Below are 144179 nucleotides of genomic sequence, written 5' to 3'. Positions count from 1 at the left end.
AATTGCGAAAATCTTCCTTTTTATTTAAATGATCCTGACTGAAAAATGGATTACCAGCTACCTCCTTCCAACTTTCCAAACATGAATAATGAGCCGGCTGGTATCCCACTTCTCAATCAGAGTAATTTAAATGAAAAGAAACACATTGCTTTTTTTGTGCTCCGACAGGAACATTTTTGTGCTGCTGTTGAATGTGTATATGAAGAAAAAGAGTGAAGTAACAAGACGAAGAACGAAGCGCTCGGATTAGAAAGGGTACGCGGCATCGACATACTCTATAGGTCGTAATGTTTAGTCGATATGTCGAGAAAGCAACGAAGGGAATACGGACTTGGGAACTTTATTACATTTTAAGGAGAAAGGATATCAATGATGAGATTATTATTCTTATTGAATTTGAGGAAGAACTGGAGGAAATATTAAACAGAATACGTAATCTAAAGAACACTTAATACAGAATACGACTGAACGAAAGAAAGACGTAAGTAATGCGGAGCAGCAAGAAAGGATAATAACATCGAAGTTGAGGACCACGAAGCAGACGAAGTCTGCTACCTTGAAAGCAATATAAGATATGACGGACGAAGCAAGGAGAACATAAAAACAAAGCATCACAGGCAGATACGACATTCTTCTCGAAAAGAAATATACTAATGTCACACTTGACCTTAATTCGAAGAAGAAGTTTTTAGGAATGTACATCTAGAGTACAGCATTGCGTGGAGGTGAATCACGGAATATGGAAAAGAGGGAAAAGGAGATGACCGAAGCGCTCTTGACGAACATCTCTAAGATGTTTGATACATATCAGGCTGGTATCCTATAGTCTGAAACTTCCCATTTCTGTCACTGTAATTATCCGCCGGTGCGCATCACATACGTGATGGGCTAACGTCAGTAGATTACCTGATACGTAATGCCAGTGACAGCAGACAGTATGCTTCACAATGCAGTTAAGTGAGGGGCGCGCAGAAGCGCGTCTGTTCCCTGCAGGCGGCAGAAGTGCAGAACACGGGGCAGGCAGCTGAGCGCTCGCCAGGAGGTGCCGCCTCGGTCTGCACGGCGCGTTCCGGCCCAAGAGCCGTCTGCGCCGGGCGACCCGACCAGGCAGCGCTTCCGCGACGAGATTTAGCGCGCGCTCTAATGTGTGGTAATGGCGACCGGCTACAATACCCTGCCGCCTTCCATTATGCGGCCTCCGCCATTTAAACGGGCATTACTTCCAGTTAACTTCAAATGAATGGAAGCAGCGAGACGCGCTCTGATACAGACGAGAGGGCCGAAAAAAGAAAGGCTCCCACTGTCCACTCGAAAAGAACGAGAAGGGGGTTCTGACACTTGTAAAAAAACTGTATCTCCCAGAGAAGAAATCTAATGGTGATTGCAAGAAGCGTAGGGAATAAGCAAGTGCTGATGCTGCACAGAATGTGAGACGTGCCAGCCAAATGTCTTACGCATTAAGTACCGTACCTAGTCACGAAGCCGTTATCTCGTTGCGGGCATATTTTCCCTAGCGTTCAACTTTCTCCGGAACAGCGACTACAAGCGCTGCTGTGCAAGTTTCTGTTATCAAACTATGTGTAAGAAATGTACCTGTTCAGACACTGAATCGGAAATCTGTTTAACAAACATGTTCGTATTTATATTGTTATGGTATGAAGCTTATATATCAGAAACTTAAAACACTGTTGTTGTGTTTTATGCGTATGGATTCCCTAACCTGCAGAAACCAGAGGAACGAAATCTACCGACATCTTGATCTCTGTGCCATTTGGCACAACGGATACACTAAACGCTCCGCATAGAAGATGTGTAACAGTATCAGCAGGAACTAATAAAGACGCCAACGTCAACGCTGAGTTCCCAAGCCTGAACAAAGGAAACTGAGTCATGGTAACACAGTCTTAGTCAGCTTGAGGTTTCAATAGCACCCGTAGGCTTTGAGCCGTGACGTTGAACTGTCTTAGTGGGTGACTATTTACCTTCCTTATCAGTCAACATTACCTTTAGTTTTCCTAGTAACAAATGATAACAGTGACTAAAATTAAAGTGAAATCTCGAATAACAAATCATATCCTAGCATGCTTCATACCCTCCAGGGTTGCTGAGCGCTAACGTGCTTCTTCCTGGACCCGGGTAGGCGCGCCGGCCCCGGATCGAATCCGCCCAACGTATTAACTACGAGGGCCAGTGTGCCGGCCAGCCTGGATATGGCTTTTAGGCGGTTTTCCACATCCCACTAGGTGAATACCGGGCTAGTCCCCATGTTCCGTCTCAGTTACACACGTCGCAGACGTTTGACCACACGTTAGCACTATTTCACGATTTACACTAGACACAGACAGTTGGAGTACACTAACTCCGTCCTAGGGGGTACAGGGTGGCGGCAGGAAGGGCATCCGGCCATCCCTTACCATTAACATGCCAAATCCGTTTAACCATGGTCGACCGTGCGTAACCGCGGGACAAGGCGCAAGTGATAGATAGATAGAATCCTAGCATTCTTCGTGCTTTGTAACTCCGTTTTTTTGTGTTACAACGATGTTTACCTATTAATTGAACATTTTATTTAGATACCGTATGTCGTTATTGCCGCAAATTTTGACTACGTGTATTGGTATCTCTTTATGACTTTTTCTGCTTTTACCTTTTTTTCTTTTCCTTTTGTGCTAACAGATGCATTTAGAGCTGAGCTATGAAAGTCAGGGGATTTTTTTGTACACAGTTTTTATGGTTTTGTACCTCAATCGGTAAGAATGGAATACTTGTAGGATCACTTTGTCTGTCTATCCACACATTACGTTTACATCTACATCAATACTCGGCAATTGGCCTTACGGTGTGTGGCCGAGGGTACCTCATACAACTGCTGGTCATTTCCTTTCCTGTTTTACTCGTAAAGAGAACGAGGGCAAGACGACTGTCTAGGTGTCTCCGAATGAGCCCTAATTTCTCGTATTTTATCTTTGCCGCCCTTCAAATGATCGAAGTTAAACGCTGTCGCCACGCGGGATTAGCCGAGCGGTCTCGGGCGCTACAGTCATGGACTCTGCTGCTGGTTCCGGCGGAGGTTCGAGTCCTCCCACGGGCATATGTATGTTTGTGTTTGTCCTTAGGATAATTTAGGTTAAGTAGTATGTAAAATTAGGGACTGATGACCTTAACAGTTAAGTCCCATAAGATAAAAAAATAAAAAATAAATAAAAAGAAGCGCTATAGACCTTGGCCAACACTTGGTTGGGTGACCGTCCGGTCTGCCGAGCGCTGTAGGCAAGCGGGGTGCACTCAGCCCTTGTGATGTCAATTGAGGAGCTACGTGATGGGAAGTAGCCCCTCTGGTCACAAAAACTGACAGCGGCCAGGAGAGCGGCGTGCTGACCACATGCCCCTCCATAGCAGCATCCAGTGACTCTTGTGCCTGAGGATGACACGGCATTCGGTCTTTACCTTTGGGCCTCCAGGGCCGTTTTGGACGTAGTTTATCTTCATAGTCCTTATGCGCAATGTATGTTGGAAGGTACCGAAGCTTCAAATGCCGATTCTCTAAAATTTATCAATAGCGTTTCTCGAAAGGAATGTCGTTTTCCCACCAGAAATTCTCATTTGAGTTCCCGAAGCATCTCCGTTACAGTTGTGTGTTGTTCGAACCAACCAGTAACAAATCTAGCGGCCCGCCCCTGAACTGCTTCGATTGCCGGTCTCTAATCTGACCTAGTACGGATTTCAAACACCCGTGCAGTACTGAAGCGTAGGTCGCACTAGCGTGCTATACGTTTTCTCTATTACTGATGAAATTTAAGCTCATTGTCAATGCTGTCAAAAGATACGCCCATTTAAGTCACATTTTTATGTGTCTTCCCTTTATTGATACCAATAATAGACAAACACTGATGAAATCCTCGATTCCTGGGATGGATGAGTTTGAACGGCACCCTCGGTTCGCGAGTACTACTTGCTCTTACACGGATTTTTCTTTTACTGTGGGGTTGTTGATTGTTTATATCTAGGCTCTTTGTAGTGCAACCAGTTTTGATGTCAGCATTATAGGTTGAGCTACATAATCCAAGTCATGTTTTCATTAGCACATTTCGTAATTTCTCTCAATTTTTGGATGTTTGTGTTGCCTTCTGGCGTTATTTTACTGCTATCAATTTTTGGCTTTTATGTTGGTATTGGCGTATCAAGTTGATTTATGAGGTCAGGTGTTTTCGGTACCAAGTATTAATAGGTATGATTTTTGGCTATCTGCATTAATATCGCCTTATAGATTTTGTACTATCGGTTTTGGGGTTTTTGAACTGGATTGGTGATTGAATCCAGCAATAAAGGTCGAGTGATGCTTTTCATACTACGTTTCATTAGTTGACGTGATTTATCCACATATATATTGTTATTGCTCCTCCGATATACTATAGAGGGCAAGTGCTTATTTCGTTAGCAACTTGATTGTTAGGGGCTGGGGTCTCAGTTTGACCGTCGATGGCTAGACCCACTGGTAGATGGACCTGTCACGATGATGGTGAACCGGTAGCGCCTTCACTGCGGAAGATGACACTTGGAAAAAACGACATTTTGTCAGTGGTGTGAGTGGTTGACTATTATGTAAGAATGTGATTACGTCTATAAATAAAGCAAAAATTTTTACGAAGACGACACTGCTGCGCTGGCTGATTCCAAGACTCCCCAGTTCGACTTCATGAACAGTGCCGAAGTGTTCCTGGTATTGGTAACACACCGACGCGTAGACACACTGGCGCACACCGCGCCAGCATAATGCAGTAAGTGGCTTCCAACAGCGACGAACTCTACTGCATTGTGCTCTCACCATAACGCTCTTTCCCTCTTGAAAAGTTTTGGCCCTTTAAAATGTCTCTCCTGAAGTACCATGAACCAGCTAACATTCATAGACCATCTTGGTGAAACTCTGCTGAAACTTTAGCTCACATTACTTTTAGTACATTTTGCAACTCCCCGATGGCTATAACAAATATGCAGATTCATGAAAAATCCACGGTGTGTTTTTTTAACGTCCCATCGAGAAGGAGGTCATTAGAGACGGAGCACAAGCTCGGGTTAGGGAAGGATGGGGAAGGAAATCGGCAGTGCCCTTTCGAGGGAACCATCCCGGCATTTTTCTGAAACGATTTAGGGAAATCACGGAAAACCTAAATCAGGATGGCTGTCCACTGTGTGTGGTTCCAGTCATTGAATGGTCCTGAAACTTAGCACAAGTTCTGCGAGCAAAGATCATGATAGCTGAGATGTATGCCACACTCTTCTTTTCACACCATACTCGCTGAACTCGACTCTTATGTAATTCACTCTCTGCTTCCTTTAGTCCTCTCCGTGCTCTCTCATTGAGGACTCAATAAAACCCTGACAGTCGGTGAGTCGGACTTGTTCAGTCGATAGCAGTAACAAACCACCTAGTAGGGGTAGAGTTTTAGGGATTCTAGGAGACAAGATTACTCCTGCTTCATTTGTCTAAGATTACAGTACTATCCACGTTATGTCCGTGCATAGCTTCAACACCGCATCACTCAGCTTCATCAGCTTAGTCGTCTTATACCCCACGTTACCGTTACACTAATATGTTTGATGACTACCTCGTGAACCGATCAAAAAGGTTTGTGAGAAAAAACTTACATAAATTATTTTAACAAAAGAAAAAAAGAGGGATAAAAACACTGTAGTCGCACTTCCGATCACAAGGTCTGTAGAACTAGCGCTTAAACATTAAAACTTATCATCTAATGCGCGAGAGACCCATCCACTAAGATCTACGCTATCGTGCCGACTTTATGGCTCTGGGAGCGTAGAAAGACACCGTCACGGCGAGTTACCCAAATCTCGTCCTTGTAGTGTCTCTGCGCCCTACTACGCTTTTCCGAGTCAGCGTTGCGTGATGAGAAGATAAGGGACACGAACTCTAAAACATTGTCGCGACACGGAGCAATTTTTATCCCTTTAACGTTGACCTCGGCCTAAAACAAGAATAGAATCACAAAGAAAAGCAGCACTGCAGCATAGGAAAGGAAACGAAGAGAAAACTCCTCACTCTATTGACATAAAATCACATATTTACTGGCGTAGATGACTAGAGGACTTCTAAACTCATAATTCTCATGCTATTGATACTGAATTGCTCCTTCATTCACCTACTGCCTACATTTGCCTAAACTTCCAAACTACGCATGGTCTGCCACATCTCAGCCACGTGGTCTCCGTGCGCTACCTAAGCATGTGCAACACTGTCATACAATTGCGAAGGCTTCCGCGGCCGCTATCAGTTGACATGAAGGTCTTCTGAGTAGCGTACCGCACCGTAACACCAATTATTTTTTTTAAGAAACCAAAGTTTTGCCTACGGTTAACGTGGCCTTCGTCTTGGTCAACTGATAATCAAGAATGAGGATACTTCGACAGTGGCTGAAACGTTGGTTTCACCAGTATAGTTTTTCTTACATTACGACGCGGTACGGTACCTAGAAAACTCTTATGTCTTACCACGTCATACGACTCAGTACATGGAACCATACGATCTGGTATTATTCCCCCCCCCCCCCGCCCCATTTATTGCCTGAATCATTAGAGAATCCGAAATCAGATACTTGATTGTAAGGCACATCCAGGAGTAGATCTAGACTCAGATCACAGTTTAGTAATGATGAAAATGCCTAAATCATGATTGTGGACTTTGAAATTTAGTATATCCCAATGTTAGTAGTTTCACATTCAAATTAATACAAACCACTTGCGCTAGTAAGGTCAAGTGTGTTTTTACAACCGTTTACTATTCGCGTGAGCTCATGAACTAACTGCTAGAAATAATTTTCAAAGAATGCGTTTAGGACAATTTGGAATGATATTTTATGCGTACTGCCGGAATTAAACATGTATTTTCGACAATATATCGAGTGTAAATTAACGTCACCAAGACCTATTATCGTATGAGTCGGGTACGTGTCTGATATCAGACTCAAGTTTTTTTTAACCTTTCAACAACTCTATCATTTGAATTGGGAGGTCGGTAAAAGGATCGTATTACTATTTTATTCCGCTTGCCAACAGTGACCTCTGCCCATACTAACTCACATGAAGTATCTACTTCAATTTCACGACAACTTAAAGTACTTCTAACAGCAACAAACACGCCACCGCCAAGAGTGTTTAGCCTATCCTTTCGGAACACTGTTAGGTTCTTCGCAAAAATTTCGCCGGAGCGTATATACGGCGCTACCCATCTTTCAGTGGCTATAATGATTTGAGCATCAGTGCTTTCCATTAGCGCTTGGAGTTCTGATACTTTCAATTTACAATTGATTTACCAATGGTTCCTGTATCTGCTTTCTTCCTGTGTTCGGCCTTGACCCTTTGTGACAGAAGCCGTTCTTTCGTTTTCACGAGACCCTCTAATCTAAAAAACCGCCCATACCTCGCCACACAGCCCCTGCTACCCGTGCAGTAGCCTACTGGGTATAGTGGGCACCTGATCTATTCAGCAGAACCCGAAACCCAAACATCCTTTGGCGCAAGTAGAGGAATCTTCAGGCTACACAGTCGCCGAACAGTCTGAGACTCTGATTCAGACCCTCCACACGGCTTTGTACCAGACGTCCGCAATCGGTTCTGTCGAATATGTTGCAATTGCTCAGCTCTCCTTTCATCTTGCCAGCAACACTAGCATCCTTTACCACTTCTGTTAGCCGTTCGAAACCAGAGAGAATGTCTTCTGATCCAAAGTGACACGCATCATTGGTAGTGACGTGAGCAATCAACTGCTGCAATTGCCTGCTTCGCGCTTTTTGGAGCATTAAGACTAAAGTCTGGTATAATTTAGTAGTTGATTACGAAAATTCAGTCTGCAAACATTTAGAGACCCTTCGCAACATGGGTCTGATCTGTAAGTTTTGTACCTTCTTCTAAAGTTTTTTTTTTCCTTTAACCTCGAATATGTCTACACCAAATGTATCAAAATGTAATATTGTCTCCCCTGATGTACATTTCATTCCTGAAAACAGCATGTTTACAGATTACATGTAATGCGTGTGTTGATACATTCTCTCCCCCTCCCCCCCCCCCCCCCCCCCCCGCCCCCGAAAGAAACTTTTTTAGTTTTGTTTTTGTTCGTATTCTCCTTTAAGCCCAGGATCACATTAACTGCATATTCCAATAGCTGACAGTAATTCAGACAGGGTATTTGTTTGTGCTGGTCGGCTAAGTCCGATAACTTAGGTAACGTTAGTTTTGTACATCTTTAAGTAGTATATTCAGGTTAGTTTTGGTGCGCAGTCATGTTTTAGACATCCTTTTTGACGAACATATGAGTGAGCGGGTGTTAAGTAAAACTCTACACTTGACATAAACATTAAATATTTGTTTTGCTGAAGTGGTTTTGCATATGTTTTAGGTGTTGAATTGGCGCAGTGACAACAGGAATCTTAGAAAATGTAGATATGAAAAATGTTTAATTTCGAGGTCCATTGTGGCTTACACTATGTATTGTACAGAAATCGAACTATGGTCAATCGTAAGGGCTGCTTAACTTAAACAATAGATCACGAGTACCGTGTTGCACTGGTTACGTCAGTACCTTTACGTATCTTAGAGACATAAACATATACTTCCAAATATGGCACCAATTTACGCAAAATTAATATGAAGCATATGTATTTATGAGATGGAAATACTACATTATTTTCAGCATCTATACATGCCATAAATTTCACATCGGGTAGTTACGTGTGAACGTGGCGCCGTAATGACTGGTACGAGGCTACGCAGTACTTGGCTCAGGTTTACCTAGCTCTTCTCTGTTGCAGTCGTCACTCCCAACCTAGAGCATTTTTCCATTGAAGATCAGGAAGCGCTGTTTATATCCTTTTTGATCATTATTTAAACTAAGGCAGCTACGCCACATATTGTTCCTGTATCGGTGACACCAATGTCTGTGGAACATGCTAACTGATACACAACATTGCTCCAGTTTAGTGCAATATTATGGTGAAACCTCTTTGCTGATATACCTTGAATACGATAGAACACACACAGTAGATATCTCGGGTCGTGGTTTGTCGGCTCAGTTTTCAGCGGTCTCTGGTAATTTTTTAGGTGTGCAAGGCAGACTCCCATCACACAGCGATCAACGGTAGCGCCTGGCGCCGGTCCATCGCTGGCCCCCTACACTGGCCACATGCAAAGTGTTATTCCGACTCTCCATATCATTTCTGTCTGTTCCTGTCTTTCGATTACTTTCGACCTCTGCACCGGTACTCACATCTTTTTCAGGGGAAACCACAGCTCCTAACATTAAAATTGATATCTCCTTATGTATGAATTTCGTTTATAACAATAGTAGTAACGGTACATTTTTGCATGTAAGAACATTTGAAGGAGCCTTCGGAGTGCACAACTACAAGCTGATGTGGAGCTAAAATTACGTTCTGCAGTGTTCTACTTTGCAAACTCTGAACCACTCCTCGATTGAAAGCTACGCAATTAACGAAGTGCAGTTGTGTGACATGCAGATAATTCGATTTGAGTTTCTTATATCAACAAATAAGAAGCTGAGTCACTGCACGTCAGAAGCTATAAAATACTAAACCCTCGTTGATATTATGAACTACAGAAACATCTACTAGATGTAGGACACACACACTGTAAATGCATCTGAAGCAAAGGAAACTAAGGGAAAGTGCTGCTATGCATACAGGTAACTAAAAATACTGCAAACGCATTGCATTATTAGTGTTGGACTGCTCCGATCTGCTGCAACATTCACCGTGATGTGTTTCGTAAGGCCTGTGGTCTTAAAATAGGGTATAGCAATGTCTGTAGTCTAACGATCGGCTTTTTTATGAGGAATGTGGCACAAGGTTTGAGGAAAACCACTCCAATGCAGGACGAACGTCTCTTAAATCACGTCCATTTATCCACATCTAAGTTTACCAGAATGATCTCTTCAACAAAGCCGCCATAAAATTATTTCCCAATCATCTTCAAAGCAAATCTTATGTTCCGATTACAATAAAATCGGCCGAAAAAGGCAACTAATTTTCATATACTCATTCCTTCCACATTATTTTCTTTCTTTCTATTCTCCTTCTTACATGTTCAGTGTAATTGTTCATGTATGTACATGTTTGCTTTGTTGGTTGGTTTTGGGGAAGGAGACAGAGTAGTCATCGGTCTCATCGGATTAGGGAAGGACGGGGAAGGAAGTCGCCCGTGCCCTTTGAAAGGTACCATCCCGGCATTTACCTGGAGCGATTTATGGAAATCACGGAAAACCTAAATCAGGATGGCAGGACGCGGGATTGAACCGTCTTCCTCCAGAATGCGAGTCCAGTGTCTAACCACTGCGCCACCTCACTCGGTTGTATGAACATGATATGAGGAGAACCTCACCAGGTGATTACAACTAAAGTGCAACTCCTGACAATAGTCCAGGGTGGGCTGTAATTATTGTATGGCATAGAAATGTGATAAATGTTCTAATGCGTTAATGCCAATTGGCTTACGTTGGAAAAAAAAATTGTTTCAATTTTGATCACCAGGTGCAAATCTGGGGCTGTAAGTGCGAGAAAGACCTATAAAAATGTTTCCATACTTAATGGAATAGGAATGGAATGTAGGCAGAAAAGGTCAGAGAAGTGGGAAAGGCATAATGTACATTTTATTAACCACTGCTTATACAATTTGTTCACCAAGAGCACCAGGGACTTCGACGTATGCTGTACAGCGCCGCATTTGCACCTGGTGGGCAAAATTGGAACTACATTTTTCCAGTGTTAATCAGTTTCGTCGCGGCGAGATCTATTTACGAAATTTCAGTCACCAACATTCTCTTACGAATGCGAAAATATTTTGTTAAGCCCAACCTACATAGGTAGGAATGATCATCAGAACAACATAAGAGAAATCAGAGCTCGAACAGAAAGGTTTAGGTGTTCGTTTTTCCCGCTCGCTGTCCGGGAGTGGAATGGCAGAGAGATAGTATGATTGTGGTTCGATGAACCGTCTGCCAAGCAATTAAATGTGAACTGCAGAGTAATCATGTGGTTGTAGATGTAGAACAGAATATATCACGTTTCGCTGCCGTACGGTAATTATACGCCACAGTGGACCTCAGTGAGTAGATCCACTTTAATTATATATATCCGATACTTAGTTACAGTAGCGAAATGCCTCGGCTAGCATTTATTATGCTTCATACAAGGGCATCGTGAATATACCATACACTATGAACGGAGCATGGGTCCGTAAAAGTGAATACATTGATATAAGCTTTATTATCATCAGGGTCAACCACCTACCGAGCAGGACCAGGCTTACGGGAATATCTGAGATCGTAAGAAATAAACAACAAGGAGAAATTATTTGTTCCTCATGTTTAAGAGAGGTCATGGTTCTCACGTTACATTGTCTTAGTGTACATTTATACGTAGTTTAAAGAGCAGAGCAGAGTGACTGCTAAAGTGAAAGGAGAGGGTTTCCATGTAGTTAGACACGCCACAAGGGACACATCAAGATTGCACGCGTCTAGTAATGAAAAGAAAGTCAGTAATTCATGATTATTCTGCAGCCGCTGCAACATACATTGTGACAATAAACAACATGAAAAAATGAATGTAGTTATGGGTAAAAAATTATTGAACAGATAAGATGAAAGGGGTGCTTGCAATTTCTTTGACAATAACTTCTTTCTGAGGACGAATATTAATTTCGGTATTGAATCAGGGTGAACAAGGATAATGATTGATTCTTATTGGATCATAAAACCCAAATAAACGAGACAGAACGCAGTGATGCGAAAAGAAATCAATGTTTTTCAGAAGTACAATGAAACCAGTGGCTTTTCTCTTCGCGATATCAGTCAGATTCACTTCTTGTGAATATTACAACTGCAGCTTTTTTCTTTTCTTTTCCATTTCCTCCACTGCTGTCTGCGGCCAACGCTCTTTTATCGAACAGCATGTTCTGCTTAATCCTGTTTCGCGTTTATTCCTGTTGCGACAATCTTTACTTCTGATATCAGAAAGTACAGATTCACATGTTCCTATTTACTATCCCTCTCTTCTCGAAATCACTTTGCTAGCGCACTGCAGGAACTCTGCGCTAATGTCTTTACCGGTTGGGACTGAGCAGAAGTATGGATACACCTCGATAAAATCATTCTTAAAAATAAATGAAGATTTTAGCGCTGTGGTATTTTATGACGAACGGCACCTGTGACGTGTTCTCACTGCGTTGCAAGAGCCAATCGTCGTCAGGACAGTGTACTGTGTAGTTGTGAGTGATCGTGTTCGAGCTAAGTGAATTGGAATATCGTCAAATAACTGGTGCTCGTATGATGGGTGTTTCCAAAGTGTTTGGAGTTTCAAGAGGCATCAAAAAAATGGTTCAAACGGCTCTGAACACTATGGGACTTAACAGCTGTGGTCATCATTCCCCTAGAACTTAGAACTACTTAAACCTAACTAACCTAAGGACATCACACACATAAATGCCCGAGGCAGGATTCGAACCTGCGACCGTAACAGTCGCACGGTTCTGGACTGCGCGCCTAGAACCGCGAGACCACCGCGGCCGGCTTCAATAGGCATCAGGCATCACATTGACGGTTTATACCGCATACAGGAAAAGCGGATGATCCGCTAAATCATAATGCTAACGAAATTAAGTGTTAAGTCATCGTGACGGACGGTCAGTGAAGAAGATTGGGACGAAAAATCCAAGGACGACAGCTGCAAAGTCACTGAAGTCACTATAGAATTGAATGTAGCATTCGAGAACCCCGTCAGCGGAAAAAAAACGAAAGAGCTTCAGAATCTCGGAACTGTAGGGCGAGCTGGAATTTCAAAACGACTCATAAGCGGTGGTGATGCTATTAACAGGAAAACATGGTGCGAACCGTAAAACGTGGACTGCGGAGCAATGGAAAGATATGGTTTCATCGGATCAGTCTTTTTTCCAGCTTCTTGTCTAGTTTACGTCGCAAGAGTGAAACATGGAGGGGGATCAGTGATCTTTTGGTTGGGTATACCTTGGTACTACAATGGACCTCATATTTACTACGCAAGGTCTAGTTACTGTCAAGGATTATGTGTCCATTTTGCGTTATCAGCTCCATTCTGTGTTTCTAATGTTGAAGCTGTGTTTCAAGACGTGAGGCCCCTGGATATTGGGCTCGCGTCGTCCAGGGTTGCTTTCGTGAGCGTGAGGATGAATTGTTACACTTGCCCTAGTGACCACGGTCACCTGATCTCAGTGTTATGTCTCTGTGTTGCACTGGTTACGTCAGTACCTTTACGTATCTTAGAGACATAAACATATACTTCCAAATATGGCACCAATTTACGCAAAATTAATATGAAGCATATGTATTTATGAGATGGAAATACTACATTATTTTCAGCATCTATACATGCCATAAATTTCACATCGGGTAGTTACGTGTGAACGTGGCGCCGTAATGACTGGTACGAGGCTACGCAGTACTTGGCTCAGGTTTACCTAGCTCTTCTCTGTTGCAGTCGTCACTCCCAACCTAGAGCATTTTTCCATTGAAGATCAGGAAGCGCTGTTTATATCCTTTTTGATCATTATTTAAACTAAGGCAGCTACGCCACATATTGTTCCTGTATCGGTGACACCAATGTCTGTGGAACATGCTAACTGATACACAACATTGCTCCAGTTTAGTGCAATATTATGGTGAAACCTCTTTGCTGATATACCTTGAATACGATAGAACACACACAGTAGATATCTCGGGTCGTGGTTTGTCGGCTCAGTTTTCAGCGGTCTCTGGTAATTTTTTAGGTGTGCAAGGCAGACTCCCATCACACAGCGATCAACGGTAGCGCCTGGCGCCGGTCCATCGCTGGCCCCCTACACTGGCCACATGCAAAGTGTTATTCCGACTCTCCATATCATTTCTGTCTGTTCCTGTCTTTCGATTACTTTCGACCTCTGCACCGGTACTCACATCTTTTTCAGGGGAAACCACAGCTCCTAACATTAAAATTGATATCTCCTTATGTATGAATTTCGTTTATAACAATAGTAGTAACGGTACATTTTTGCATGTAAGAACATTTGAAGGAGCCTTCGGAGTGCACAACTACAAGCTGATGTGGAGCTAAAATTACGTTCTGCAGTGTTCTACTTTGCAAACTCTGAACCACTCCTCGATTGAAAGCTACGCAATTAACGAAGTGCAGTTGTGTGACATGCAGATAATTCGATTTGAGTTTCTTATATCAACAAATAAGAAGCTGAGTCACTGCACGTCAGAAGCTATAAAATACTAAACCCTCGTTGATATTATGAACTACAGAAACATCTACTAGATGTAGGACACACACACTGTAAATGCATCTGAAGCAAAGGAAACTAAGGGAAAGTGCTGCTATGCATACAGGTAACTAAAAATACTGCAAACGCATTGCATTATTAGTGTTGGACTGCTCCGATCTGCTGCAACATTCACCGTGATGTGTTTCGTAAGGCCTGTGGTCTTAAAATAGGGTATAGCAATGTCTGTAGTCTAACGATCGGCTTTTTTATGAGGAATGTGGCACAAGGTTTGAGGAAAACCACTCCAATGCAGGACGAACGTCTCTTAAATCACGTCCATTTATCCACATCTAAGTTTACCAGAATGATCTCTTCAACAAAGCCGCCATAAAATTATTTCCCAATCATCTTCAAAGCAAATCTTATGTTCCGATTACAATAAAATCGGCCGAAAAAGGCAACTAATTTTCATATACTCATTCCTTCCACATTATTTTCTTTCTTTCTATTCTCCTTCTTACATGTTCAGTGTAATTGTTCATGTATGTACATGTTTGCTTTGTTGGTTGGTTTTGGGGAAGGAGACAGAGTAGTCATCGGTCTCATCGGATTAGGGAAGGACGGGGAAGGAAGTCGCCCGTGCCCTTTGAAAGGTACCATCCCGGCATTTACCTGGAGCGATTTATGGAAATCACGGAAAACCTAAATCAGGATGGCAGGACGCGGGATTGAACCGTCTTCCTCCAGAATGCGAGTCCAGTGTCTAACCACTGCGCCACCTCACTCGGTTGTATGAACATGATATGAGGAGAACCTCACCAGGTGATTACAACTAAAGTGCAACTCCTGACAATAGTCCAGGGTGGGCTGTAATTATTGTATGGCATAGAAATGTGATAAATGTTCTAATGCGTTAATGCCAATTGGCTTACGTTGGAAAAAAAAATTGTTTCAATTTTGATCACCAGGTGCAAATCTGGGGCTGTAAGTGCGAGAAAGACCTATAAAAATGTTTCCATACTTAATGGAATAGGAATGGAATGTAGGCAGAAAAGGTCAGAGAAGTGGGAAAGGCATAATGTACATTTTATTAACCACTGCTTATACAATTTGTTCACCAAGAGCACCAGGGACTTCGACGTATGCTGTACAGCGCCGCATTTGCACCTGGTGGGCAAAATTGGAACTACATTTTTCCAGTGTTAATCAGTTTCGTCGCGGCGAGATCTATTTACGAAATTTCAGTCACCAACATTCTCTTACGAATGCGAAAATATTTTGTTAAGCCCAACCTACATAGGTAGGAATGATCATCAGAACAACATAAGAGAAATCAGAGCTCGAACAGAAAGGTTTAGGTGTTCGTTTTTCCCGCTCGCTGTCCGGGAGTGGAATGGCAGAGAGATAGTATGATTGTGGTTCGATGAACCGTCTGCCAAGCAATTAAATGTGAACTGCAGAGTAATCATGTGGTTGTAGATGTAGAACAGAATATATCACGTTTCGCTGCCGTACGGTAATTATACGCCACAGTGGACCTCAGTGAGTAGATCCACTTTAATTATATATATCCGATACTTAGTTACAGTAGCGAAATGCCTCGGCTAGCATTTATTATGCTTCATACAAGGGCATCGTGAATATACCATACACTATGAACGGAGCATGGGTCCGTAAAAGTGAATACATTGATATAAGCTTTATTATCATCAGGGTCAACCACCTACCGAGCAGGACCAGGCTTACGGGAATATCTGAGATCGTAAGAAATAAACAACAAGGAGAAATTATTTGTTCCTCATGTTTAAGAGAGGTCATGGTTCTCACGTTACATTGTCTTAGTGTACATTTATACGTAGTTTAAAGAGCAGAGCAGAGTGACTGCTAAAGTGAAAGGAGAGGGTTTCCATGTAGTTAGACACGCCACAAGGGACACATCAAGATTGCACGCGTCTAGTAATGAAAAGAAAGTCAGTAATTCATGATTATTCTGCAGCCGCTGCAACATACATTGTGACAATAAACAACATGAAAAAATGAATGTAGTTATGGGTAAAAAATTATTGAACAGATAAGATGAAAGGGGTGCTTGCAATTTCTTTGACAATAACTTCTTTCTGAGGACGAATATTAATTTCGGTATTGAATCAGGGTGAACAAGGATAATGATTGATTCTTATTGGATCATAAAACCCAAATAAACGAGACAGAACGCAGTGATGCGAAAAGAAATCAATGTTTTTCAGAAGTACAATGAAACCAGTGGCTTTTCTCTTCGCGATATCAGTCAGATTCACTTCTTGTGAATATTACAACTGCAGCTTTTTTCTTTTCTTTTCCATTTCCTCCACTGCTGTCTGCGGCCAACGCTCTTTTATCGAACAGCATGTTCTGCTTAATCCTGTTTCGCGTTTATTCCTGTTGCGACAATCTTTACTTCTGATATCAGAAAGTACAGATTCACATGTTCCTATTTACTATCCCTCTCTTCTCGAAATCACTTTGCTAGCGCACTGCAGGAACTCTGCGCTAATGTCTTTACCGGTTGGGACTGAGCAGAAGTATGGATACACCTCGATAAAATCATTCTTAAAAATAAATGAAGATTTTAGCGCTGTGGTATTTTATGACGAACGGCACCTGTGACGTGTTCTCACTGCGTTGCAAGAGCCAATCGTCGTCAGGACAGTGTACTGTGTAGTTGTGAGTGATCGTGTTCGAGCTAAGTGAATTGGAATATCGTCAAATAACTGGTGCTCGTATGATGGGTGTTTCCAAAGTGTTTGGAGTTTCAAGAGGCATCAAAAAAATGGTTCAAACGGCTCTGAACACTATGGGACTTAACAGCTGTGGTCATCATTCCCCTAGAACTTAGAACTACTTAAACCTAACTAACCTAAGGACATCACACACATAAATGCCCGAGGCAGGATTCGAACCTGCGACCGTAACAGTCGCACGGTTCTGGACTGCGCGCCTAGAACCGCGAGACCACCGCGGCCGGCTTCAATAGGCATCAGGCATCACATTGACGGTTTATACCGCATACAGGAAAAGCGGATGATCCGCTAAATCATAATGCTAACGAAATTAAGTGTTAAGTCATCGTGACGGACGGTCAGTGAAGAAGATTGGGACGAAAAATCCAAGGACGACAGCTGCAAAGTCACTGAAGTCACTATAGAATTGAATGTAGCATTCGAGAACCCCGTCAGCGGAAAAAAAACGAAAGAGCTTCAGAATCTCGGAACTGTAGGGCGAGCTGGAATTTCAAAACGACTCATAAGCGGTGGTGATGCTATTAACAGGAAAACATGGTGCGAACCGTAAAACGTGGACTGCGGAGCAATGGAAAGATATGGTTTCATCGGATCAGTCTTTTTTCCAGCTTCTTGTCTAGTTTACGTCGCAAGAGTGAAACATGGAGGGGGATCAGTGATCTTTTGGTTGGGTATACCTTGGTACTACAATGGACCTCATATTTACTACGCAAGGTCTAGTTACTGTCAAGGATTATGTGTCCATTTTGCGTTATCAGCTCCATTCTGTGTTTCTAATGTTGAAGCTGTGTTTCAAGACGTGAGGCCCCTGGATATTGGGCTCGCGTCGTCCAGGGTTGCTTTCGTGAGCGTGAGGATGAATTGTTACACTTGCCCTAGTGACCACGGTCACCTGATCTCAGTGTTATGTCTCTGTGGACTACTATGGAGGGATGGATCTGTGATCGCTATCTCATTATCGTTACCTCAACTTGCTACTGTTTCGCATAATTAATTGTGTAAGATTCTCTTGAAAGTCATACAGAACCTGTATTTATAAATTCCGAGAGGACTTGAAGTTGTTTTGAATGCCAATAGTATTCCCACACTCTATTAGGCATGGTGATGCGTTGTTTTTGTGGTTTCCAACACAAGGTGTAGAAGTATGAAAAAGGACTTTCGCTGTAGTTGGTGCTAGCCGTCAGTGCAGCCCCCTGTTATAATTTGAAGAAATCTGCTGCAGAATCGCATCAAATGATTGTCGAAGCTTCGGCGAACGTGCTCTTGGGAAAAAAATAGTGTTTCGAGTGGTTCAAAAATTTCAGAAGTGGTGATTTTGACGCGAGAAACGACGAGCGCAGGAAACCAACGAAAAAAATAAGAAGACAAGGAATCGCAGGCGTAATTGGATGAAGATGATACTCAACAGGAACTCGCGAAACAATTGAATGTGACACAGAAAGCGTTTCTCTTCCGTTTAAAGCTATGAGAAAGGTGCAGAAAGTAGGAAAATGGGTTCAGCGTGAACTGCATGAGAAACAGCAATCAAACTAATTGTGAAATGCTGCTCGCCAGATACAAAAGAAAGTCGGTCGCTCCATCGAATAGTGATAGGTGACAGGTGATATTTTGAGAATCCCAAGCGTCGTAAATCATGGGTGAATCGAGGCAAATCATCGACATCCGCTGCAAGACCAAATCGCTTTGGGAAGGAGACAATGCGCTGTGTTTGGTGGAATCAGAAGGCTGTTATCTGTTATGAGCTGCTAAAATCTGGTAAAACCGTTAACACTGATCGCAACCAATGCCCCATTACACATAGCAAAACTGGTCAGGGAAGGAATCGAGAAGTTCAGCTGGGGAATACTGCGGCATGCAGTTTATTCTGCAGACTTGGCTCCGACCGGTTATCATCTGTTTACATCAGTGAGACACGCTCTCGCTGAACAACGCTTCAGTTCGTACAAAAATGTACGAAAATGGCTCGCTGACTGGTCCGCTTCAAAAGAAGAACTGCTTTTTGGCGTGACCTACATAGCCTGCCGGAGAGGTGGGAGAAATGTATAAATAGCAACAAAGTGTAAATATGGCTACCACATTTCGGTTTCATACTTCTACACCTGTTACTTTCTTCCGCCTTGTGTATATGTGAATATTTAGGTTTCAATAGGCAGCACTGGCGTAAGATCGCATAGGCTTTCAGACATGGATATAGACTTGCCTTCGATATCGTATAACATGGTGCATTAATGTGTGCAGTCCGGGGACTCCTGTTGTGCACTGGAAAGAGCTTCAAAATAGGCTCTTACACACACAGCGGCACAGTTGCCTGTCACCAACACGAATAATTTGTCAGTTTTCTTACGATCTCGCTGCGAGTACTCTTTCTGAATGAAACTGCATCCGGAAATTACTCTAGCGATAGCTGAGTAGGTCCAGGTTCCTCAGTGTACGTTTCTCGTCCCGATGAGCTGCCCTGCACGCTTGGCCGCCCGTTCCGGTCACAGTCCTTTCGTGCCGGACACGGGCCGTATCGTTTGGTATAACTCGGCGTACTTCCTGCAAGTGTTCCAAACTCATCGCAGATACGCCGCTTCTCAAAAAGCTACTAGACTGATTTCGTTCCTGGATTACGAGCGATGTAAGGGCATAAACTACAGTGGCAACTTGAACTAAGAACTGTAAGCGACAGATGTGCAATCGACCAGCAGTGTGAACAGGTGGTGTTAAATAACGTACGTGCTGCCGTAGATGCCATCAGTGTGATATCACAAATCGCAGTGCACCAATATTCTCCAGAATATTTTGCAGAAGAGAAAGTTGTGTACAAAGTGTGTAATGCACATCCTGACTCTCGAACAAAACGAGCGACGCACAGAGGCCTGCTGCAGCATGACTGAAATGCAAAATACGGGCAATACTTTTCTGAGAAGTATGAGTGGTGTTGGGACCCGATGTTTTCAATACGAACCTACTACTAAACGGAAAAGTCAGAATTTAACAGGAAATTTAACTTAAATGGTTCAAATGGCTCTGATCACTATGGGACTTAACATCTGAGGTCATCAGTCCCCTACAACTCAGAACCACTTAAACCTAACTAACCTAAGGACATCACACACATCCATACCAGAGATCGGATTCGAACCTGCGACCGTAGCGGTTGCGCGATTCCAGATTGAAGGGCCTAGAGCCGCTAGGCCACCCCCGCCGACGAGTTTAGCCCTTTGACGATATGAGCGACATTCAAGCCAATGTGCCGAGTAAGTTGAACAACACCCAAAGAAGATTTTTTTTCTGACAGTTTTACATAGCTGTATAATCGTACTGTTCGTTGTACTGAGGTGGCAGGAATGGGGGCGGGAGTGAAACCATGTTGATCAACCGAAGCATTAAAGTAACCAACTTAAATTTTCTCTACATTTATTTAGCTAGCCTCTAAACATTTATGACTGACGGGGAAAAAGAGGAGATCGACAGTGCTGATTACCGTTACACTTCCACATAAAAATAGGTGTAACTTATTTTCAGTCCAACAAAACATAATCTTACATTGTATCCACTTGGCGAACTGGTGTGTGGTTTCTATGCGCAGGGTATATACTGGATGCCTATCCTATGAGTCGTCTGGCGCATTTTCTCGATATTTAGAAATATATCTGCAATTTTGTTTTGTGTTGTGTAGTTACAGTTAGCCGAAACAATTCCTGCTCTTCATATCATTGAAGCGACGCTCAGTGTCAATAGAAAGCGTCGGGTAGTTTCCCATTAGAAACAAAGTATCCTTCAAATCGATATTTCATGTGCCCATTTGGCATGTAGGAAAAGGGACTCAAGAAAGCGAAAAATAAACAGCAATTCAGCATCGATTTACTGGCGCTGCGTGGTCGGCGGTAGCAGCCACCGCAAGCCAGGGTGGTGCTGTCGCTGCAGGAATACTGGTTATTCTATTAATACATATCGATAAAACTAATACAGCACTGGAATAATGCAAGGGCACTCTATGGACTGAGCACGTAAATTTCGTCTTTAAAAACCATTTTGTTCGTAATGGGGAAAAAAACATGACTCTTTCATGGATAACGGGCGCCGCATGAAGGAATTGATAAGCTCTAATTGTTTAGGCTGCCTCTAATTACACAATGCAAAAAAGAAGCTACAGATATCTGCTGAAACACCAAATACAATGAGCCTGACGACTCTTATGAGAGACACCCTTACTTTAATAACGAATGAAAATAATCTAATGGCATATACTTTTCGAAATCATGAATGTAGAAAGGATAAAATACTGGGAGTGAAAAGTTGATTACACATTGTATGAAAACCTGACTGCAGCTATAGGTGTCGAGGAACATGGAAGGGTAGATGACTTCAAGAACAACGTAATGATCCAGCTCCAAGGAAGGCAGTTGCTGAATGGTGTGAATATTAGAAAACTGTCAGTTTCATTAGTCATGGTCGTAAAATACTGACAGAAATTATTTACAGAAATATGTACACGTGTGAAAATCACTATGCGTTCTACAGGATACGATGATGAAATAGAGAGAGTGAAAGCTTATCTGCTAGATATTGAGAACGAGATAGCAGTTTAACGGGTCAAAGTACATGAAGGGAAGATGTCGTTGAGATGGGAGATAAGATTGTAGTATATCCCGTGTAATATTCACGCCAGGTGTAAGGTGGCAGATTGAATGAGAGACATTTTATGTGTTATACCGAGTAGACGAGTGTGTCATATGACATTCTTTGGCGATAATGAGCCGATGTACCTGTTATAATGTACAGTATGTAATGCAAAGTGATGACACTCGATTCGAAGGTGTTAACACACTGAACCCAAGTCCTGCATGTCAGTGAACAAAATGTGAAAAAAGCTGCTGGAGGAAACAATTTAGTATGGGGCAGAAACGAGTTGTGCCATCATGGCACACGCTTTTTAAAAGGTGTTTGTGATCCGCGGTGGGAGGGACAATGAACGCGCTGGACGATAGATTGAGGAGAGCAGGTAGCAGGCCAGCGCTGCTTGCTGTGGAGAAATTATTTAGAAAACTGCGTTGGGGAATTTCCAGTTGGATACAAACAGACCAGCGATGCGGTTGGTCACGTGAATTGCCTGTGCTTCGGTTGTGATGTATGTATGTAGCTTTTAGGCAACAGGAGTGGGCACAAAATGCCAGATTGGCTGGAATAAATTTGGAAGGAATAGAAAGGGGTGAAATTTTGATGCAGTTTAATGTTAGGCCCTTTGAGATTGGCAGAGATAGTTGCAACAAGATGAAAGGAACGCTCCCCTTGGTCTGGAAATCCATGGCGTGAAACAGGAAGGGACACAGGTGGGGGACACTTTGCTACGAAATACACAAGCCTGAAAACTTTGTTGACTCTCCTCTGAGCCATGCGGGATTAGCCGAGCGGTCTGAGGCGCTGTAGTCATGGACTGCGCGATTGGTCCAGGCGGAGGTTCGAGTTCTCCCTCGCGCATGGGTGTGTGTCTTTGTCCTTAAGATAATTTAGGTTAAGTAGTGTGTAGGATGGTTGGTTGGTTTGTTTGTGGAAGGAGGCCAGACAGCGTGGTCATCGGTCTCATCGGATTAGGGAAGGACGGGGAAGGAAGTCAGCCGTGCCCTTTGAAAGGAACCATCCCGGCATTTGCCTGCAACGATTTACGGAAATCACGGAAAACCTAAATCAAGATGGCCGGACGCGGGATTGAACCGTCGTCCTCCCGAATGCGAGTAGTGTGTAGGATAAGGGGCTGATGACCTTAGCAGTGAAGTCCCATAAGATTTCACACACGTCACTTGACTCTCCTCTGAACCAGCGTCAAGTGTAGAACAGGGCGCATTACGCCCTGTACGACGCCAAAAGAGGAATTTTGGGTGAACACTGAGTTCACGTCAACTTACGTTCAGCTAGAAATTAGCTGAAGAGTCGTTGATCTCCAACAGTGGAGAAATGAAACAGCCAGGTAGTTAATTGTTCTTGCGAGAACTGAGAGGTCATTGTAGTACGAGGTGCATTCAAGTTCTAAGGCCTACAATTTTTTTTTTTTATAATTAACTACTCACCCGAAATCGATTAAACTGGCGTTACTTCTCGACGTAATTGCCCTGCAGACGTGCACATATTTCACAACGCTGACGCCATGATTCCATGGCAGCGGCGAAGGCTTCTTTAGGATTTTGTTTTGACCACTGGAAAATCGCTGAGGCAATAACAATACGGCTGGTTAATGTGCGGCCACGGAGAGTGTCTTTCATTGTTGCAAAAAGCCAAAAGTTACTAGGAGCCAGGTCAGGTGCGTAGGGAGCATGAGGAATCACTTCAAAGTTGTTATCACGAAGAAACTGTTGCGTAACGTTAGCTCGATGTGCGGGTGCGTTGTCTTGATGAAACAGCACACGCGCAGCTCTTCCTGGACTTTTTTGTTGCAGTGCAGGAAGGAATTTGTTCTTCAAAACATTTTCGTAGGATGCACCTGTTACCGTAGGGCCCTTTGGAACGCAATGGGTAAGGATTACGCCCTCGCTGTCCCAGAACATGGACACCATCATTTTTTCAGCACTTGCGGTTACCCGAAATTTTTTTGGTGGCGGTGAATCTGTGTGCTTCCATTGAGCTGACTGGCGCTTGGTTTCTGGATTGAAAAATGGCATCCACGTCTCATCCATTGTCATAACCGACGAAAAGAAAGTCCCATTCATGCTGTCGTTGGGTGTCAACATTGCTTGGCAACATGCCATACGGGCAGCTGGGTGGTCGTCCGTCAGCATTCGTGGCACCCACCTGGATGACACTTTTCGCATTTTTAGGTTGTCATGTAGGATTGTGTGCACAGAACCCACAGAAATGCCAACTCTGGAGGCGATCTGTGCAACAGTCATTCGGCGATCCCCAAAAATAATTCTCTTCACTTTCTCAGTCATGTCGTCAGACCGGCTTGTGTGAGCCCGAGGTTGTTTCGGTTTGTTGTCACACGATGTTCTGCCTTCATTGAACTGTCGCACCCACGAACGCACTTTCGACACATCCATAACTCCATCACCACATGTCTCCTTCAACTGGCGATGAATTTCAATTGGTTTCACACAACGCAAATTCAGAAAACGAATAATTGCACGCTGTTCGAGTAAGGAAAACGTCGCCATTTTACGTATTTACAACAGTTCTCATTCTCGCCGCTGGCGGTAAAATTCCATCTGCCGTACGGTGCTGTCATCTATGGGACGTATTGACAATGAACGCGGCCTCATTTTAAAACAATGCGCATGTTTCTATCTCTTTCCAGACCAGAGAAAAAAAATTGGATGCCTTAGAACTTGAATGCACCTCGTATACACACTGCTCCATCTGTGTACGTGTACATCGCCGTATTTCCAGACTAGGGATGTGTGCAATTTTTCTCGCCTAACGAGAAACATAGGACAGTTACTGCTGATAAAATCAGTAAAGATTAGATTTTTACAGGATTTTCAGAGGGTGAGATCAGCCATGCAGCTGACAGCTCATTGCACCTAAGGTAATTGCCACTGGCAGAGGCGTAAATTTGTTGATTCACCGGCTTGTGAGCACTGTGAATTCTAGCAAACTTGAGTAATCTTTTGCTCATCTGGTCACAAAAACTAATCATCGTCCATAGACTTGATTGTCATCGTAAATAGTACCGAACTTATGACCGGTTTCGGATGATTAGTCGTGATACTGCCCAACCTCAACTTGCAGAGAACCTTCTATTTAAATCTCGGCTAACCATGTCGTAATGCGTTATCTTGACAACTGTCCTAACGTTGTCATGTCACAACCTATGTAAAGTCCTGTACTTCTTTGATCTAACAAATTGTGTACAGCTAAACACCAATGTTCTCTGTGTACTCCTAACCGAAGTCACTGATAATAGAGACGCCAATGCACTCACAGGGTGTCACTGCTGATGTGTCACAAACATGAAAAGAAGTGGAGTGTCAGACAGGTACACTGAGAAAGCAGTACAGGAAATCAAAAAGAAATTTCAAAAACGAATTAAAGCTGAGGGAGAAGAAGTAACAACTCTTGATTTTGCTGATGACATTATGATTCTGACAGCCACAGCGAAGGACGAAAAAAGGAGTAGTTGAACGGAATGGGTGATGAGTTTAAATGATGGTGTAAGACAAACATCAACAACTGTAGAACAAGAGTAATGGAATGTAGCTGAATTAAATCGGGCAATGCTGCTGGAACTGAAATTGGGAAATGGGACACAAAGACATTTAGATGATCTATGCTACATAGGTAGAAAAAAAAGTTAATACTGGTTCTATTCCATCACTGGATGTCTGGTAAAGAAACCAGTTATGATATTTTTGAATAAAGGTAGTCTCAGTTACAAAATAATTGTTTGTTAATATCAATTACCCGTTTTGCCCTTGTTAGATATCATCAGATTATGTAAAAATGTACCAGAAGAAACATCATTCCTCAATTGGTACAACATGGCATAAACAAAGAATATATATTACCTAGATATGCATCTCTTAGTCAAAAGTCTTATCTGAATGGAAAAAAATATTTGCTAAGAACTACTTAATAACTTTAATTACGTTAACAACATCGTTACTAAATTAATAAAAGACGAATATGGCTCTAAAAAATCTTATGCACCTTAATAGCTCTATTAAACTACAATAAAAGTCTATTATAAGTCATCAGAGGGAAATAAATGAAGGGAGCATTGCATGGCTATCTATCATGTTTGACACTTGATATTAAAACCGAATTAAATAGCTTCTGAAGAATCAGGACACTATCTGACTTTCAAGTGGAAGGTTTCGAAGGGCAAGAGTGTAGTTTATCTGGCATTTGCAGAACATACTGCTAAAGCTCTTTAGTGTTCATCTATAATGTATATGAAATGAGCTCACGTAAGAGGTGTATAGTAATACATATTCGGAATTATATGAATGACCACTGAGAAAATGGCTGAAACATATTAACTTTTCTGAATTATATGACAAAGTATATGACAAAGAATTATACGGCAAACTCTGGTTATATAGCTGCTATTAATCTATAAACACTTCTAGCTTTGTCATAAAGCAATTAACAAATATTAAATGGGGAATTTTCGAGAGTCATGGAAATATTGTAGATGGTCAAAGCGCGCTCATCTACAGAGTCTTCGCAACTTAGTAACCCATGACACAGTGATATGGAGCAAGGTACACCAGAAAACTGATCGTGGATGTCGTCAGCATGTGCGTTGTCTCTTGGCCTGCACCACACACAAAGTGAATGTGGGGCATGAAGTACTTAACAGTTAATAGTATTGGACATCATTTCGTTATACTTTGGATCTGACGTTTACTAGCGCTCCTACCCTTCCTAACGTCATTCTTGCCACATAGTCCTCCGTCAAGTGTGTTGCCACCAATGGTGAGTGGTGACCATGGAAATGGAGGGTGGGTATCTGGGCAATAGTAACAAGAGGCCCATCAGACATGATATGCACTTTCGCATGACACATCATAATCAACAACATCACATTCCTTGTTCATCAGACCAAGGGTGGCTAAGAATACGACTCCCGAGCCATGCACTCGTCCACGTGCTATAGCGCTCAGCCTCACTGCACATTTCCCATCGTCAAGCCAAGCAGAGTGGGAAGAGGGGTTAACGATGAACGTCCCGTATTTAAATGGCTGTGCAGTCGTATTGCATATGACTTGGTTTCATATTTCGTATTTCTCAACAACACAAACGAAACAAATTATCTGTGTTACTTAATAACTTTTGGTGTAATATAACTTTTATTAGGCACAAATTGTCGACCTATATATGGATGGAGACAATTTAACAAATATTAGTCCTCAAGTTATTACATAATCGTGGCGTACTTAGTTTCATAATCGGAAAGGAACCTTTCACATCGTTATGAAGATGTGAAAAACAATGTAGAAGTTCTGGACTGTTTTAATGTAAAAGCTTTTGCCTTTAAAATAGAAATTACGCTGCAGATGATTAGTTCCATATCCACTTGCGCAGGGCGCTTTCAACGGAAACGCCAGACGGTCTCGAAAACAGATGGAAAACAGATGATCAGCAATGACCTTAAAAAGTTTTAGGAGACTTTACTTGTTCGTCTTTGAAATCCACACTCAGTTCTTCATATTTTGCGGCTTCTTTATCGTTTGTGAGCCTAAGGAACTGGGCTGGGCTTTTGTATGAATATGTCGTTTCTACAGTGCTTTTTTATTTTTACATTTATCCACATCAAATCAGGAATAAGTTGTTTCTCACCTTGCGTTGTTTTACTATGTTCAGTGTACAGTCGCCTCCACTTAAAATGCAAGCTGTGAGATCCAATCCGGATGCTATAACCTACGTTCGTGCACTCCTTTTTCCTTCGCAAATTCAACAATACCGGGACTTAAATTGAATACTCATTTGAGACATGCCCCTTGACTTAGCCAACGTACTTTGCAATAATATGTGAAGTCCCGATGCTTTTCGTTCAGTTCCATCGGAAACTGTTGCAGAAGATAGTGGAATAATGCATACGCACCATGGCGGGCCATACGACTACAGATAATCGGTTCAGTTCCTTTGCGTGCTCCATGCCTGCAGATTTAACTTGAAGTGCTTCTTGGCCCACAGAAAATGAACGCCATCCGTTGAACGTAATTTTTTACTTTATCATTGTGAAATAAGTCTTTTAACTCTTTCTGCGTGGCGATGTAGGTAGTTTCACAGCAAATTTGCAGCACCTGTAAATTATGCAACTGCAAATAGATACTGAGAACTCTCATTCCTTCCTTCAGCCGTTCACACTCATTTTTAAAAGCTGCTGACGATAGATCGCTACACTGCTTCATTCTGTGCAAACCGCCACGGGACCTGTGAACGCCCGTCATACCACGAACAAATAGCGAAGGGTTAACAGCGCCGACACCACGATTCTGCCGAACTGAAGACAGTGTTACTGACGGAAAAATGCCACGCCGCAGTACTAAATGAACTGTGGCGCTGTACTGACTGTCGGTACTTTCAGGAAGGAGTGAGCAACGCGTAGACAGCGTGAACATGTGCCCGCCCGCACACGGCGCTCGCCTGCCATTTGGCCTGCGTTGGATACCAAGGAGGAGGTTTCAAATTTACTTTCGATTATGTGTGCGATAGTCTTTTTTTACGTGCCTTTCATATTCGTATTAGAATACCCCGAATGATTGGGTTATGACAGCCGAAATCGGTCATTGTGAACTGCTTAGTAATGTGCGACTATGATAGACGTCCATGAACAACGTCCCAAACATCAACGTGGACTCGTCTGTAGCCTATACGTATCCAGAGCATTGAAGAAGTACATTTGAGGTTCTGTTATAATGTTAGAGTTGCAGATAACTATTTACGCGATGACGATGATGATGTTTGGTTTGTGGGGCGCTCAATTGCGCGGTCATTAGCGATCGTACAAAGTCCCAATTTTTACAGTTCAATTTTTTACACCGTCCAATAAAGCCACTGTCACGAATGATGGTGATGAAATGATGAGGACAACACAAACACCCAGTCCCCGGGCAGAGAAAATACCCAACCCGACTATTTACGTGATAGCGGACTCAGGTTTTTGAACATGTTTATATTGGGCACAGTCATCACATAAAACAAAGATGCAAAGGTAAACACAGATATTTGAAATACCACGCGTTGTTTCTGAAAAATCGGTTAAAATATACTAATGCCTGAGTTATTCTCAAGACACGTCTCATTGCTTCATTCTTCCAAGTAAACAATCTGCTAACACCGGTACAGTATCATTTATTTTAATTAGAAGTATAATACAGTTTACCAGCTACATAGAGGAACCAATGATATAAACGGATGGTTCAAGCGTGGAATTAAAATTGAAGATGAAAAAATAGTAATGAGAAATATTAGAAAAGAGAACAGCGAAAAACTTAACATCAGAATTGGTGATCACGAAGTTGACAGTAAAATAACCTATGTGATACGCCCACTAAACCCGCTGGGCAGAACAGGTAATTAGGATTGTGGAAAGGGCCAAATAGGTTTTACAACCAAAGCGGCCCAGAGCTGGACCTTTACCGAATGGAACTCTTTCACGGCTGAAAGCCTCCAAACAAGAAATTTCAACAAATCAATAAGATAAAATCCAATTTAAACAATTAAAAAATATCACCCCGAAGTAGATAGAACAAACATATGCTAGATGTAATACAAATAGCTGAAGGCCACAATCAAGTTCAAAATTTTAGAATATATTACCATGGACGTTTAATGTTTAGAAACAAGACATCTTAAATATCAACAAGATAAAAATGCAATTTAAGAGGCACATAAAATAAATAAAAAGACATCTCACGGCTAAGTGGCAAGCCTCAAGGCAAGGCAGATAGAACATACATATGCAAGTTGCAATACCAATGTCTGAGGGCCACAATTCAGTTTCAAAATTTTAAAATTGTTACCATAATCTTTTAAAGGCATCAGGCTGCAATGTTTAAGCTTAAAAGATACATTTTAATAACAAATTTTGCAAAGTTTTTGAAAAAGATAAAATAAGCATAAGGCTTAAATTGTAAGCAGCTGAAATTAGATAATTAAACAGCGGTGGCACTCAGAAGCCTCCAGTGAAGTCGGTCTCCCCTCGTTCACTTAGGCGAGACAGGTGGTGAACCCATCTACACTTGATCCTTCGGAACCGAACCAAGAGACAACCACGGACCTACCGACACAAAGACTTGCTTTCCACCAATCAGTACATGAGAAATGAAACACAAAATGTTATGGACGTAATTGTCCACAACCAAATATATACAACCACTAGGTGTTGCTCACAGGAAAACCTCCCCAACACCGAACCACCGAAACGAACAACACAACATGAATGGACGTGGTTTGGGTACTTGCAACCACTGTTCAACTTTGACGTCCTGCGTCAGTGAACCAGGAGCTCGTAGCGATCGGACAGCTCCACACACGCCCCGACACTGCCTAGGGACCGGCAGCGGACCCAGTCGACTGCACCGGCGGATATAACTTCCCTGGTCGGCAGGAACCGACCGACTGCCTGCTGGTCCGTCCGCGACGGCTGCTCCGTCGCGACTGCACTGCTGGTGTGTCTCCCACTCTCTTCGAAGCACACGACGAAGGAAATACTGACTCGGACCCAACCATACAGAGGAAACAGCCCCACTGGATACCCGACATCCTTGTCCCGGGAAGAGTCCGAGCTAAGCTGCACAAGATGGTAATTGAAGGGGCCCAGTTACACGTCGCCCTAAGAGATGACCGATATCTCAGAGCCGATACGGTGACGACATTAAAAATAACTTTCGAATCAAAATCACACATAACACACACACACACACACACACACAGCCTGACAAACACTTGCACGAAGACAAATCAGGAGTGGATGCACACACATACACAGCCGACTCATGAACGATCGGCGAGCCAAAACACGTCGTCCAGTAGGACGACCGACCGACGATCCACGAAGACCGTGGCTCGGCTCAAGTGACGCTAGGGGGCAACGGTCGGGCGAGCCATATCGACGCAGACCTCACTGCTGCTCCAACCCGACTGCACTAGTTCCGCACTGTAACTCCCCGACTGGAGGGACCGGACTGCGCTCCAGACGCGGTCCAACTCACTGGCCGACCCGAACTCGCAACCCGAACTCCACGACAGACAACGATCGGGAAGTAATAGCAGTCTTGCAAAGATACTACAAGGGAGGATATATCCATACGCGCTGCTAACGCCACTCACGGTCAGGCAAAGCAGCAACTCTGTGACAGTAGTAAGTTTAATTAACGTAATGAGGTGGAAGTACGTTAAAAACAGGGTAAAAATACACTAGCCACGTTCGCTTCACAATGCTGGAAGGAACAAGAAGGACATAAAAAGCAGACTAGCAATGACAAAAACGGCATTCTCGGCTAAGAGAAGTCTACTAGTATCATACATAGGTCTTAATTTCAGAAAGGTATTTATGAGAATGTTAGTTTAAAGAACAGCAACGTCAGGGAGAAGAAGTTCTACAGATCGACCACGGCAATTTAGCCCGGAAGTGTTTACTGATGAAGACACCGGCCGTGAAAAGCCTACATGGGATGAACAGCATTTAACGTTTGAGAAACGTGGACTGTGGGAGAACCGGAAGAGAAGAGATTCGAAGTACTTCAGATATGTTCCAGCAGAAGGGTGTTGAAAATTTAATGGACTGTTGAAGTAAGGAATGAGGAGGTTCGCCGCAGAATCGGCGAGGAAAGGGGTGTATGACAAACACTGACAATGAGAAAGGACGCGATGAAGGGACACCTATTACGACATGAGGGAATAACTTCTACGCCACTAGAGGGAGCAGTAGAGGGTAAAAACGTAGCAGAACTCGGAGATTGGAATACATCCAACGAATAACAGGTTGCAATCGTTATTCAGAGACGAAAAGGTTGGCACAGGAGCGAAATTCTTGGTGGATCGCATTGAACCACTTGGACAGGGAAGAAGCGCCTGGTCAAAATGTAATCAACGGGTTATTGCTAAAAATCACTAAACTTATTTTAGTCTTCTCTATTGTTCGGCTTTTATATCATCATGCTGACAAGATGTGGGTATATGAGGAAAACTGCGTGTTACGAAATAGTTGCATGCCCTGTGTAAATTTTTCGAACGATATTTTGCACAGGCAATCAACGGGTGAACACTGAATTATGTTACCCTTGTGGGAGTCCGGAATTACCGATAACTATAGTAAGAAATGTTTCGAAGCACAAATTTTGATCTATCCGGCTTGACCGTACGTTGTCTGATAAATTGTTACATTACTGTCTGGCAATAATATTCTAGAATAGAGGAAGAAAACATAATTAGGTAGCCAAGATCGGGTACCAACCATTTATCCACAAGGAACAAATATATTGAGAAGTTGTTTCCGCTGTGTTAAAACGAAAAATGTGACGAATGTTCAGACGTATGCAATTGATTACTAACGATTTTAAGTGACATGTTCTTACAGTTACATTATCATTGTAACTATACCTTTTCTCTGTGGCACTACAAAGTGCATCAGAAGAACTCTTCAGCGCCGGAAGGTATGCGAATCTCGAAAAAGTAGCAAATAGATAACAGCGCCGCAGCACACTGGCTCGCCGTCAGCAGACGAGTTCTGTTTTATCCCATTTTCATAGTTTTATGATTTCACGACGTTCTTAAGGAACAATTTTGACGGTCTCGTTGTCATATCTTTAATACATGTCGATGCTTGCGGAAAGAATACGAGGGAATGGTTTGCTTTATTTCCTCTTGAGATCGCCAGCTTTTTCCTTTTTCATTACCAGGTCTGATTTCTTTGCCTGCATGACATGGAAGCACGCGTGTATATTTTCGAATATTCAGAGTAGATCAGAGAAGTCTCTTCCCCTCAGAAGCAATCATACCAAACCATCCAATTTTCCTTTCCTCCCAGTTTCAGCTCCCGAGATTTACAGTAAAATAACATATAGCGATTGCTGAGCGGCGAGGTCTTCCTTTTTGTCCAATAAAACATGTCACGAATTATGAGCTATCCCCATTTTTCTGTTTCGCCCGATAGGTTAAGCGAGCGACGCCTTTCCGTCCCGTTATAAAAAAGCGACAAGAAGTGAAGGGTGGTTTCTTGTAGACATCCTTCTTGCAGACTCAGTCGTTCGAGTGTGGCTGTTCCCTATAAACAAGATCTTATTACAAGTCGGGTTGCATTGTGTGAATTAAGGTGTTTTTAGATTTGAAAGTATCAGATCTCTAATGTTGAGTTTCTCATCAGTTATACTATTCCAATACCATTCGAGTCCGTAGCACGTGGTCTAGTGACGAGCGTTGCTGCCACCGGATCACAGGGTCATGGGTTCGATTCCCGGTCGGCCAGGGGATTTTTCTCTGCCCGGGGACTAGGTGTTTGTATCGACCTCATCATTTCACAATCATTATCATTCGTGAGAGTACTACATATAACTGTGAAAAAATAGGACTGTGTAAAAATAAGGACTTTGTACGGGCGCTGGTGACTATGCTGTTCAGCGTCCTACAAACATAACATCATCATCATCATCATCATCAATAATATTCGAGCATGAACAATACAACTTAATATCTTGTGTTCACGCTTTGTTTCTCCACAGTATCTATCGGTGTGATTGTTTCGCTCTATCTGTTGAGAAGTTCCATATTCCGTGTTCTGCCTTAATTATCTAACGCTTTTAGTTTAGCGAACTGTTAAGTGATCGAAATTCCTTATCGCAACGAAATTCTGGTAGTAGAGAGGACTTAGCCTCTTTCGTAAAGGATGGACCAAGTGTGTTTCTTAGTAATCTCAGTTTATGATTTGTTCTACCCATTGCCTTCAGCAAACTTTACTACTGTAATTAAAGTGGGGGCTGTTAATTTTCTTTTTCAAAGCAAAACATGTGCTAGAACCACGTTCATCCTTTTTCGTGGTAAGAGACACCACCTGGCGGCAAATTTGTTTTATGATCCATAATCTCTTTTACAAGAGAGAACACGATTTTAATAGTATAATGAATCTCTAGCCCTTGTAATAAATTTCACTCGATTCAACGGCTTTTGCTACCGTGAGTTGGTATCATTTTCTTTATCCATTAGTAGTCTCCCACCTAACAACATGACACTAGTTATTCTTAACAGAACGAGCCTTTATATGCATGATGATACTTTTCTCCAACAGCTGTTATCATAGTGTTAAATTCCTAATGGGCGTGCTAATTACGGACCCTTCTACCCAGCACCCGCCCCCCCCCCCCCCCCTATAACGCCAAGATATCTTATCCCACGTCCTATAAAGAGGTGTTCCTCCTGAACCATTTCATTGTTTTATACAATGTCTTGTTGTGTTTGTGAGGAACCATAGTAATCTAAGATTTCCCCGGATGTTAAGGTGGTTCGCTTATTTTCGGATAAAATCTTATGTAATTAATAACTGATTTCCATGGGAATTAATCTGAAGATTGAATTACCCCCGGAAAGACATCCTCACTGTAGAACCATCCGATAGATGCACTAAATTCGGATAGTCATAATGAACCCCCAAGAGAATAGTTCGTATGTGATTAAACGAGTTTCCGTTGCTCACTTTTGCATTACGGTAAAATATACTAGATGTTAATCTTTTATTCCACCATGATTACGTGCGACAACTGCAACTCTATCACTTCAATGAGAACAGAGACACGTCAGATACCTTATTACAAATGCTAGGGGCCTCTCAGAAGTCAAACCAGAATGTATGAAACAGTATGCAACAGGAATCTCGCTGGAAGGTACAGTCTAAGGTATAGCCTAGCGTTGAATGATTCCGCAGTTGGTAGCAAGGGCTTATAATTTTCAAGAAGAGCGTGCTTCTCTTATCAGAAGCCAACGGTCTCGCAGCAGTGGTAACAAAATGGCTCTGAGCACTATGGGACTTAATATCAGACGTCATCAGTCCCCTAGAACTTAGAACTACTTAAACCTAACTTACCTAAGGACATCACACACATCCATGCCCGAGGCAGGATTCGAACCTGGCAGTGGTAACACCGATTCCCGTCAGATCACCGACGTTCAGCGCTGTCAGGCTGGGCTAATACTTGGATGTGTGACCATCCGGTCTGTCGAGCGCCCTTGACAAGCAGGGTGCACTCAGCCCTTGCGAGGCAACTTGAGGAGCTACCTGACTGAGAAGTAGCGGCTCCGGTCTCGTAAACTGACAAACGTCCAGGAGAGCGATGTGTCGTCCACATGCTCTTCCGTATCGGCATCCAGTGACGCCTGTGGGCTGAAGATGACAATGCGGCCTATCGGTACCGTTAGGCTTCCATAGCCTGTTCCGGCTGAGTTATAGTTTTTATCATGTCAGAAACGTCACCCCCTCCTTATACCAAATGTAAGCAAACACGTAACTAAGGCAAAATATTTATTTTTAAAACTGTAATTTCAGGTGCTCAAAATGTTAGCCTTAAGAGCGTAGATACACGCTATATTGACAATATCTCACATTACGTTTTATCGCAGCACAGACAGGTATTACATGGCGTTTCATGTTTCGGGAATTGTCGTTGTTCCTTTGTGGACCTCATGCTTTAATTTTTCGGCTCAGACAAAAGAGCGGCAATAAATATTGTAAGTTTCCCGAATGCCGGATCCAACTATGTAAAATGTACTGTTAAGAAGGTCTGTATTTTTTTTAGCGGAACGAGTGCGACTTCTCTCAGTTTCTTATCACACGTGTAACTTTATTCCAAAAACTGTGGCAGCACATCGGTTAGAATATGTAAATACTTCCGGCTTCTCGGATTCCCATTTATAAAGTAGCAACCAATGATTCGACTCCGCAAAAGCCAGTACGGAACTTAAGAACAGCAAGATCTTTGTTTGTACACTACCCCAACGATTAGCTTAGTAGGTAGTTCACCTGAAGGGGAATGTGCATCTCTAAAAAAGAGCAGCAGCAGAAGCTGGAAAGAGAAACATGGGTACAAGGAAGTAACTGCGAAGCAACCGTGTGTAACAGAAGAAGGAAGCATAAAAATACTTCGGGAAACTCTTGAATGGAGAAATACAAGTCGCATGGGAATGAAAGAAATAGGTAGTGCAGTGAAGCTAAGTCGACATGGCTCAGTGAAAAATGTGAAGAAATCGAGAAGAGAATGACTGTCGAAGAACTGACTCAGCCTGCAGGAAATTCAAAACAACTTTGGTAGTAACATGAAGTGTATAATGAATTCCATTGATAAATGTAGAAGCGAGAGCGGATAGGTGGAAAGAGTACATTGTAAGCCTCTATGAACCAGATACAAGAAGAAGTGGTAGCCGACAGGGAAGAGACAGGAATCTAGTAATAGAATCGAAAAGCTTAGGAAGACTTAAGATCAAGTAAGGCAGAAGGGATAGACAAGATTCCATTGGGATTTCTGAAATCATTGGGACTGTTCATGTTGGCGTGTAGAATGCGTGAGACTGGATATATACCATTAGACTTTCAAAAATACATCATCTAACAATTCTGAACAGAGCAAGAGCAGAAAAAAGTGAAAATTATCGCACTTTCAGCTAACGCCTCATGCATCCAAGTTGATGACAATAATTATCTACAGAAGAATTGGAAAGAAGGTTGAGGATCTGTTTGATGAACGTCTGGTACCACAGCACTAGTACTGTGAAGCGTGGAAGACAAAAAGCCAAATGGCAATCATAAGAAGACGAACAGCCCCAAAAATGGAACAAAATCACAACGTGTAGTAAATCATCCACGGAACCTGCCACAGAAGATGCCTTGCAGAGAATAAAGGTGAAACGCGTATGGAACGGAAAGTGTGTTTCATTCAGTTGTGAGTTAGACGATGCAAAAGTAATAATTATTAATTTACCTTAATATAACAAGAAACTGAGGACCACAGAACTTCAAAATTTGAGGTCCGTTCTGAAGTTGCTATTTATAATGGAAGCATGGCTGAAGAAATATCAAGAAACGTTCAAGGGATTTGTCGACCTGGATAAAACTGAAAGAAACAGGGGTAAGGTATACATAAAGACGGTCAATATATCATTAGAGAAACAAGAGGGGACAATGAGGCAGGAGGACGAAGAACGAAGTGCTCGGATTAAGAAGGGTGTAAGATAGGGGTGTAGCCTTTCGCCACTGCTGTTCAATCTGTACATCGTAGAAGCCAAGATGGTGAAACGTTCCCTTAGAAAAATTATACAATTCTGTGCTTAAACTGACACACAATATTATTAGTGCAACGCTATCTGACTTTCAATAATGCCTACAAAAGAATGGCCCTGACTAACATTTACCTATACCTTTCACAAATCACTTACCTCACCAAAAATCTTCGTTACTCCAACTACTGCAATACAGCGAGCGCCACTACTGCCAGCTAAATAAAAGATTCAAACTACGGAAGTCACTAACTACTGATAGGCACAGTTAGCAAATGAAAGATTTTAATAGAGAACAAACAATGTATTTACCTTAATAGTCAAAATATATATATCAGTTCATGACATCAGTTCTTACAAATTTCAAAACTCCGCCATCTCTCTCCCCACGTCCACCACTGCTGGCGGCTCACCTCCAACTGCGCAACCCTACGCGCTGGTAACATCCAGCTACCCAACACTACAATGGCAGACAACAATGCAAACCAGCCACAGACTGCACACAGCACAGCCAGTGATTTTCATACAGAGCGCTACGTGGTGGCGGCGTTACCAATATAAGAACCTAAACAGCCTACTTACATAGCCCCATGCTGCCCACAAAAAATTTTACAAATTGTTTTGGGCAGTGGCCAATAATGATTTGATAAAATTTTTCATAATTACAATAACAAAGAAATGAAATGCACACACTTATCGACACAATGTTGGTCAAAAGCTAAAATTTTCTCACAGTCCATAAAGACAGTCCTGATCGTTCATCACAGTAAAATAGCAGTGTTTTTGGTCAATTTCTGAGCAGTAAAAGAAAATGCACACGAAAGTAGTGGATTCCCATGCAGTCTTGAAGAAGTAGTGTTGTCCTTCCAACGGAAAGACAGTGCTGACTCTTGACATGCAGACAGGTAATGGGCCACAACAGAGCAAACCCACAGCAGAGTCTGTCGAAGTTTTGAAGAGTATTGGTAGATAGGTCAACACAGATTAGACCCATTGTAGTCCTGGTAGAGATTACAGTATTGGTGGGCCACCAGAGGTGCAGACCCACTGCAGTCCTTGCAGAAATAATGGTATTGGTGAGACATCAAAGGTGTAGACCCACTGTAGTCCTTGTGGAGATGGCCAGCAGCCATCTGTTTGACTGTGCAGGCGCACAATCACCATTGAAGAGTCTTGTGGATAATATAGCAAGTCCATAACCGACCACTTGTCCATTCACAAAGTTTTTGGAATTGTCCTTACAACTAGCAGTGCTGTTATCCAGTCCCTTGCTGAATTATTAACACACGTGCAAACACTATCAGTTCTTCTTCTCACATATTGTCCATATACTATGACCAACAGAAACGTGTGCAGTGAAATGTAATTTACATGTTACTTAATTTGATGAACTGCTGTCAATTACAATTTTATAACATGAGAATACAATAACAAAGGTACAAAATATATCATTAAAGAACATAATAGTACAGATGAAATTTGCAGTAACACAGGCTTTACAAAAGAATCGAAATAACAAATACATCAGTGTCACAAAAATTATGACATAAATACATACATAAAAGATCAGAATAACTTTTGAAACCTCAACTTCACACATGAGCATTAGAACAAAACAGAATAAATAATGTGTAAACATCTTTACGAAGTAAATAACATGTTATTAATGCAAATTATATTTGAGGATAGCCGTATTCCTCATCATAGTGAATGTAGCTTAGTATTAGAAGAGAAAAAATTCTATGAAACAGAAAGGTTCAAGAGTGAGGTTAAAATTCATAGTGAAAGTATATCGACAATAAGATTTGCTGACGACATTGATGTCTGGGTGAAAGTAAAGAAGAATTACAAGATGTGTTGATTGGAATGGACAGTCTGATGAGCACTGAATACGGATCGAAAGTGAATCAGAGACAGACGAAAGTAACGAGAAGTAGCAATAATTTAACATCAGAATTTGGGATCAGGTAATAAACAATGTTAAGGAATTCTGCGAACTATGCATGAAAATAGCCCAAGACGGACGGTGCAAGGAGGAATGCCAAAAAGGGCATTCAAGGCTAAGAAAATTCTACTGGTATCAGACATAGGTCTTAGTCTGAGGAAGAAATTTCTGAGAACATACGTTTGGAGCACAGCATTGCGTAGTAGTGAAACATGAAGTGTGAGAAAATCGGAACAGAAGTAATTCGAAGCATTTGGGATGTGGTGTTAAGGACGATCATTGAAAATTGGATGGACTGGTATGGTATATGGGGAAGTCTCCGCAGAATATGTGACGAAATGAATACTTGGAAAACACTGGCAAGAGAGAGGGACAGGATGACAGACAGTCTGTTAAGACAACATGGAGTAGTTTTCATGGAACAGGAGGGATTGTAGAGAGTAACAACTGTAAAGGAAGATGGAGACTGGCATTTATCCAGCAAATAATAGGACGTAAGTTAAAATTGCTACTCTGAGGTGAAAAGGCAAAGAATTTGTGGCGGGCCGCTTCAAGCCAGTCAAGAGACTGATGTCTTGAAGAAGAAGGTCGATATCACAGTTCGGTAACAGAAACATTAAAAGTTTTTGAGTATGTCAAGGAGATATTCACTTTCTTTGCTATAGCTTAGCGGAACACAAACCTCGATAAAGTCACTCGTTCCGAATATATCCCACTATGGGCACTTTTGTTCTGAAGGAACATCCAAATCAGGGGTAGTCCAACTCTTTCTGTGACATTTATGCACGCAAGAAACATTTGATCTCTGTGATCGAATGATATTTTTGCTAGTCATAAATTTCTGAGGTGGTGTGTTGGCATATCTGTCTGTACAAGTGGTACCACTTGTCTGAGAAGATATATTTGTGTGTCTTCCGATCCACATTAATTATTGCGTATATTTAGTAGTCGAAGTTTTAAGGTCATAATACTAGATCTTCCGAGGTCGTATGGAGCACATAAAATTTTACTCGAAAATGATGTTGCTCGTAGGTGGTATTGCCAATCTATAAACAAATTTTATTGCATTGGTCACAAAAAGCAATTTAGGCATCATTGTGATTCTATGGTCACTTAGTAAAGGAGGAAATAGGAGCACAATCCTTTCATGACACAAGAAAACAGATATTCTGTAATGTTTCCTGGAACTTCTTATCCATCTGATGGCGAAAGAGACATTGACCCTGAGAATTCAGTAGGCCACAGAGACGATGATCCTGAGTGCAGAGAGCCTATTTCCTTGGAAATCTGGTATGATGACAAAAAAACAAATAGAACATCGGAAAGTGACAGTGCAGATTTTGAAGAATCTAATTATGCGGTGTCGGATGCTTTTCTTACCATGTCAAATAATGACAAAAATAAGAGCTAGGGAATAAATGTAGAGTGAAGCAGCAATATTGGTCAATTACAGTGCGAGAGAAGACTGGAATGCTATTTTCTATTCCTGTGGCGTTGTTGGTAGAATATGCTATGTGATCAAAAGCATCCGGACATCTTCAAAAATATACGTTTTTGATGTCTCCATTGTGCTGCCACCAACTGCCTGGCACTCTGTATCATTAGACATCACAAGAGAGCAAAATGCGACATTCCGCGGAAATCACGGACTTCGAACGTGGTCAGGTGATTGGGTATCACTTGTGCCATACGTCTGAACGCGAGATTTACACACTCCTGAACATCTTTAGGTCCACTGTTTCCGGTTTGATAGTGAAGTGGAAACGTGAAGGGACACGTACTGCAAAAAAAGCGTACAGGCCAACCTCGTATGTTGACTGACACAGACTGCCAACAACGTAAGAGGGTTGTGATGTGTAGTAGGTAGATATCTATTCTAACCATCACACAGGAACTCCAAACAGCATCAGGATCAACTGCAACTACTATGACAGTTAGGCGGGAGGTGAAAGAACTTCGATTTTATGGTCGAGAGGCTGCTCAGAAGCCAAGCATCACGCCATTAAATGCAAACGACGTCTCGCTTGGTGTAAGGAGTGTAAACATTGGACGATAGAACAGTGGAAAAATGTTGTTTGGATTGATTGACGAATCACGGTACACAATGTGGCGATCCGATTTCACGGTGTGGGTACGGCGAATGCCCGGTAAACGTCCTCTTCCAGCTTGTGTAGTGCCAACAGTAAAATTCGGAGGTGGTGGTGTTATGGTGTGGTCATGTTTTTCATGGAGGGGCTTGCACCCCTCGTTTATAGTGACACTGTCACAGCACAGGCCTACAATGATGTTTTAAGCACCTTATTGCTTCTCACTCTTGAAGAACAATTCCGCGATGGCAACTGCATCTTTCAACACGATCGAGCACCTCGTTCATAATGCACGGCTCTTGGCTGAGTGGTTACACAACAATAACATGCCTGTAATGCACTGGCCTGCACAGAGTCCTGACCTGAGGCCTACAGAACACCTTTGAGATGTTTTGGAACTCTGACTTCGTGCCAGGCCTCACTGACATGCATACACAGTGCAGCACTCCATGAGGAAGGGGCTGCCATTCCCCAAGAAACCTTTCATATCCTATTTGAACGTATGCCTACGAGAGTGGAAGCTGTCATCAAGGCGTAATTCTGACATTTACTTTCGATAAGCCACCTCCGTTAGGTACATCACGGTCAACACAACAAAATTCCTTTTAGAGGGTAGCACTGCTCTGCTTCTTTATACTGTAATTGCCTTAATAAAAGTAATTTCATATACGAACTGCCGCCAGCTTTGAGGTTATAGTTCAACAGTAGCGGACGCTAATGTTATAAACTGGACTGTGAAAAAAGGGCAAAGCAGTCAATGGTCCAAGCACAAGAAGTTCAACATGGATTAGTCAGGAAGAGCCATAGCATCTTGGTTAAGTGTTCACGGTGCGGGACAACGAAGTGTGTGAGCTGTGTTCATAACTCACTTGTATCAATTTTTTCGCTGTTCCCTATATTCAAATATGTGTCCGTGTCGTGCAGTAACGTCTGTTTCCAACAGCAGTTGTAAGGAAAGGACTTATAATGAAAACTGATTCTGAACAACTACTCAATTAGCAACCGAAACGAAGTGGCTTTCGAATGGGAATCGCAAACCGTTGATGACAAGGCGCAAGTCGACCAAATCTTTCACCGGAAAACACAGCATTAGTGAAGATAGTACGTGAGTCTTATGAAAGTAATCTATTATCAACGCGCCTAATTTGTACGGCTGTTGAGTGACTGACATATGCCTCCTTGCCCGATTTAGGTGTTCGTGTGAATGTGAACACTCCCAAGAAAATGATGAAAACCTAAAAGTTTGTCACATAAGCTACAACAAATTAATGCAACAGTTTCAGCGTCACATATTTCTTCCGTGCTCTGTCAGAACATGTATTTTAATGTTCTTCAAGTTGTATTCCGTTTTGGATGTTTTGATTCTTGAATTCCTTTGTTGTGACATACACCTGTTTAATTATTGTTTTCTTTTCTGTGAATTGTCTATATAGTATTCTGCCTGCTCTCACTGTTCAACACATTTACTAGCGGCGGTATTGTATTCCTACCATGTTACTCATATTCCATAGGAAATGTATACTTTGACATCTGCCAAGATTTACATAAAGAGGACAGACATTTCAGTGACCGGACGTTCAGTTTATAACGTTGTGAAAAAAAACTTAAAATGGTCCAAGGTAGTTTAGAACCCAGCATGTGCGCTTTGCAGTCCAAGAGAGTGACTACTTACTCACGACGTATTGGCTATTTTGCAACCCTCTGTGATGCGCTTAGAGGTTAGGACCGTTCACTGTTTCTAATTTGCCTTTTTTTTACAGTTCAGTAAACCTTCGTTCCATTTTCATGCTTGTTCTGTGCTCAGTTTTTGACGGGCCACCCACTAGTCCACTTCATCACTTTAGCTGAGGACGATGCGATAGGGAGTTTCCCTTGTTAGCTGCCTCGCCACATGCAGAGTTACTTAAAATTTCACAGACAACATTTTGGTGTTTAAAACAGATAAAAAGAATCTTTTATGTGAAGAAACGACACAGGAGGACTATTTATATGCAAGGGGCCCATAAAAATTTTGACGCTTGTAATTTTTCAGAATTGGTGTTCAACCTGTCGTTTGTTGAATATTGTTATAGTGATGTCGCTGAAAAAGACATCCGTTTACGTAATGCACAACTGGTATCTGCATGCTAATGTTTGTCTAATACGATTACAACAACAAGGTGTTCCATGAATAATGACTGCTGCTTGAACCAAACGGGCAACCAGCTCTTCTGGAGTGTCTCGTTCACTAAACGCTTCATCTTCCGCAGAAATGAAATTCTCAATCAGTCAAAACACTTCTGAAACAGTATTCATCACATGGGAGCTGTAACACTGTCTCTGAACATCACTATCCTCAAAAACTAAATGAATCATTAGAGGGGAAACGGTAAACCTGTAACATTTTGTCGCACAAAATAAGTGTTTATTTTTATTTCTTCCAAACCCCCTGAAACACTGGACACGTAATTTTATTACCCCATATGTATAGGTTAATATCAATACAATATGTAGCACGTATACTGAATACTATAAAGACGTTCTGGAATTTCATTAATAGGTAGATAAAGTACCGACTTCCTGGTAACATGAGGAGATTTAAACCGTACTTAGAAGTATATTTTAGAGTTCAACATAGTGCTTCACTTTTATAAACGGCGTTTCTTTCTTCTCTACCTTAGCTTTATTTCACTGTTATAAACGGTTTTAGCACATAGTTATTGAAGTGCTTAAAACAGTTTAATCAGTAGACCCACAATTTGAGATAGTGTACAAGCTGTAAAATGCCTTATCAAGTACAACCAACAGTTGTGGTGCTAAAAGCCTCATTCTTCTGTACACCGTAGACAGAAGGGGGACTCCAGAGACTGAAGGCGTAAGACGTGCTCTCTTGACTTACTTCTCAGCTCCAGAGTTCCGTTAAGAAACCTGTTTCTTTACCTAATTACTGGCAGAACTTATTCCTTGATGATACTACATTATAAATCCGTCCTACATCTATGATACGTACAATTTGCAGCAACCTGAAATAAGTATGTACTAAAATTGGTCTGATTCAGAGAATCTGTAAAGTGTAGAAAATATTTGCAATTTTTATTTGAACTTCATGGTAATATTAAATCAAGCAAAGGTAATTCCCCATGTATTTCAGTTCATAGATTCTCATTTAGTTTCATTAAAGACATATCTTCTTTTTTCTTTGCGTCGTCTATCGCACTAAATCGCAAACGACGGATTGTCTTAAACTAATTACTGTATCTCGAACGACGCCTTTCCTTTATACAGAACATTACACGAAGCAACAGAAGAAAATAGCTGATGTGTCTGGCGAAGATGTCAAATAACGGTAAACACAAGAAGAACTGCATGGTGCACCCAAAAAATTGAATAAAGGGAAATATGTGTCTGAGATAAATGGCCGGAACGACGGCTGCTTCGCTTAGTAGAGCTGGATGACAAATTATTTGCGCAAAATTTGCTCCGAACCTCAAATGGAGCCTGTCAAATAGTCACTTCCACTTTTTCGATTTCGTTTTATCGCGAACAGGTCTTTTCTACTACTTTGCAAACATGTTTCTGTAACTATTATCGACTATAGCAAGATCGTTGAAATCTGTGATGTTTTAGCAGAAACTTTTGTTCGCGACTTCCTAGGTGTGCTGGCCAATCGGCTCTTTGCGATTAGAAATCACGCCGGACACTAACTTTGGAAATGACACTCCGTTCCTGGTGCTTCAAATGTTCAGACAGTAAAGTGGTGTTAGACGTAGCTGCTTCGGGTTTGCAGTCTTGGTGAAGCAGTTCTATTTATTACGATCAGTCCCCGATGTAATATATTTCCGAGACCGGGAAAAAACTTGGCAGTGGTGCCCGCGCCCCTCCCCGCCCTCCTCCCCACCATGAGCGTTTGAGATACGTGAAAATTTTTAAAAATAAAACAGAAATTTTTCAAAAATATGTTCCTTTTGCAGAACACGTACTCCTAAAGAGTAAAACTGTCCATCCTGTAACAGCACCGTTATGTACTATAGAAGATGTAACATACATATTCGAGAAAATATGAGACATGTTACTCGGTTTTAAGTGTGCCAAATTGCAGTGCCACGCCTCTTCACATAGCATTCTACTGTTGTATGTTAGAGCGTTTTGCTCTGTGAAATTCAAACGTGTATATTCTGTAATAGAAGCCATCAAGCCTATATTCAGGGCAGTGGAAATTAAAATGTCCTGTGCTGCCTCTCCTGCTCCCAGTCGACCTGTTTGACATTCTAACCCTCTTTAAAATATCTCATAATTAGTACTGGATGGGATTATTTGTGACTGGAAGAATAAGACCTCCTCAGAAAATTTGCAGTTCTTATTGTCTGTTAGCTAATAACGTTGTCTTTTGTGTGGCATAAAATTAAATATAGGAAACATGAAACCAGTAAAGACAAGAGCAAGCCGGACAGTACACTATCTTTCAATTCTTAGGTACCAGCATTTTTTTTTCTCTAATCTTGCTACAGCTTTACACTTTCTGCGCAAGAATCTGTTACATGAACGTTCATCAAACGTAGTTTTACTACTAGAAAAATCAAAATAATCTTGCTAAATACTGAAAAAGTTCTTAATACGAATGGCAGCCAAGATTGGTGTGGTTTCTTGATTTGATCACGTTCATTTTGTCTCTGTCTACTAGATAAAACGAAACAGGAGTTTCTAATTGCAGCAACTGTAACATACGAGAAATAAGTGAGACTATTTTTGCACAAGTGGTCATTTTTATGTACCTCATTGGCGTAAATAATGTGACAGAAAATAATCAACAAAGTACACATGTCAAATGCCTATTAGGCCTACTGCAAGAAGAAAGTTTTATTTTACGAAATGGTTTTACATTTCGTTCATATGCTCCAGTTTCCCAAGTATGAGATCAAAAGGTAATAGTAGCACGAAATTTTTATATAAATTTGGAAAAAATGGGAATGAGCGTACGGCACTGTGGACTGCGAGTCCCCCATTCGGGGAAGTTCAGCCCGCGAGGGCATGTACTTATTGCGTTTGACGCCATATTAGGCGACTTGCGAGTCGGAGATGGGGATGAAATGATGATGATGACAACACAACACTCAGTCCCTGAGTGGAGAAAATCTCCTGCCCCAGACAGGAATCGAACCTGGCCCCTTGGCGTGGCATCCCGCCGCGCTAACCGCTCAGCTAACGGCGGCGGCCACATAAATTTGGAATAGTCATTTTCTTCCATATAACTTGTGAGATGTCCACATGTCTTCTTCTTCCTCGTTCTAACAAATAATCTTGTCATCACTAATTCTGTAACTATTTCTGCTATTGTCATAACTTATTCTCTGTTTAACTTCACTAACCCTGCGAGAATCACCGGCTTAGTTATCCCGCGTTTGTTCTCCAGTTATGCTTTATTACGTGTCGGTACAATGTGTTTTCCGCGTTATTCCGAGAACTAAACTTACACGGCTCTTATCCGGCCACTGTACAACTGGCCCACATTAGTGTAGCGATCTGGCAAAAATTTTCTATCATAATTTCATTTTCTTGGATACGCCGAGAAGATAATACGTAATCTTACTTGCTGTTATTCCTGTTCGTCGTTTATTTCCTCTCTGGTAGTCTGAATCTATGAATTTCGCTAGTAATTATAACAAGGCTGATCATTCGCACACCCAATGAAGCACATAGACAAATAAACTTACGATTCGTTCAGAAACCTACTTAATATGTTTTTAAAATGTTCAAAAAACAACCGGGATGCCGTTCAAAATCACATGAATAATTGATAGGCCACTGCTCGTTGGATTTTAGTCACTCTGTGAAACAAGGCTGTTTTATTTTTTATTTTTTGAAGAATATGAATAATTTGACGCCTCCTGAAATTTCGGCGCCTTGGGGCGGTTTGCCCCCGCTCTCTATTGAATTACTCATGAGGTGCTCCACATCCAACTTACTCACTAATTCGTATCGCTAATCTTGTAACTAATCCTGGAAGTGAACATGTATTCGTCCGTGTGGTGTTGAAAACGTTTCAATTCATTGTGAATTCAGTAAGCGTGGGTTTCGTAAGACAACTGTATTCGTGACACTTAATCCGAAACTTAATACCGTTGATTCAGTCACGTTTCCGGTCAGTTTAGTTTATGAAATGATTTCGCTCGTCTCTTGTACGGAATTCTCATGTGATGTTGATACAACCAACTCGTGTTTGACGTGTATATGTGATTTCAATGGGTCATATATTATTGTGATCAATCCGTTCAGTACCTATTACATAATTTTAATTCCAATACTTTTTCTCGTTTCAACCATCCTTATCATTTATTGGGTATTTAAGTGCAGGTTGCTGACAACATTTGTCTGTTGCCGTTTTGTGATCACGAGTTATGAGATGCTTCGTTTGTCTCAGCTAGTGGTTCTTATTGATTAAATTCTCAGACAGCGTCCCCAGTTTTTACGAATATAAAATCGTGTTCTGAGGCATATATATATTTCAAGCTGAAAAGGAATTTCTAACAATGAAATCCAGTCTGAGGGACGCTGCGCAAAATCCAACGGAAGTTTGTTTACTCGTGTTTCACAAAAGACTTCGAATAGAGGATTATCTCGACGTTCCTAGCTCATATCAGCGTACCATGCGTATTCAAATCTTTCAGACTGCAACATCATTCAGCCGACTTTAAGTTGTATTCATTATTTCGTATTTGGCTACTACGATTACACTGTGGGATCTTGTTAATGATATTCATGCACAATGCTCTCCAAGATCTAGTTCTCTGCCAGTATTCTCCGTTGCGCGATTTAACGTAAGTATGTGTTGCTCATCTAACTTCCTTTTTTCTCACCGAAGCTGCGTTTATGAATGACTTATTTGGGTATTTGCTACGTCTATTGAAAGGCACATTCTTTTCATATCAGGGCAGGTTCGGTTTACTATTGTGCCGTGGAGCTTCAATTAATGAAATTAAATTAGGAAAATGAGAACAGAGTGACATTTATTAAATATATGTGTTATATTTATCGAGCCGCTATCAAAATTCTCAAAACTAAATCTTCGTACAAAAGATATTATTATGTTCTGGAACAGGAACATTTTATGAGTAATAAGCTGTTACAGAAAGACAAACGTCATGATGCCTTAACTCCATTTAAATTCGGAAGTAACACCTCACAGGTTCCCTAACACTCATTTCCAGACGTATAATGTATTCCACATTTCACAGAAGTAGCTACCCCGTAATACTAACAGGACAAAACGAACCCAGCTCAGAATTATACACACACAGGTTTTAGTGTGAACCTTTCCTGTACTCCCAGTTGTTCTATATCCACACCTCTCAATAACTTTCTGCACTCTTATTTGCAAATTTTCATTTAATACCAATAATAACATTACTAAAATCTAAAGCCAACAATAACATGAAAATCCAAAACTATAATCTAATTCACTCAATTATAAATTTAAAAGCACATTAATGCAGGACAGGTATCGCCTGAACCAAAAGAATCACTTACGTAGCTTCCAAATTATGGCTAAGTGGCTCATGGAGTTGCCTCTTTTGTCACCAGCGTGGTACATTTCCACTCATCTAATCGCAGTTACTTGTTGGAACCTTTCTGTTTACTACCCACACAGATAACGGTTAATTATCCTATCTAAGTTTCATCCAAACCTAATGGTCGTTTGGAACCGAGATACAGCTCCTGATCCCCAGCAAGATGCATAAAAATCGACGTGGAGTCCGATGACACAATTAGACTCCACAGTTAGGGGAAAATGATTTGATGTACAGTTTGGTGAAAATGATTTGATAGTAAAAATGCACTATAACCTAGTACCTACATAACCACACTGTGGAATTTATACTCGCACCACAACATACGCACTAATCCGGTAGGCAATCACCAATAAAGTCTGTTCCGTGATGTAATATCAGTAGTGTTTAGGGGCTACAAGGCAAAAATCAAGTACACCGTCCATGAGACTACGGCGAAACACAGTGACAACAAGCAATGAACGATGTCACTTAAGACCAGAAAATTCCATTCAGTACAGAATTTCTCAGAAGGCCTACCACGTAACAGTCTATTGACTCGGCTCATACGTACTAAAGAAGAGGTAGCTGCTCCAATGTATCATTTTCCATCAAAACCAACATACCAAAACGACCATGCGATTAGGGCTTCGTTCCTCTCTAACAGCAAATTTCCGCGTCATTCCCAGAACAGCGGCTGCCATAGTCCCACTTGTTACACACACGTTCCGCTACGTCCTGCTCCACTAACACCCTACATTTAATTGTTGTCGCTCCGGAGTCCCCCAAGTTCAATCGTTCTGGCTGCTGCCGCTGTCCTCCCAGCGATGCACGACACACAGTCTATCGACAGGCACGAGCCTATCGATATGGAAAGACGTGCCAACTGGCGCACTGTGCAGTAAATAAATAATTTTAACTTGTTTCAGTACACATGATCGTGATCGTGACTGCGTGAATTTAACTAAGTTATAAAGACCGCAAATTCAAAGAAAAAAAAATAAAAAATAAAAATTGATAAACAACGGCTGAAAAGAGCACACACCTTACAGCCTGACACGCAAATTGCCAAAGTGCCTTTTAAAGGGAAAACTTCTCCCATGCACGCAGCAACACATACTTCATTTCAGCAGTTCTTATATTCGCATCTGATTATGGTCTTTTGAAGCGATGCGTTTCATTTAGAAAATTATTTTCATTCTTGTGTTCTATGAGTATTATCGCTGCTTTTAGTTCCTCGTCCAGGAGCGATAAAAAACAATTCCGCCACGCAAATCTTACCTACTAATAAATATTTCCCATTTAGTTATGTGAACCATCCTTGTTTGTGTCCCCTCACATGACTCTTCGGTCTGAGCAAACGTTCTGTAACGACCCATTTATTGCTTCCTGGAATGATTTTGGTACTTTTACCACATATGTTTCATTCCCATTGAATTTTCTCCTATGAAGTATTTTTCTCTTTGAAGTATCCTGTCTCATCTAATTCTTTCAGTCTTTCACTGCCCATCTCAAATGTTTTACATCAATGTTAATCTCGTATTGTTTTAGGCTCTATTGTCAGTGTGTCAACTGTAAAAAATTGTTAGTTCGCTTTAAAAGTTCATTCATAAGGATTTAAATATGCTACATCTCATGTTAGTGAATTGTCGAAGTGTTTGTAGCAAGATCTCCAAGTTACTCTCCGAAATGAACAGCAGCATGGCCAATATTGTATTAGGTACCGAAAGCTGGTTGAAACCAGATATATATAGCAGTGAAATTTTGATCTCGGGTTGGACAATGTTAAGGAAGGATAGGGATGATGCTAGGGAGGTGGTGTGTTCAATGCAGTTAAAAGTTGTTTAAACGCAGTTGAGAGCTATACTGGGTCGGATTGTGAAATAGTCTGGATAAAGCTGTCAATCAGACGAGGATTGACCATTGTAGTAGGATTTTTTTATAGACCACCAGCACCCGCAACAAACGTCGCCGAACGTTTCAGGGAAAGTAAATAGGAAATAAACATCGAAATTATCCATTAGTTGTAGGTGGAGACTTTAATCTGTCATCCATTGACTGGGAGAATTACACGTTTATCACAGGGGGCAGAAGCAAAAACTCGTGTGAAGTTACTCTAGGGCGCTCTCAACATACAAGCTTGAGAAATTGGTTAGAAAACCAACTCGAGATGGGAACATATTAGATATCTTGGCGACAAACAGACCTGATCTTCTTGAGGGAGTTAATATAGAAGACGGTATTAGCGACCATAATGTCGTTGTGGCTGTTACAAAAAAAGCCAAAGAAACAGCGTAGAGTTTTCTTGTTTCGGAAAGCAAAGAAAATTGTCGTTAATGAATATCTTAATAGTCAGCTCCAAGCATTCACCGCGGGAGCCAAAGATATTGAGTATCTTTGGTCGGAATTTAAAGGTATTGTCCACCACGTGCTAGAGAAGTATGTGACTAGCAAAAATATAGGGGAGGGAAAGGATCCACCTTGGTACAACAAGAATATTAGGAAGTTACTTAGAAAGCACAGAATTTTTCCACAGTCGTTTTAAACGTTGTCACTGCCCCGCTGACAAATAGATATTATGCGAAATGAAAGCACCTGTCAAAAGGGCAATGAGAGATCTTTTAACGAATTTGAAAGCAATTTTTTATCTGCAGATTCTAAAAATAACCCGAAAAAATTTTGCTCAAACTTAAAATCTATGAACGCTACAAATAATTCAATACCTTCTCTTGCTAACAGTACGGGCAATGTAACGGATGATGATAAACAGAAGGCCGAAATTCTAAACAAACCTTTCAAAAACTCTACGTTAGAGGATTGCAGCACCATTCCCCATTTCATTTATCGAACAAACGCAAGCGTGGCTTAGTGTTTAGTGTATCTGGGCTTGTAAAACAGTTAAGATCCTTAGACACCAGGAAGGCATCTGGCCCAGACGGTATCCCCTTAAGATTATATGTTAACTATGCTACAAATATAGTACCATTCTTATGCATCATCTATCAGAGATCAATGGAACAACAGAAAGTTCCACGGGACTGGAAGAAGGCCCAGGTCATAGAAATCTATAAAAATGGGAGATAATCGGATGCACATAATTACAGGTCAATTTCACTGATATCGATATGTTGTTGAGCCGTGCAACATATTTTGTGTTCAGGCATAATGACCTTTCTAGACTCTGAGAAGCTCATCTGCAGAAACAAGCACAGTTTTAGGAAGCGGCGGCTGTGCGAGACACAGGTGGCCCTCTTTGTGCATGATATAAAACAGGCTCTGGATACCGGCTCCCAGGTTGATGCCATATTTCTCGACTTTCGAAAGGCGTTCGATGCAGTTCCGCACTGTCGCTTGCTCCAAAAAGCACGCTCTTACGGTCTCTCAGATGACATATGCGGTTGGATAGGAAGTTTTCTAACAGACAGAGAGCAGTATGTTATCCTGAATGGGTTTACTTCAGCAGAAACAAACGTAACTTCAGGTGTGCTCCAGGGCAGCGTAACAGATCCGCTGCTTTTTACGATTTACATAAACGGTCTGGTTGATGGTATTGACAGCGGCATTAGACTGTTTGCCGATGATGCTGTAGTCTACAGGAAAGTAGTATCATATGAAAGTTGTGAACAAATCAATGCAGATTTGGAGAAAATAAATGCGTGGTGTAATGACTGGCAGTTATCTCTGAATATTAGTAAGTGTAACCTACTGCGAAAGTCCCCATTAATGTACGAGTACAAAATAAAGGCCCAGTCTTTGGAAGCAGTAACATCCGTCAAGTATCTGAGTGTGACTGTTCGAAATGATCTCAAATGGAATGATCAATTACACAAGTAACGGGCAAGGCGAACTATAGATTGCGGTTTATTGGTAGAGCCCTGAAGCGATTCAGTCCTTCAATAAAGGAAATTACTTAGTTGGTCCAGTCTCAGGATTTTGTTCGTCTGTATAGGACCCTTACCAGTTGGATCTGATTCAAGAGATTGAGGAGGTCCAAAGAAGAGTGGCCAGATTCTTGACTGGTACATTTAGCATCGTGGGAGCTGCACAAATGTCAGAGTAACTTCGAAGTGGGACACAATTGCAGATCGACGACGAGCTAAACGGAAGGGGTTGCTCACTAAATTCCGAGGATGTAGAGCATATATTATTACCACCAACTTTCAAATCGAGAAGTGATCACCATTCAAAGGTAATGGAAATTAGAGTTCGTAGTGTGGCGTCCAGACAGTGGTTTTTCCCTCGCGCGATCCCAGTGGAACAAAGAGGGGGAGGGGGGAATACGACTTTGGCGCGAATTGTGCCCTTCGCACACACCGCTTGGTGGAAGGCGGAGTATATATGTAGATTGTTTTTTGGGTACAGATTTTTCACACTTACAATGATGCAGTGACTATCAGTATTTTCAGCCTTCTTATATTCTTGATTTAGGCTGCCAGAAGTTCTTTCCCTTAGCCCAGAAGAAGCCAAATAAATTAATCCCAAAAATTTTATGAAATTAATTACGTTTTATGTATAAAATAAAATCATATTTGTGCGACTAAATCAATGTTGAAGAGAAAATTTTAAAATTATAAGCAGAGCAAGGCTACGGCGATAATTACGCCATACACATAAGTGATAAACATCGTAAAGTATTAAGATCATTTCAAATAAGTATACCAAATTACGTGATCAAGATACATTGTCCATAAGGTGCATATTGCGTTATATACGTTTGAAAGCAGTAGATAACATTATTTTATTAACAAAATGTTTGTATTTTTGAAGGTTTCAGAGCCATTACGTCATGGAAGTTCGATTGTCCGGAATGCTGTATTAGCGATCTCAGCGGGCAATATGTTAGTCATCCCATTCGAACAGCTCGTACGTCACCATTGAGCGCTGTAAAGGAACTAGAAATGCTACCAGACGCATACGTAACTGGTATTCGATGACTGAAAGGGAGTCACTTGGAGGTCCCTGTAACATGAGGTGTCCAGAGACAAACGTCAATCAGGAACACCGTTGCAAAAATGGTTTGAACTACTTTCTTTGGCATGTCTCAAAGTGAAATATGTAATGTCTGGTTTCTTACACGCACACACCCACCCAACCACCGACACACACTCATACACACACACACACACACGCACACACATACACACACACACACACACACACTCACACACACACACACATAGAGAGAGAGAGAACTTTGGTGAAAGCTTTCTGCACTCCATTTTTGCTAAAGACTACATTAATCTGGAGAAGTAATTGTAATTTTTTGTTATGATATTGTAATTATTACATCATTGTTCCTTTTGAATCACTCTGTATTATTTACAGCTAACTTAATAAAGGAATAAATGTAGAGCAAAGTAGTAGTCACAACTTCTTAACTCCTTAATCAGCTGTCTACAACATGATCGTGGGTGAGCACCACGTATTATTTTTACATCACGTTTTTGAACAAAATCACTTTCAGTATTAAAGCTGAATCACTCCACGACAATATCGTACGTGACAATATAGAACAAACACGTGCAAAAATATTCTGAAGCGCCATAGAGTCTGGTATAAGTAAGCGTATTCAAATACAGAGATATGTTCATAGCCAGAATACGGCGCTGCGGTCGGTAACGCCTATATGAGGCAACATGTGTCTGATGCAGTTATCAGGAGACAAAGCCCACACTGGTACTCATGATGACAGCGCGACACGAAGCTTTTACGTCTCGCCTGGGTCCGTGAACACCGAAAATGGACTGTTGATGACGGGAAACATGTTACCTAACCAGACGAGCCTCGTTTCAAACTAAATTGTATCGAGCGGATGAACGTGTACTGGTATGGAGACAACCTCATGAACCCATGGATCTTCTATGTCAAAAGGGCCTGTTCAAGTTGGTGGAGGCTCTGTAATAGTCTGCAGCGTGTGTAGTTGGAGTCTTATAGAACCCCTGATACGTCTAGATACGACTCTGACAGGTGACACCTACGTAAGCATCCTGTCTGATCACCTGCATTCCATTCATGTCAACTGTACAGTCCGACGAACTTGACCGATTCCAGCAGGGGAATTCGACATCGCACACATACAGAATTGCTATGAATCTTGAGAGTAGCTACTTATTACACAGGATCCAGACGGAGCTCTTTGATCATTGATTCCGATCCATGGACATGCTACAACGGACGCGGTTTCCTAACGTTTCGCGTCGCATATCCGGCACGTGGCCCAGACTTTCCCCATCGCGCTCAACCGTCAAACGTATGTGAGTAAAGGCATGTTATTTGAAGTTAGTTACGAGTCCCTCACCATATGGAAGGCCAATCGAGTCGTCAATCTTTGTCATGTCCAACATCGATAAAAAGCCCTCTACGTAAGGCCGTATGTCAAGATGTGGCGACGTATTGCGACTTGCGTCACCAGCCTACGTATCAGGGTCCTTAACCAGAGCTCGGTCGTCACCCCAGAGCCGTGTATAGACGTTCAGCGACCATTTTCTACTTGAGCTATTAGTTTCTTGACTACAACTACATTGGGCCTCTGTACTATCATCACGCCTAGGGATGGCCGAGAAAGCCCTGTCTCGCTAAAGTCGCGGCTTCGGCCGAATTTGATTGAAGAAAAAATACCTTCTGAGATTTGGTGTTTACTGGTATTAAGGAAAACTGGAAGGGAGGACCCACTAATGTAATATTATTTTCTCATAGCCAGTTTATTTAACAACATATAATCATAAATTTGATTTCTTTACAAATTAACAGATTTGTGAAATGAAAAATCTTTTGCAAGAGAAATCTAAACAACAACAACATGACGGTAATTACGAGGACCAGGACCTGCAGCCCGCCCGTCATCGGGTGAAATAGCGGTGTTTACTACCGCGCTGGACACAGTTTCTCTTATTAAATGCACTTCTGCAACACATGAAAGGATAAGAAATATTGTGACTCTTCAGGATTTCCCGTTAGATGTGTTGTAAATAGTGTTCACGGGTTTGCCGCCGGATCACAAATTTCCACAATATTTCCTCGGAGCAACTATCCGACATCTTCAGATGGTTCAACCTTGCTGGTGGCTAGGTACGACTGCCGGTATGCGCACGTCGATGCGGGCGAAGGATGCGCAGCCGTGGAAATCGCATACGCAATGATCTACATCTACATCAACATCTACATCCGTACTCCGCAAGCCACCTGACGGTGTGTGGCGGAGGGTACCCTGAGTACCTCTATCGGTTCTCCCTTCTATTCCAGTCTCGTATTGTACGTGGAAAGAAGGATTGTCGGTATGCTTCTGTGTGGGCTCTAATCTCTCTGATTTTATCCTCATGGTCTCTTCGCGACATATACGTAGGAGGGAGCAATATACTGCTTGACTCTTCGGTGGAGGTATGTTCTAGAAACTTCAACAAAAGCCCGTACCGAGCTACTGAGCGTCTCTCCTGCAGAGTCTTCCACTGGAGTTTATCTATCATCTCCGTAACGCTTTCGCAATTACTAAATGATCCTGTAACGAAGCGCGCTGCTCTCCGTTGGATCTTCTCTATCTCTTCTATCAACCCTACCTGGTGCGGATCCCACACTGCTGAGCAGTATTCAAGCATTGGGCGAACAAGCGTACTGTAACCTACTTCCTTTGTTGTCGGATTGCATTTCCTTAGGATTCTTCCAATGAATCTCAGTCTGGCATCTGCTTTACCGACGATCAACTTTATATGATCATTCCATTTTAAATCACTCCTAATGCGTACTCCCAGATAATTTATGGAATTAACTGCTTCCAGTTGCTGACCTGCTATTTTGTAGCTAAATGATAAGGGACCTATCTTTCTATGTATTCGCATCACATTACACTTCGCTACATTGAGATTCAATTGCCATTCCGTGCACCATGCGTCAATTCGCTGCAGATCCTCCTGCATTTCAGTACAATTTTCCATTGTTGCAACCTCTCGATACACCACAGCATCATCCGCAAAAAGCCTCAGTGAACTTCCGATGTCATCCACCAGGTCATTTATGTATATTGTGAATAGCAACGGTCCTATGACACTCCCCTGCGGCACACCTGAAATCACTCTTACTTCGGAAGACTTCTCTCCATTGAGAATGACGTGCTGCGTTCTGTTATCTAGGAACTCCTCAATCCAATCACACAATTGATCTGATAGTCCGTATGCTCTTACTTTGTTCATTAAACGACTATGGGGAACTGTGTCAAACGCCTTGCGGAAGTCAAGAAACACGGCGTCTACCTGTGAACCCGTGTCTAAGGCCCTCTGAGTCTCGTGGACGAATAGCGCGAGCTGGGTTTCACACGATCGTCTTTTTCGAAACCCATGCTGATTCCTACAGAGTAGATTTCTAGTCTCCAGAAAAGACATTATACTCGAACATAATACGTGTTCCAAAATTCTACAACTGATCGACGTTAGAGATATAGGTCTATAGTTCTGCACATCTGTTCGACGTCCCTTCTTGAGAACGGGGATGACCTGTGCCCTTTTCCAATCCTTTGGAACGCTTCGCTCTTCTAGAGACCTACGGTACACCGCTGCAAGAAGGGGGGCAAGTTCCTTCGCGTACTCTGTGTAAAATCGAACTGGTATCCCATCAGGACCAGCGGCCTTTCCTCTTTTGAGCGATTTTAATTGTTTCTCTATCCCTCTGTCGTCTACTTCGATATCTACCATTTTGTCAACTGTGCGACAATCTAGAGAAGGAAGCACAGTGCAGTCTTCCTCTGTGAAACAGCTTTGGAAGAAGACATTTAGTAATTCGGCCTTTAGTCTGTCATCCTCTGTTTCAGTACCATTTTGGTCACAGAGTGTCTGGACATTTTGTTTTGATCCACCTACCGCTTTGACATAGGACCAAAATTTCTTAGGATTTTCTGCCAAGTCAGTACATAGAACGTTACTTTCGAATTCATTGAAAGCCTCTCGCATAGCCCTCCTCACACTACATTTCGCTTCGCGTAATTTTTGTTTGTCTGCAAGGCTTTGGCTATGTTTATGTTTGCTGTGAAGTTCCCTTTGCTTCCGCAGCAGTTTTCTAACTCGGTTGTTGTACCACGGTGGCTCTTTTCCATCTCTTACGATCTTGCTTGGCACATACTCATCTAACGCATATTGTACCATGGTTTTGAACTTTGTCCACTGATCCTCAACACTATCTGCACTTGAGACAAAACTTTTGTGTTGAGCCGTCAGGTACTCTGTAATCTGCTTTTTGTCACTTTTGCTAAACAGAAAAATCTTCCTACCTTTTTTAATATTTCTATTTACGGCTGAAATCATCGACGCAGTAACCGCTTTATGATCGCTGATTCCCTGTTCTGCATTAACTGATTCAAATAGTTCGGGTCTGTTTGTCACCAGAAGGTCTAATATATTATCGCCACGAGTCGGTTTTCTGTTTAACTGCTCAAGGTAGTTTTCAGATAAAGCACTTAAAAATATTTCACTGGATTCTTTGTCCCTGCCACCCGTTATGAACGTTTGAGTCTCCCAGTCTATATCCGGCAAATTAAAATCTCCACCCAGAACTATAACATGGTGGGGAAATCTACTCGAAATATTTTCCAAATTATTCTTCAGGTGCTGAGCCACAACAGCTGCTGAGCCCGGGGGCCTATAGAGACATCCAATTACCATGTCTGAGCCTGCTTTAACCGTGACCTTCACCCAAATCATTTCACAATTCGAATCTCCGTCAATTTCCTTCGATACTATTGCACTTCTTATCGCTATAAACACGCCTCCCCCTTCACTGTCCAGCCTATCTCTGCGGTATACATTCCAATCAGAGTTTAGGATTTCATTACTGTTTACGTCTGGTTTCAGCCAACTTTCTGTTCCTAGTACTATATGGGCGTTGTGACCGTTTATTAATGAGAGCAGTTCTGGGACCTTTCTATAGACGCTTCTGCAGTTTACTATTAGCACATTAATATTGTTATTCCTTGTTGCATTTTGCCTACTCCTGCCTTGCCGCGTCTCAGGAGGCGTCTTGTCGGGCCTAGGGAGGGAATTCTCTAACCTAAAAAAACCCCATGTGCACTCCACACGTACTCCGCTACCCTCGTAGCCGCTTCCGGCGTGTAGTGCACGCCTGACCTATTCAGAGGGACCCTACATTTCTCCACCCGATAGCGGAGGTCGAGAAATTTGCACCCCAGCTCTCCGCAGAATCGTCTGAGCCTCTGGTTTAAGCCTTCCACTCGGCTCCAAACCAGAGGACCGCGATCGGTTCTCGGAACGATACTACAAATAGTTAGCTCTGATTCCACCCCGCGAGCGAGGCTTTCCACCTTCACCAACTCCGCCAACCGCCTGTGATCTGCCATATTCAAACTTCCTCTGCCGAAAATTGCAGAGCGGCTCTCCCGCTCCGTTGTACTATTACAAGAGAACTCACTCGAAGGTACCACAAGATCCAGTTCAAAATACGCCAATAGTAACCCTATCTTTCAAAGACAGGAACGCACAGCTTAGTACACAGATAGTTCAGACTACCTCACATACAATTACAATCAGTGAATTGAACCGGTTCTGTCGCAGGTTCGAATCCTGCCTCGATTGATGAGCTCAGATATTAAGCTCATAATGCTCAGAGCCATTTGAACCATTGTGAAACGGTTAACTCTAAATCTAACCACAAGTCCTGTGTTTGTTTAACGGCAAACTGAGCCTTAGTACAATTGTTTGGCCTGTATATCCGACCAGGAGCTGATTCATTATAAGACTAATGATCGGGTATAAACTAGAAAGGATGGGCATTATAATATCAGAACAAATTTTCAGACGACAACGTGTCTAGTACTATGCTACTGTCTATATTTACGACGAAAGGGCCGACCGAGGAAAACATTGACGGTCGCGTACAACTCAGAAAATAATTAGGAGGTCGGGTAGACAATGACACCAATCACCATTAGGATTAGAGAATGTTACTCCCCATTACGAGCAAGCAGCACCATGGATCTACGATACATCGCGGCAGTTATGTGTGGTGCCGATGGCAGCCAGGTAGAAGGGGCCAGCCAGGCCACGAGCGGTCGTCCGACACAAATGTTGCCAACCTACCGACGTATGTCCGCCTCTTGCTTGTAGTCGACGCTCATCCCGGTGAAGTACTCCGGTATCTTTCATCAGCGCAGGCCGTACTTCCGTAGTTCAGTGCTTCGGCGGCTCGGACCTCGTGACTGCTTCTATTCGCGACACTATTGCCAATCCCAAAACTTGGTGCCTCCTCTCTGGTGCCTTCGAACCAGTATACATATCGGCAAGTAAAGAGCTTCTGTGGACACAATCCACAAATACCAACTCTTCCTCATAGATATTGGCAACGGGGCCGCAAGGGGAATAGTCGATGCTGCCCTTGAGGTTCAAATGGTTCAAATGGGTCTGAGCACTATGGGACTTAACTTCTGAGCTCATCAGTCCCCTTTGAACTACTTAAACGTAACTAACCTAAGAACATCACACACACCCATGCCCAAGGCAGGATTCGAACCTTAAACTGTAGCTGTAGCGCGGTTCCAGAGTGTAGCGCCTAGAACCGCTCGGCCACACCGGCCGGCTACCCTTGAGTTATGGCGCCAGACAGTTCAGTCTACTAACCTAATGGCGCCACGGCTCAACCTACCCCTCTCAAACCTGAACAAGCCTCCTCCGGGGCTAAGAACCACTCATCCCACTGGAATGTTTAATCTGACTGAGCTTCCCCTCACAAGGCTTAAAAATTTGATAATGGAATACGGACGTAGGAAACGAGGTACAAGCTTCCCTAAGCGTTTAGCTCTGGGAGTCCGCCCAGGATCGTTCCTGATGTAGACAAGATCCCCTGTCTTTCGTGGAAAGGGTGTCTTGTGTGTACTTTTCCGACAGGACTGACCATCGTGAACCTGCGTGATATTTGCCCGAGCTCTCCCCCATTTTTCCGTAAGAACCTCTCGGGTGATAGATGAAGGTAAAAGATCGTTTATCTCCTATAAATGGGAGCACGGGGAGTTCATGGAATATACAAGCATTAGGCTAGCTGGGATGGCTTGGGATGCTTCATGCCTCGCGGAGTGAAATGCTAAGTTGAGCCAGGGCAATTTATGGTTGTGAGTAATCAACGCTGACTTCAAGTTGCGGTTAATCCTTTCGGCAAAAGAACCCTGAGGATAAACGGTGTGGTGCTAACATGATTTATCCCATTGACAAAACAGAATTGCTTAAACGACCTTGCTAGAAACATTGGAGCATTATCCGTACCCTACGCCCGAGGTAATCCGAACCACCTTAATGTATTAGTAAGATGAGAGGAGGTAATAAGTGCGGTCACACACTGACTATGTATCATTTAAAAGAACCTGGAGAAGGCGTGAACCACTACGAGAATAGAGGAATTGCCTTTTATTGTCCGGGGAAGCGGGCCCACATAATCAACAAACAATTTGTACAAAAGATGCTTCTTCCGCTCTGACTACAGCAGTCCACTCGCCAGGGAGTTACTAGGTTTTCCCTTCTTACAATATCGGCATTCTTCGACTGAACCTGTAAAATCTGTATAAAGTGTCGGCCAGGTGAGCTGCTTCTTGACCTACTCTAAGGTTTTATAAAAGCCTAAATGCACTGCTATGGGAGAGTCATGGTAGTACTTGAAGACCGCAATCACTAGTACGTGGTAGACAAATTCTAGCTTTCCCAGACCTATCCCTGCCGTTACACAGAATGATATTCTTCAGAAGATAGTCATTGGATTCCTGTCCATCTAGTATTTTCTCCCTATACCCACCCACCCAAGGGGTCTTATTCTTGTTCAGTTTTCAAATTATTAAACAGTTGCGGTACCTCGGTAAGAATCGTACATACTAGGTGACTTTCCGGTGTTTCGTCATCAGGCTCGTGCTGTTGAAACATCCTGTTAAGGGCGTCAGCAACCTGATAGTCAGATCCCTTAACGTGCCGAATCAGAAAATGGAAAGCCGCAATGCGAACCGTCCATACCGCGATACGCCCTGTGTTCCTAGGACGAGCTAGGACCCAACTAAGGGCATCAATATCCGCCTCTAGGTCAAGTTCACGATGTTCGAGATCGAAACAGAAAACACAGCTGACGCTTCTCAGTTAGATACTGAGTAATTGAGGTTGGGAAGCAAATGCTAACGGACTCCTGATATCATAATCTTCCTGAAAAGAACTGCTGCCATATCTGTATTGCAGCCATCAGTCTGGACCACAGATCTTTTCTTAAAGTCAGGTACTGCTAAAGCTGGTGGGTAGGCAATCGTAGTCCTAATTCCTTCAGAGCCGTGCTGACTTTCGGCCCAAACTAATTCCGCATTATTTATGCGTCACAAATATAACGGAGCTGGAATTTGCGCAAAGTTTGTGACAAACCTGCGGAAAAAATTTGCCATTCCTAGAAATTGGTAAACCTCCCTCTTAATTCGTGGCTGCGGAAAATTTCTCAATGCCTTATTTCGTTCCTGACCAATGCTAATTCCGTTCCTGGACACCAAGTGACCCAAAAATGACACTTTGCGATTAGCCAACGTTACCTTTGAGGGTTTTACAGTCAGTTTCTCATCCCTGAGCCTGGATAGTACCTTCCGGTTGTGCCCTAAATGCTCTTCAAAGGAGGCACTAAATATGATCATATCGTACAAACAATTTAAGACACAATTAAACATTAAATCACCAAAAACTTGATCCAATAAACGGGATAAAACTGCTGCACCGGTTGACAAACCAAACGGATCCCGGTTGAACTCATATAAATTCCAATCCGTAGCAAAGACGGTGAGATGCATAGATTCCTCCGTTAATGGTACCTGGTAATAAGCCTAATTGAGATTTAACACCGTAACCAAGACTCTCCAGAAAACCAGGTGCAACAGTTGTGGAGATCAGACCGAGGTACCGATTCCTAGACCGCCTTTTTATTGAGAAGCCTGTAATCAACCACAGAATGGAAATCCTGCCCCTGTTCTTTAGGTACCAAGAAAATGGGGGAAGCATAGGGGAAGGTGGACGGTCTGATGACTCCGTCTCTTAACAAGCTCTCAATTTTGTGCTGCAATATCTTTATCCTAGGTGGTGACAACCGATACGGAGACTGGCGAACCGGCACGTAATCCATAACACGAATGTGGTATCTAATGACGTTTGTGACTCCAAATCTGTCACTAAGTACGTCAGGATATTCTCCCATAAGTTCACTCAACTGTTTACCTTGTTGACTAGAGAGGTGATCTACCCCAGGCAGGCACGAGTTACTACTGGTGTCACGTCCCATCCCCACATGAGCACATGAAGAAAAGGCTATCCGATCGTTGGGGGAAAATTTGAATGAAAAGGTCCGGGTACCAAAATCTAACACCATACCGATCTTACGGAACAAAGAATGCCGTAGAATTAAGTCAGGCACCTGTCCCTTGACTAATAAAAACTTGACAGGCCATGAAAATTCTCACATTGAAAGATTTCTCCCCACTTCCCCACACAGACATAACACTTGACCATTGGCCACCCAACATCTCTTAATCGAGGGACCTACTGGAGATAATCTGCTAAGTGTTCATATTCAAGAAAGCACTCATAATTAAGGAGTGAGTCAGAGCTGCCTGTATCTAGTAATCCACACAACGGTTGATGCCCTATAGCCGCACAAACTAATGTAGGGTAGGCGTGGTGGCTGCCTGTATACGGCTACACTACTCCTGTCTCCGAGGATGCGAATCCGCCCCCGCCTTGTGTTGTTTCTCAGCACGAGACGTCCTTGGAACTGGGCATCCTCGTACTAGATGGTCCAGTGCCCTACATCTAAAACAAGCCCCTGACTTCACCGAACCGCGTGCTCTACCTATCATGCTACCTTCTGGAACGTAAATAAGTACTGATGTCCCCCAGTTAACTCATTTCGCTGGATGTCGGCAAAAGACAACTTCATAACAGAGTTAACAAGATTCTCCAATTCACGAAGAGGAAAGAGTGAGATCCGAGGCCAATCGTCAGGTCGAATCCAAGACATTAGCAACTAAATTCGCCTCGGCAACATCCGTACTCTGTGCCGATACTGTTTCATGAACTTGCTCTACATATTCAAACAACGAGTTTTGGGAGTCCTGCACACGTCAATAATATCTACACTCCAGGTCATTGCGCATACGCTCCGATAACGTACCCTCACAATCGATTGCCTCAGTTGCCCGATCGTCTTACCTTGCTGTAAGGTTTCAGACAGCAGCTTACTTAAGCTACCGTGTGATAACGTGTAGAGAGCCATAAGTACTGCGTGATGGCGGAGCCTTAATACGCCCAGCATGTGACTCAAACTTAATTAGCAGCGACAATAACTGTAGTACATTTTCTAAGGTTTCCAATGTTAATTTGCGGATACAACGAAACATTGTCTCGAAATTTGGTAGAAAATCCGAACAAATTCTGGTCGTATGTAAAGTACACAAGCGGCAAGACGCAGTCAATACCTTCGTTGCGCAGTGCCGATGGTACTGTTATCGACGACTGTGCCGCTAAAGCGGAGTTATTGAACGCAGTTTTCCGAAATTCCTTCACCAGGGAAGACGAATAGAATATTCCAGAATTTGAAACACGAACATCTGCTAGCATGAGTTTCTTAGAAGTAAATACCTTAGGGGTTGCGAAGCAACTCAAATCGCTTGATACGGGCAAGTCTTCAGGTCCAGATTGTATACCGATTAGGTTCCTTTCAGATTACGCTGATACTATAGCTCCCTACTTATCACTCATATACAACCGCTCGCTCACCGATAGATCTGTACCTACAGATTGGAAAATTGCGCAGATCGCACCAGTGTTCAAGAAGGGTAGTAGGAGTAATCCATTTAACTACAGACCTATATCATTGACGTCGGTTTGCAGTAGGGTTTTGGAGCATATACTGTATTCAAACATTATGAATCACCTCGAAGGGAACGATCTATTGACACGTAATCAGCATGGATTCAGAAAACATCGCTCTTGTGCAACGCAGCTAGCTCTTTATTCGCACGAAGTAATGGCCACTATCGACAGGGGATCTCAAGTTGATTCCGTATTTCTAGATTTCCGGAAAGCTTTTGACACCGTTCCTCACAAGCTACTTCTAATCAAGCTGCGGAGCTATGGGGTATCGTCTCAGTTGTGCGACTGGATTCGTGATTTCCTGTCAGGAAGGTCGCAGTTTGTAGTAATAGACGGCAAATCATCGAGTAAAACTGAAGTGATATCAGGTGTTCCCCAGGGAAGCGTCCTGGGACCTCCGCTGTTCCTGATCTATATAAATGACCTGGGTGACAATCTGAGCAGTTCTCTTAGATTGTTCGCAGATGATGCTGCAATTTACCGTCTAGTAAGGTCATCCGAAGACCAGTATCAGTTCCAAAGCGATTTAGAAAAGATTGCTGTATGGTGTGTCAGGTGGCAGTTGACGCTAAATAACGAAAAGTGTGAGATGATCCACATGAGTTCCAAAAGAAATCCGTTGGAATTCGATTACTCGATAAATAGTACAATTCTCAAGGCTGTCAATTCAACTAAGTACCTCGGTGTTAAAATTACGAACAACTTCAGTTGGAAGGACCACATAGATAATATTGTCGGGAAGGCGAGCCAAAGGTTGCGTTTCATTGGCAGGACACTTAGAAGATGCAATAAGTCCACTAAAGAGACAGCTTACACTACACTCGTTCCTCCTCTGTTAGAATATTGCTCCGCGGTGTGGAATCCTTACCAGGTGGGATTGACGGAGGACATCGAAAGGGTGCAAAAAAGGACAGCTCGTTTTGTATTATCACGTTATAGGGGAGAGAGTGTGGCAGATATGATACACGAGTTGGGATGGGAGTCGTTACAGAATAGACGTTTTTCGGCGCGGCGAGACCTTTTTACGAAATTTCAGTCACCAAATTTCTCTTCCGAATGCGAAAATATTTTGTTGAGCCCAACCTACATAGGTAGGAATGATCATCAAAATAAAATAACAGAAGTCAGAGCTCGAATAGAAAAGTTTAGGTGTTCGTTTTTCCCGCTCGCTGTTCGGGAGTGGAATAGTAGAGAGATAGTATGATTGTGGTTCGATGAACCCTCTGCCAAGCACTTAAATGTGAATTGCAGAGTAGTCATGTAGATGTAGATGTAGATTTTAGAAACACATCATCAGGTTAGGTAGGCGGGCAAAATATTTCCCAGACGGATCAGTTGGACTTCGGGTGACCGATCCACTTTCAGCAATTGGATTGTTGGAAACTCCTACAGTATTTGTACCAGCCCCGCCTTCTAATTCTAATGCTGCCGTCCGGATTTGCAAATCAAACAAGACTATTAAATTGCATGACATGTGCTAGCTGCTCAGGGCTCGGTTTCAGAAATTTAAGATACTTTATTCTGCTGCACAGGTGGACCATCTGTGCATGAATGCCCTTCACATGCCTCATGTTTGGTTGATTATTTTGGAGATCATCTGTAAGTTTTGGCTCACCTCGAAGACCTTGATGACAGAAACGGCCAGTGGCTCCGACAACGCCGCCCGTAGCCTGGCCGCCAGTTTCCGAACCGTTCCGTGAACATTTCGTATCCTAATAGTTAATACTCGAGCTGATCCCGTTTTAGGTACGAAACACCGGGACACTGATGTGGATCCATGGTGCGGCTGTTGACAAATGTGCCGGCCGCAGTGGCAATGCGGTTCTAGGCCCTTCAGTCTGGGACCGCGCGACAGCTACGGTCGCAGGTTGGAATCGTGCCTCTGACATGGATGTGTGTGATGTCCTTAGGTTAGTTAGGTTTAATTAGTTTTAAGTTCTAGGGGACTGATGACCTCAGATGTTAAGTCCCATAGTGCTCAGAGCCATTTGAACCACTATTTTTTTTTTTTTTTGCAGACAAAAGTGAATAAAAAGAAAAGGTCCCAAAAGAATAAGGTACAAAATTTAAGCTGAAGCAGGTTGTGAGAAAAAAAGATCTTGGTAGCCCTCCCGCTAACGGGTCGACAACCACGCTCTGCCACCAACGAGACGTGGTATTCATTGGTATTACGGAAAACGTGTGAGGACCCAACAATATCAATATAACTTTTTTTCACACAACCTGTTTATTTAACAACATCTAATCATAAATTTATTTTCTTTATAAATTAACAGATCTGTGAAATGAATAAGCTTTTGCAAGAGAAATCAAAACAATAATTACAAGGCTCCGGACCTGCAGCCAGCCCGTTGTCGGGTGACACAGCTGTGTTCACTACGGCGCTGGACACAATTTCTCTTATTAAATACCCTTTCGCAGCACATGAAAACATAAGTAATATTGATGACAATAGTGTTTCAATTACTCAAACAGCTGACGTAAATTTTTTTAAATTGGAAACTGTGTGTCGAAAGGTTCGGGATTAAGAGCCGCATCTAGGCTTAAATATTAAACGAATTAGGGAACAATTACGATAATGATAAGGGTTGCTTAAAAGCGAGGAACCTTTTCATTTCAATAAGCAACCAAGGTGCGAGTGGATCCCAATCCGTCCCTTTTGACAATCTTATTCTGACTAAAGAACTGGTGACAGTTGGCTGTTAACATGTCAAACTTTAAAGCTTGTGGCGCGCAGTAAATTTTCAGAGTGTTCAGAATAAAGTTCCTGAATTTACTGCCCTCCAGGAAGCGTGTGGCGCTCAAATTATTCTCGGGACTGAAACCTGGATGAACTCTGAGATAGGAAGTTCTGAAATATTTAGTGAGGTTAGGAACGTGTATCAGAAAGACAGAGTAGACACCTTAGGAGGTGGTGTCTTCATTGCAATTGACAAAAATATTGTGTCTACTGAGGTCGAAGTAGAGTGTGATTGTGAAGTTATCTGGACACGTTTAAAAGGACTAGAAGAAATAAAGTTAATTGTTGGGTGTCATTACTGGCCACCAGGTCCACCGTGACAGTTTTAGAATCATTCAAAGGGAGTCTACACTCTGTATCGCGGAAGTACACGGATCATGATATATTAGTCGGAGGTGACTTCAACCTACCTAGTATAGACTGGGATGTCTATGGATTCATTGCAGGTGGTAATGACAGCCGTCGTATCAATTACTTTTGAACACATCATCCGAAAACCGTCTTGAGTAGCTAAATCAACAGCCATTACGTAATGGAAATATTTTAGATCTGGTAGCCACAAACAGACAGACCTCATCGACGGTGTCAGTGTTGAGACAGGGATTAGTGATCATTATGTTGTCATTACGACTATGGTTACGAAAATTAAAAAGTTGGTCAAGAGGGCTAGGAGAGTAATCTTACTAGAAAGAGCAGATAAGCAGTTGTTAGCATCCCACTTATTAAATTAATTGACTTCATTTACTTCCGGTACGATGGACGTGGAAGAATTGTGGACAAAATTTTAAACACATTGTAACCTCCCCACAAAATAAAATAGTGTAACCTCCCAACAAAAATAAAATATATTCTCATTTAGCGTAACTACCTAACAGTGAAAATATAATACAATGTGACAAACCTATAACCTTTCAATAATTGACAGTCACTTTAACCTGGTAAATTTTGGACGTCAGCAATGCTGCGTCATGGCCCTGATACATCATTCTGAATAAACTGAAAAATCTTACCTTAATTAGATCGCCGGATAACGCGTATATATCTGCTCTTATAAGAAATTTTCCTGGCGCAGCTAAGCGCAATGCTGGCCGATAGATTTGTCTTATAAAAAAAGAAAAAACTGACTTTTCTTTTCAACAATAGCGATTGCCAAGGATTGGAGAAATAAGTGAATTGTTTAAATTGAGATTAATGTCAAAAGTTACTTTTTGTGAGAGAGATTATTATTGATTTTTTTTAAACATTTACATGGGACTTGATGTAACAATACTACATATGCGCGAGGCTGCTTTTACCTTATCCTACAACGCTCAGGCTCTGCAATCGCTGCACACAACCGGCCCAGCCAACACTATACACCAGACGCGACTGCTCGCTACCAACAACTAACTGCTACTGCTACACCGTTCCTACTGCAGTCAATACTGCTCTTTGGTCTCAGATTATCTTCTAGCTTACATATAGCAGGCAGCGCGTGAGCAATACATCGAAATTACATCAGCTCGAGTGCGCTAGCAACAAGTTCTCTAATTATGGACCTCTTACATAACCCTCCACTGGGGGGCAAAAATTTGGCAGCGATGGTGAGTCAATTGGACTTGCCATGAGCAACAAATTTTTCTATAATCTATTTAGTTTACTAAGGCTACAATCACAGAGTATATACATCATTGATAAGTGCAGAACATATTAAGAAATTTAATAGAGTGCACATGCACTGAGTACAAAACATATTCAGAAATGACAAAGTATATACGCAATGAGAACAAAATACATTAACAAAATAGCGTGCACACGCACTGAGTACAAAACATATCATTTTACAAGAATTTAAATGCACTGTATAAGCCTTTACTATTTTACAGGAACTAGGAAAAGAATGGGAAGAATTGCATCATGGTTGTAGCACACTAGGTTGCACGTAGCTCCACTGAAAGTCCATATCTTTCTGCAGAAGCACAACACCAAGTGAGACCATCTGAAGTTCTCTTCCCTGAAGTATTTATCAGTGTAGCCAAGACACTGAAATGTTGTATTAATATTCAATGTTATCATTTTGGTAGTACATTAGGTACACCAAAAAGTGGGACCATAATAACATCTCCATCGTTCAAGGTTGTGGACAGCTTGATATGTCAACACCATATTCTTGTAGAATCCATACTCTTACAGCAACGTACAATTAATGCAAAACCCAATGGTGCTCCAAGATCATGAGGATGGACAGGATAAACGGATATTGCAGTCATTAGGTCAGAAGGTGAAGGACACATTAAGTCTTATGCTAGTCATCATAGAATTACACTAGTGTATCAACCGATATGAACAATATTGAGTATTACGAAACACTATTCATAACTCATGTGACTAAATCAGTGGCATTCATTGGCCAGTTACAAAGTATTCATATAGTGTTACAGAACATTATTCAGTGTTATTCACAACTCATCATTTAAAACAGGAGCTATTGAGTTACTGACATTCATTGGCTAGTTACAAAACATTATTCAGTGATATTTACAAGTCATCATTTAAAACAGGAGCTATTGAGTTACTGACATTCATTGGCTAGTTACAAAGTATTCATATAGTGTTACAAAACACTATTCAGTGTTATTCACAAGTCATCATTTAAAACAGGAGTTATTGAGTGTAGCATTAAGTTACTGGTGTTTATATACGATATCATGTAAGTGACATAAGACATATATAAAATTTAAGACATTGGAACTATTACTCGAGGTCGGTAGTCCAATAATACATAGACATAATGGAATCAATACACAGAAAATTTGCATTATCTTTAGGACTAAAAATATATCTTAAACTGGTAGCATTATTTAGTTGTATACTGGTAATAGTTCGGACTCGTAATATTTTATTTATTTATTTTTTTTGTTTTTTTGTTTTTGCTACCATAGCATTGCACTGGCATCGATAATTAATTGCTGGGGCATGAAAATATTTGCTTTTGACTTATTGCTGGAAATAAGGATTATTAACGTCATTCGTCATGAGTCAGCTGTAGCAAGGTTATGAAACAAGTACAGTATAAGTGATCACATTCATAAATGATAGACACAACTGGGTAAAACAATGCAAATACTAGAACAGGTTTATTAACTAACTACTTATAGCATATTATGTCACGAAAAGCTTCTCCTGGAAAAAATACAAAATGTATTATTGAACTGAAAGAAGAAATGCATATTATGCTGAAAAGTAGTGAACTTCGAATTAACAGGTAATGAAACGTGTACTTGATATGTATGTACTCTAGCTGTCTTTCCCAAAACATTCAGTCATTATACTATGCGACATACGACATACTGTCAAAAGGAACAGCAACAAATACTTAAATAACTACATAGCATTTCTTAACCAACAGTAAATATTATCATCATCTGTAAAGAAAAACTTCATTATTCATATTACCATAACTTCATCACTATAATCACCTGCAAAGAAAAACTTCATTATTCATATTACCATATTCTTCATATAACTATTCACCATCATTTATTACCATCTGCAAAAAATAGACACTACATTATGCATATTCATATTACCATTTACTTCATACAACTATTCATTATCATTCATTACTTCATATAGGATAGATTTTCTTACTTCTAGCATATTTCATCACTAAAATTAACATCTGTAGTTCTGTCTGACAGTCTGCATCAATCGCCTTGTGTTCTGAAAGAAAAATAAATAGTCAAGACTGCTATCATACGATGTGTATAGTATATTCTGGCTAATGCTTGTTCATTCTGATCCATTTACTCTTCATGATAATATATTGCATTTTCTTTCCTTCATTCTGATGGTAAAATTTCCATTTCCTAGTAAACCACTGTGGTTGTTTGATTCATTTCTTTTACACGGTATTGCTTTCTGAAAAATGATGAATATGGATTAATATCTTGCATTTAATTCATATACCCATTAAATAAAAACTTGTTTCTAGTAATATAATTAAGCATACAGCATAGCATGACAGAAAACATATTAGAACAAAAACATAGACAGTTTCCAAGTGCAAAAATGTACACACAGTATCATAATGTAGTAGCAAAAAGATGTAGAATAGTCAAAATATTGAGATATCATAAGGAAAAACGTGAAAGTCAACTGGTGTTTGTTATATCTTAAAGATTTCATAGTGCATACAGACAAAAATTCTACTTTCGATAGGAAAACAATCATACATACACAAAAAATCGAAAATGTGCACGGTCTGATACGTAACGACAAGAAAAGCGACCTGCTAACCTTACCGTGCCGGGCACTTGCCAGGAAAAAATATGATAATCATCAGTAAGTGTTCATATCAATAACCGGAAAAGGCATTAAAATGTGATAAATCATAAAGTATGTTCATTCAATAAAGAGTTTAATATTGGAGACATGGTGATTGCCTTTGCTTTTTCTGGTTCTCAAAGTTACAACATGTACTACATTGGGATGAGGAATGCTGCGAATTCTGTATGGACCTGCGTATAGAAGTTCAAATATACTGCATCTAGTGTGTACGTACTAATTAATATCTTCTGTCCTATGTGAAAGTCACGGCGTGTACAAACCTGTTTTTGCTGTCTTCTCCGGCGCTCTGCGGCACGTTTGATGTTGTTGAGCGCAATCTCAATTATTTCATGGTGGCGTAGTTGACGAGATGTAGGAAAGGATACTAATTCTTTAATTTTGTTAGGTGGTTCAACATTATTCAATGTAACAGTCGGAGATAGCATAGTAGATTCATTTGGTATGGAGTTAATTACATCCTGGAATGAGAGTATGTGTGTATCCCAATCAATATGTCTTTTATGGCAGTACATTCTACACAGTTTACCAATTTCTTTCATCAGTCGTTCACAAGGGTTCGAAGAAGCGTGATACTTGGATATATAGATCGGAGAAATGTTTCTAGCTCGTAACATACGTGTCCATATCGCAGATCGAAATTGTTGTCCATTGTCGGAAATTACTTTCAATACATGCCCTACATGAAATGAAAAATGTTTTACAAATGCATTCGAAATAGATTTAGCAGTAGCTTTGCGCAATGGAGTGAAGGTAACAAATTTCGAAGTGAGTTCAACAGCGACAAAGATGTAGCAAAAACCTCTATTAGTTCTGGGAATCGGTCCAAAAATGTCTACAGCGGCCATGTGTCTCAATTTAACAGGTACAATGGGATGTAACGGAGGAATATGTGAAGTCGTGTCTGATTTAGCTTTCTGACAGATTTTACATGACGCTAAAACTCGTCGAATACATTTGTCCATGTTGGCAAAATAACAGTTCTGTCTCAGTATAAGAAAACATTTTCTGGCCCCATAATATGCATAACTTAAATGAGTATACCAAATTAATTTGTTAACAAGTTCGTCAGGAATGCATAATAACCAGTTGTTGCTGTCAGGGTGAGAGCGGCGAAACAGAATATTCTTGCGTACGGTGTAATGGTTTCTAATGGTAACGATATTCTTATCTTGCCAAAGGTGTTTAATTTCTTTCCATACGTTGTCTACTCTTGTGCTATGTCTCGTAATGACGATGAAATGAAGTTTTCAAATGCGACTTGTTGAATATACATGAGGCTAGAATTTGCTTGGCAGAAGTTGGTTGCGATGTCTTGCTGATTGTTGCAGAGAGAACGGGATAGTGCGTCTGCTACAATATTTTGTGTTCCGGGAATGTGAACAATTGTAAAATTAAATTCCTGTAAATACAGTTTCCATCTGCTTAACCTGTCGTGTATAAATTTTGCGGAAAGTAAAAACTGGATAGCTCTATGGTCTGTGTAAACAGTAGTATGTCTTCCATAAAGAAAATGCCTAAATCGGGTAAATGCCCATACAACACATAATATTTCAAGTTCTGTAACAGAATAATTGCGTTCAGCAGGCGACAGAATGCGACTTGCAAAGGCGATGTTTTTAATTACTGTATTACCGTCTTCTTCAATTTCCTGAAAAATGTGTACGCCTAAAGCTGTGTTAGAACTGTCGGTTGTTGTTGTTGTTGTTGTCTTCAGTCCTGAGACTGGTTTGATGCAGCTCTCCATGCTACTCTATCCTGTGCAAGCTGCTTCATCTCCCAGTACCTACTGCAACCTACATCCTTCTGAATCTGCTTAGTGTACTTATCTCTCGGTCTCCCTCTACGATTTTTACCCTCCACGCTGCCCTCCAACGCTAAATTTGTGATCCCTTGATGCCTCAAAACATGTCCTACCAACCGATCCCTTCTTCTAGTCAAGTTGTGCCACAAACTTCTCTTCTCCCCTATTCAATACCTCCTCATTAGTTACGTGATCTATCCACCTTATCTTCAGTATTCTTCTGTAGCACCACATTTCGAAAGCTTCTATTCTCTTCTTGTCCAAACTAGTTATTGTCCATGTTTCACTTCCATACATGGCTACACTCCAAATACTTTCAGAAACGACTTCCTGATACATAAATCTATATTCGATGTTAACAAATTTCTCTTCTTCAGAAACGCTTTCCTTGCCATTGCTAGTCTACATTTTATATCCTCTCTACTTCGACCATCATCAGTTATTTTACTTCCTAAATAGCAAAACTCCTTTACTACTTGAAGTGTCTCATTTCCTAATCTAATTCCCTCAGCATCACCCGATTTAATTTGACTACATTCCATTATCCTCGTTTTGCTTTTGTTGATGTTCATCTTATATCCTCCATTCAAGACACTGTCCATTCCGTTCAACTGCTCTTCCAAGTCCTTTGCCGTCTCTGACAGAATTACAATGTCATCGGCGAACCTCAAAGTTTTTATTTCTTCTCCATGAATTTTAATACCTACTCCAATTTTTTCTTTTGCTTCCTTTACTGCTTGCTCAATATACAGATTGAATAACATCGGGGAGAGGCTACAACCCTGTCTCACTCCTTTCCCAACCACTGCTTCCCTTTCATGCCCCTCGACTTTTATGACTGCCATCTGGTTTCTGTACAAATTGTAAATAGCCTTTCGCTCCCTGTATTTTACCCCTGCCACCTTTAGAATCTGAAAAAGAGTATTCCAGTCAACATTGTCAATGGCTTTCTCTAAGTCTACAATTGCTAGAAACGTAGGTTTGCCTTTCTTTAATCTTTCTTCTAAGATAAGTCGTAAGTTCAGTATTGCCTCACGTGTTCCAACATTTCGACGGAATCCAAACTGATCCTCCCCGAGGTCCGCATCTACCAGTTTTTCCATTCGTCTGTAAAGAATTCGCGTTAGTATTTTGCAGCTGTGACTTATTAAACTGATAGTTCGGTAATTTTCACATCTGTTAGCACCTGCTTTCTTTGGGATTGGAATTATTATATTCTTCTTGAAGTCTGAGGGTATCTCGCCTGTCTCATACATCTTGCTCACCAGCTGGTAGAGTTTTGTCATGACTGGCTCCCCCAAGGCCGTCAGTAGTTCTAATGGAATGTTGTCTACTCCGGGGGCCTTGTTTCGACTCAGGTCTTTCAGTGCTCTGTCAAACTCTTCACGCAGTATCGTATCTCCCATTTCGTCTTCATCTACATCCTCTTCCATTTCCATAATATTGTCCTCAAGTACATCACCCTTGTATAAACCCTCTATATACTCCTTCCACCTTTCTGCCTTCCCTTCTTTGCTTAGAACTGGGTTTCCATCTGAGCTCTTGATGTTCATATAAGTCGTTCTACTTTCTCCAAAGGTCTCTTTAATTTTCCTGTAGGCAGTATCTATCTTACCCCTAGTGAGATAAGCTTCTACATCCTTACATTTGTCCTCTAGCCATCCCTGTTTAGCCATTTTGCACTTCCTGTCGATCTCATTTTTGAGACGTCTGTATTCCTTTTTGCCTGCTTCATTTACTGCATTTTTATATTTTCTCCTTCCATCAATTAAATTCAATATTTCTTCTGTTACCCAAGGATTTCTAGCAGCCCTCGTCTTTTTACCTACTATATCCTCTGCTGCCTTCACTACTTCATCCCTCAGAGCTACCCATCCTTCTTCTACGGTATTTCTTTCCCCCTATTCCTGTCAATTGACCCCTTATGCTCTCCCTGAAACTCTCGGTGGCAATGGAAAAATTTCTAGTGAGATGTGGGTGTGATAAAAGTGGTGCATTCAACAAAGCTTGTTTCAGATTGACAAATTCAGACTGCGCTTGGCTATCCCAGGACCAGATAGTGTTTTTACACGTCAGTTGGCATAATCTAGGGGTGTGTAAAGCAGAGTAATGAATAAATTTACGGAAAAAGTTAATTAAACCCAGAAAGCTGCGTAGTTGTTTCTTCGTCGTTGGAACAGTAATGTCACGTAAAGCTTGAAGTTTTTCCGGGTCAGGCGCTATGCCTTCTGCTGAAATTACATGTCCAAGAAATTTTATAGAAGTTTTGCCAAAGTGCGATTTGTTAAGATTAACTGTGAGTCCTTGTGCACGAAAAGTTTGCAACAGTTGTTCCAGAATCAAATTGTGTTCAGACCAGTTAGCTTCTACAATAAGAATGTCGTCTACATACGTTGTGATTCTGTCTTTAAGTTCTGTCGGAAGTATAGCATTCAAACCTCGAATAAATGCTACTGAAGAAATTGTTAAACCGAACGGTAATTTGCAAAATTGATAACAGTCACCAAAACAGAGAAATGCTGTGTACTTCCTGCAGTTCGGATGGAGCTGAATTTGCCAAAATCCCGATCTCAAATCTAATGTGGAATAAACAGCAGTACCATGAAATTTCTGTAGAAGTTCTTCTAGTGTTTGTGGGCGATCTGTTTCATTAATAATAATGTCGTTGACATGACGCGAATCTAGTACGTGGCGAAGTGAGCCATCCTTTTTCTTAACAATATACAGCGGGTTTATGTACGGACTATCTGCCGGTTCAATAATACCTTGGTCAAGCATAGTTTGCAATTCTTTCTTAACCTGTTCTCTGTGAATATACGGTATGGGATAATGTTTGGCTTTAAACGTGTCGTGCTGTTTAACTTGAAATTCATACATGAAACCGGACATAGTACCAGGGATGTTGTCAAAAACTGGAGCCTGCTATAAAAGAATTCTGCGTAGTTGCGTACGTTCGTCGTCTGTATTTGCGCTGCTGTGTTTAACGTTATCAGAAATAATTTGCATAACATCATAGTCACCTTCGTCTGGTATATTATAGTTGTGTACGAACGTATCTGTGAACAATGTGGAATGACAGTCTATGTTACGTGATGCAGAAATGACCTCTGTCCGATTGTTTGTCCTTCTGTAGATAAAGAGTGCGGAAAATCTAATGCCAGTTGTACATTTTCATCCTTTAACATTAAATAGGAATTTTGAAAATCAATAATTGAGTCGTGTTGTACCAAAAAATTCGTACCTAAAATAACGTCTGTTGTCATTAAGGGAACAATCCAAAAATTTGAGTGGAACGTATGACCTGCAATACAAAATGATAAGTGTGTCTGTAATTTTACATCTACGCCTTTACCAGATACTGCTCCTTTTACTTTAGTTTTACCTGATGTTAACGTAGGATAAGTATTGTCTTCGTTACATTCGTTGAAAGTATCCTCATTTATAACTGACATAGGTGATCCAGAGTCGATTACTGCCGAAAATGTGTATGATCCAATCTTTACTTCAATGACTGGGTGGGAAATGGTTTTTTGAATAACTGGTTTTTCCTGCAAAAGAGTGTCTCGGATGTCGTCAAAAGTATTAACATTCTCGTGAATAACAGTCTGCGTGTCAAAAGTAGTGTTTACGTTGTTGGAAGATGCAACCTGTACTGTATCTAGTCAAATTCTATCTGACGTGCTGTTATTTGCGGGAGGATGCTGTGGCATTTCGACTATTTGTACTGTTCTGTTATTTCTCCTGACGTATTAGGTTCGGGATGATACCGACTGTCTGGTTCATTCATGATAATCTGTTGTTGTGGTTGATTCTGCTGCTGGTATGACCGACTGTTGCTCTGAAAACTGTGCTCATTACTCTTACGTCTGTCATGATAATCATTGCTATACGGCGCGTAGCGATAGGAATTGAAAGGATGTATCTTCTGTACGCAGTGATTTTATTATTGCTGTGCGTTACTATTTGGTGGAGCCGACGTTATACGTGTAGGCGGCGAAACATTAAAGCTTGGTTGACCTTGCAGACTGCATTGTTGGTTTGGTATGCTAACCGGCTGCTTTTGATGCTGTTGCGGTGAAAACCCTGTATAGTTCGCAAACATGTGTTTGCGATTGCTGATAATTTTACACATACTGATGATTACACTTCTGTCTTTCATTAAAATTACGCTGGTAGTTCTTGTCGCTTCGGGAGTGTCTAAAGAAAACTGTCACTTTCGGTAAAACTTGTCATATTAGGTTTTCTTTACTCATTCTTAATTCTAGATAGATCGATAGTTGAAGACCTGTTTTGATAGATATAAAGGATAGTAGAAGGGAAGGCTGCAGTGCAGAAAGCTAAAGATGAAATAGCACTACAACGGCTCGGGGCCCTGTGCACGCTACGGCACATATTCATCGAAGTGTAATGAATCCCCTGAGGTCACTTACGCGCTGCAAATAAATTTTAGTTTCTGCGTTACAGTCAATGCCGGTGAAAACTCAAAAGCAAATTGTTGTATCCAGTCCAATTCTAGTTTCTGCATTACAGGCCAAGCTGATGAAAATACAAAAGCAAGTTGTCGTATCCAGTCCAAAGGATGTACTTGTGTGTTGTCATTTTTAAATACTTTAGACTTTTTCACGGATAAAAATTGCTTATAATTAACGTTATCGTCTTTGAATGTGCGAACTGGTTCAGGATTGTATGATAACCCGTTTGTCTGTGTCTGTTCGGAATCTGAGTCACGTACTCTCTGTAAATTACCTAAATTGTACTGGCTGTGTGAGTGTGAGAAATGTTCAGAGAGTGGCGTATGCTGTGATGTGTTAAAGGCTGTAACATTTTCCATTTCTGTCACTTTAAAACGTTCGTCAATGTGGCTGTTCTGTTTTTCAAATTTCTCATCGACTTTCGCATCCGGAGTGCGTGAAAGGTCTGCTGACATTAATTTAAACTCGTCGCGTAAATGTGTTGCGTTTTCTGAACATCGTTTGCTAACCACACTAATTTCATCTCTAAGTGATTCTGTTGTGGCTGCATGTGTATTACTTAATTCTTGTGCAACATATCTAATTTCTTCACTACTGCTCCTAGCACAACCATTACTTTCCTCACGTAATTGTTCTTTAGTATCATGACTTTGCACGGTAACGTCTGAAATCTGTTCACTAAGTTGTTTGGTCTGTTCATTAAGGTTGTCATGTTTTTCATTCGACTGTTTGAAACTTTCATTAAATTGTTTGCACGATTCAGTAAGTTGTTTATAATTGTTGTCTAGTTTTTCATTCCACTGTTTGAAACTGTTGTCTAGTTTTTCATTAAGTTGTTTGTAATTGTTGTCTTCTTTTTCATTCCACTGTCTGAGTTTTTCATCAAGTTGTAGCAATACTGCCATAACTTGATCCATGCCAAAAGTAGCGACTCTATTTTCTATGATGTGTGATGGTTTATCTGCATTTGACTCGTTTTGAATAACCATTTGGTCATTGTCTGATTCACAAAAAGGTTTGCTAATCGGATGTGGTCTGTTTGTCACTAGGGCGAAATCAAATAAATCTGACGTGCTTTGTGTATACTGGTTACCTTCGTTAGAAACACTACGTAAATTTTGCAAATCAGATGTTTCAAACTGGACAGCGTTCATTGTAACGGAACGTGCCGCGTCATCAATTGTCGTTAAATTAACAGAGGACACAATTGAATTTGTTTGCTCATCATTAGCATTAAAATCATTACTAGTGATCTGCACACACTGATTATCTGTAATTAGATGATTATCACTATTACACTGAGTGCCGCTAGTATTATCGGTCAAATTATTCGAGTCAGCTTTTTCACTCCTTACACATCGCGATGCGCTGTTAGCAGTTTTGCGCGGCATTTTCGCAACTCGAAGATAAGCACAAAATCAAACAAAGACAAAGCAAAATTGGAATAAATACAGTTACAACAAAGAGCAATAAATTGCCGATGATCTGTGAAAGGAAAAGTGACAAATTAGTAAATGCGTTGCGCCAGATGCAAACTACTTTTAATTTTAAGTAAATAAGAGCAGATATATAGCTGACCACGTCTCAGAAATTCACAAAAATACGATCCTGGCCGGTTGTCGCCAAGTGTAACCTCCCCACAAAATAAAATAATATGAATAATACTCTCATTTAGCGTAACTATCCAACAGTGAAAATATAATACAATGTGACAAACCTATAACCTTTCAATAATTGACAGTCACTTTAACCTGGTAAATTTTGGACGTCAGCAATGCTGCGTCATGGCCCTGATACATCATTCTGAATAAACTGAAAAATCTTACCTTAATTAGATCGCCGGATAACGCGTATATATCTGCTCCTATAAGAAATTTTCCTGGCGCAGCTAAGCGCAGTGCTGGCCGATAGATTTGTCTTATAAAAAAAGAAAGAACTGACTTTTCCTTTCAATAATCGGGATTGCCAAGGATTGGAGAAATTAGTGAATTGTTTAAATTGAGATTAATGTCAAAAGTTACTTTTTGTGAGAGAGATTATTATTGATTTTTTTTAAACATTTACATGGGACTTGATGTAACAATACTACATATGCGCGAGGCTGCTTTTACCTTATCCTACAACGCTCAGGCTCTGCAATCGCTGCACACAACCGGCCCAGCCAACACTATACACCAGACGCGACTGCTCGCTACCAACAACTAACTGCTACTGCTACACCGTTCCTACTGCAGTCAATACTGCTCTTTGGTCTCAGATTCTCTTCTAGCTTACATATCGCAGACAGCGCGTGAGCAATACATCGAAATTACATCAGCTCGAGTGCGCTAACAACAAGTTCTCTAATTATGGACCTCTTACAACATTGTTAATCACGCATTCCACAAGTATGTACCGAAAAAGTGGGCTACGGACGGAGAAGACCCACCGTGGTTTAACAGCGCAATTCGGAGAATGCTCAGGAAGCAAAGGCAATTGCACTCACGGTACAAGAAAGATCGGGAGAATGAGGACAGGCTGTAAAAAGAGCAATGCGCGAAGCATTCAACCACTACCACAGTCATACTTTAGCAAAAGATCTTGTAGAAAACTCAAGGAAATTCTGATATTAAATAAAATCGGTAAGCGGGTCGAAGGCTTCCATCCAGCCACTCACATCAGTCTGCCCTGGCAACGGAAGACAGCAAAACGAAAGCAGAAATTTTAAATTTAGCATTTGAGAAATCTTTCACGCAGGAGGATCGTACAAACATGACGCCGTTTGAGTCTCGTACAGATTCCCGTATGGAGGACGTAGTGATAGACATCCCTGGGGTTGTAACATAACGAACTTCCAACACATTGTTTCAGAATTGTCCATCGATGTGGATCGTAACTGGACATGATGTAAAGAAAGCTAATCACTCCGCAAAAAGTATCTGTTGCATGTATTCCAGAAAAGACTATGACAGGCATGCAGAAAAATATTTGCAAGCTGATTCTACTCAAGAAAATGTGCCTGAGCTCCTATATAAGACCCCTCATATTATTTCCTTTATCATAACTTTGTCTTTGTTTTTCACCGATAGGAATTGTTTCATAAGCACTGATCAAATTAAACGTGCTATGCCTGTTTTCTGACAACACTCTGCGAATTCCTAAAACCATTCCTTTCATTCATGTTTAAAAATTTCCTTACTCAGATAAATATAAAGAAGAATAAATGTTGTCTGTACAAAATGATTTGAATCTGAAATTGCATGGACAATAATTGAATAGTACTTCTCATTATCTCTCTGTTCCTACATCTACTACATTTACCTCTACGCTCCACAAGCCAATTTGAGTTGTGTGGCAGAGGATATTTTGTGTGCCACTGTCACTTATCCCTCTCCTGTTGCAGTTGCCATTGGTTGCGGGAAGAACGATTGACGATAAACCTCGGTGTGTGAGTTTGAATTTATCTAATTTTATCTTCACGATTTTTTCGCGAGATTTACGTAGAAGAATGTAATATACTTGTTGACTCTTCTAGGAAAGTACGCTGTCAGAACTTTAACAGTAAACCACACCGTGCTGCAGAACGCCTCTTTTGCAGCGTCTGCCATTGGAATTGGTTGATCATCTCTGTAACGCTTTCACTTTCTTGTTTACTATGTGAAACTGTAACGGATTTTTGATTTCCGGAAAAGTCATAATATGAAAGCATGAAACATGTTCCAAAATTCACAACTGGCTCGAAGACTTCTTTAATAGAACCCAGTACATTGTCCTCGATGGTGAGTGTTCATCGGAGGTGAGGGTATCAGCTGTAGTGCCCCAGGGAAGTGTGGTAGGTCCGCTGTTGTTTTCTATCTACATATATGATCTTTTGGATAGGGTGGATAGCAATGTGCGGCTGTTTGCTGACGATGTTGCGGCGTACGGGATGGTGTCGTCGTTGAGTGACTGTAGGAGGATACAAGATGACTTGGACAGGATTTGTGATTGGTGTAAAGAATTGCAGCTAACTGTAAATAGAGATAAATGTAAATTCATGCAGATGAATAGGAAAAAGAATCCTGTAATGTCTGAAAACTCCATTAGTAGTGTAGCGCTTGACACAGTCACGTCGATTAAATACTTGGGCGTAACATTGCAAAGTGATATGAAGTGGGACAAGCATGTAATGGCAGTTGTGGGGAAGGTGGATAGTCGTATTCGGTTCATTTTGGGAAGATGTTGTTCATCTGTAAAGGAGACCGCTTATAAAACACTAACACGATCTTTTCTTGAGTACTGCTCGAGCGTTTGGGATCCCTATTAGGTTGGATTGATGGAGAACGTAGAAACAATTCAGAGGCGGGCTGCTAGATTTCTTACTGGTAGGTTTGATCAACACGCGAGTGTTACGGAAATGCTTCAGGAACTCGGTGGGAGTCTCCAGAGGAAAGGAGGCGTTCTTTTCGTGAATCGCTTCTGAGAAAATTTAGAGAACCAGCATTTGAGGCTGACTGCAGTACAATTTTACTGACGCGGAAAGACTACAAAGATTAGATAAGAGAGATTAGGGCTCTTACAGAGGCATATAGGCAATCATTTTTCCCTCGTTCTTTTTAGCAGTGGATCAGGGAGAGAAGATGCTAGTTGAGGTACGAGGTACCCTCCGCCACGCACCATATGGTGGATTGCGGAGTATCTATGTAGTTGTAGATGTAGAAATTGCCTCTCAGTTATGAACTCTTAAGGGACGTTTTAAAACATTCGGTATGAGCGCGTATTACAAGAGAATTCACTCGGCGGCACAAGAAGATCCATTTAAAAATACACCAATAGTAACCCGGTCTTTCCAAGACAAGAACGCACTGCTTAGTACTACAGGTAGTTCAGATGACCTCAAATACAGTCTCGGAACATTTTGCCGCTGCATCACCAACTACTTCCCCATCGTTGCTGTAGTGCTTCCCATGGATCCTTCCTTCAGAGAGCCAAAGATGTGGGAGTCAGAAGGTTCGTCGTCCTGGCTGTTAGGACGGATGAGGAAGAATAGTCCAACCAAGTTTCGTCACCCCTCTGTGGATGAATTTTTGCAGAATACTGGTAATTGCTGACCAACATAAAAAATGAATTATTACAGAGTAGAGAAAAGACTCACTAGCCTCCTCTGTTACAAATAGTGATATTATGAAAGAATTAATCATTTCCAGCATAAGGTTCATATGACTCACAGCTGCAATAGGCGCTGACTTCGGTCGCGCAGCTTGAGGCTGTTGCCAATGGGCACCACTGTGGGAAGCCGGACTCGGGTATCACGGGGATGTCAACCTCGTCCCGTCTGTCCCCAGATCGGTCTGCCGCTGTGGTTGCCCCGGTTGCTGCCCGCAGTGGGGCTGAGCCCTCGCCTGTGGTTGATTGGGAGGTTGCTCCAAGGCGTGGCAGGCAGCGAAAGGCGTTCCCGGAGGCTGATCAGTAAGCCTCCCCCGTGCGTCTGACAAACAGGTTTCAGGCACTGTCTCTGGCTGAGCCAGATGCAGCTGCCTGCCCTGTTTCAGAGGATCATTCTCAGCCTTCAAGGTCCGGGCAATCGGAGAGGGTGGGCTTACTGGTAGTTGGGACCTCCAATGTTAGGCGCGTAATGGGGCCCCTTAGGGATACGGCGGCTAAGGAGGGGAAGAAATCCAGTGTGCACTCCGTGTGCATTCCGGGAGGAGTCATTCCGGATGTGGAAAGGGTCCTTCCGGATGCCATGAAGAGCACAGGGTGCAGCCAGCTGCAGGTGGTGGCACATGTCGCACTAATGACGTGTGTCGCTTTGGATCTGAGGAAATTCTCTCTGGATTCCAGCGGCTATCTGATTTGGTGAAGGCTGCCGGTCTTGCTTACGAGATGAAGGCAGAGCTCACCATCTGCAGCATCGTTGACAGAACCGACTGCGGACCTTTGGTGCACAGCCGGGTGGAGGGTCTGAATCAGAGGCTCAGACGGTTTTGCGACCGTATTGGCTGCAGATTCCTTGACTTGCGCCATAGGGTGGTGGGGTTTCGGGTTCCGCTGAATAGGTCAGGAGTTCACTACACTCAGCTGGCGGCTACACGGGTAGCGGAGGCTGTGTGGCGTGGACTGGGCGGTTTTTTAGGTTAGAAGGCCTCGGGAAAGTGCGGGATGGGCTGCAATGTCAAAGGGTGCTTGGCAATTACAGGACGTGCTTGGATCAAGGAACAGTCGGAATTATAGTTGTAAATTGTTGTAGTTGCGCTGGAAAAGTCCCTGAGCTTCAAGCGCTAATAGAAAGCACAGAAGCTGATATCGTTATAGGTACAGAAAGCTAGCTAAAGCCTGAAATAAGTTCTGCAGAAATTTTTACGAAGTCTCAGACGGTGTTCAGGAAAGATAGATTAGGCAGAATTGGTGGTGGATTGTTTGTGTCTGTCAGTAGTGGTTTATCTTGTAGTGAAGTCGAAGTAGATACTCCGTGCGAATTGGTGTGGGTGGAGGTTATACTTAACAGCCGAATTAAGTTAATAATTGGCTCCTTCTACCGACCCCCAGACTCCGATGATACAGTTGCGGAACAGTTCAGAGAAAGTTTGAGTCTCGTAACAAATAAATACCCCACTCATACGGTTATAGTTGGTGGGGACTTCAACCTACCCTCGGTATGTTGGCAAAAATACTTGTTCAAAACCGGTGGTAGGCAGAAAACGTTTTCCGAGATTGTCCTAAATGCATTCTCCGAAAATTATTTCGAGCAGTTAGTGAACGAACCCACGCGAATTGTAAATGGTTGCGAAAACACACTTGACCTCTTGGCCACAAACAATCCAGAGCTGATAGAGAGCACCATGACTGATACAGGGATTAGTGATCACAAGGTCATTGTAGCTAGGCTCAATACCATTTCTTCCAAACCCATCAGAAACAAACGCAAAATAATTTTATTTAAAAAAGCGGATAAAGTGCCACTAGAAGCCTTCCTAAAAGACAATTTCCATACCTTCCGAACAGACTATGCGAATGTAGACGAGATGTGGCTCAAATTCAAAGATATAGTAGCAACAGCAATTGATAGATTCATATCTCATAAATTGGTAAGAGATGGAACGGATCCCCCGTGGTACACAAAAAAGGTCCGAACGCTGTTGCAGAGGCAACGGAAAAAGCATGCAAAGTTCAGAAGAACGCGAAATCCCGAAGATGGGCTAAAATTTACAGACGCGCGAAATTTGGAACGTACTTCGATGCGAGATGCCTTTAATAGGTTCCACAACGAAACATTGTCTCGAAATTTGGTAGAAAATCCGAAGAAATTCTGGTCGTATGTATAGTGCACAAGCGGCAAGACGCAGTCAATACCTTCGCTGCGCAGTGCCGATGGTACTGTTATCGACGACTGTGCCGCTAAAGCGGAGTTATTGAACGCAGTTTTCCGAAATTCCTTCACCAGGGAAGACGATTGGAATATTCCAGAATTTGAAACACTAACATCTGTTAGCATGAGTTTCTTAGAAGTAGATACCTTAGGGGTTGCGAAGCAACTCAAATCGCTTGACACAGGCAAGTCATCAGGTCCAGATTGTATACCGATTAGGTTCCTTTCAGATTACGCTGATACTATAGCTCCCTACTTAGCACTCATATACAACCGCTCGCTCACCGATAGATCTGTACCTACAGATTGGAAAATTGCGCAGGTTGCACCAGTGTTCAAGAAGGGTAGTAGGAGTAATCTATTTAACTACAGACCTATATCATTGACGTCGGTTTGCAGTAGGGTTTTGGAGCATATACTGTATTCAAACATTATGAATCACCTCGAAGGGAACGATCTATTGACACGTAATCAGCATGGCTTCAGAAAACATCGCTCTTGTGCAACGCAGCTAGCTCTTTACTCGCACGAAGTAATGGCCGCTATCGACAGGGGATCTCAAGTTGATTCCGTATTTCTAGATTTCCGGAAAGCTTTTGACACCGTTCCTCACAAGCGACTTCTAATCAAGTTGCGGAGCTATGGGGTATCGTCTCAGTTGTGCGACTGGATTCGTGATTTCCTGTCAGAAAGGTCGCAGTTCGTAGTAATAGACGGCAAATCATGAAGTAAAACTGAAGTGATATCAGGTGTTCCCCAGGGAAGCGTCCTGGGACCTCTACTGCTCCTGATCTGTATAAATGACCTGGGTGACAATCTGAGCAGTTCTCTTAGACTGTTCGCAGATGATGCTGTAATTTACCGTCTAGTAAGGTCATCCGAAGACCAGTATCAGTTGCAAAGCGACTTAGAAAAGATTGCTGTATGGTGTGTCAGGTGGCAGTTGACGCTAAATAACGAAAAGTGTGAGATGATCCACATGAGTTCCAAAAGAAATCCGTTGGAATTCGATTACTCGATAAATAGTACAATTCTCAAGGCTGTCCATTCAACTAAGTACCTGGGTGTTAAAATTACGAACAACTTCAGTTGGAAGGACCACATAGATAATATTGTCGGGAAGGCGAGCCAAAGGTTGCGTTTCATTGGCAGGACACTTAGCAGATGCAACAAGTCCACTAAAGAGACAGCTTACACTACACTCGTTCGTCTCTGTTAGAATATTGCTGCGCGGTGTGGGATCCTTACCAGGTGGGATTGACGGAGGACATCGAAAGGGTGCAAAAAAGGGCAGCTCGTTTTGCATTATCGCGTTATAGGGGAGAGAGTGTGGCAGATATGATACACGAGTTGGGATGGGAGTCATTACAGCATAGACGTTTTTCGTCGCGGCGAGACCTTTTTACGAAATTTCAGTCACCAACTTTCTCTTCCGATTGCGAAAATATTTTGTTGAGCCCAACATACATAGGTAGGAATGATCATCAAAATAAAATAAATTAAGAGAAATCAGAGCTCGAACAGAAAGGTTTAGGTGTTCGTTTTTCCCGCTCGCTGTTCGGGAGTGGAATAGTAGAGAGATAGTATGATTGTGGTTCGATGAACCCTCTGCCAAGCACTTAAATGTGAATTACAGAGTAGTCATGTAGATGTATAGATGACTCTGAGCACTATGGGACTTAACTTCTGAGGTAATCAGTCCCACATAAGGTTTGAAATTAGAGGCAAGGGGAGGATATTGTAGTCTTTACTTTAAAGTCAATCTCAGGATAACAATCCTGCGCGACCGCTACGCTACGCCGGTTCGAATCCTACTTCGGGCGTTGATGTGTGTGATGTCCTTAGGTTAATTAGGTTTAAGTAGTTCTAAGTTGTAGGGGACTGATGGCCTCAATAGTTAAGTCCTATAGTGCTCAGAGACATTTGAACCATTTCTGAACAATCCTGCTAATCCAATTCAGTGAGTGTCTCTTCACCGGTGGGAAATAGTTCGTGCTCAGGAAGACAAGCAATTGTGCTGTGATGCCGTAAGGAGTCGTGCATGTGATGAACGACAACACCAGGCAGACTAAACGCAAAACTTCGCTCGTCTCGCTGTTTAAGTCGATGGCTATCGTCGTCTTGCACGCCGCTCGTGATACGTAATGACGATGACGATGTATCCAGTGGAAAAGGCAGTGGCATAGCTACTTCTCATTAAAAGTCACGTACTAGCCAGATGGAATGGATACCTGACGCAAGAGCAGGGGCGTGCACTGCCAGCCAGACGGCATTCCACCGGAAAAGAGGTGAGTCGTGGCACCATTACCTTAGTAGACTGTCCTGTCTATTCCCTCTTGCGTCCCCGTTGCAAATATCTATGAGGAAGAGCTGGTATCTATGGGTTGTATCCACAGAAGTTCTTTACTTGCCGATATATATAAACGGGTTCGCTGGCCCCAGAGAGGAGGCACCAAGTTTGGGAATTGGCGATAGTGTCGCGACAAGAGGCAGTCACGAGGTCCGAGCGGTCAAAGCCACGAGCTACGTAAGGAGGGCCTGCTCTGAGCAAAGATACCAGAGTACTTCACCGTGGTCAGAGTCGACTACAAGCAGCAGACCGACACTGCGTCGGTAGGTTGGCAACATTTGTGTCGGTCGACCGCTCGTGGCCTGGCTGCCCCCTTCTACCTACCTGCCATCGTCACCACTCAGTAACCGCCGCGACGCACCGTAGATCCATGGTGCTGCTGCTGATGATCGGTAGTAACAGTCTCTAATCCTAGTGGTGATTGGTGTCATTTTTTACCCGACCCCCTAATTATTTTCTGGTTTGATGCGACCGCCAGGATTTCCTGGGTGGTCTCTTTGGTCGTAAATATAGACCGTAGTATTATACTACACAGTTGTTGTCGTTTGAAAATTTGTTCTGATATTGTATTGCCCTTCCTTAGTAGTTTATACCCGATCATTAATGTTATAATGAATCAGCTTCTAGTCGGAAATACAGGCAAAACAATTGCACTAAGACACAGGTTGCCGTTAAACAAACGCGGGTCTTGTGGTTACATTTAGATGGTAACCGGTACTAAAATGCCACAATGAGGACATAGAGGTTCTCACATAAAGGTGGCCTCGGAACTGAACAGAGATTACCATTAAAAATAGTGTTTTATAGTCGATGAACAGAAAACAAGATGTGTAATACGTTATGAATAAAACTAAACCGCTTTGAGAAAAAATATTTTGCTTTACTTATAGAACGACTATAGTATTTCCCAAATTAAAGTAAGGCCAGTGTAATTATTGTGGAAAAAGATTTCACGAAAATCACAAAAATGGTTCAAAAGGCTCTGAGCACTATGGGACTTAACTTCGGAGGTCATCAGTTCCCTAGAACTTAGAACTACTTAAACCTAACTAACCAAAGGACATCACACACATCCATGTCCGAGGCAGGATTCGAACCTGCGACCGTAGCGGTCGCGCGGATCCAGACGGTAGCGCCTAGACCGCTCGGAAACTCCGGCCGGTGAAAGATCAAATTTGACTGTAGTTAAGGTAACACACTAACTGTAAACCCAAGTTTATTTTTGCTGTTAACTACAAAGAGTGTTTTTACAGACGTATTCATCAGAAATTTTTTTGTTGGTGTGTCAAGCAAATTCGATTTTCGTCGCATTGTTTCACTTCAAGCACCGTTTTTTAGCATGTCTTAAGTTAATGACAGATCTACAAACAGTACACATGTGGCGTGTGTAATTGTTCTCAGTTCAGTAAAGGAGAGATAAGCCTCTTGTACGTGGTACTGTAGACGTTTCTGTCAGCGATTAGAAGTTTTAGAACTAAATTACCATTACTTTTTACTGGACTTCTCTTGAATTATGCTTCCGTTTAAAGGTAAAATGTACCTTTGTGTTGCTCTTACTCTGCGATGCTAATTAGGCCCTGCGACCGTATATATATTTATATTCCTTTTTACGAGTACTTTGCCAGTTAATGAGGCTTTCCTACGGTGTAATTTCTAACTTCAGTTTTACTCGTAGCTTATACGCGTATCAAAATGTTTTCGCCAGCATTTTCAGCAGATTTTCATGCGACTGTGGAGTGTAGCTTAAATTACGAGATCCGAATATCTATGACTCTCACGGAGTATTGAAAAACACATTAGTACCGTAGCATCGCACACGAAATACTTGGAAGACATTTAAAACGTAATGAGAGCAAGTTCGTTTCGATCTCATTGCTAACATTCATTTCAGGTAATACCATGACCACGGTTCAAGATATTTACAGAAGAATGCTGTCATATAATGGTGCTGAGATTTTATTCTGCAAGTACAGCAACGAAAGTGTCATAGAACGCCCTCCCCTTTCATGGAAACTCTTTAGCTAGTGAGAAGGTATTTAAATGTATTTTTAATGATGCCTAATTTGCAAGTTTAACACAAACGTATTAGCCTAAGCCACTAGCTTGAACCGGTACTTAAATATTCTGAGAGTATTGCTATTACCCCTGAATATTATCGAGGATTTCGGTGAAAATATAATCTTCTGCCGAGGTGCCGAGGACAGAACTAAGCGAATTTCGTTCTAGATGCAAGGACGGCAAAGATTATGCCACGTATATGGAATTCCGGGTGCTCTAATGGGGCCGCGTTATAATTATAGCGTTTTACATGAGCAGAGACGGAGGGCTGGCGGCTGCGGCAATTTAGCCTTGTACGGGGGACAACTGTTGGGGATTACGCCGCAAATCCTCCCATTCATTCTCATTACACGCTCCATTCCCTCCACTAAAATTTACTGTTTCAAAAGGGCCACGCTTTTTCCACTCTCGCTGCCGGTGTACTTTCAGCACTTAGAATTAAAGTCGTTAAAGAAGCACAAAATAAAACACAGCTGTATGTTTGTCAAATGAATTCGAAATTGGCTTATTGAACTTCGTAATCGTTGGAATAACAGCCCTCCAATTTTGTTCTCATCCATTAGGACCCGTAAAAAGGAGGCGTAAAGAATGCACACCGCAGTAGCTGTAATGAAAGAGCACTAGAGAGGGATACAGCCGGAAGGTGAGATTCTAAGCGGTTAAAAGAATAACAGTTTTCCAGTTAAATGTGCTGTAACGTTTTTGCTATGATGTTGACCTGCGGTGAAGTGAAACGGTGCGTAAATACTAAATGCGCTCCTGATCTGCTGACTCTTGCTGAAGATGAATGAAAAAGACAAATGTGGTTCAATCGAAGTCTGACACTTCACAACATGATGTATTTACAGCGTACTGACCATGTGTTAGTCACCCGAAGTTATTATCTGATTCATGCCTTTGTGGCAGAACAGCCACAAGATATTCTAAAACGAAATCAACCGTTGCTTCAACTTTCCTATAACGATCTTCCTCTGAGCAGAGTATCAGTAATATTTCGGGAATGTCTGGAACTATTATGTCATACCGTGAAAGGTGCGTTACAATTTTAAATGTTGGATGTATTGTATTGCACTTCAGAGTATGAAATGATGACATTTTCCCTGTTTTCCTCTCTTTTCTTTCCTCTGCCTTCTCAACTTCAAGGCGCTGGCCGTTATGACCGAGTGGTTCTAGGCGCTTTAGTCCGGAACCGCGCTGCTGCTACGGTCACAGGTTCGAATCCTGCCTTGGGCATGGTTATGTGTGATGTCCTTAGGTTAGTTAGTTTTAAGTAGTTCTAAGCCTAGGAAACATATGACCTCAGATGTTAAGTCCCATAGTTCTTAGAGCCATTTGAACCAACTTCAAGGTTTTTCTGGTGTAAGCAGTCTTCCAGTTTTCTAATAGCTCTTGAGAATGTGCCGAGATAGAATTCACGTCTCATGAACCTCTTGTTCACTAAGCACATATGTATAAATAGACTGGAAATGTCAGCAATGATCTACGGTGTGAGGATGCAGAAACCACTACATTACTGACATATAACATGTATTCACAGGACTTTGAGCTGGTAACTGATAAAATTCAAGATGATGTCTCCACTCCAGATTACCCCCATTCCGATTTCTCCCATTCCGAACTCATTCAGAGGTATTCCGAAATAAACCACAAGAAAAATACTGAATAACCGACGTAAGTGTCACATTCTACGGGTCTACGCGTCGACTATAAGAAGTTGGAATGTCTCTGGTAGGAAAGCTAGAAATTCTGAAAAGAGAAATACAAAATCTCAGTCTAAACATAGTCTTGGACAGTGAAATGAATTGGAAGGAAGATAAGGATTTCTGCTCAGATGAATATGGGGTATAATCAAGAGCAGCTGTAAGTGATGGAACAGGAATAGGATTAGTTATGAATAGGACCGCAGAGCAGACACTGAGTTACTGCGAACAGTTCATTGCTATGGTTGTTTTCAACAGCGTCAACAACAAACCTACGACAAAATCGGTAGTTGGGGTATATAGATAGACGTCACAAGCAGAAGACATTTAATACTGCTCGACACCGCTTCCTTGCGAGCAGAACGCAGTATATCTTTCTTAACGGAGACGTATCGATAGAGGCGAGAGTGGCGTACTGTTGACTACTATGAATATAGTCTGCAGGCCTATTATGTGTTCACCGAAGAGAAATTGTGCAGAGAAATGTGGTATCACTAGTAACTCTTTACTAAATACAATAACTCTTGCTAATGATCAGTTAATGATGAAAAGCAGAACCACAACATAAAATAATGCAATGTAATGGTCAAAAAAAGGCAAAGGTTCACATTCCGTTTTACTAAAAGTTCGACGCCCAATATCTAGAATCAGTCATAACCTTGAGGCATTCAACAGGTTCTCTTCAGACTGATTTATCTTGGAAAGGCCACTTTAAACGAAGGCAGAAGACACGCTAGGTCTATATCTGCATTCACATTTACAGAATTGGCCGAGGGTACGTTGAGCCACTTTTAGAGTATTACTCGTCTTTTCCTGTCATGAATTGCATGTCACAAAAATTTTTCAGCATGAACTCTTCCTCTTAGTTTATTATGATGGCCACTTTGTTCCGTTGTTAGCGGAAACCAAGAAAATATTCTGATGCTGAGAGGGAGAAAGCTGGCGATTAAAATTTCTTGCATTTCGCCGCGACAAAAAACTCCATGTTTCGACGAGTGCCACGTTCACTCGCATATCCTGTTCGTGACTCTCGTGCTCTCTCTCTCTCTCTCTCTCTCTCTCTCTCTCTCTCTCCTTCCCTGTCTCACTCTCTCTTTCTATTAGATACAAAATGAAACGAGCTGCCCTTCGTCAATCATCGATCTTTTCGATGTCCTCTGTCAGTCCCATTTTCCAATAACATGCAGTTTTCACTTGACCTTCCCTCAAACATTTTGTTGGTTCCATGTAAATTGTTTGTAATCGCAGTCATATTTGGATTTGGATGACTCGACAGCCATTCATATCTTGTGAATTATCGTGAACAAATTTTTTTAGTAATCATACAGAGGACCTCACACTTTTCATAGTTTAGGAGAAACTGCCATTTTTCGCACTATTTGTCTAAATGAGTTTACAATTCGTTTCGATATGTACTAGACGATAAACGTCAGTACAGTGTCAAACAGTGTATGAACGGTGACCAGTATCTGTCTTAAATCTTTTACATACACTCCTGGAAATGGAAAAAAGAACACATTGACACCGGTGTGTCAGACCCACCATACTTGCTCCCGACAGTGCGAGAGGGCTGTACAAGCAATGATCACACGCACGGCACAGCGGACACACCAGCAACCGCGGCGTTGGCCGTCGAATGGCGCTAGCTGCGCAGCATTTGTGCACCGCCGCCGTCAGTGTCAGCCAGTTTGCCGTGGCATACGGAGCTCCATCGCAGTCTTTAACACTGTTAGCATGCCGCGACAGCGTGGACGTGAACCGTATGTGCAGTTGACGGACTTTGAGCGAGGGCGTATAGTGGGCATGCGGGAGGCCGGGTGGACGTACCGCCGAATTGCTCAACACGTGCGGCGTGAGGTCTCCACAGTACATCGATGTTGTCGCCAGTGGTCGGCGGAAGGTGCACGTGCCCGTCGACCTGGGACCGGACCGCAGCGACGCACGGATGCACGCCAAGACCGTAGGATCCTACGCAGTGCCGTAGGGGACCGCACCGCTACTTCCCAGCAAATTAGGGACTCTGTTGCTCCTGGGGTATCGGCGAGGACCATTCGCAACCGTCTCCATGAAGCTGGGCTACGGTCCCGCACACCGTTAGGCCGTCTTCCGCTCACGCCCCAACATCGTGCAGCCCGCCTCCAGTGGTGTCGCGACAGGCGTGAATGGAGGGACGAATGGAGACGTGTCGTCTTCAGCGATGAGAGTCGCTTCTGTCTTGGTGCCAATGATGGTCTTATGCGTGTTTGGCGCCGTGCAGGTGAGCGCCACAATCAGGACTGCATACGACCGAGGCACACAGGGCCAACACCCGGCATCATGGTGTGGGGAGCGATCTCCTACACTGGCCGTATACCTCTGGTGATCGTCGAGGGGACACTGAATAGTGCACGGTACATCCAAACCGTCATCGAACCCATCGTTCTACCATTCCTAGACCGGCAAGGGAACTTGCTGTTCCAACAGGACAATGCACATCTGCATGTATCCCGTGCCACCCAGCGTGCTCTAGAAGGTGTAAGTGGCTACCCTGGCCAGCAAGATCTCCGGATCTGTCCCCCATTGAGCATGTTTGGGACTGGATGAAGCGTCGTCTCACGCGGTCTGCACGTGCAGCACGAACGCTGGTCCAACTGAGGCGCCAGGTGGAAATGGCATGGCAAGCCGTTCCACAGGACTACATCCAGCATCTCTACGATCGTTTCCATGGTAGAATAGCAGCCTGCATTGCTGCGAAAGGTGGATATACACTGTACTAGTGCCGACATTGTGCATGCTCTGTTACCTGTGTCTATGTGCCTGTGGTTCTGTCAGTGTGATCATGTAATGTATCTGACCCCAGGAATGTGTCAATAACGTTTCCCCTTCCTGGGACAATGAATTCACGGTGTTCTTATTTCAATTTCCAGAAGTGTATATTAGTAGCAGCCCATAACCCATGCTTTATGACACACCGCTAGCATTTCGATTTCACAAGACGACTTCCCAGCATTTAACAGGAACTGTAACTTTTGACAAGAAATCACGAATCCAGTCGCTAAACTAAGAAGATACTATACAGATACGGCATTCTGTTAGAATAAGCTTGTGAGAAAACGGTATAAAAAGTCTTCTCGAACTCTATATTAGAATCATCTTCAATTATCAGTCGATGGTACTCATTACTTCGTGTGACTACAGTGCCAGTTGTGTTTGACAAGAATTATATTTTCTGAATCTGTGTTGGGTATTTGTCAATGGTTAGTTTTATTTTAGATATTTCATCAAGTTGGAACACAGTATACGTACCAAACAGTTAATCAAATATATTGGAGGAATACAAGGAAAGTGTAATTCAAAACCGAAAAACGGAGTTTTTGAAGCCATTGTTCGTCGATTTAGTGAATGCTATTCGTCACTCAGGACACCTCGCTGACCTGGTTTATCAAATCTGATAAATAGATTTAGAGAAGAGCGGCACGATTCGTCAAGGGTGATTAGCTGGACAAAAATACTCAACGAATGCCAGTAAGAGACGTTTCGTCTAAGACGTGGTGAACTGCTGGAAGGCTTGCTAACTAAGTTAAAAGCACCCAGAATGAGCCAAGAAAAATTTCTTGTCACCAGTATGGTCCCGAGTAATGAAAATCACGCCAAATTTGGGGAAATTTGGGTTCACAGTGATGACACCGTCAACCTGTCATCGCAGTAGCGTACTTGTTCCCATCCCTTCCTATTCCATTACCGCATGTTATACCTGATGACAGGTATTCGGCATCCTCACTTTGACTCAAATTTCCACAATTCTAACGTCATGTTCATTAGGCGATATGCATGTTGGAGCAAATAAATTTTTTTTACTCATTTTTGGGGTCTTATAATATTGTGAGCAAGGGTCCCTGCGGTGAATACGTCTTGATATAAAACATCTCTTACTGCAGTTCGTTCAGCTTTTCTGTTAAGATAAACTGCAGTGATGAATGGCTCCTCTCAATACAGGTATAAATGTAGGTGTAACCTGTTTGTTATTTCGTAACTGAGGAAGAACTTTAAGTTGTTTTTCACGCAATTTTTTTTAAATTTATTTTGATGTTGCATTGTATAAGAACAAACAGATTTTGACGACAGTGGAACTTTCTTTCTTGTCTTAAAGGAAACGTTTAATCTTTACAGTCATTTCGGCATCCTTTTTCTCGAACACTCACCCCGAACAAGGAAGAAGACTTTCTTAAATAAAATAAAACATCTAACTTAAACGACGTCACGTAACAATCTCTATAGAACAGAATATATAAGTACAATTCAAAATCGTAAAATATTGTAAAACGTGTAAAAGTATGAAAAACAGACATAAGCTATTTAGAAAGGCGGTGATGTGATGTGTACAAGAATAAAGTAAGAACAACAAGAATAGAAACTCAAGAGAGAAAGGCCCGTATTAAAAGGGTGTAAGACACGGATGCTAACTTTCTCCTTTACTGTCCCACGTGCATGTCGATAAACCGATGACGGAAACAAAAAGATCATAAGTGAGATTAAAATTCAGAGTGAAACTATGTGAGTGACAAGATCTGTTGATGACGTTGTTATACTCAGTGAAAGTGAAAAATAATTACAAGAGCCCCTGAGTGGAATGAAATCTAATGAGCAGAGAACATAGACTGAGAGTATGAAAAATATAGACGATAATAATGAGGAATAGCAGAAATGACATTAACATCAAGATAATGGGCTGTGAAGTAGTCTAAGTGCAGAATGTCTGCTATCTCTAAAGCAAAATTACGCACTGCTGAGAGGCAAGACAGCTGTAAAACGCCGCGCTGGATTAGCCGAGCGGTCTAAGGGGCTGCAGTCTTGGACTGTGCGGCTGGTCCCGGCGGAGGTTCGAGTCCTCCCTCAGGCATGGGTGTGTGTGTTTGTCCTGAGGATAATTTAGGTTAAGTTGTGTGTAAGCTTAGGGACTGATGACCTTAGCAGTTAAGTCCCATAAGATTTCACACACAGCTGTATAACGTAGAAAGCCGGCTAGCAAAGGCAAAGACGGAATCCCTTCCAAAAAAGTAAGTTCCAAACAATTGTCCTAACTTGAGGAAAAGTCTGATAATGAACGCTTGGAGCACAGTGTTGTGTGGCAGTTAACCGTAGAATTTGTGAAACCGGAAAATGAGAGATTCGAATAATTTGAGTTCCCGTGCTAAAAAAAGGTGATGAAAGTGAGGGGGGACGATAATGTAAGGTACGTGTAGGTCCTCCGCAGAAATGACCAGGAAATGAACATGTGGGGTACAAAGGAAAGGGAAGAGGACACAACTGTCTTACATGTGTTAAGATAACAAGGAATAATTTCCGTGGGAGGTCAGTGTTCCATATACGACAAAAGCTGTAGAGGAGGACAGTGGTAATAATAATATATCCATCAAATAACTGGGATGTGAAGGGTGGAACAGTGCAGTAGCCAAACACAGGTCTGATGACAAGGAAAGGTGAACAGCACACAGCAAAGAGCGCCTAAATATGAAATTTCTAGGATTTCGCTCTAGTACAGTGACTTCAGTGTTTTCCAGAAAACGAGAACATCTGCCGCCGTGAGGGATTAGCCGAGCGGTCTTCGGCGCTGCAGTCACGGACTGTGCGGCTGGTCCCGGCGGAGGTTCGAGTCCTCCCTCGGGCATGGGTGTGTGTGCTTGTCCTTAGGATAATTTAGGTTAAGTAGTGTGTAAGCTTAGGGACTACTGACCTTAGCAGTTACGTACCATAAGATTTCACACACATTTGAACATTTTTGAGAACATCTGCCTGGAATCTGAGATATTGGATTTAACAATTAAGGGCTAGGATATAGGATGGTTTTATAGTAGGGAACAGGTCATTGCTTAAGTTACACAAAGAACAGGTAAATAGTGCTGTGAGAGGATGGAGAGACGTGGAAAAGTTACGCAAAGTCGCAGTTGCCAATGTTTGTGTACTAGTGGCGAAAGAAGGCACTGGAAAATAAATGAAGCAATGTGTTCTTGGATGGCTGGCAATCATCCACTCACTACAAACGTACAACGGTTGAAGTATAAATAGTTGAAACAAGACACAAAGAACTTCAAAAGAAATTTGTAGAATTGCTTGCAAAATGCGTACTCTAGACGGTTACTCCTACAATATGAGTAATGCTGTCCTTGTTTTACTTCACAAGGTAGATGACAGGTAAGTCTGCAAAGTAGAAGATATCAAGTACAATTATCACCGACGTTACAAAAAAAATATTAAATTTTAATCAGCCAAAGCAACAATCTGTATTTAGATGGTAAGATAGCAGCTGCATTTCGGAAACGATATTACCAAACGGAGCACGGCTGCGAAACATGATTTTTTCTTTGATTAGTAGGTTTTTAAGGCGCGTTTGCCATTGCTTGGACCAAATCTCTATTGCATGCTCTAGAGAAATACGGCACTGATCCAACCTAAATGAGTGTACTGAAGAATGTACAGCTGACAGCCAGAACATTATTGCCACCGACCTACTATCAACACAAACCCGTCCAGGCGATAACACCGTCACCTGACGAGGAATGAATGCTAATGATACCCCCCCCCCCTCCATCTCAACATGCATGTAGTATCAGTGAGCGTGCTGTCAGGGTGTACAACGGGGAAGGCTCGCTATCTAACCGAGAACAGATCGTGATGGTGCGGAAAATTGGCACGAGTATTTCGGAAACTGCACGACTTGCAGGGTGTTTGAGGAGCGCTGCGTGAAGTGTCTTTAACACGTGTCGAAACAAAGGTGAAACGACATCCAGACATTGTGAGGTTGGGTGGCCACGCCTCATTACAGACGTCGGACTGCGAAGGCTGAGCAGACTGGTAAAACAGGACAGGCGACGAACCGTGGCAGAACTAACATCAGACTTTCAGAGTAAAAGTGTATCTGAACACTCCTAAGGAAGTACTCCGCTACTGACGACCCACGTATGGGGCAATGTTAATAGCACGATAAAGGCTATTAAGGCTTACATGGTCACTAACCATCGGCACCGGACGTTAGTGCAGTGGCAGAGAGCTGTATGGTCTGATGTATCCGTACACCTCCTTCATCATTCCAATGGAAGTGTGCGAATCCATCGTCTTCCAAGACGACAGCTCCTTGACACATGTACTGTGGGACGGGGACAAGTTAGCAGCGGCTCTATTATGCTCTGGGAGACATTTACATGGGCATCCATGAGCCCTACTGAGATCGTCCAAGACACCGTCATGGCGAAGGAGTATCGTACACTGGTTACAGACAACGTACACACCTTTATGACGATCATGATTCCCGAAGGCAGTGTCATTTTTCAACAAGATGTCACAGAGTAGGAGTGTGATGTAGAGTGGTTCGAGGATCATTGTAGTTAGTTCCAATTGATGTACTGGCCACCCGACTAGCCAGGTCTGAACTCGATCGCGCAGATCTGAACGTGGCCTTAGAGGTCATAACCCCATTCCCAAAATTTACAGGAATTAGGTGATTTGTATGTGCAGATGTAGTGCTAGCTCCTCCAGCGACCTAACAAAGCATCAATGCTTCCAAGTCAAGACGCGTCGCCTTTCTTATCTGTGCCAAACGTCGACATTTAGGCTATTATGAAGGTGGTCATAATGTTCTGGCTGATCAGTGTACATATTAACGATACACCTTTTACATGACATTATTAGGCTCTTCACTCTTTAAAATGGAGAAGAACGAATATTCCATATCCCGATTATTACAGTCAGCAGCTGTAGTAGAACTTTTCAAATCCTTGTAGATCTGAGTTCTGGGAAAACGGAGAACAAACGCGTATCAGTGGTACATAACTGAAGTACTATATTCTTCATTTGTGCGGCCGTAGTATCCGTAGTTGCTTTACAATTCATGAGGATATTTTTGATCCGTCGTTGCAACTACAAAAGTGGGTGATTTTTTCACCAGATGTGTTTTGCTTTATTGAGGTAAAGCATTAACACCGGTCTGTAATTAAGTTTATTTACATTTTGATTTGCTTTTTTGATCGAAAAACAGTTCGTTAAGAAGTAAGTACAAACCAACCCATCACTCATTTTTGTAGTTGCAACGACGGATAAGAAATACCTTCATGAAACAGTATCGTTTTCTTGATATTGTATAAGTGTGCCTATACTGTAAGTCCTTATCTGTAAACAGTGGCAAAGCAAAGTCGAAGAAAAACTGAACTGTTGAATGTAAGACATGCTACGGGGTGTGCTTTATCAACATTTGTTTATAGTTCCACGATAAACTGGGGAATGGCAGCATTATCTCTAATTTCAGATGCTCATAAATGGCTACTTTCTGGGGATGTGCGCTTGTAAGCAGTGGTAAGTGCCATAAATGTGGCTGCTACTAACAGTACCATGTACGGCGCTCGTGTTAGAAAATTGTTTTACACGATTTGAAGAAATTCGAGGATGACGTGGAGAACTACAATTCAGATAAAAAATATGTTCCTGAACCAAGGCAGAATTCAAAACTTCATGCTAATCAGAAAATGTGAATAATTATGTAAGCAAGTAAAGAAATGTTGCCGGGCGAGTTGGCCGAGAGGTTCTAGGCGCTACAGTCTGGAACTGCGCGACCTCTTCGGTCGCAGGCTCGAATCCTGCCTCGGGCATGGATGTTTGTGATGTCCTTTGGTTAGTCAGGTTTAAGTAGTTCTAAGTTCTAGGGGACTGATGACCTCAGAAGTTAAGTCCCACAGTGCTCAGAGCCATTTGAACCAAAGAAAAGTCGGTGCCCAGTCACACTCGGTTGGGGCAGGGACTAAAACTGAGCGTAGTAAGGTAAAAACAGAAAGCCTTAACTCCACTTTGAAACGTACTTTTGCAAAGGATGTCCTAGGAGTATAGCTCCACCTTAATCCTCGTACCAGTGAAATGATGACTGAAATATATATCAGTGGCAGTGGCGTTGGGAAAAAGCTCTAGGTCTCGATGAATTTCCTACCAAATTCTGTATGGAATTTGCGACTTAGTTAGCCCGTCCCTTACAGTCTACCGTAGATCCCTAGAACGAAAAACCGTGCCCAATAAAGAACGCAGAGGTTACACCCGTCGACAAGGAAAAATCAGGTATTATCCATAAAATTACCGTCCAATATCACTGACATCCATTCGTTGCAGAATCTTGCAACATACTCTGAGCTCAAACATACTGTGTCTCGAACAGAATGATCTCCTCCACGCCAATTAGCATCGAGTCTGAAAAAACTTATCATACGGAATCAAAATCACTCTTGACTTGGATGACATACTACACGAAATTTATGACTGGATTGAGGAAACTTTGGTGTGGAAGACTCAGCAAGCTATCTTGGATGGAGAGAAGTCGACAGACGAAGAAAGAACTTCGATTGTGTCCCATGGAAGTGTGTTGGGACCGTTGCTGTTCATGTCGCACGTAAATAACGTTGTGCACAATACTAGTAATAACATCAGACTTTCCGCAGATGACGCAGTTACCTATAATGTAGAACTGTCAGAAAGACGCAACACAAATATTCCGTCACATCTTGATAAGATTTGACGTGGTAGATAGGTTGGCACCTGGATTTGAACGTTAAGAACTGTAAAACTGTAACCTTCACTAAAACATTGTAAATTACCGTTCCATCAGTGAACAACGGCAGCCTTTGGTCAGTCCCTAAAAAATCCTAACGAAAACATTTTTTAGTGATGTGAGGTAGAACAATCACATCGTCTCAGTCGTAGGTGAAGCAGGTGGCTGATCGCGGTTCATTGGTAGTATACTGGAGAAAAGCGTTCTGTCCACAAGGGAGAATGCACACTATCCCAAGAAGAGTTGCACGATGGACCCGTCCAAATAAGATTAACTAGGTACATTGAATGGATGCAAGGAGGGGCAACACGAAAGGTCACAGATTTGTTCTAGACATGGGAATACGTCACGAAGACGCTTGAAGTAATGAAAAGGCAGACGCCTGAAAACTGACGCAAACAATCGAGAGAAAACAATCTTAGGAAGTTTCCAGAAACAACTTTAAATGCTGAACGTAGTCCAGTATGTATCGTTGTCTTGGAGATCGCTAAGGCAATGAGTAGTTACAGATCGCCAAGAGGCGCTTCATTCTTCCCGCTCTCCTTGTGTAAAAGGAAGGGTGTAAATGGTACAACGGGACGTATCCTCTGTCATGCACTTCCCAGAGGTTTGCAGAACGTCGATGTGGACGTAGAAACAAAAGTCAGCTAGTAACAGCAAATATACTTTTTAAATCCATAAGTTCTGTGGGAAGCTTTCCCTGCGTTTGAACGGCTACGGATTAATTTATACGTTCTTCCACGCTAGTATAATACTATGTTCTATTCTTGGGGATATTGAAACAAGCAAATACGTTTCCTTTGAAAGAACTCTTAACAAGTATGACAAACGTTATATACTTATTTCATGACGCTCTTTTGTTTGTAACCATCGCCTTGCTTGTAGTAAATTACATCATACCAGTTTATTCGAAATATGAAATTTTGAGAGGACACTATGGGAACTGCAGCTGGATCGTATTTGTTGAAAGGAAATACAGTGGAAAGCTGTCAGCATCCAAGAAAATAAGTTTTCGAAAAAAATAAATTTATGTAATTCCAGCAACTCAATATATTTTAAATTTATTTATATTTTTATTAGTCACTATTTTCGAACGTTTTCGTTCATTATCAAACAACTGCCTGCATGTGTAATGTATCATTGTATATAATACTTCTGTTCTTACATCAGATCAATGTAGCAAATGTTAGGTGACTGTAGGGTGAGTGTCTTGACGTACTCAGAGTTCGATAGGCATCTTTTGTTGTTTGTACATAGAAAGATGACAGGCTCCTGTAAATTTTATTACATGGATTTGACAGAAATAAATGTATTGAGCGCAGTGAAACGTTAAAAATGCAGGTAATGGTTTGACAATGAACAAAAATGTTCGAAACTAGTCGCTCATAAAAATATTGTTGCAACTCTGACGGAAATATTAGTTAGAAATCACAAAGAAATTTGTCACCACCAAGTGGTGTCGAAGAGGAAATTGTACACGGAATCAGTTTGTCATCAAGACAAATATGTTTGTATATAAGTTATTCTTTCAGAACTTTTATTCAGTCTATTATATTGTAATATGATGGGTCTTTGATTTAATTTTTATCTATATTCTATTCTAAACTCCTCAATACAATGTTTTACAGATAATCATTTCTTCTTCGTTTGTTCTTTTTTTCCGGCTCCATTTCTCAGAGCTTGTTCCACTTAGATGTCTTCTTCTATTCTGTCGTTCTCTCATCGTTGTCGCTGTCGTCGTCTTACGTGCAGGTATGAGGAATCTGTGTGGACCACCTCAAAAAAGTGTATGATTATCTTTGCCACAGAATGCTCAGTATAAAGAAAGGAAAGCAGAGGGCGGGTCCTTCGATTTTTATGAAGTTAAGCGTTGCGCTAAACACCGTATTCAAACTGACTGAACGTGAAACAATAGCTGCTTACTAGTAAGGCTGGAAGTGAATATGTTTAGGGAACTTAATTAATCTAAATGACTAAATGAAAACCTTTGTTAAAGGAAACGCTAATAGAACAAGTTGTGATAAATCTTTGGTTAAACCTTATCACATAAACTTTTAAATTCACTATCGTTCCCACGTGTAATTTGTGAATTGCCAGTGCTTGTAACTGCAGATGACATCGAAGCCACTTTGTTTTGTAAATATCGATTTTTTTCCTTGCAGCAATTTTATTTTACTAATTACCTTTTGTTTACTGGGACTTTTAAGTGAAGTGGAATTTTTACTCTTTTTTTTTCTTAAACCTGAAAATAATATATTTGCTTGCATGTCTGGATGAACAACCATTAATGTGGATAGACAGCCACCCTAATTTAATTCGAAAAAAATGGTGTTCACAGACATCCGAAGTGGTTAAGGCGACCGATAGCTATAAGCGGAAATCTGAGTTCATTTCCTGATCCAACAAAAATGTTCACTTGTCTCCAATAGATAGTATGCATCTAACAAAGCTGATACCAGGACAATCGCAGTTAGGGAACCTATTTCGAATTAACATAGGTATTACTCTAAATGAAGGCAGTAGGCTGCATTAATATTTAATTTATACAAAAATTTTGAATTAGGCCCAGACCTATAAGTGCACTCTAGCGCGGGTAATCATATTTGTTTACTAAATGACGGTCGATAAGTGCCACACAGAAACCTTTGTCAAACTTTGCCCTAAATATGAGACAAGGTTCAGCTTTTCCATTATTTAACTGTTAGTTGTGAATGTCTTCTGCATAATTGTTTTCTAGCAAAAAGTACAATGATAATTCGCGATCACTAATTTGAGAAACGTGGGCCCATTTTCACAAACTACTCGTTACTCAGCTACAGGTTACTTGCTCGTGGCACCGTCGGGGCATTGTACTCGAATAAAATACTTCAAACGTCTGTTTCTCCATACAGCAGTGAGACGTGGCGTTCCTTCCAAATTTAGAAATAGTTTCGATACTTTATATACATTTAGTATACAGCTATATATCGCCTACAATGAACCAGATGTAAAGTAGCCAGTGTCCATATTTTTCACTGAAAATTTTCAAGTCTTGTGCTAAAGAGTACTAGGAAATGAAGTATTACAATAACTATGACAAATATCGAAATTATACACACATCACCATGGATCAGAGACATGAAACTATAAGATACGAAATAAATCAATTTTCTACTAAAGTACAATAAAATATATGTATACTGCCAACCTTTTCCATTTTTTAGTTTATTACGCGTAAAACGTATCTACTCGTGCGTTAAACGACAGAACAGGGCCTACTTAACTAGCCGTCAGTACCAGACTCAAATGACCTGAAAACTCAGAGGAGAGGTGTGGCGTGACTCCCATACGTCCATTTTTTTCTGAGAATTTCCATGCGCCCTCAGTTGCTGCAGCTTTAATCTTGATAATCTACGGGCAAGTATTTCCATTTCCTATGCGGAAATGAAGAGCTGAACAGTGCGAGAGGTGTCATATACAGAGCGATAAACGAAAAAGCAGCTAGAGACAGAAAAGTGGGACGATACGAAACGTACTACACACACACGCACACATACACACACACACACACACACACACACACACACACACACACACACATACATACATTCTACATGCACACGAGTCCGCAGCAGGTGAAGTGGCGTTGAAAACCGAAGCGGCACCTGATGATCCAATTACTAAGACCCATGATCTACTAGTTTCTGTAAAACTTATAACTTTGACCAGACTGTGCTTCCACACTTGCTGCTTTGGGTACTAACATCTTTATTGTGATCGCGGCAATCATTTCTTAGTAAGGATAAGGTTGATGGCCCTCACACAGTTCCAATAAACTACTATGTACAACCACATCCAACCTCCGTCCCCCCCCCCCCCCCCTCCCCAACATACACACACAGAAAACACACACACAATATGAACACGCCCATGCACACATCCACACAGGAAAATGCACATGCAAATACAGGCATAGAAGGCTAAGGGAGGAAGAGAATGAGAGAGAAAGAGAGAGAGATAATTATCGATTGTAAGTTATTATTATCTCCTGATTGATTTGTTTGAGTCAAGAGTCATGTGACTCGTCAGATACAGCCCTCCATTACTTCCGCTCCTGTGCCAACTTCTACACCTCAGAGCAACACTTAAACAAAACTTCCTGTTACTTGTCCTATATATTCTAACCTCTGTCTTCTCCTACAGTCTCTTTCTATAGATCCGTTATTTTAATACAATGCTGTACCTCAGACGTGCACTGCTAGGCATTTCCTCCTGAAATTATGGCAACGTGGCACTAGCATAATGCTTTTGGCCAGGATGTCTTCTTAGCCTTTACTAATCTCCTGTTCTTGCTTCGCCCGGCATATGTTACGTTGCTTCAAAGGTAGCGTAATTTGTTCACTTCATGTACTTCTTGGTCACCAATTTTCATGTTATGTTTAACATTCATCTCATTTCTGCTGTTCCCTGTTACTTTTTCTTCCGCCGGTGTACCCTCAGTTCATATTCTGTACTCGTAAAACTATTTATCCCATTCAACAGGTCATGTATTTCTGCTTCTCTTTCCCTGAGGATAGTAATGTCATCAGTAGATCTTATAATTTGTATCCTTCAAACCCTAAATTTTAAACCAATTCTTGAAACATCTTTGTTTCACTGGTTCTTCGTTTTGTAGACTGACTTGTAGGGAAGGAAGACAGTGTCTCTGCCTCACACTCTTTTAATCCGAGTACGTCACGCGTTTTCATCGTTAATTCTTCTTTCTTATATATATTCTATACTACCCGTCTTCCTAGCACCATTTTACGACGGCGGTCTGGTAAATCTGGTCAAAAAGAAAAAAAATGTTTGTATCATAAGCAACTCACCTTACTTCCTGACTTAGTCTCCTTTAAGGGATACACACTTGGTTAAGCGTTCCTCCAGCTATCACATTCCATGGAAAAAGATAGATTCTGTAAAACTCTGTAAAATACTCGTCGATTGTAATTATCACTTCCTCTTTTGATGAAATTTCTTCCCAGTAAGCCAAAGTTTCAAGTTAGGGATCAGGAAATATTCACTTGGTGCTTAGTCTGGTTAGTAGGCTGGATGAAGAACCAATTCAAAGCACAATTCATGCACTTAGAGTCTTGTTATCATTGATACGTATGATGGTGCGTTATCCTAGTGAAAGATGATTCTTTTTACGAGTCAGCCTTGGTCTTTTTTCAGCCAACGAAAGTTTGAAACAATGTAATAATGAAGCACAAGAGGGTCCAGTTACGGTTCTGCCTTCTTCAAAGTCATCTGTAAGGACTATTCTTTGAGAATCCCCAAAAAACAGATGACAAAATGATGTTTCCCTTCTTTGGTAAAATTTCGTCCAACTTTGCTCATTGCTTTGACTGACGTTTTACCTGTGGTGTGTAATGATGGATTCAGGTTTCATCAACAGTCACAAATCGAGGAAAACGTTTTGTCAGACATTGCATTGAAATGTGCCGGATGCGTGTCGCAAAAGAGATTCTTCCTAGCCAATTCTCCATGCAGAATTGTATGCACTAATTCAGCTGAGATGTCTTTAGTCTCGGCGACATAACGAATTTCTATTTGGCAATATTGCATTAATATACCTCGTATGTTTTGAATGGTTTCATCTGCGGTGACCTGAAGTGGACGGCTGGGGCGAGATTTGCCTCGCCGCGAGGGGGAGGGTGATGGAGTGGGGCAGGGGGGGGGGGGGGGGCAAAATCCCCAGGCCCAAGCCTCAATGGGGGACCAATTCTTTCAGTGGGTTGCATCCCCGAGGGTTCTCAGTTGAAGTTCGCTGCTATTATAAAATAAATTTAGTTTCATATAATAAATGAGAGAACATTGCCCCGGCACCAGCGCAGTTAATCTAGTTCTAGCTTTCCACTCCATATCTTCATTCCCCAGATTTTTACGGGCTAATTAGCATACACATATATTTCGTGTTTAAACTTGAATGCACAGTGCTTTCTTAGGCATCGTGATCTAAAACTACCTTATGGTAAAGTCGAAAATGCGCTTTCTATAAATGTTACTAGTATTCCCACCAACAAGTTTCCCCAATGAATGTATACGGCAATAACAATAAAGTGTCTTTACAATTGGGGTTGAATTGCAAACAACATTTAAAGATAAGGTACTTCTGATTTTATACGGAATGTACGGAAAATATTCTGCGTTCAACAGCAAAATCAAAATAAAATATGTTTGTACACAGTTATCCTGGAAGAATCATTAAAGTTAAGGAATGAAATGACATGAAAGAGGTATGTTGGCCATGCCGATGCTCGGAAATAAAAAGGTAATATTCTTCTTTTGCCCCGTCCTAGGAATTGACAACTTGTATGGAAATTTTGATGTTACCTAATGTGACATTATTCATTGGTCAAAGAGGCTTGGCTTCCGGGCGTTGTGGCCGAGCGGTTCTAGGCCCTTCTGTCCGGAATCACGTGGCTAATACGGTCGCAGATTCGAATACTGCCTCGGCCAGGGATGTGTGTGATGTCCTTAGGTTACTTAGATTTAAGTAGTTCTAAGTCCAGGGAACGGATGACATCAGATGTTGAGTCCCATAGTGCTTAGAGCCAGTTGAACTACTTGAGGCTTCGCTTTCAGAGGTTCATCTCACAAAATTGAGATCCAAATTATGTAAATTTCCTTAGAATATTGGAGCTCTTGAGTCACTCTGATCTAGTTCTTGGAAAACACATTAGAACAGTCATACATGGACAAGAACCTGGAAAGAAATTAGAAGTGCATTATCTGTTAAGTAATACTGAGTATGCATTTATTTTTACTTGTGCCTATCACGTTAGGGGTGTCAGCCTGGAACGGTACTGTAAAATCTGGCGGAATTAGTATAGATTCCGAATACGCCACAGTTTGAATGAATGGTCAGTTCCTGTTTCGTAGAACTCGATCGACCGCTAATGGATCAACCATCACAGCCACTGTTGTACTTCGCCGGCCAGAGTGGCCGAGCGGTTCCTAGGCGCTACAGTCTAGACCAGCGCGACCGCTAAGGTCGCAGTTTCGAATCCTGCCTCGGGAATGGATGTGTGTGTTGTTCTTAGGTTAGTTAGGTTTAAGTAGTTCTTAGTTCAAGGGCACTGATGACCTCAGCAGTGAAGTCCCATAGTGCTCAGAGCCATTTCAACCATTTTTGTTGTACTTCCTCGTTCAACTGAAAGCTACGTCCACGAATATCTTTATACACGTCGCGAAAGACGTGAAAATCACACGCTGTACGATCCGGGATACATGGAGGATGTTGCAGTGTTGCTGAAGCGTAGCCTTTGTCGGATTAGCAGTATAGGGGCGAGCTTTGTGGTGTATCAGGATGATTCCGCCTCACAGCATCCATGGGTTTTCGACTTTTTTGGCGCCTCGCAGTTTCTGCTAAGCGTCTTCTTTGCATTGAGCGCTGATTGCGGTTCCACGAGCAGAGTGACCTCTGCAGTCGATGAAAGTGCTCAACATGACCTTAGAAGAAGTTGTGTGAACAGCTTTGGATATCTTTGGCAGGGTACTGTAGGATATTTCCACTACTGGCCTGGCCGTTTGCTTCGGGCTGTCGGACTGAATCATTCCATTGCACAATAACGTCCGTCCTCACATTGCCAATAGGACGAAGGCTACGCTTCAGCGATTTGACTGGGAAACACTGCAGCGTTCTTTATACAGTTCACATATTTCACCGTGTGATTTTCACATATTTGGAAACCTGAAGAATGGATGCCACTTTCAGTCTGACGAGAAGGGGCAAGAGTGGATGCTGATTTGGGTCCATCAACGGCCGACCATGTTCTACGAAACAAAATTAATCATCTCGTTTCCCATTGGGATAAATGTTTTAACGCTTGTGGTGATTTCTTTTGAATGCAACCATTCCATGGTACCGCTGGCCAGGATTTTCGGATTACATTTGACTACCCCTCATCAATCAGTAAACGGGTCGAGGCCATCTGTTAAAGCTCTCTGTGGTTATAACGCTACTGAAATGGTGGACGACACATAAACGGCCGAAATAATAAACAGATTTTTTCAAAACCTTCCCAGATGAAGATCGCACTGCAGTTCCTCCTTTAAATCATTCCATGAACAACGAATGTCTGATATCGAAATAAGTGATCAAGGAATAGAAATGCAACTGAAATCGCTCAACAGATGGAAGGCCACTGGGCCTACCGGGATACTATTATGATTCTATGTACAGTATACAAAATAACTTGAACCTCTTCTAGGAGCAGTGTACCATGCGTCTTCTGAGGAGCGAAATGTACCTCATGATTCACATACAAAGCACAGGTCTCTGTCGTTTTGAACAAGAGTCGTCCAAGGGGATGCTGCTACCTCTGACGTCAGTCACATACATCTAGATACATACTCAGCAATCCACCATACGGTGTGTTGCGTAGGGTACGTCGTACCTCAACTAGCACCTTCTGCCCCTGTTCCACTCCCAAACAGAACTAGGGAAAAATGACTGCATATATGCCTCTGTACGAGCCCTACTCTCTCTTATCTTATCTTTGTGGTATGCCGCGAAACGTAAGTTGGCGGCAGTAAAATTCTACTGCAGTCTACTGGTTCTCTAAATTTCCTCAGTAACGATTCACGAAAAGAACGCCTTCTTTCCTCCAGAGATTCCCACCCGAGTTCCTGAAGCATTTTCGTAACACTCGCGTGAATCAAACGTATCAGTAACAAATCTAGCAGCCCGCCTCTGAATTGCTTCTATGTCCTCCCTCAATGCGACCTGATAGGGATCCCAAACGCTCGAGCAGTACTCAAGAATGGATCGTATTAGTGTTTTATAAGCTATCTCCTTTACAGATGAACCACATATTCCCAAAATTCTACCAATGAACCGAAGATGACTACCCACCTTCCATCAATTGCCATTACATGCTTGTCCCACTTCATATTGCTCTGCAATGTTATGCCCAAATTTAATCGGCTTGACTGTGTCAAGTGCTACTAATGGAGTATCCAAACATTGCGGGATTCTTTTTCCTATTCATCTGCATTAATATACATTTATCTATATTCAGAGTTAGCTGCTATTCCTTAAACCAATCACAAATCCTGTTCAAGTCATCTTGTATCCTCCTACAGTCACTCAACGACGACACCTTCCCGTACATCACAACATCATCAGCAAACAGCTGCACATTGCTATCTACCCTATCCAAAAGATCATTTATGTAGATAGAAAACAACAGCGGACCTACCACACATCCCTGGGGCACTCCAGAAGATACCCTCACCTCCGATGAACACTCACCATCGAGGACAATGTTCTGGGTTCTATTAAAGAAGTCTTCGAACCAGTTGTGAATTTTGTAACATGTTTTATGCTTACATATTATGACGTTTCCAGAGATCGAAAATCCGTTATAGGTTCACTTAGTAAGCAAGAAATTGAAAGCGTTACAGAAATGATCAACCAATTCCAGTGGCAGACGCTGCAAAAGAGGCGTTCTGCAACACGGTGTGGTTTACTCTTAAAGTTCTGACAGCGTACTTCCTTGAAGAGTCAACAAGTATAATACATCCTTCAACGTATATCTCGCGAAAAGATCGTGAAGATAAAATTAGATAAATTCAAACTCACACACCGAGGTTTATCGTCAATCGTTCTTCCCTCAACCAATCGCAACTGCAACAGGAGAGGAATAAGTGACAGTGGCACACAAAATATACTCTGCCACACAACTCAAATTGGCTTGTGGAGCGTAGAGGTAAATGTAGTAGATGTAGGAACAGAGAGATAATGAGAAGTACTATTCAATTATTGTCCATGCAATTTCAGATTCAAATCATTTTGTACAGACAACATTTATTCTTCTTTATAATTACCTGAGTAAGGAAATTATTAAACATGAATGAAAGGAATGGTTTTAGGAATTCGCAGAGTGTTGTCAGAAAACAGAAGTAGCCCGTTTAATTTGATCAGTTATTATGAAACAATTCCTATCGGTGAAAAACAAGGACAAAGTTATGATGAAGGAAATAATATGAGGGGTCTTATAAAGGAATTCAAGCACATTTCCTTGAGTAGAATCAGCTTGCAAATATTTTTCTGCATGCCTGTCATAGCCTTTTCTGGAATACATGCAACAGATACTTTTTGCGTAGTGATTAGCTTTATTTACATCATATCCAGTTACGATCCACATCGATGGACAATTCTGAAACAATGTGTTGGAAGTTCGTTATATAATTTTAGATGAAACATTCAGGCTTCTAAGAAAGTGACCGACGATAAGGTTGCTGAAATGTGCAAGTTATTTATCCTTGAATACCATAAAGATGTCACAATAAATTTAGAAGGAGGAATGACAAAACAATTCATACTTCAAACATTGAATACATGAGTTTCGAACCATTAGACTTCTTGAACAACAGGTGCTTATTTCTGAATATATATGTGCAACCATACACACATATTACACTTCTCCCATGACTGTAGCCGAAGCAGAAAGGTCATTCCCCACTATGGGAATGTCTCAGATAAACTATACATCAACGTCTTACAGATTTGGGGACCACGGCAACTGAATATAGCTTCGCAAGTCAATTCGACTTTGTTGTTGTGATTAGAACATTTGTTGCGCGAAAGACTCACAAAGCGCCATTGTCAGCGTTATACCAAACTAGTTTATAATATACTGCCCGTTGCCCGAAGCATTGTGGTTTACATGCGCGTGCAATGAAGTCTGTGTACTGAAATATGGGAGCACGCCGGTAACTAGAGGGCACAGAACACACTATATCGCAACCTTACTCTTATTTCATCAAAACGTCGTGGGTCTTGTATGCTTCCTTGATACATTTAACCTTTCCATACTTATTCATCATTCATCTGATAGGAGTGTTAGTTCTTACAAAGCCACAGTAGTAAAGTGGAGACATGGTTTATGAATTATTTTTGTTTTACTGCATTCCAAATGTTTTTGATTGTAACAGAATATTATACAAGGTGTATTATAATAAATATTTCCAGTTTTGTGTAATAATAGAGGACATCAAATTAACTTTTTTAAAAAAAATAAATTGAAGTCGAGAAATGTGTCGTTTGGACATGCAACGGGATGAAGGAAATTACATATTGTAATAAAGGTGCTGGAATGACTTCATTACAATACGAGTGGGGAATTTAGAGCACTAATATACGTTGGAACCCTTCATACGATTTCCTCGGAGGAATTTGCCTTCTTTCTAAATACAGTGCTATGACATGTCACGGTCTATAAATTCCTCGAATATTTACAAGCGCTGTAATACAGGATAGCACTGCATCCAACATGCACCTCTACCTAATGCTGTTAACAGAGTCTCAATGATGCACGCGTGTGTACTACTGTGTGCTGTGATTCAGCCTATTGGTACGTTAGTTCTCTTGAATTCCATAGGTAATACTTTGTGCAACGTATAATACCATAGTATAAAACCGAATCTGTGTACATATGTTTAGTGTTTAATAAGAAATTATTCTATGTTTCATCGTAACGGGGGCCACAGCAGAAGAGGCCACGTCGCGGACCTGGGTCGACTACTTGCAGTCCTGATGATTCTGCTACCACCAAGCCATTACTAGAAAGAACAAAATGTATGCCGACTCTCATAATCGGTCCTTCTTAAGACCACGTTTGACTATCATCTCCATAAATGTGGTGGGATTATCACCTGCCAAACAGGATATACTGGCTGATTTGTGTAGATCGAACGATTGTCACGTCCTATGCCTACAGGAATCGCACCGAGGCCCAAACAGCAATAGACCCAAAATTGCGGACATGAAACTGGCAATCGAACGACCTGACGATCAATACGGAAGTGCAATTTTCATACGAGAGGGAGTAACCTACGACGGGTTTCAACTTTCAGACAAAAACAACATTGAATTTCTTATAGTTGAGACTAAACATATGACAATAACATCAATATATAAGCCTCCAAATACGCAATTCGAATATGGCCTGCCGCGCAATAATTCCCTCACACGGGCAGTATTGTAATGGGTGACTTCAATAGTCACCATACACGCTGGGGATACAATGAATCTAATGAAGACGGACTCAAGGTGGATTCATGGGCAGATGCTAAATCACTCTGTCTCATACACGACGCCTAACTCCCCCCATCTTTTAACAGCGGCAGGTGGCAAAGGGGATACAACCCTGACCTCGTCTTCGTCAGCCAGAACTTGGTAACTGAGTGCGTGAAAGATGTCCTGGGTCCTATTCCACACTCCCAACATAGACCCATCAAACTTACAGTTACTTCAGCAGTGGTGCCAGTGTGGATTACATTTCGACGAAGATTTAATTTCAAGAGAGCAAACTGGGAAGGTTTCGCAATTGGAATCGACGAAAAGCTGCAAACTCTAGAACCAACACCCATTAACTACGATAAGTTCATAGAAATTGCCAAGAATGTATGAAGAAAGTCTATCCCTAGGGGCTGCAGAACCGAGTTTGTGCCGGGCCAAATGAAAGACAGCCGCCAACTATACGATGCATATAAGGAAAAGTGTGAGGAGAACCCATTCTCTGAAGAAACTCTTGAACTTGCAAATGCACTTACCGACCAGTTAATCGAGAAGCGTCGAGAAGAATGGCAACATCTAATTGAAAGTGTAGACATGAAATATTCTGTCCCGATTGCCTGGAAGACAAGAAGCTAAATAATGACCCTAAGCAGCAAACGGAAGCACCAAGAGTAACAGCCAACAAAATAGCGCACCAACTCGTTCTTAATGGGAAAACGAAGACTCCAGCAAAAACCATCCCAATAAGAACTGGTGAAAGTGACACGAACTACTACAGCAGTCCATTTACTATCGAAGAGCTAGAGTCCGCACTTAAAACTCTGAAACATGGCAAAGCAGCAGGGCTAGACAACCTTAGGAATGAATAGATACTTAAATTTGGCGAGCACACGAAAACCTGGCTGCTCCTACTTTTCAATACCTGTACCCGGCTAAACAACATCCCGAAAATCTGCAGAGAGGGCAAGGTCATGGCAATTCCAAAACCCGACAAACCATTGGACGAGCCAAAAAATTTCACACCGGTAGCATTACTTTGCTGCTTGTACAAGGCCTTCGAGTGCATGCTGTTGAATCGACTTGTGCCTAATATTGATAATCAGATAATTCCGCAACAGGCGGGGTTTCGCCCTGGGAAAAATTGCAGTGGACAGGTCTTGATCTTACCCAGTTCATAGAGCATGGGTACGAGAACCGTCTAATTACTGGAGCCGTACTTGTCGACCTCTCATCCGCATTCGACACTGTAAATCACGAACTGCTGCTCACTAAAATATACGCTATGTCTAATGATTTCGGGCTGATACAAATTATATCAACTCTTCTCAGCAACAGACGGTTCGTCGTATACCTAGGAGGGAAACGAATCCGATGGCGTATCCAGAAAAATGGACTACCCCAAGGCAGTGCACTCGCACCCACTCTTTTCAACATGTATGTGAATGATCAACCAGTTGCACCAGGGACTAGGAGCTTTGCTTACGCGGACGATCTTGCAATAGCCGTGCAGGGTCGGAACTTATAATGACATAGAAATTAGCCTTACGAATTCCCCCAACGGTCTAACGCCATACTACGAAGCCAACTGCCTACGCACAAAACATTATCCTGCCTATTCCATCTTCGAAACCGAGACGCCAATCATACCTTAAACATCACGTGGAACAACCAAAGGATCGCGTTCAGCAGCACTCCTTTTTATTTAGGCGTCACCCTTGATCGCACACTTACTTAGAGACATCATGTAGGCAAGGTCAGGGGCAAACTATCAACAAGAAACGACCTCCTGAGTAAGCTCACCTCCACAGAATGGGGTGCCGATCCACATACGTTACGTACGTCGGCACTTGCACTCTGCTACTCGGTTGCTGAATACGTTGCCCTGTTTGGGAAAGATCAGCGCATGCGAAACGAGTGGATCCTCTGCTGAATGATGCCTGTCGCGTAATCACGGGATGCCTAAGACCCACCCCGGTAGGCCAACTTTATTTGCTTAGTGGCATAGCTCCACCCAACATCAGACGAGCTGTAGCAAGCGAAGCAGAGCGCCTCAAGCAGCTGCGCTACCAGCGCCATCCTCTCTTCGGACAGAACCCTCCACACACACGTCTAAAATCAAGACGGAGTTTCCTCAGCTCAGTTCAACGGCTCGAAACCTCAAAACATAAGACCAGATTGTCAAAATGGCGAGCAACACTGCCTACGGGAGACAAGGCAACTCTAATCCCACCCAACGAACAATTGCCCTCTGGAAATAAACTAAAGTGGCCATTATGGAGAACCCTCAATCGCCTACGAACTGGGGTGCGCAGATGCAATGTAAACACGTGTAGATGGGACGGACACGTGCCAGGGTGGACAGACCCAAACAATGGACCACCTCCTGGAATGCAGCACCATGCAGGAAGTGTGCAGGATAGATCTGGCAAACGCTACGGCAGTATCAGTTAAATGCGCTGAATTGTGGGGGACGTGATATTATGTATATACTATGTTTGTCTTTATATTGTAATGCGACACCCCATTTTGGGTTTGTTTTATTTTTACATATGTGTAATGTATTTGTGTGTGTATGTAATATGTGGGTTGTCTATGGCTTGGACACGATTATATAAAATAATCCTAACGAGAATTTCTTTGTGCGTCTCCAATAATCCTCAGTTTACGCTATGCTTACAGTCAAAACTTATTTAAAATAACAGTAAAACTGGACTGCTATTTTTCGACATGGGAACGAATAAGGAAGATTGGGTTTATCATCCCGCTAGACATGGGGCCCAATCACATGTCCTGCCTCGTGCCCTGTCTTGGTTCTCAGGGGCCCTGGTCGTCCGATCACATTTAAATTCATCAATCCAAAAGTAGATGGATATCAATGATGGTGTCCGGTCCCGGTAGCTGAGTGGTCAGCGTGACAGAATGTCAATCCCAAGGTCCCGAGTTCGATTCCCGGCTGGGTCGGAGATTTTCTCCGCTCAGGGACTGGTTGTTGTGTTGTCAAAATCATCAACATTTCATCACCATCGACGAGCAGGTCGGCGAAGTGGCGTCATCTCGAAAGACCTGCACCAGGCGAAAGGTCTACCCGACGGGAGGCCCTAGCCGCACAACAATTCATTTCATCAATGATGTTTCAGGTTCCGCGTGAAATTATTCCACTTCTGTACTGATTTGTGAAGCAGTCCAGCCCTTCAAATGATAATGTTAAAGAACAGCAAGAAACTCACCATTTTCAGTCGTAATTGATACATTGACCAATTCATGTTGCTGCCAGCATTGAACTGTATGCTGTACACTATTGAAATACTTCATATAATCTTTGAAATAATCAAACTTACCAACAAAGAATGCCATTCATTCATGGAAATTTACCAAACCACCATCGTACATTGTCGAAGGCTTTTTCTAGGTCGATAAAACCTATAACAGTGTATTTCTGTTCCTAAGTCAGAAACTCTACCCTCAGTTTTGTATTATACCGTGGACGTCACCCTGTATATTAAATCCGACTCGTATGTGAATAAATGCAGTCTGACTGAAATTAATTCAAATATCGAATAAAGAGCTTTCGCAAAGCACAAAATAATGATAGAATAACTTGAGGATGGCGGGTAGGGCAGCTAACCAGAGTTAATCAAGCCACAACTAATGCTATAAACTTTGCTGTAGATCTCATGCAATTACTACGGCGTGGGTAAGAGGAATAACATTTATCGATATAATTCGTGCAACTAAAATATTTCTCTCTCATTTGTGCAGCGCCTTAGGTAATAATTCGACGCTCTGAGCTACTGTAGTAGCAGCATTTATCTCGATGCCTGTTTCCCCTTGCATGAATCGCGAAGTGATCTAGAACCAGCATTAATATACACTGGAGGGCCAAAGAAACTGGTATAGGCATGCGTATTCAAATATGGAGATACGAAAACATGCAGAATACGGCGCTGCGTTCAGTAACGCCTATATACGACAACAAGTGTCTGGCGCAGTTGTTGGATCGGTTACTGCTGCTACAATGACAGATTATCAAGATTTAAAATACTTTGAACGTGGTGTTACAATCGACGCACGAGCAACGGGACACAGCTTCTTCGAGGCAGCGACGAGGTAGGGATTTTCCCATGCGACCATTACACGAGTGTACCGTGAATATTAAGAATCGGGTAAAAATCAAATCTCCGACGTCGCTGCGGCTGGAAAAAGACCCTGCAAGAACGAGACCAATGACGACTGAAGAGAAACGAGACATAAGTGAAACCCTTCTACAAATTGGTGCCGATTTCACTGCTGGGCAGTCAACAAGTCTCAGTGTGTGAACCATTCAAAGCATCATAATCGATATGGGCTTTATGGAGCCAAAGGCCCACTCGTGTGCCCCTGATGACCGCACGACACAAAGCATTATGCTTCGCCTGGGACCGTCAACACTCACATTGGACAGTAGATGACTGGAAAAATGTTGCCTGGTGGGACGTCTCCTTTCAAATTGTATCGAGCGGCTGGATGTGTACGGGTATGGAGACAATCCACGGTCCCAGCATGTCAGCATGGGACGTTCAATTTGGTGGAGGTTCTGTAATTATATGCAGCGTGTGCAGTTAGAGTGATACGGGACTTTTGATACGTCTAGATAAGACTCTCATAGGTGACACTTATGCAAGCATCCCGTTTGATCACCTGCATCCATTCACATCTATTGTGACTGACGGATTGGGGCATTTCTAGCAGAACAATGCGATACGGCGACACTCCATACGTCCAGAATTGCTACAGAGTGGCTCCAGGAATACTCTTCTGAGTTTAAACGCTTCCGCTGGCCACCATACTCTCCAGACATGAACATTATTGAGCATATCTAGGATGAATTTCAACGTGCTGTTCAGAAGAGATCTCAACCTCCTCTTACGGATTTATGGACAGCCCTGCTAGATTCATGGTGTCAGCTCCCTCCAGCACTACTTCAGACGTAAGTTAAGTCTAAGCCATATCGTGTTGCCGCAGTTCTGAATGCTAGCGAAGGCTCCACACTATATTAGGCAGGTGAATCAGTTTCTTTGGCAGCTCCGTGTATTTGCGTAGTTGAAAATTATATTTAGTTAAACTCCAGTCTCTGCTTAAGACAGAATATTTCCTCACAGATTATAAATGAAAAGAAAATGAGTGTGGTTAGTTTCGAAAACATGTTTCTTTAGCTGATTCATGTGGCAGAATGGAACACATGGATGAACAAAGACCAGGAAGGTGACAAAAAGCTCGTAAAATCGCGAATTATTCTCACTCGTACTGTAATGCCTAATATTTGAATACAAGGTAATATATTTAATGTGAAAATATAATCTTAAGGGCCACGTGTCTTTACAATCCCGTCGAATATAGTAGACAAAAGAAAATCACCATATATTCGCATTAATGACCGAAATAGAATTTCGCGAGTTGAAGAACCCCTAGATAAGCCACTTGAAACCTAAGGTGGCTGAATGAAATTTTGATATTGATTTCCACGTGTTCTAAAGAGTCGAAAGCGCAAATAGAGACCTAACGTTTACCACGTTAAAGACGATTACAAATGGTGTAGTGAGAAGAAAAGTCCACGCAATGTACACTTGACAGCAAAGTAAGTGGGTCACTGCTGAGTACAATCAACATAACGTAGCTGTGTTGCAGGTCCTCAAAACACCAAACCCTGGTGGGGGGGGGGGGGGGGGGGGGGGACAGTCGTTTGACTACACGCAATGGGTACCGCGACAGACTACTCGTGACCAAAGGTATTTATGGCAGTCAGTCTATGCGTCAACTAATATCGTCATACAAAACATATCAGAATACACGTTATTAGTGACGAGACACCCCATAAAACTCGTAAACTAACCTTAATTACAACAAGTGACATTCCAAAAGTTCCAAGAAAACGGATTATTTTACATATATCGTACAGTAATCCTTAGTCAAAATTAAATACTTGAGACAACATACAGAGTTACACAGCTGTACGGCGATTAAAAAATATTTTTTTTGCTCTCGAAAACGTGGTGATCGTCGCTCAACGGCGAGTGGCACTGGAAACTGGATATTGGACGAACCAGTAAAAAAAAAAAAAAAAAAAAAAAAAAACGCGATTAACGGCAACAAGCACTCTACGTAAATCTCAACTTTAACAGAGAATCACCAGTAATATCATTGTTCTCGTAACACATCAACAATGACATGACCAACGTCGTCGTTCAGGACATGGATTCCAACCCAGCACCTATAGCCATTGCTAACTACGCTAAGCTCTGTTTGTGCCCTATAGGGACCCGATCATTAGGCATAAAGAGACGTAAGGTATAAACGTTTGCACCAGTATCAGTTATCAATTCAGATCCTGAAAATAAATGACGAAAATGTTTGTAATGAACTGGGAATTCTATCATAACAGTTACCTTCATGGGAACTACCCCCAAAGACGTTTAAGAAGGTGTCATTCACAAGGAACAAGGTATGCTCATGTTTAAAGTTGAAATGCCATCATGTAAAGCTTGTGACAGGGATGCGAACACAGAACCTAATCAGATTGTTAACGAAATACGTAAAATCAGAAGTTAAATATCAAATGTTTTCACCAATAGCGAGATGTTGGAACCTTCAACGACGACATCTAGCGCCGTCGTTTTCTACCCAGGAACAGATGACTAATAGCTATTGTTGGTTCACCAGTAGCGAGATGTTCGCATGTTTAGCTAGACATCATGCGACGAAAAGTTCTGTGCTGAATGGAACTCAAACAGCGCACACGTGCTCATGAAGATACTTTAACTATCAAATTCTTTTCCAATAACAGCTAGGAGTGGCATGTTTGCACTTTCAGTGATGTGATGGAAAATACTCTGCTGGCTAGAAGTTGAAACCACAACATATCGTCGTTGGTCATCATAATGAACACAACGTCAAACCCAAATCCGTTTTCGCCAGTAGGATGGAGAGGAATGTTTGAAGTTGAACAGATGTAAGGAAACGTTTGATCTTGTAATGTTGTGATAAGAAGCTCATCATGTGGCTGTGAGTTGAAACGAACACGTTACAGCTGACAACGCACGAAGAGACGTTGAAACTGTCACTATTTTTCACTAGTAGTTCGGAGTGCACATGCTAGGGCTTGAAATGAAATAATGAATATTTTGTGCTGAACAGGATTCAAAACCAGATAGGTGACTTTGGGGAGACCTAGAAGAGTTTGCAATCTTGGGGACCACAGTGAAATCGAATTCGAATCCCAGTCCATCACCACAATTTTCAACGTCTCAGTTTCAAATAAAGTAAGAGCCTTGTGATCTTACATGGCCATAGGTTCATTAAATGAAATACGTTTTGTAGTTTACGACGGCTTGCTGGCGACAGAGACACTGCCTTCCGGGGGTTCTCCATCAGTCACAGCTCAAATGGATGCCGCTCTGCCCCAATCGACAGCGAAGGGATGTTACTTTTACTGCGTATACGAACTACGGAGCTTACTGGCGTTCTGCACTTGGCATTACTAGGGCTGAAGGAGAGTTGCTTGTGTATTTTAAAAACTACGCCTGACGTGAGATGTGAACCTACACGTCTTATTCTTCAATACAAGATTACTCCACCAGATCACAAAACCCCCGGCCAAGCACATAATTATGAATTGCAGAGTATTCATTTAGATGTAGATGCTGATGGCAAGGGACGGGGAACAGGAATGAGGGCGGGATCTGGGAATGGGTAGAAGTGCATAAGTGCAAAATATAAGCGTGAAATGCTCGCAAAGTATTGGTTACTTAGATGTGTGCCACAGTTCGGTTTGCCTTAGGACCGAGAGATAAGGAAGAACTGTTTTCAGAACGAAGAATGGGTTATAGAGAACGGAAGAGCAAAGAATACGGTTTCATAAGTGTCGAGAGGTGTGATAGAAAGTAAAGACAGCAGCAATTAAAAGAGAAAATGTAACGTCAATGGGAACCGATAGATTTGTTTATAAAGTTTAGGGGGAATGGAATACAAGGGCACTTGCTGCGATAGTGTCATAGAGTGAGATTCTGAGAGAAAATAGAGGAGATATTAACAACGAGTAAACATAATATGAAATCGTTTGCGTATTGTGTGGAGGACGGAGGGTGTATTCGTGGATGGAGGGGAAGATAAAAACTACTGTGACAGACTCTATCTACGCTGAATAGTTTGTAAATATCTAGACAGGGTATAAATGAAATCAAAATAGAATAGTTTACAAACTGTATATTCAAAAGAATCTCAAAGAAAAACTAACCCATATTCTATCTTTTCTGTTTCCACGCGATCTTCCACTATCTCCCAGTGATGAAAAATGACGAAAAAGAAGACATAACAAAATATTTTAAGGACTGTAATATCTTATCCAGAATCCTTCATATGCATCTTGGCATAGAAAGTATAAGCCGTCGGAAGTAACATCCTGAAGAAGCAACTTCCTCCCAGTCTTCCAAGACGCAGTTCCAAAGAGCGTCCGCAGTAGTTGGTTGTTTTCGTGGCCAGTTCTCTGCTAATGTTCTGACGACCTCAGCCCACATGTTTTCCATGGGGTTCATATCAGCCGCCCGTGGCGGCCAGTCCATGACGTTGACGCCAATCGTGGAGGCCCGCTGCTGAACAAATGCAGACTTCAGAATGGGAGTATGGTCCTCTTGCAATGTGACGTCCCCTTCTGCGAACAGCATTCGCACTGACGGAAGCATAACATTTTACAATAAGTGGGCACACTGCACGCTGTCCAAGTTCCTTCTGTCCTGTGAAGAATTCCCGCCCCTCTCGCAGAAATCGAACCCCAGTAGGTAACAGATAGCCGGGAAGTTCTTCTCGTCCTGGTTACATATTCGCGTCGATGTCGAGTCCCTTGCGGCCTGTAAACGATTCGTGGAGCGTCGTTACTGGTTGAAAACACCTTTTCGTCAGTGAAAATGACATTGTCGCACGACGTCCTCAGATGGAGCTCCGCAAATGCTACCCGGTATAGAACATTGTCTTCGCTGAGCTCTTCTTTCACGGCGGATCGTCGTGCATGCAGTACAGCGTCCCTCAGCCTTCGGCGAATCGTGTCACTGGAGCCGGGGAAGTTGGTCCCCCGCCGTAACTGTTTCGCATTCAGAAAGGGATTTTCTCCGCTCCTAGACACAACGTCTCTGTCTTCCTGCTGTGAGCTCACTCTCTTCCTGCCTGAGCCAGGAGCCCTATTGGTGGTGCATCTTTCAAGGCAGATCCTCCACCATCTCGTTGCAGTGGTATGTGGTACGCCATACCGTGTGCCAACTTCTCTGATGGACATCCTCCTTCTTCAATGAGAGCGACGACTCTATCTCGACTAGACCTCTCCCAGCAAGACATTACGGCAGAGAGCCTGATGTGTATTTCTGCTTGCCTCTCTTATACTGTTGCCAGGGGAGGAGGTAAACATATTTACGTCAAACGGAGAGGCAGAGGCATGCGGAGCAGCCGTGCTGGCTCGTTGCAGGCTGTTGGCCCACCAACGCCACCGCCAGCTCGTTCACTTCCGTCTCGCATCGGCCAGCCTGGCTGGCCCGTAGCTCGCGAGCCGCGGCTAGTACAGACCCGGGCCGCAAGGCCACGATAATCCCTTGAAGTATCAAAAGTTACACCTAACCTACCAAAGTCTGTAGCAAAAACTAACGGAGCTACAGCTATTATGCTATAACATGTGCAGGCACACTTAGAGTTGACGATTCATTCAAATAATGGACGAACAGTACGTCAAAATTACATTCATTTTAAACACAGCTACCACAAAATATTTCACCTAGCTAGCAGTAGCATGACACAGGATACAATTATTTCTTGTAAGCGCTCTGCATTAGATGTAGCCTTAAGAAAACGTGTATTCAACCACAATTAAGCGGAATGTAAAAGTAAATAGGTTTGACTGCATCTCTTCCAAATAATACTTTATACGTAGTATATAATACACGTTTTGTGCACTTACAACGTGTACTCAGTGTCTCTGAAACAATACGTGCTGCACGATGGAAATTCCTTTCTGCTGAGGCACGTCATTTAAATCTCAATGATACACGACTGCTAGAGAACATTGCACTTTACGGCAATCGATCCACTTGCAAATTAACACCATGATGTCGCAGATATTAGGCAACACGTTACTAGGGATGAGAAAGGCCTTAAGGGTTGAAACTAAACATGCTACTCCTAGCTACTATTGAATAAGAATTTGATTATTTACGTGTCTTCATAACCATGCGAGCGACGTTCGACTCTCGGTCAGGATAGACGTTTTCGTCGTCTTAATTCTAGTTAAACGTGTGCACATCATGCTGATGGTGGACCAACACTGAACATTTCTCGTCTGTTCCTCGTTAGACAACGACGGAGGTAGGCGCAGGGTTCGAATCCCTGTCAGGCAATACAACTCCAGTCGTCATTTAAGGTTGCAACATCACTACTGGTGACAAACTGTGATATCTACATTCTGATTTTAGGTGCTTATTCAACAGTCCGATTAGGTGCTGCTATCGCATTCATGCGTTACATGATGCCACTTCAATTTTAAACACGTGCAGCCTTTGTTCCTTGACAATGCAACAATGTACTGCGTCTTTCGAGGTTAATTACCAAGAAGGTAATTGTCATGTTAGGGTTCCTGGTTTCGTACAGACACTATCGTCATTTATGTTCAAGTTGAGAATTTTATACTGGTGCAAACATCAATATTTGACGTCTCTTTCTGCCTAGTGATCGAGTCTCGATAAGGCACAAAGCTTTGCTTGGTTAACAATGGCTTTACTTTCTAGGTTTGCATTCGCATCCAGAGCGAAGACGTTTGTCATGTCACTTGAAGTACAACTCTGTGTACAAGTAACCGTTGGTGAGTAATGTGACCAATGATATTATTTGTGTTTCACTGTTAATGTTGGGATTTCCGTAGAGTGCTTGCCGTCGTTAAACACGTTTTCTTTTAACTGCTTAGTATTACATAAATTTGATGCGAAAACACTCCCCGTTGAACGTTGAACTACGTTCAGCATGTGTTGGGTAAACCTTTTAGACACCAAAGAACTTGTTTCCAATTGCTATACAACTTCATAAATCCATATACTTTCTCAAATATTTAATTGTGCCTAAGGATTACTGAACGATTTATGTGACAAAATTAGTTGTCCCATAACGTTTGAAATGTCACTTATTGTAATTAGGTTTAGTTTACAAATGTTAAGAACTGTCTGACTTCTTCTTTACTGTCGTGGTGGTACTTTACATCTGGACGACCTGTCATAAATACTGGTGTTCTCTAGTAGTCTGTAGCGGTACGCATTGAGTATCTTAAAACGACAGTTCTGTGGGGGGTTGCGACGATGTGCACGCAGATCTGTTATGCTGGTTGTATACATTCAGTTGCAGCCTACACGTTGGAATAGAGGAGTAACCCACTTTTTTTTTGCTGTTGAGTATACATTGTAAATGCAGCACAAATGTGCAAACCATTAACAGTTTCAGTATCATTGAGAACGGAGTCAGGTGAATGCACCCACTTCTCTATCACAAGAAAAAGCACCGAAATTACCAAGATCAGAAAATTGTTATAACGGCAGCAGGCAGAGGAAGTGTGTCCTATTGACTAGCGGCCACGCGGACTCGCGGACGATTTCTTTCACCGAGCTTCGCTACTGGCTGAGCTAGCAGGATTCGTCGGGACACAAACCCACAATTTCCATCTAAAGATATACATCCCAGCCGACATGCAGATAAATGAAGCTAGCTACCTATCATCGCGCGCACGAATACGCAGCATAAAAGTTGTTTCGTGCAACAGACTACACCTTTCAGATCTCCCTATCATTACCAACTGCATCGTCAGAACTGCGTCTCTGGTGCCTTTACGTTACGTGAGGCCAAAATGATCGTCAACTAAGAGCTTTTAAATTTTCTTATGTATTCTTCTGTATATTATTCTTCTCAACAACTTGGATTCATGAGCTCTTAAGCTAAATATGCGGTGGTTCTCTCACTTACCTTCTCTTGCTATCTTTGGAGTTGCGTACATGATATTTGTCCTAAAATCTGATGATATTTAGTCAGTCGCGTAGATTCTGCACAGTTTGAATAGTCGCATGATTGTCACAGCCTCAACTGACCTTAAAAATTCCGACGAAACGTTGTCAGTGCCTTCTGTGTTATTTCATCGCTAGCCTTCGAAAGATTTCAAACTGTAATTCTGGATCCCCTATGACTTCCAGATCGACTGTCAAGTCTTCTGATATGTCAGTAGACAGTTTCGCCCCATCGTAGATGAATTCAGTTTATTCCTTCCACCTATCGGTTCTCTCCCCTACGATTCGCAGTGAAATTCCTCCAGCAGGTTTTAATGTTGACGCATGTGCTTTTAGTCCGCTGAAGTTATTTTCACTTTCGTATACAGTGATGAGTAAAGAAACTAGTGTCACAGCCCACTGCGCTGTTGAATGTCTCCTGGTGGTGCTGCGTGTAGTTTGAAGCAGTAAGGAAAGAATATAAGCGGAAGAAGGACGAATGAGCAGTAATTATATCGAAGATTCGGGCCGAAAATGACGAATTACACGATATAATCTGTTTTGACAAAGGGCACATTATTGTGGCGCTGCGGCTGGAAACGAGATTCTTTGAAACGGCGAAGCTGGTCGGCTATTCGCGTACTACTGGCATGATCAACTATGGAAAGTTGCTGAAGGATGGTGAAATAACGAGTAGGCCATGTGGTATTGGATGACCACGTCTCAGGCCACGTCACGGATGAGCGGCCACTCTCGCCAGACGTTGAGTCCTCCTTCGGGCATGGGTGTTCTTAGCATAAGTTAGCTTAAGTAGTGTGCAAGTCTAGGGACCGATGACCTCAGCAGTTTGGCACCTTAGGAATTCACACACATTTGAACATTATGAGTCACATCTCATCACAAGGCGTAGAGGTCTGAGAATCCCCCATTGCGTAATCCGGGATAGGCAGCAATCTGTGGCAAATCTGACGACGAAGTGCAACGCTGGTGCAAGTACAAATGTGTCGGTGCACACTGTTCAATGACCATTTTTAAACATTGAGCTCCTCGTCAAACGACCCCTACGTGTTCCTCTATTGCCCAAGACGTCGTCAGCTATGACTGCAGTGAGCACATTATCACTACGTTTTCACGATGAATCAATAGAAACGTGTCGACCATCGAATGAATCGTATTTATTGTTACATCAGGTCGATTGTTAGATCTTTACACTTTTCATCCAGGCGAATGGCTGCGCCAAACATACGCCAAGAGACTGATATAGGCTGGTGAGGGCAGAATTATGCTGTGGGGCAGACTGAGTTTGGCTTCCATGGGATCTGTGGTGATAATCGAAGGCATCAAGACAGCAGTGAACTGAGTGAACATTATTGCGGACCAAGTGGTTGCTTCATGCTTGAAGTCTCCTATTGCGACGATGACATCTTCAAGCAAGATAACTGTCCTTGTTGCAACGTCAGAATCGTGCTACATTGGTTTAATGAGCATGATAGTGAACTCACATTGATGTCTTTGACAGCAAACGTTTCTGACTTGTACCTTCTGGAACACGTATAGTGTACAACCTGAGTGCCCGTAAACCACCATCCCTTAATTTGCGAGAATTGCTACATCTGGGCGTAGACGTATAGTACCACACATATTTCAGTAATCCTGTGAAGGACTTGTAGAATCCATGCCAAGCAGATTTTCTGATGTACTGTGGAAAGCGGAACAACGGGAGTAATAATGTTTTTTCTCACCGGTGTATGCAGAATATATACTTCCGACGACCATTTCTTTCCCGACTTCTTCACAGTTTTCCAGCTGAAATTTAACCTTGGCTTCCCTATATTTCCTTTCTAATTCACCCATAGGTTCCATACTACTTTTTTCCCATCTTTCAGTGAATTATTTTGGACTTCATTCTTTCGTCGATGGACTGAAGTACCTTCCTTCTAAACTTATTTAGCTGTGTACAGTGTCCATTCTTCTTGAAATGAATTTTACGCTGCAGTGTTCATTATGGTACTAGGTACGGCCTCAGAAATTTTCAGTTTCATATCCTTACTTTTCAGTAATTCTGTCTCATTTCCACTACCGAATAGATTTTCTCTCGTAACTCTGTCTTCAGTTCCTTCTATTACAACTGATGGAAATCACTCATGATTATTAGATTTTTTTATCACTTCCCATATTGAGTTATCCGTTCAGTGTCTTGATACATTTTCTCTATCTCTTCAGCTTCTGCTTTTGACGTCGTTACGAATACGTACTTGAATAACTAGCAGTCGATTCTGACGAGAATTGTTCTATCACTAAATAGTCCTATCACTAAATACTTATACCATGATGGCTGCCTACCGAGTGAGGTGGCGCAATGTTTAGCAAACTTCCATTTTGGATGATTTCCGTAAATCACTTCAAGCGAATGCCGGGATGGCTCCTTAGAAAGGTCACGGCCGACTTCCTTCCCAATCCTTTTCTAATCCGATGGGACCGTTGTTTGCTAATTCGCTTCCTCTCCACAAGATGTGTTAAAAACGTATCGTAGTGTATTAATCAAGTAAACATGACGTTATTGAAAACTGATTTTGACTCTCCTGTTCTACTGTTCAGATAACGAGCCCGACTTGACATAACTCGTCAGCTCGTTAATGTGGGCAGTAAACAAATGGAAGGACAAGGAAAAGTCAGACTGATTATTCACTCAGTCATCATCAGTTGAACGCTTGTGTATGTTCAATGTACACCAACGAAGGCAAGGAACAAATGCCGCCAATCTATGGAACATATATATTAACAGAGTAGTAGCTGCAATACTGTTTTCTTATTTACTAACGGCTACCTGCAGTTCTGTATTTTACTGCCTTTAAACAATATGAATGTAGGGCGAAAGATGTCCTTGACCAAAATCTGCTTAATCATTCAATTTCTTTTATTATGGTTAGAAGTAGGCGTAATACTGATCAGGCAGAGGTAAGCTACAAAGAGCAATACACCGACAACAACCTGCCTTTTCGGCGGACACTTTCATGTCTTGTACTGACTCTTTAGTAGACGCGAATTTTCAACGTAGTGCAAAACAATAGCCGTAGGACTTCACGCAGACGAAGTCAAAATCTAATTTCTGTCGCAATGAATCCACACGCGGACACAAGCCAGTTTAAACATGAGACTGGCATCCTTAAAACAACTGCACATCGCATCACCACTTCCATCCTTATTACATTCTCCACAGACTAACAGCATTTGGCCCTTCTCTTCGTTCGTGTAGGCCGCGCGAATTAGTCGCGCGGTCTAGGACGTCACGTTTCGCGCGGCTCCTCCCGTTGGAGGTTCGAGTCCTCCCTCGGGCATGGATGTGTGTGTCGTTCTTAGCGTAAGTTAGTTTAAGTTAGATTAAGCAGTGGTTAAGCTTAGGAAGCGATGACCTCAGCAGTTTGGTCCAAAAAGGTCTTACTACAACTTTCCAATTTTCGTGCGTGTACATCAATGCTTCCCAGCTTGGCAAAAACAGAAGGGGATCAGCTGTATTTCAGTTACGAAACTAACTTGTTTTTAATTTATCATAAGGCTATGGTGCTGCTCGTAAAAGTTACAAATGATTTGATTAAATAAAATAATACTAGCATTATGTTGTGGCACAACGCCGTGGGGGTTAGAGTTGAACATGTAAGAACATGATCTTCCTAACAAAGTACATTTCCTACGCGCATACTTCGTGCTTTGCATCCCGCACCTGTAAGAGTAAAATGGAGACACACACATCACATTTGCTTAAATATATCATGAAAACGAATTCCGTAAGCTGTACTTCGCTTACTAGACTTGATCAAAGATTTCTTTACTATTCGTTTCGCAACAATACTGGTAGTAATTGACAGTACAACACAACAGTACACTTGTGATGTTCATTAACCTGTTGTAGTGCCTCGACATTATTATTATTATTATTATTATTATTATTATTATTATTATTATTACATAGCCTTCCAATTTCGGCCAATTGAGAATTAAGGAGTCCAGAGATCATGTGATGTGCAGACAGAGGCCGTAAATATTGCGCAAATGTTTTAGGTTGCTTAATTTTGAATGGGGTGCCGGGTGTGGATGAAACGTGTCTCTGCAAAGAAGTGTCGTGTTTTGGTACAGGTGTCCACAGTCATTGTAGGTAGTTTTGTTTAGAAAGGAGTTACCATTCCGAAGAAAAGAAAACTGTTGAAAATATTCTGAGTTGTGATATTAGCTCACGGTTTAGTAAGACATGTACAAAACCAAATATCATATCTGTGGCTTACGGTGGCTATAATGGTGGCGGGGTGGCGGTTGTGGTGAGAAATGACTACTGGTTACAAGCTGGCTTAGTGGCCTCAGAAATGCTGGGAATGACCGGTTTACATGGTGCTCACAGAAACATCAACTGAATGCGATTGACATAATGACCTTTGTGCCTTTGGTTTCCATTCGTTTGCTGTTGAGTCCAGCTAGTGGACGAGGTATGTTACCCTGGATGCCCGTGTAGCAGAGTCTACATCTACATCTACTACATCTACATTTATACTCCGCAAGCCACGCAACGGCGTGTGGCGGAGGGCACTTTACGCGCCACTGTCATTACCTCCCTTTCCTGTTCCAGTCCCGTATGGTTCGCGGGAAGAACGACTGTCTGAAAGCCTCCGTGCGCGCTCTAATCTCTCTAATCTTACATTCGTGATCTCCTCGGGAGGTATAAGTAGGGGGAAGAAATATATTCGATACCTCATCCAGAAACGCACCCTCTCGAAACCTGGCAAGCAAGCTACACCGCGATGCAGAGCGCCTCTCTCGCAGAGTCTGCCACTTGAGTTTGTTAAACATCTCTGTAACGCTATCACGGTTATCAAATAAACCTGTGACGAAACACGCCGCTCTTCTTTGGATCTTCTCTATCTCCTCCGTCAACCCGATCTGGTACGGATCCCACACTGATGAGCAATACTCAAGTATAGGTCTGTGTTACGCTTTTAATATCGACATGCTTACACCAAGTGTACATTATGATGATTTTCTGTGCGTATCTTGAAGCGAGGAAGTTAATCATCGAAGAAGAAACGTAGAGTACTATTTATGAAAAGACATAAACTGTGAATTTTCAACGCGGAATGGTAATTGGAGCTAGGAGCATGGGACATTCCATTTCGCAAATCATGAGGGCATTCATATTCTGCGACCCACGGTGTCAAGACTCTGCCGAGAATACTAAATTTCTCACTACGGACGAGGAAACAGCGTCGCTTTCTTAGTGTTGTCAGTGCTACCAGACAAGCAAATAATGTCCAGAATAACCGCAGAAACCAATGTGAGAAGTAAGAAGATCGTATCCATTAGGACAATGTGGTGAAATCTGACTTTTGTTAACCACACTCACCGCCTGCTGCTCCTCTCCTTGGGCTCGTATCCATATTGACTGGACCCTAGATGACTGGAAAACTGTGGACTGCTTAAAAGAGTCTTTTCAGTTGATAATAGCTGATGGTAGTGTTCGAATGTGACGCAGACCCCATGAACCATGAACTGAAGTTGTCAGCAAAGCACTGTGAAAACTGATGGTGGCTTCACAATAGTGTGTGCTTACACGGAATTGACTGGGTCCTCCGGTAAAATAGGCTACTTGGAGATCATCTGCCGCTATTCGTGTACTTCATGCTCCCAATTAACGATAGAATTTTCAAGGATGACAATGCGCTTGGTCATCGTTCTGCAAATGTTCGCGATTGGTTGAAGAACATTCCGGACAGTTCGAACGAACGGTTTGGCGATCCTGATCACCGGACATGAATCCCAGAGAGCATTTATGGGAGATAATTGACTGTCTTTCGTGCAATAAAGTTCTGCTGCTGCAACACTTTCCAAATTATGGGCGGCCATGAGGCTGCATGGTTCAATAATTTCTGCAGGGGACCTCCAATGAATTGTTGGTTCCATGCCACACCAAGTTGCTGCACTAATCTGACAAAAAGGGGTCCGAAACAATATTAAGAGGTATCCCATGACTTCTGTCATCACTGTGTAATGTTATTCATATCTTCGTAAATAATAAATTTACAAGAAGTACAGTCACTTAGATTAATGTAGCACTTTCAGGCAAATAACGTGTGCAACAAACAGGTTTTCTTTCTGTTGCACAATAAGTTATCTGCAGTGGTCAAGGTACATGGGACACCTGTTCAGTATCATCGTTGTATGCGATTGTTTTCTTCCAAATTGTCTAGTTTGCTAGTGTGGTGTCAAAGTGCGTGCCTGGAAACCTTAGAGCTGCGGGATCGAATCCTGCTCAGACATTGAATTTTTTTTCAGCGTGCCTTTACGCTAGCCTTCAACTACCAAAGATATGAAGCTATGCCAGGAACGACACGTGGTTCGGATTCTACATTAAACTGCAGGTCACGTTTCCCCGATAGGATTACTCAGGTAGGTTAAAGCCACGCATGACGTCACATTGAAATAATCTCTTGAGTGACTCCCAGCCAATCATGGGATACAATTCTACTTACATTTTCTGGCAAGTTAGTCACTCTGTCAATAAAGTTCGATGAATAGCCCTGTAACATTAACCTAGATGATCTATGAACTTCAGTTACCCTACTGTCCTTAGAAATAGTCATCTCCCATAACTATGCACCACGAGCTCTGCGATATATACCCTGAAAACTTTACACGAAGTCTTCCTTTGGGATGGTGCTCAAAAGTTACTTCACATTTCGTTGGATGTCAGGAATATCGTTAAAATCTCTTTCCTTTCAAAACAAGTGTGAGTCGAGGGAAAAGGAAGAAGTCTGGAAGACTGAGATGCAGCGCATTTGATGGATGTTCAAGTTACACAATCCCCTTTTTTGCCAGGAACTTTTTGACGAAATTGCCTGTGTTTGGGCGAGCGTTGTCGTGAAAAGAAACAGGAACCTATTTTGTGCATACTGGGATCATACCCCGCGTAGATGATGCATGACACTGGCAAAAATTTCAACTTACCGTGCAGCGTTCGGCGTTCCCTCAAGTAGAAATTCCTTGTGTATAGCGCCTTGACTGTCGAAAAAGGTGTTTTGCATCCTTTTGATGAGTGATTTTTCAGCTCTGACCTTTTCCAGACGACATTACGTCAAAGAACGCCGTTGCATGCCTTACTGTTTCGTTTCAGAATCGTGCATCTACGTCTATCTACATCTACATGGGTACTTGGCAAATCACATTTAAGTGCCTGGCAGAGGGTTCATTGAACCACCTTCACAATTCTCTATTATTCCAATCTCGTATAGCGCGCTGAAATTATGAACATCTATATCTTTCAATACGAGCTCTTATTCCCCTTATTTTATCTTGGTGATAGTTCCTCCCTATGTAAGTCGGTGTCAACAAAATATTTTTGCGTTCGGAGGAGAAAGTTGATGTTTGGAATTTCGTGAATTTCGTGAGAAGATTCCGTGGCAACGAAAAACGTCTTTCTTTTAATGATGTCCATCCCAAATCCTGTATCATTTCTGTAACAGTCTCTCCAACATTTCACGATAATACAAAACCTGCTGCGTTTCTTTGAACTTTTTCGATGTACTCCGTCAGTCCTACCTGGTAAGGATTCTACACCGCGCAGCAGTATTCTAAAAGACGACGGACAAGCGTAGTGTAGGCAGTCTACTTAGTAGGTCTGTTAAATTTTCTAAGTGTCCTACTAATAAAACGCAGTCTTTCGTTAGCCTTCCTCACAAAATTTTCTATATGTTCCTTCCAATTTAAGTTTTTCGTAATTGTATTACCTAGGTACTTAGATGAATTTACGGCTTTTACATTAGACTGATTCGGCTTTTACATTAGACTGATTTAATGTGTAACCGAATTTTAGCGAGTTCCTGTTAGCACTCATGTGGATGACTTCACACATTTCGTTATTTAACGTCAAGTGCCACTTTTTGCACCATTCCGATATTTCTTCTAAATCGTTTTGCAGTTTGTTTTGATCTTCTGATGACTTTATTAATCGATACAATACAGCGTCATCTGCAACCAACCGAAGATGGCTGCTCAGATTATCTCACAAATCGTTTATATACATAAGGAACAACATAGGGCCTATAACACTACCTTGGGGAACGCCAGAAATCACGTTTTACTAGATGACTTTCCGTAAATTACTACGAACTGTGACCTCTCTGACAGGAAATCACAGATCCGGATGATATTCCAAAAGCACGCTTGTGTGGTACATTGTCAAAAGCCATCCGGAAATCCAAAAAAAAGGAATCGATCTGAAATCCCTTGTCAGCAGCATTCAGCACTTCAAGTGAATTAAGAGCTAGTTGTTTTTCACAAGGAAGATGTTTTCTAAACCCATGTTGACTGTGTGTCAATAGACCGTTTTCATCGAGGTAATTCATTATGTTCGAACACAATATATGTTCTAAAATCGTGCTGCATATCGACGATAACGATATGGGTCTGTAATTTAGTGGATTACTCCTACTACCTTTCTTGAACATTGGTGTGAACTGTGAAACTTTCTTTGGGTAAGGAGCTTTCGTCGAGCGAACGGTTGTATATGATTGTTAAGTATGGAGCGAATACATCAGCATACTCCCAAAGGAATCTAGTTGGTATACAGTCTGGACCAGAAGACTTGCTTTTATGTCGTGATTAATACCGGAGACCGGCTTCATCCTCAGAGACAATACGGTTCAAGAAATTGTGTGACACATCCACCGTTTTGACAAAACCCTGTGAAGCCTATAAACGTGCCAGCTTCTGATCATCGGTCAAGTGATGTGGTACAAAACGACAACACGTTTTCCTCTTCCTTCACTAAGAATTTGTCACACGAATTCACAGTTCACCCTCTATCAGGTGCACAGTTACTCGACGGTCGTTCGTGACTATTGCCCCTATTTTCTCAATGGTTTCCTCACTGACGGTTGTCGCCGGTCATCCGCAACGGGGATTGTCACAAACACCTTCCCGGCTTCTTCGAAAATGAGCGAACCACTCGTACACACATTTGATGGACAGTGCTTCGTCCCTATAAACACTTACGAGCATTGCATGCGTTTCTTTTGGTGTCTTGCCAAGCTTAAAACCAAACTTGTAATTGATACATTGTTCGGTCATTGTCCTGTTCTCAGATCAGAACCATAGCAATAAACAAGCACTTCATCCAACAGGTTCAACACCGAACACACACTTTAATAAAGGATGGAGCCCCTACACGCCCACGAAAACGTGGGGACCAAACCAAAAGTTCTACTGTCACCTCAGTATAAGATGTTAGTTTTTGAATCAGGAGTCACAGGATGTGGGCTGTAATGTTATCCATGCGTCTGGGTAAGATTACTCATTAACATAGTCCATTAGGAGATAGAAAGTGGACGAAAGAGATCGAATGGTAGCGGTTGTAAGGGCAGAGGAAAAAAAAGTGCCAAGGGAAAAAACCTCTGCGACAGTAGGACGGGTAGTAAGAGCAATAGCGGCTTGCCATCTGCGACACTGCATGCAAGGTGTGTTTATGTTAGTGCGCGGTATCGTGCATCGTAACCTTTGTCGTTGCTGGAGCTCGTTGCGGTACTTGCTGCAGTTGCTGCGTCCCTGCAACAGTTCAAGGTCGTTGTACATTGGTGGGCGATCGGTCTTAGATCGGCTCACAGACAGCGAAGGGTGTGTGTGTGGTTGGTTTGCATGCTGTGTACAGTACGGTTACCCTGCGGTTGCCTGTTTTTCGGCGGGTCGAGCATCTGAGGTTACCAGTAGTAGCTGTGTTGCAGGCGCTCGCCAGTACTGTCATGTTAGCGTGCTATGGACCATAGATGTTTAGTTCCTAGCCAGTAGTGTCTTTGGTCTGTTATGCTTCCATCTATGACTGTGGTCGTAGTTACGCAGAGAAAGGATAAATTGGTTGTGCGAGTGTCTTGTGTAATTGTACTGTCGTGTGGAGAGTTTTTGGGATACCTGCAAGATGGTATCTAGCCGGTATTCCCGGTGAAGGACCGCGATGCGTGTGTAGCGCGGAGCGTTGCATATGATTTTGAGTACTTTGTTCTGTATGAGCTGCAGACGGCGCAGGCGAGTTGGCGCAGCGTATCCACAGACAGGGCTGCGTACGTCATCAGGGTTCGAATAACTGTCATGGACATAGACCTAGACACCCTTGTATTCAGTGTGCTATGCCTATTAAGCACAGGGTAGAGTTGTTTGAGCCTCGCGTTTGCTTTGTTGGTCACGTGTTGAAAGTGGTTTCCCCCCCCCCCCCCCCCCCCAGAGTAGTTCCCGATCCAGCCAGACACCGAGGTGATTGACCTTCTCGCGGAAACGTATTGGGAGTGCGTGTAGTGTTATTGGGTTGCAGTGCTGATGTTTGCGCAGTAGCTTCGGTCTTCTAGTGAACAGAACGGCTTCGCCTTTGGCGACGTTTACTCTAACACCCCATTTCACCAGCCAAGGCTCTGCCGTTCTGCCTGCAGTCTGTAGTCGTGAGTTAATGTTAGACGGCTTCCAATCTTGCCCAAGGATGGCGGTGTCATCCGCGTAGATTGCCACCGTCGTGCAGTGTGTAGCTGGGAGGTCGTTATTGTAGAGTTTAGACAGTAAGGGCCCTAGGATGCTTCTTTGGGACACTCCTGCCTGGATACCACATCGTGTCAATTGTTTGCACTGCACGTCGTTGTTGAAACTCCTGTCCGTGAGATATGTGTGTATGAGACGTACGAGCCCGTCGGGGAACCCTGCGTCGCTGAGTTTGCATATGTCCAGGAACACCGTCCCAGTTGTATCCATGTGTTCTATCCATGTGTTATGTATTCAACGACGCGGAGGAGTTGTTGTGTTGTTGAGTGGTGATTTCTGAAAGCGAATTTCTCCGGCCTCAGGGTGTCGTTTGTGATACAGTGCCTAGTGAATCGTTTTAGTATTACCTTCTCAACGATCTTGCTGAGCGCGCTCAGCAGACTGATGGGTAGGTAATTTTATGGGAGGGAGTGGTCTTTCCCTGTCTTTCTGAACATCAGGACCTTGGCCGTCTTCTAAAAGGCGGGGAAGTGTTGGTGTTTGAGTATGGCATACGTGATGTGTGTTAGGTAGTCTACAGATTTGTCCGTGAACTCCTGGAGGACACGAATGCCATACTCAAACAACGAACACACGCGATGCTCAACTGAACTACCGTGAGGGCAGGTAGTCAACACGGGTCACTAGGCAGGTGCAACGTTGAGAGTCGCCAGTGTTGCCCGATGGGCGGTTCTGATTTATCGTCAGATGTTGTGATATTGAATTTTCCGTTGAGTACGTACTTACCATTTGATGTTACCGTTAGCGGAAGCAGTGGTTGTAAGGTCAAGAAGGCAGACAAGCGAGGTCGTTATACTCTGTAAGCGGTTTGCCCGCTCCCTTGGACGTGCGCTGGGCCACGGAGGGCAGTGCGCCGTGGAGCCGCCTTGACCTCGGCGCCACGCGGATACCGCATTACGCGCGGCCCCGCCGCAGCCGCTTTCATCTCCTTCAATTAGCGCCGGCGGACAGAGCATTGGCGTCCCGCCTGACCGAGAGCCGATCTGCCTCTGCGGCGCCAGCCCAGCCGAGGCGTAGCGCGGGAGGGAGCAGGGGCCCCAGGGAGGCAGCCTCTGCTGGACCGCTGCCAGCCGGCGCCCTGCCGCTCCATCACCAGACATCAATACGAACGGCGCAACCGCGCTCTGGCAGCAGGCCGTCGAAGAAGGAGCGACCGAGTGGTGCGTGCACCAAGTGCGTCCTGGATAGACGTCAAACCCTCATGGGGCGGAGAAAAATGCAGAAACATCAAAAACCGGCGGAATTCAAAAACGCTTCCAGTCATTTTGGAATTGATAAATGCCGGTCCTGTATGGCTTTCGAGGCCATCTTATACCATTACTTGTTTAAAATAGTGGTCAGTTTAGGAAACTCGTCACGAGCCCTTCGCTCCAAAGGAGACTACAAAGACTTAATAATATTGGTATCTGGAGACTGTGGTCGTCACGAGTGACGCCATTCTGTTCAAACCTCATTCAGTTTCCTTGTTTACCAACCGTATAATTTTGTTCTGCGCTTGGTGATATCTTGTAGCAGTTAGTTCAAAACGTTCAAATGTGTGTGAAATCTTATGGGACTTAACTGCTAGGGTCATCAGTCCCTAAGCTTACACACTACTTAACCTAAATAATCCTAAGGACAAACATACACACACCCATGCCCGACAGAGGACTCGAACCCCATCCGGGACCATCCACACAGTCCATGACGGCAGCGCCTCAGACCGCTGGGCTAATCCATCGCGACTGTATCTTTTAGAGAGTGAAACTGTGCCGCTGAACACACACAGTCGGGATTATGATTTCGGTTCCCAGTCTGGCTAAACTTATGCCAGTGTGCCACGTAGCATTGCAGTGGACAGTGATGTGATGTGCTGCGACTGGACATGACGACCTTCGTTACGTTAGCAGCGAGGTACGTGGAGAGAGCACAGTTGAAACAAGTAGTCTTGCTTAATAATAAAAGTCGCTTTTCCCGATACAGGTATTACGAGAAGCCTACACGTCATAAATCCTTTCTTACAACCATATTACAACGGTAGAAGTAGATCATTTAATGAATAAATGAAAAATGTTTATGTTAAGGAAAGGGCAAGTACTGCTGGGATAAGCTTGCCAGAGTGGCCGAGCGGTTCGTGGCGCTACAGTCTGGAACCGCGCGACGGTCGCAGGTTCGACTCCTGCCTCGTGCATGCATGGATGTGATGTCGTTAGGTTGGTTACGTTTAAGTAGTTCTAAGTTCTAGGGGACTGATAACCTCAGTAGTTAAGTCCCATAGCGCTCAGAGCCATTTTTGAACTGCTGGGATATATAACGAGCATAAGTACGAGATATAGGCTGCGAGCCATAGTCGTCAGTTGTCGATTGTACGCCTTCCGACCTATTTGTAACGTAAGATCGTGCTGTCAGAAAGTCGTTGGTTCCTATTAATCATTATAAACTGTGTCAATATAGTCAGTTAATGGCCGTTTAGTAAACACACACATCATAACGGCGCTCATTTTGAACGTTATTCTAAATAATACAGCCTCCTTCTTCTTTATTTATTATCACATACAGTAAAATTGCACTTTATAGAGAGCACGACCGCGCTGATACTGCTTCTGCGAGGGACACAAACTTTGAGAACGTCTTAGCAAAACACGTAGAAAGAGTCCTACACGATGACTCACTAAGATTTCCAAGGGCGGATTGTCTTAATCTCCGCAAAACTCGGATGGAAAAGCACGGCATATCATAGTGTAAGCTTCTTACACCATCATCTGCAGACTCACTGATTAAACGAGGACATTTCTGGTAATGAGGATTTCTTGTAATCAGCACTGTACACTAGCATGAACCTGGCCAGCCAAAATGGGCACATAATCCTTAGCAGCAATGCTGCCTTGTAGGGTAATAATGGGAGCTGCGTAACACCACGATATGGCTGATCAGATCATGAACGAATCCCCGCCACCTTTCACTCTTATGACGTAAACACGACCAGATGTGGAAACATGTAGGCCACATGAAATTCTTCCACGGCTCAACACTACAGGATTTCTAACGTCGACACTTCGTTTTCCTATTACGGGCATTTGCATACTGGTGAGTAGTTTTGGAATTCTAGTTTGCTCTGCAATTGCAATTAACTACTTATTCAACTCCCTTCGTTTTTGATGACAACGTTCGACAGTGCGACGTTCGAGTTTGCAGTGACTTCTGCATATGGTGTACTCTTATTTCTCAACACAGTGCTCTCCAGTTACGGTCTGTCATGGTGATTAAACAAACAGTTTCGTCCGCGTTGCGACTTAGCGAATGATGTTTCCCCATTTTCCAATACACTGTATAAATCTTCGATACGGTTCCTCTAAAAAAAGTGAAGAGCTCGGCTCCCTCTGACCCTCTAATAGAGGAGCACCCACTGTAAGAGTACCAACAGTATGTTGCCCTTCGAAGTCACGTAGCTCCTACATAATGCACTCACAGTACACTGAACTGTCACTTGCAACGTGTTGAGATTCTGTTCGTGACCACGAACAGAATCTCAACGAAAATGCTACCTGTAGGTTTGTCTAGCGTTTGCACGTATTTTCAAACATGAAATTCGCTTGGTGCTCCCATTTTTTTTTCTGTCCAGCCCCTAAATGTACGTTTGTTGTTTCTAAATGCATACCAGTCTACTAGACACGACAACTTACAGAAAGCATTTATTGAGGTGATTTCTGAGCTCAAGACTAATACCGGAACTGAAAACAGTTGACTGATTGCGTCATTGTGAGTAACCGGCACTCAAAGTGAGCACCTACTCTTTCGGGGGCAGCGTTCTTAACTGCTCAGGTCTCTAAACCCAATCTACCAGAAATTCGTACATATCTCTGGCAGACAGGAAATGACTGAGAAGTTTGGTTACTCCTCTAAAATATTAGTTTAAATACTTAACGTTCAGTCGCTGATAAGCCAGGGGAACGCGTTGTGTGATAGACTGTGAGTACGAATAGATTTATGTCCGACCATTATTAAATGATCATCAGTTTTAACATAATCGATTGAGAGGCTTCTAGCCTCATCTTGAGATGTATCTATTAAAAAAAATGGTTCAAATGGCTCTGAGCACTATGGGACTTAACGTCCGAGGTCATCAGTCCCCTAGAACTTAAAACTACTTAAACCTAACCAACCTAAGGACATCATACACATCCATGCCCGAGGCAGGATTTGAACCTGCGACCGTAGTGGTCGCGCGGTTCCAGATTGTAGCACCTAGAACCGCTCGGCCACCGTGGCCGGCGTACCTATTCACCTGAAAGAATTTCAGTAAACTCGTGCTTACACGAATCATTTTTTTTCTTATTATGTTTTAACAACTAACTTGGCTTGTTCTGTTAGTGGGACGAACATAAAACGATATAACACCAAAATAAGACTACAAAATTATATTACGCGTGGGTGTTTAAGATGAAAGCTGTTATCTTCACGTGAACTTGGGATGTGAGAGGGATAACGGATATGTTATCAAGCAAGAAAGAATATGTTACTGAAATGGCGCTACACATATGAGGGATTTACGATAATTTCCATGCTGAAATGAAGTTCATAATCATTTAACTACAGTTAGAGACAAATGAATACTTACTTTAAAATTTTTGTTGAAAGATTTACTGTAGCTAAGTTGCTACACTAGATACCTGAGTTACGAATAACGTTGCCCATGAAACGCTACGAACTTTGGTCTCATTTGTGTCGAAGACGTAAACCTTTGGTAAGAGTTATTTTCCAATCGCCCCCTACTACTTGGATGAAGCTCGTCGATGTCGGTAAGGCGCACGGTTTACTCCAAAATGAATGCCACCTGCTTTCATTGGAGTGCAGAGTTTTTTTCTGTTTTTTGAGTCATTTGTCTTCTGACTGGTTTTATGTGGCCCGTCAACTTCTTCATCTCAACATAGCACTTGCAACCTACACTCCAGATGTATTCTAGTCCCTGTCTTCCTCTACACTCTACCGCTCCCTCTAGCACCATGGAAGCTATTCCCTGACGACTTAACACATGTCCTAAAATCCTTTATCTTGTTCTTGCCAGTGCTTTTCCTACATTCTTTTCCTCACTGACTCTCAAACGGACCTCCGTATTCCTTACATTATGAGCCTAACTAATTTTCAACAATCTTCTGCAGTGTCATAAATCAAATTCTTGGCTTCTCTCTTCCGTTTCACCAACAGTCCGTGTTTCACTACCATACAATGCTGTGCTCCAAACGAACATTATCAGACTAAGTTAGTTCTATGATTCATATTAGTAGACATATCTTGGCCAGAAATACTCTTTCCCCCAGTGCTAGTCTGCTTTTTATATTATCCTTGCACCGTCCATCATGGGTTATTTTGCTGCCTAAGTAGCACAATTCTTCATCTACTTCATGATCACCAATCGTGATGTTAAGTTTCTCGCTGTTCTCATTTCTGCTACTTCTCATTGCTTTCATCTGTCTTCGACTTGCTCTCGGTCAACATGCTGTACTCATGAGACTGTTGACTCCATTCAGTTGCTCCTGTAATTCTTCTTCACTATCACTGAGGATAGAGGTGTCATTAACGAATCTCATCATTCACATCCATTCACCTTCTTTCGCTACAGCTTACGTCCATTTCTCTCAGAATTTGAACGTTTTGCACCATTTCACTCTTTAAGCTTTCTTTTATTCCGTGTATTCACTGAACAAGGTGAGCGAACGTCTACATCCTATCTGAGAAACTTTCTAATAGAAGCACTTCGTTCTTGATCCTTCGCTCGTATTGATCGCTCTTGAATCTTGCACTTACTGTATATTACCCGTCTTTCCCTACATCTTACGACCATTTCTCTCAGAATTTGAACGTCTTGCACCATTTGACATTGTCGAGCGCTTTTTCCAGATCGAAAAATCCTATGAACGTGTGTTAAATGAGTCCTGCTTCCATAATCAACCGCAACGTTAAAACAGACTCTCTGATGCCTTCACCATTCCTAAAGCCAAAATGATCGTCATCTAACAAATCCTCAATTTTCTTTTACAGGTTCGGTAGACAGTTTTAAACAGACTGAAAAATGTCACCCTGCAATCCGTTATGTGCTGTTGTGAAAAATTTATTGTGCACATATAAATCTCTCCTCTTACTCTGTAGTGAAACGTCCATTACCTTGTTACTTAGGTAGAGACCGAAACTATGAGCCGGAGCAAGGCTGTAACACTCTAAACAAGTTAGCTGCCTAACCTTACCTCTTAGCTACACTCCAGATTTTATCATTGATGTTTACTAATTAGCAGAGAAGCATTAACACATGAGGCTTCCAATTATGTGATGATACATGAAAGAGTAATTCAGGTAGTAAAAACATCGATGACTAAATGCCAATGTTGAAGATCGCCAGAGGCAGTGGTCTCCGTGGTGACGGATCTCATCAGGTATATCAGTTGTAACGATCAGTTTCAGGATAATAGTCTGTACTTGCAACAGAAGAGTGTAGGCTATTTCGAAATTTATCGCACATGCTCTAATTCCAAAATAAAATTTCGTATGAAGTTGATCGCTTGTAATAATTACCGTTTTTGTTACAGTTTTGAATGATTACAGTTAGCTTTGTCTGTAATTTCTGATTCCGTTGCCGTCCTGCAGGCTCTTTTCATCACAAAAAAGACAGAAAGAGTTCTTGGTTTCATAATTTCTGAAGCAAATTTTCGTATTGTCAAAGTCGAATTACTACGCATAACAAACTTCAACAAAAACGGATCTTAGCCTGAGAGAGTTCTTAATGAACTAATTTATAATAAAACGTTCTTAGCCAGATTCCTGATTATTCCTCCTCTGTCAGTTGGAGTAATGATTTATATGGCAAATCCAACGAAGAGCTGCACCTTTAATCATGGTATCGTTTAGTGGGTACGAGAATACTACGGAAATAATAATGAAACCGCTTTGCTTTACGCTACTGGTACAAGAGAGACGTTGTGCTTCTCAGAGAAATTTACTGCTGAAAGTTCGAGAGCATACTTGCTACGTAAGTCCCATAAAATGACCACGATGAGGTGGGAACGAAAATTATTGCATTTACGAAACTTTACTACAAGAATCTTCTCACGCACAGTTCCTGAACGGAACACTATAGTAACAACTCAGAGCAATCAAAGATGCAGGCAATGGTAGTATATATTTTCGCCAGTACAGTTTCCTCTTCAACGAGATACTACATTCATGATTGTCTCATTAACTGCAGATATATGATTTTGTTGACCTCGAACCCTCTACAAGATTCTGACATAGTATTAAGCCCGTTGGAGATACTTGAGAAGATTGCAGGCAACCATAAGTCAACACAGTAAGTCATAACAGACTTCACCCGGTTGTTCCAGCATCGACATTACAAGAACGGAACTACTCAATACAAACATTGTTTTCCATATTGAACAGATTCATTCTTAGAAAAAAGCACTCACACCACGATGTGGAAGTGCCAATGTGCGTGAAGCAAGAAGTTTCTTTCAGTTAAGTGACTCAGCTATTTTTCAAGTCTGATAGCTTTGCAAAACTGTCGCCACGAAACCTTCAAATACATCATCATTCCTTGTAATGTAAATAGCAATCAAACATTACATAACTAGTATAGGTATAAAATCTTCTCTCTGCTGTTTCAGAAAAACTGAGAAACGGGACAGAGAAATAATTTTAGAATGCACATATTCCTTTTATATTGCTTTCATTTCAATAGTGTTATTAATATATGAGGAGCTAACATTCCTTAAAAGTGAAATCACAGGAGCATTCATACAGATAGAAAACATCACGTGCACTATCGAAGTAGGGCAGAAATCAGAGCAATATATCTAAACACTTGCTGTTAAGGAGAAATGTACTGAAAACACCCAGTGTAAGTATGTACACAAAATTAAAAATGGTCATCTTCTCTGAAATTCAGACTTCAAATGTCATTCAAAAAATTCGAAAGATTTCAAAGGTCATCCAACTACTTCATTTCTCACATGTTTTGCAATGACAGTCTTGTATGTAAAGGTCAGAGCGTGACCAATTTTAAGAAAGTACGTTATAACAATCTTTGATCAAAATTTTATCACATCCGAATACTTTATTCAAATAACCTGAATACGGAAATCTATGTAGTGAACTTCGGGAACATGAGTAAGAAGCTAGAGACGCGAGCTGAAGTTAATCTGCGCTTTCATATTTCAGAACGAATTACTCGTGTACCAAATCAGGTATCCACCGAATTATTGAAGACGTACAGAACGTGAGTTTCTTGATTCATAATGAATACTTTGACGCGTTTTCTTCTCTTGGATTCAGAATTTTACACTTTTTCTTAGCAAGATTCTTTTTAATTTGGTTGTATACACATTCAAACTGAACTTTTACATTTCTTCGAACACGACTGGTTTAAGCCATCTTACGACAAAAGAAAAACTTTACAGCGATCACTGCCTCCATTCCGGACCAACGATAGCAAAACGATCTCAGGGTAATGATTTAAGAGGGCGTACGACAGAACAAAGGACCAACAGACCATGTTGCAGCAGACTTACAAATTGCTTTTTCCTCGAATGAATCGCCTCTTCCTTTTACTACAAACATATTTCAGATGTTGATAGGCGTCTTTGTTTTCTTCTGCCTATGAATACCGGAACATTTATTTTATTTTTATGATCCTCTGAGGAGAATGAATAGTTTTATTCATGTTCAGAGCTTCTTTCCCGACGTTCATCACTGGGGAATTACAGACAGCAAAGCATGAGAGAAGGTGAGGTCACAGCAACAACTCTTATAAATAACGAAACAATGTGAAGTTCCTCATTTGCATTTCTCTTTGTTGGATTCGCAACATGTAAGTTTCATTCCTTCCGTGCAGTACGTTATTTTCGCTGCTTCCAATGTGTTCTACAAACTGTTCTCAGTATTGCGGAAGGCGGAAGAGGACAGAAGTGCGGAGGGTGTTGAAATTAAAACCCGCTAGCTACATCGAGGCCATCGCAGGCTAAGAGGTACCTAGGCTGGACGGGAAC

The sequence above is a fragment of the Schistocerca gregaria genome, chromosome 4, assembly GCF_023897955.1.
Source record: "Schistocerca gregaria isolate iqSchGreg1 chromosome 4, iqSchGreg1.2, whole genome shotgun sequence".
Classification (NCBI taxonomy): domain Eukaryota; kingdom Metazoa; phylum Arthropoda; class Insecta; order Orthoptera; family Acrididae; genus Schistocerca; species Schistocerca gregaria.
This window is presented reverse-complemented; position numbering follows the sequence as displayed.